Source organism: Meriones unguiculatus, chromosome 9 (assembly GCF_030254825.1).
Source record: "Meriones unguiculatus strain TT.TT164.6M chromosome 9, Bangor_MerUng_6.1, whole genome shotgun sequence".
NCBI lineage: Eukaryota > Metazoa > Chordata > Mammalia > Rodentia > Muridae > Meriones > Meriones unguiculatus.
Genome location: NC_083357.1, coordinates 76,164,409 through 76,308,587, shown reverse-complemented (window position 1 = coordinate 76,308,587; position 144,179 = coordinate 76,164,409).

Genomic DNA, 144,179 nt, shown 5'->3' with positions numbered 1-144,179 from the left:
AAGCTGTTATTTAAATGGGACAAAAGTTAATAAAACATTAAATAAAGTAGTGTCCAAACACACGCAGAAAATCTTAACAAAAAATTTTTTACAAACTTATGGACTAATCCAGCCTCATCTGTGATTATGTTAAAGGCCACAGTCTCATCCATCCTGGTCCTCACTGATCACTCTTCAGCCTACCCAGCCTGCATTTACTGAAATGACTTGGCTCTCATAGGGCACACAGCAAAATAAAAAATATAGAGTCCCTATTCAAAATGATTAAGACATTTAGGTCAGTAACAGCCAGGTCTTAATCCAAGTGTGAGGGCCCTCCAGACATGGAGCCTTGTGTAACTGGGGGCCTTCTTCCCATGAAGGTGATCTCAAGTGAATCTAATTCATTCTTTGAGGATTAAGAAAGTTCCTACAGGAGGAAAAAACATCCAGATTTGAGTTGAAACATGATCTAATCTGTACTACCAAAACTGAGACTGAGTAGCATCAGATAGAAGGGATACATAGAGCTGACACCTGTGCCCATCAAACAACAATTGATAACTCACTGTTAGGACCTCAAAGACCCAGAAACACTGTGATGTCAGGGCCGGAGGCTCCTCTAATTTAATCACACTGCAAAATTTTTTTTGCATTTCAGTTGTATATAATGATATTACATGCTTTCATATTTTCTTGGTGTATGCAAATCTTGCTACTGTACTTAGAATGGCTATGGCTTTGATGTCATCATGAAAATTTTATAAGATTATTTTTATTTAAGTACATTTGTACACCAACCTGAATTTTTTAAGCTTATTGCTTTGTTCCAACCCTCTGGTGATCAGAACAGCCATTACCAAATACAAATAGTCTACACCCCATCTTGACCTCACACCTTCCCCCTCTCCCTGGGACAAATGCTCCTATTTCACTATGCCTATGCTTGATTATCTTTCATTTTGTACGCATATGTGCTTTGGATTTTACTGAGTCCCTAGTCCCTCATAGAGTAGAGAAAAAATAATATGCAGATTTGATAAAAAAAAAACTGTTAATTTACTTACAAATATTTGATGAGTGTTCTTTATACCAGGGATTATTCTAGGTGCTAGGGGATATAGCAACAGAACTAAAGAGATCGGCTTTCATGGACCTGATAGGCATTTTAAGTAAGTAAAATGAATGCCATAGAAAATAAGAGAAGGACGTGGGGAATGTGTTGGGCAGGGGCTGCATGTCAAAGCAGGCTGGTCAGGGAGCATCTCTGCAAGAAGGGAGGAAGACAGGGGACTGCCTTCGGGGAAGAGAAAATGCATTCCCTGGAAAACAAATGTTTATCCTTGGATAAATGACACAGCAAGGAGGTCATGTCATGTGGCAGTCAAGCAGTGAGGTGGAGGAGAGTGGTCTGAAGTCAGCAACCACCTTTAATGCCATTTCAAGGATTTGGTTCTTGCTCTGGGTATGTGGAAGCCCTAGGAGTAGAGAAATCAGCCTGGTTAATGTTTTGGCTGGGTCTGCTCTGCTGAGATCAGAGAGCACTGAGCAGAAATCAAAGTGGGAAACTGGGGTGGGGGCCTGTGAGCTAATCACAGCAGGGAACCATTGGATTTCAGGCCAGGTGACAGGTGACCAGCTGTGGAGACAACCCTGAGACATGGCCACATACTGGACGACACTTGGAAATCATAGTCGTTATGGAAAGAAAGAAGGAGAGAGAGAGAGAGAGAAGGGATAAAAGGATTCAGGAAGACACTGAGGTAGTTTGCACTTAGCAAACAGAGGGAGGAAGTTGGCAACTGAAATTGAGACCACAAAAGGAGCAAGTTCAGAGGGGAAGTCCAGAGGCTGTGTTTGGGAACGTAAAGTTGGAGATGGCTTTTAGAATATCCAAGCACAGACAATATGTAAGTATTGAAGGTGATTCTGGAAATAAGAGGAGAAACCTCTGTGCACGATAACAATTGAAGAAGTTTTAGCGTATTGGCGGTACTTAAAACCTGAGATGAAATGAAAGCAGTGTTAGGCATCCATAGAAAATAAAAGCCACCTGAGATCTGCGGTTTGGAAAGGTCTAATCGTGAAAAGTCAGGCAGTGTAGGGCTCTCCGCCTAGGACATGGCAAGGAGCTGCTCGTGAGGTCAGAGGAAAATCAGGCAGGTATGACGCCCTTGGAGCCAAATGAGGAAAGAATTTCAAGTGAGAGAGAGCAATCAGCTGTGTCAAATGACTCAACTGGGTCAAGGCAGATGTGAAGACTTAGAACTGACACCTGAAGGAGCTGCATGTCGGTCATAGCGACCTGTACTCGCCCGGTGCCAGCAGAGCTGGATCAACCTAAAAACGTAATGAGGGGGTTAATAGAGAAGGAAAGAAGCTGTGGACCTCCGGTATAGGCAACTCAGAGGAGACTTTTGTTTAAAAAGAGCAGCAGATATGAGGATCAAGTGAGACACTGTATAAAAGAATCTGAATTTATGAGCACTACATAAATACTGGGTATGATTTTAAGAACCAAAACCTATCATGTACTAAAAACGTGGCTTTAAAATGTCAGCTAGGCTAAAGAATTATTGTATTCTATTAGAGCTTTATTATCCTACAAATACCATGTCCTTACTGTACCCATGCCTATTTGAAGCAACCACTAAATTCTCAAGAAATCAGAATTCAGAATTCTGGTGACAATTAGGTAGGGTCTGTTAAGTTTCCACGCCCCACTTAGTTCTACAACCGGCCCACAAAAGGCGGGATGAGGAAAAAGTGAGACATAGACACAAAGAAAAAGCTACAGCTAATCTCCCTAAAGGAAAAAATAAAATAAAGAAGGAAGGATGTGGGTTCTTTTTTTTCTCTTGCAGTTTGTAAAAGATTCTTGGGGAAAATCTGAAGCTAATGAGTACACCTTGTTTGATTTCATGTTCAAACACCAAGGCGGAATTTCCAGCACCAAAGTGCCCTTCTGTACTGCTCGGAGGAAGCAAACAGCCTGGTGGCATCAGAGGATGTTGTAATTGTTTGAAACAGTCTGCCCGGTCCTGTTCCAGACACCTTGCTAAACTTGGGTGGAAAAGTGACCACAGCTACGCAGTGTGCCTGCAAGGAGGCGTCCTCAGGCTTAAAACAGGGCGTTCTATCCCAGGTTACTCCACCCTTTGGGGTCCACACGCCCCTGACAGTCAAGCTGCCCAGCTGAGAGAGCTGAGCCCGAGAGAGCTGTGAGGCTGCACCTGGAGCAAAGGACTTGCGCTGAGGCTGAGGTGGGAAGGCAGACATCATGGCTCCATTCCCTAACGTGTTCGTTCAAGCAGATGTGGCTGACAGCGCGTTCCGGACCAGCAGAGCTCAAGGAAACTGCGATGTGAACGCCAAAGACGAGCTGTATATATGTCTTAAATTTACAAGTGGCCACATGAAACAGGTGATTAAAATTAATAACGTGTCTTCTTTTAAACCGCATGTCCTAGGATGTATTTCAACAAGCTGTCAAAATTAAAAGGCGAAAATAAGAATATGCAACTACCTTTTTGTGGTGCCAGGTCTTTGAAAGCCGGGGTAGGCTTTGTACTTCCTGTATGTCTCAATGCGAAGGTGCCACACCAGTGTTCAGTAGCCACCTGTGGCTAGCCGTTTTCAGAGCAGACAGTGCAGCTCTAGACATGGAGGTTCCACAAAAGCAAACGGCAGGCCCTACCTGTAGAGCTTGTAGACTGTGAGGGATAAAGAGGACTCTATCGGCCCTAGGCTCCACAACTCGGCACTTTGATTGGTTGTGGTCATCTGTAATGGTCTCTGCACGTGGCAAAGAGGAGTTCCCTTGATAAGGATTGAGGACTACACTTATCTGTGGGTATGTGTCCATAACATAGACAACAGACCTGCAGCTGAGGCTCAGGGTTCATGGCAGAAGAGAGAGACAGAAAGAGCCAGAAGAACGGAGACTTTACTATGAGATTGCATCTCCTAGAATGTCAGCAGCTACACCCATTACGTCTCAGCAACATAACTTCATTAAAAATGACCTAAAAACATGAGCTGAATGGGAATGACAGTAGACATTGCTAACATGGGTGGGGGAAAATTAACCAGGCCTCCACCCTACAGAAAGAACTATAGGCAACTAAGCAATGCTGGGAGCAGGAGAAATAGCTTTCTCCAGGGAAGAGCATACCAATTCATTATCCAATACCAAATGTTCAGTCCTGAAAACATAATATAAGTCACATTTGCAAAATGAACATTTGTAGTGATATGTTTAAATATATATATATCAACATTGAAGAAGAAAGATGTCATGAATTTGAAAGACAGCACAGTAAAGGGGGTGCCTGAAAGGGAGGAAAGGAAAGAGGAGAAATGATGTAATTACATTAAATCTCAGAAAATAAAAATGGTATTTTTTAAAAAGAGGACTCATAAGAAAACAGGCCATGAGGAGCCAATTAAAATTGAATTAAAGGTAAAGTGTTAGTGGAATGTAAGAAAGTAGCAGCCACCAAATCTGAGCAAGTAGGAACCAGAAAGTTTAGTTTAATGCATGAGGTCTTAGTGATAGCCATTAGAACTGAGACTCAGAAAGAGGAACAGGAAAAGAGATGAGGACAAAGGGACAGTGTCTGAAATGACTATGACTAAGAAAGAAAATGATCTGTTCTGGGAGCTTCACATTGGTCATTATCCGTGGACCACAGTGTCTAAAAAGAGAGAGAGAATAAGACCTCAAAGTGAAGAGGGACCAGTCCATGAAGGGCTTTGTGGACTACAGTGAATAGAAGAGGCTACCTCCTGGTGGGGATGAGAGTTCTTAAGGAATTTTGAGTAGGGCTTCTTGATTGTCCATTTTCTAAGCCCCTCTGCTAAAATAAAGAATAAAGGAACTGCAGGAGACTGGGGGGTTTTAGGATCCCCTACTGGCTAGCAGCAGAGCTAAGGACTCAGATCATATCCTGGACCTCATGAGGCCTTTCTATTACCCACCTAGCAGAACACAAGTGTGTCAGGGCATAAAGGGGATCCCATTGTTCTACACATCTGATGCAGATCACGGAGCAGACCACGGGAGAAGGTGAGAAAGAAAAGGAGAGTGTCCAGAACAGAAGTAAGAGGCCGAGGCCCAGCACCGTTCACCTGTCTGAACTCTGGTGAGCCTGAGGGGACAAGTCCCACCTCTTATAAGGAGAGAAAGTATAGAGGTGGCTGTGGTCAGCAGCCTTAGACTTGTTGGCTATAACACAGGCCATGTTGGGGAAATAAGAATGAGAACATCCAGCCCAGAAATCCAATGAGTGAAATGAGAAGTCTGAAGCGAAGGCTGGTTTTGATATGAAAGTAATATTCAAGCTGGACACAACTAGAAGGCAGACAACATTTGTCCTGTTCCGGAGTCCACCAGAGATAAGAAGCTCAGGGGCTCAAGTCAGCCAGCTGTAAGGTGGGTCAAGAAGGAACGTCATTTCTCTAATGACAACCGGGAGAAGCTGAGTTCAAAACCCATGTCTTCTGGCTCCTTGTTCACTCAGTGTAAAAAGTGCTTAGAACCAAAGTTCCTCGTTACTCGGGTGTTCCTCCATTTTGTCTGTTTCTCCGTGTCAAGGAGTTCTTAGTTCCACCATTACCCTTTTTAAATACAAACACCTCCAGGAAGGTTGTTCTTAAAATACCATCTATTAGCAGAGAGTAATTGGAATAAATCAGGAATTGCCCCCCTAGTCCCAGGAAAAGTTAATGATCAGGAGTCAAAATGCAAACTTCTTTCACCCCCTACACATCCCCCCAACCCGGAGCCTCAGTGATAAAGGGGTCCAAGGAAGCAAGATGCAAAAAAAAGGCAGCTTTGTCCCTCTTATTAAGGTTCTTGGCACCAGGCCTGAGGCCATAAGCAAACATTTACTTAGTGTCTAATGTACACCCAGCACCAGGCAGCCATCTGAAGACTGTCCTAGCTTCCCGTTGCTGCTGGAACAAAGTGTGAGTACTTTAGATCAGCATACATTTATCACCTCACTGCTCTGGGGCTCACTTGTTCCACCCCTTTCTAGCAGAGTTGAAAATCAAGATATGATCACAGCTATCTGCTCTGAAGTCTCCAAGGGCGAGTCTGTCACCTTGCCTTTTCCAACTTGTAGAGGTGTATCTTGTGACTCCTTCTCCTGCCTCTCTGGAGGGGGGCTTCCTTCTGTCACAGTTCTCTGACACCAACATTTCTGTTTTCCATTCTGCTTCCAGACACCTCTATGATCATAAGGCACATCGAGCACAAGAATATAACCCAGGATCAATGTCAGCTGTTGAGCTACCGTCCCCCCACCTTCAGCCTTCCTTTCCCTTGTCATGTAACATCACGTGTTCCAAGGATTAAGGATAGCAATTTTTTCTTTTTTTTTTGTAGGGGGGAGGGTGGTGGGAACCATTAGTCTGTTTACCATGGGGAGGTTAAGTCACATACAAAGTTAACCATAAGGTAAGGTAGGGACCATGTGGATCCTAAGTGCAGTAGAGTTGAGGAACAAATGTCACTTCCTGCTGGGGTCATTGGAAAGACGAAGCAGGACAATGGGTTGTGCAATGCGCATCAGGTACAAGATAAAGGACACACAGCCTCTGCAACCCATGCAAAAGCATTGTCCCACAGATTCAGTGGAAGAAACCATGGACTCTGCTGAGATGGGATGACTGGGATGGGGCACAGAGAGCTCAGGAGGGTAGGCCCACAGATGTAACTGTACCTCAGGCTCAAAGTAGCAAAGAAAGTAGACCCCACAATATGTCAGGTAATATTTCAGGGACAAGTGTGGGGTAGAGAATGATGAGATGATGCTTTCAATAATACAAAGGTAAACAGAGGGAGGGTGGGGTCTCGGGACAGAAGAGCACAGAGCTCAGACCTCTGCCAATGGAACAGAGAGGACTGGTGGTAAGAAGTGGGCCGGAAGAGTTGAGCAAAGAGAGATGCACAGTGGCAGGAGGAAGGCAGCACAGAGCAGGAAGCATGGTTCTGCTGGCTCCCAATGAGAAATGGTCCAGCTGGCGGAGGACACACAGGCTGGCCTGGAATAATGTCAGAGGGAGAAGTCCAGAAGAAACTAATATCTGTGATTATGAGTAATGCTGAACAGGACAGGAACATTGAAGACATCGCCCGGAGGAGGTGTATCCTGCTTAGGGGTCTGGGACTGAAGAAGGCACTGCAGGAGTTAGAGGCAGAGATGACCCCTGGCATGAAATCACCTCACCTTACCAGGATAGTAGAACATAATGACTTATCTACCACACCACTGATCAGCTACTAGATTATCAAAGCCATAGCTCACTGAAAACAAAGCGGTCCCTGAGATGCTATGACAGGCAGATTGGTTTGCTGATTATCAAAACATAAGAGCTTGCCAAGGAGGAAGAACTCAAGCAAAGTCTTCTCCCTACAGGCTGAACTGGTACTCACCCTTATTGGGGGGGGCTTCCAAAAGGACTGGAAATGACGAAAGCCAGCTGACCCAAGCTCTCCTTGCAAGGCCACAGGACCAAACAGGGCCCCTTCCCAGTTTCCTCATAAAACCTCAGTTGCAGATCTGCAATATTTCTTGGGCAACTGGGTATGGCCACAGACTCTGGAGCAATGTCCATGTACAAAAGAACAAGAGTGCCCATTGTGTGCAAGAAGAGACAGAAGTAAAGGACAGAGCTACACAGAGCACTGCCCAGCAGAATCTTTCTCCACACAAAATTACTCTATGGTGAAAAAAAATATATATATATCATGCTAGCCTAGCCTATTATACAAAAGAAAGAGTGGGGTGGGGGAGAAAGGAAAGAAAAGCGAAAAGAGAAAGAAAGAGAAAAAAATATTTGAAGTTTTGGGTGCTGTAAGTCAGAACAGAGGGGACAATATGGTTTCATGGTCCGGGCTTGTTACATGATAAGGCTGCCAATGAATTTGCTGAAGAGTGAGTGTGCATTCTTTTGCATATATATCCTACTAGTATTCAAATAGTTTTCTTTTTAAAATGTAGGGGCTAGGAGATAGCTGAGTTGGTAAGCACAAAGGTTTAAGTCTATTACACCAAACCCATGTTGAGACGGGTTGGGGCATAAGAGACAGACAGAGAAAGAGACAGAGAGAAAAAGAGACACATACAGAGAGAGAAGAACAAGAAGAAATATCCAACCATTGTAGTAAGTACTTGTAATCCCAACACAGGTAGCAGAAACAGGCTTATCCCTGGGGCCCACTTCCCAGCCAGCCTAGTTGAATCAGTAAATAACAGACCAGTGAAAGACATTGTCTGAAATGAAAACAAAAACAAAAGAAAACCTGTACTAAGACAGCTGTGGATGACTCCCAAGTTTGTCCTCTAGCCTACACACACACATGCACACACACACACACACACACGCATGCACACGCACACTATACTTGCTCTTTTACTGAAGAAACCTGACTAATGTGATGTCCAGTAGTGTGTTTCAGGAGCCCAGAGCATCTTCCTCAGACCTCCTCTGAGAGCAGATAAAGCATGGCAGTACTTCAGCTTGGGCGCTGAGGTCTAAAGTCAGAAGTTCTCTTCTGAGATTAAAAAAAAAAAAAAAAAAAAAAGAAGAATGAAAAAATCCCCAGTCGGTGCAGGGGTCTCGGTGCCAGCTTTGTCTTTGCTTTCAGCTCAGCTAAGTCACCACTTGCTAACCTCTAAAGAGGGCAAGTACTGGAAGAAAGAAATATTGATGGAAACCTGCATGTCTTCAGCCTATCGGCTAGGGGTCCTTACATGGCTTTTTCGGGGTCCCCAGAAACTCAGAGTCAACAGCCACATTCCTCAAAGTGTATTCCAGTCACCTAAGTCACTCTGACCTGCTTTGATGCATCACAAGAAGTGTACAAAACAAACAAGAATGTTTGCTGGCGCTTTAATCTTCTCCAAACACTGAAATATTGAGATGTTTTATCTTCTCTCGCACACAGAGGAGATTAAAAAGCCGTGATGAATGGCATGCTCCCCAGGAGGGGATGTCATGTATAGGGCAATACATAATTTCCTGCTTCTTCTACCATTTGGGATAATTGTCCTGGTAACGTGAGAACAGGGGGGATATTAATTTAAGATTAAAGCACAATTATAAGTTCTGCCATACTGCTAATTTCTTTTAAATGTTCCTCTGAATAATTCCACCTTTGCAAGATGGAATAAATACACAATTAAAAACTGCATTAAATAAATGAATAACTAATTAATGGATAAAAAGAACTCTGAAAATACAATGGGCCATGCAAATCCTACACAGTAATTTTTAACAGGTTAGCTCTTTATCCCTCAGCTCTCTGAAAGAATAATGCGTGGGTGCTGACAGATAGACTTTCCCTTTAAATGTGAACCTGGAAAGATTGTGGTTTCCACTCAGTTTGCCCAGAGAAGCTTCAGGAACCAGCACACAGGCAGTGAGACACAATGGACCAGCTGAATACCACCCTGCCTCTCCAACCTTACCACCATTGCCTTCCCCACAATGCCTAAAGACCGGGCATCCCTTTGTCCTCCAGTTAGAAGTCCCACCAGGGCAACTCTACCATCCATTAGGACTTCTGTTGAAAGGTGCAAAGTTCCTGTGAGAAAAAACAAAAATGAACAACAAAACCCCTGTGAAGGGCAAAGATTGATTGTCCATTGACACTTTGGCATGACTCCCTTCAATTCAATTGCTTTCCTTCCAAAACTCCACTGAGGGAAGCTTCTTTGAGGGACAGGGCTGGGGAGGAGGAATAATCATTTTGTGGCAAATGGTAACAGTAGGCAGAGAACAGTAGAGGGCCTGGATGTGGCCCAGTGCCTAAGACTCTACAAAGCACATACCAGCTTCTGGATAGGTAAAGAAAGTGTGGTACAGAAACACAATGAAGAGAGCTCAACCATAAAGAAATGAGATCATCCTTTGTGACAACGGAGATGGAACTCATTGTGTTAACCAAAATAAGCCCTGAACAGAAAGGCCAGCGCTGCATAATCTCACTCACACTTGGAATGCATCTAGAATGTTGATCTTATAGAACTGGACAGCAGATTGGGAACTTCCAGAGGCTGGGGATGGCAATGGGGATGGTACCATGATCCACTGGAGGCGGAGGTATGCTATGATTATACGAAGAGGTGACAATAGCTACTGATTATGTAGCATGTATCTCAAAATACAAGAAGATTTTGAACATTTTTACCGTAAAGAAATAAATGTCTGAGGAGACAGGTGTGTTTAACACGATTTAAATATTATACGAAGCACATATGTACTGAAACACCCCACAGTACTTCACAAATGTATGAAGTTTGATGCTTTTACGTATTAGTGAAAAATAAATGTTAAAACTTGAATTAAGTAACCTAACAAAAAGATTCTATATTAAGCCATTTCCACATATCCACATTACCTATTCACATAGGGGCTACACATTAAGGATAGGCCAAACACACGAAGAAGAGGAGGAGGAAGTGAAATCTGAAGACTACAATCTAACCTGCTGTTAAAATGGTTGTGTAGAGTCTCCACGGACCATTGTATTTTCGAGCAACTGGCCTGAAGACTGGTGTCCCCATACCACATGGAAGTCGTTATGATTGAATGTGATGTACAGTTGACGAAGCTGAGACTCATAAAAAGTTAGTAGGAACTCAAGGGCGCACAGCACTGTGGTAAATGGAGGAGAAGAAATTAAAGCAATTGCCGCCTGACCCCAGACCTACGTTCTTTCAAACACCCCCACATCTCCTCAAAGCAACCCCAGGGTCAGCTCTGATTGTCCCCCACTTTTAATGTCAGCAAACCTAGGCCTGCAGGAACTAAAAAAGCAGCACAGCGTGACCCATTTGCTCCAGGTGTAGAGCTACCAGGAACATCTAGCACCTGAGCCTGCCAGGCCTCACATACTGAGTGCTGGCATGGCAGGAGGTGAGGCTTAAAGGTGGGAGGGCAAGCCTGTGGAAAACAGAGGGAAAAAACCACTAAAGCTGCCCACAAACATTAAGAGTCAAGCAGAAATCCTTGCCTCCAGACTCTCAGGGGGGACGTTCTGACCTTGCTGTAAAGCCCAGCCTTGAAGCCTTGTTTTCATTGCAATTCAGCTTGTTCCAACAGCAATTGATAAGAGCTGCAATTAACAGTGCTGATGCCGGGGGCCAAATCTACCAACATGAAATCCTGAGGTTATTAAAAATCATCACTGATAATGAAATGCCTCACGGCAGCAGGTGCCAGGCAAAGAATTGAGATGTGAAGCTCAGGAAATGGTCTGAGACTCGCACCGGAGGAAGGTTGGTGAGGCCGTTGATAACAGACAACACAAAGCTCTTTTCTTTGGAGAACACCTGCCTTCCAACCAAACCAGGAAGACCCTGAGGGCACCCCCCTCCTTTCCCCTGAAGGCCACTAGCCTGCTGGCATATAACCCAAGCTAGGAGCCCCACGGGGTCCTCAGAGATAGCCTACCACCTGCCGTGTCTCAGACAGTTCTTGGACTGTAGGCCTTTGTCAGCCTCCCCGATGCTTGCACAATTGGGGAATCAACACCTCAAGTCTCCCAGAACTGTTGGAGGTAGAAAAGGTACCTAACATAACATCCTTGTTCCTCATCCATCCCAATCCTTACCTCACCCAATGTGTCCATCTTCCAGGGTTTTTTCCTCTTCTATACTCTTCTGATAAGCTCACGTACCTACCTCGCCTCACTTCCAGCCTTTCTTGCATTGCAGAGGGATGTTGCCATGCCTGTCCTTCCCACTGATTTATCATTTCCAGTGTGCTGTGGGCACTGTGGGATGTGGGGCTCTAGTTGTACTGTCTCTGAAATTTCGGACCCTAGTGAGGTATCCGAGACACCATTCAAGTCAGAGGGCAACATCAAAGCTAAGGGGGGCAGAATCAGTCATGGGGGTTTTATTGCTATCTTAAAGTCCTTAGGTGCCAAGGGCCAAAAGAGAATCAATAGGTTTTCCAGCATAGATAATATATTTACATCTTAATGAAAACCACTAATCCTATAAAACTCATTGTCTAACCCTTCTCCCCCATCCCCCGTGCCCATAGTCATCACAATTAGGATTTCAGTTTCTGGAGTCAAGGGGAGACATTTGAAGGAGAAGCCTCTTCAAACACCATATATTAGGGGCTTTCTGCTACAGGCAGCATTAGGAGAGACTTATCCACCTGTATTCACTGCCCAACAGCTGGCAGACCTTTCTGTTCTACAGCATCTGGGATTCTAAAACTTACAGACAGACAGACAGAGGCAATTTTTAAAACTTATTTATTTATTCTTCTCTCCTATATTACATCCTGACCACAGTCTCCCTTCCCTCCTCTCTTCCCGCATCCACTCTTTCTTTTTTTTTTCTCTTCGGGAAAGGGCAGGCCTCTCATAGATGTCAATCAAATATGACATATCAACTTGATGTAGGACTAGGCATCTTTCCTCATATTAAGGCTAGACAAGGTAACCCAGGAGGAGGAAAGGGTCCCAAAAGTAGAAAAAAGAGTTAGAGACAGCTCCTGCTTTCACTGTAAGAAGGACAAGCTACACAACTGTAATATATATGCAGAAGGCCTAGGCCAGACTATGCAGTCTCCATGTTATAGCTTCAGTCCCTTTGAGCCTCTCTGAGCCCGAGTTAGTTGATTCTGTGAGCTTTCTTGTGGTGTCTTTGCCCCTCTGGCTCCTACAATTCTTCCAAAGCACTGCTGTGGGTCTCTGTGTCTGTTTCCATCAGTTGTCAGATGAAGTCCCTTTGATGACAACTGAGCTAGGAAATCATTTCATTGATTTTTGTGGTTGTTTGTTTGTTTTTATTTTTTTTTATTGTGTTTATTTTTTTTTCCTAGGTCTCTGAGCTACCAGCCTCTGGGTTCTGGCACTCCAGGCAATGTCAGGGGTGGGTTCCCTCTTACGGCATGGGTCTCAAGCTGGACCAATCATTGGCTGGTCACTACTACCACTTCTGTGTCACCTTTACCCCAGCACATCTCATAGGCAGGACAAATTGTAGGCCACTGGAAGCCTTGCCTGGTTACAGGAGATGGCCAACTCAGGCTCCATATTCCCCCATTGCTAGGAGTCTTAGCTGGGTCACTCTGGAAGTTCTCATTGTATTAGGTTTCTAGCTCATGCCCAAGATGTCCCCCAATTCCAGTCGTCTCTCCCAGTACTCTCTCCTTCCATCCTCCCCCCACCTGATCCCTCCTGTTCTCATCCCCACCTCCCACTCCCTCACCACTCTCCCCCTGCAATGTCTATTCTATTTCCCTTTTCCAGGGAAATTCATATGTGTCCCCACCTCTTGTGAGTCGAGGCTGACCATGCTACAATCCACAGACCCAGAGAAGCAAAGGCAGATATTTCAGATAGCCCAGTGTTGTTTTTTAGCACCCAAATTTGGTGAAATGTGTGTTTTTAGTTTGCCACTGTTGTCACTATTCAATCCAGGTGACTTGTGACTTTCACCACAATGGTGATGGTTGGAGCTCTAGCTCCTCTGGAGGGTTCTTAGCTAGTCTCCAGGCATATCACAGTTGTAGAGGTGAGGCTTCCAGTCCTCCTTGGCCCCTTATAGACAATCTCATTTGGATGTGCTACCTGCTGAGTAAATGCCCACTCCTTAGAAAAGGTACAACACGCAACAGAAAATGGCCACCAAGCCCGCAATTATTTAATGGAGTCCTCCCATTTCCACCATAGCTAAAACCATATGCAATGCCTGGGAAGTTCATGTTGAGCAGCTAAGAGAATCATGGTCTGTTCTTGACAGTTATGTCCTGTATGCACTCTGTAAACGGTGGGGGTTGGGGGACTTGAAGACTGCTTGCCCGTTACAGTGTGCTTCTCACATGGAAGAGGACCCAAGTCCTTTTGAAAACATCTGTCACTAACAGCAACATGAAATGATTGACCAGGAACATAGGGTAAAGATACTAGGTATCAGCCTACCGTGAAGGCACTGAGAATTTCCTGAAGATGAGGTAAAGGGAGCAAATCTAGAAAGCAAAAATGCACACAGTACAAGCTCAAGCAACTACAGCAGGCCTGCAATATCTGCCCCTCTCACCAGAATGTCTCCCAGCCCTCTTATTCAAAAACATCATGATCCAGCAGCCTCCCTCAACCCCGCTGAAGTTGACTCCAAAGCAAAGTAAACACGGTTCCACTGGAGTCTTAAAGATGTGTGGGGCTGCATATGGCCCTCCTGTGCTTTCCTCTGTGAGTTTTGTGTTTTAAGAGAATGAGATATTTTAAGTGAACAGAATGAATCTGTACCCACAGGATTTCCGGCCTCAATCTAGCAGTAAGTGAAAGGAAGGTATCTTTGTTGCTATTGCAAGAACACCTGGAGAGACATGGGATAAAAAAGAAAGCCAAATACAGAAGACTTAGGCTTATCAGAATAATTCCATTTTCTCACATATTGGGCTTTTGATAAGCATTCATTTAGAGAGAATATTGCTTCCCTTTAAAAAGTACAGGACAATTAAAACCACGGTTTGAAGATATTTTTTTGTTCTCTCAACACTAAAACCTCTTTGATTCCAAAGCCAGCATGAGATGGCTCAGACAGTGAAAGTGTCTGCCTGACAACTTACATTCAGTCCCCAGGACCGACATGGAATCAATGCCTTCAAGTTGTCTTCTGACCTCCACATGATGCACACAAGATGAAAAAAAAAACCCTATAATTAAAAAAAAATTAATATTTGATCCTTGTCATATGTAAATCCCTCCTCAAGTCTGGCCAAATGCCCTGGTAAGTATTAAAGATGTACCCCTAAAAACTAACTTTAGGGTTTCACATTTCCTGGTTGGCCAGTCCCACCTATCCCCCTTCAAAGCCAGAAATCCAGGAGCCTAATCCTCACCTGTCCCAAAGGCACTGACTACCTATGGGCTCAGGCCAAACAGCCCAGAGACATATTGGAGCCCTCCTTCCTTGGTCTCCACATCACCTCCATTAATGAACTCTATGAGTTCTACCAAAGGAACACATCTAGAACCTGACCCTCCCTAGCCTGCCTGCAACAACTATCATGAACTCTGATCTGGACCACAGGAAAAGTTCCTTGCTGGTGTATCAACTTGCTTTTCCAGCTCTTCTCCCCAAGAATGCCACAGGAGGGATTTTTTAAATTTATTTATTTTTTTAATTTATTGCAATGTATTCACTTTGTATCCCAGTTGTAGCCCACATCCCTCATCCCCTCCTAACCCCACCCTCCCTTCGTCTTCTCCTTCCATACTCCTCCCCCAGTCCACTGATAGGGGAGGACCTCCTCCCCTTCTATCTGACCTTAGCCTATCAGGTCTCAGGACTGGCTGCATTGTCTTTCTCTGTGGCCTGAAAGGATTTTAAAGTATAAACTGAGAGGGACCATTCAGACAGCTCATCAGGCAATGACCTTTGCCTGACAGTGTGGGTCCCATTCCCAGAACCCACAGGACAGAAGGGGAGGATGTCTCCAGAAAGTTGTTTTCTGACTTCCAACATGCACACTGTGGCACACACGTGCCTGTACACAGAAAGAATAATAAACAAATAAATAAGTGAAAGTTAAAGTATTCTTAGAATCTGTTTCTCTCATCCAAACTCTTGCCAGAGTCTTGCAGGATTTGCTCTAAATTAGGTAAGAGGAAATGAGACCAAGAGGATCCATCATCTACCCATCATCTACCCCTTTACTGCATCTTCATTTAGCCACCTTTGGATTTATTTTTTCTATTGACCTCACCTGAAATTGCCCTCTCTATTTATGTATTTTAGCAGACACCTACTGAGCAACTAGTAGCAGGCGTTTAGTACTTGGTCTAGGTCTTAGGAATACAGTAGTGAACAAAACTGATTTTTGAAAATAGAGAAAATCTGCTCTTTAGAGTTCACATGCTTTGAGGGTGAGTAGGTAAAGTACCTTGCTTGATGCTTGCTTGTCTTTCCATCTAAACCAGAAGTTCCTTGGGAATGAGGACTTTTACTGTCTTGATGAGCTTCTCCCTCCTCAGAACCATGGCTAATTGTTGATGCCCAGTCAATACTTATTAAGTGAATAAATGAGTGTGAGACTCATGGGTCACTGTGGTTCTGTTTCCTTTCCAGAATGAATACCACAATTGCTCTCTGCTCGGGAAAAGAGGATAGCCACCTTTTGGAGAAAACTATTATGGTGCTCTCTTCTGCCTTCACCACGCATTTCTGAGCTAGAAAGACTGGATGAGAAAGTTAACCTTCCCAGCCTTGGGTACCCGACTGTCTTGGTTCTGGGTAAAAAATCCTGTTTCATGTATCCGGTTGCCTGTCCCAGCCAAAATGTCCCCATCTATTAACACCAGTCCCTAGGACAAGAAGCCCAGAGGAGGCCCTCTAGGCTTTTGGCCAGAACAGCATCTCCTCTCCCTTTTCAATGTCTTCACAAAGTGAGTCGATTAAACTGACAGCTGTTTTCAGCATCAAGCCCCGTAGCCTTTTTCAGAGCTTTGAAGAACAGAACCATCCCACCCAGTCCCTGGCAAACAAGGGGAATGCTCATTTTTCCAAGGTGGGTCAAGAGGCTAACTTTGGGAACAATGCTTAGCATCTCCCTCAGCCAGAGCCTCAAACACCTCATAGTCAACATCTAATTAATCTCTTCCCCCAAGTCCCCAAGAGGGAGGAAAAGCATGTTTCTTTTTTTATTATTATCCCCTTTCAGCAGCAGAGGAAACAGAGAATCAGCATTTTCCCCTGCAGAGTGGATCTGACCCAGCTACACAGCTGCTGTCCCCACAGAATGGACCTAGTTGCATTACCCTGGGAAGCTGCAAAAGAAGGAGAGACAGAAAACAGAACTCTAAAGACCCCCCAGCTGTGACAGGATGAGATGTCAGAGAAATCCTATGTTGTGCAGCTCTCAGGACGAAGCCTTCTTGCTCTGTCCTTGCAAAGCACCAGCATGCCTTCTTTGAGATGTAACAAGCTTTCACACTGAAAGATTCTTTTTTATCTCCCTGGGAAGGTGGATACCTAGAGACTGTGTTTTGAAATACATATATTGACAACCAATTACGTAGCTCTGCCTCTGTGGTTCCTTCGCCTGTGTCAGATGGCTTTCCAGTCCCGACTGTGATCTGCTCAGAGCTGCTTCATTTTCCCTGGGAAGTGTCTCTCCCTCTCGGGGCTTCTTGTCTCCAGGGAGAAATGATACTGACTGAGCCCGGAAGGAGTCACAAAGGGAGAATTGGGGAAATGAGGAGGGTGGGTGCCCCATAAAGTCGATTACATCCAAAATCCGGGTTCTGGAAATAGATTGTCTATTCTCTGCCTACATCAAGTTGTTTCTCAAACATCCCTCAAAGGAAACTCCAAGGCTACCTTGATCATGCACATCTAATGTCCTATATTCTGGACATTACAAATCAGATAACCCATCCCAGTATGGACAGAAGCATCTGAGACAGTGTCCAACAAACAATAATTCAAACTGAGCTTTCTGGTGTGTCCTAACCAGAGATTCTTAATGAGGAATTTAGGAACTGTCAACTCTGAAACCACAAGGGGGAAAAAAACTGTACAGACACAGAAATGTGTATATTATTAAAGGGCTCAAGGTTTTCTTCTGACTTGAATATGGTCCTGTCCCTTTATAATTGTAAGAATTATCTAGCCAACTGAATGACTGCTAGGAGGGGTTTTCCAACAATCTGACAAGAAAATTGAAGGAAAGGTCAAGGGCAGGCAAGCCTTCCTCTGCTCCTTAATTCTGAGGTCATTCTGAGCACTCTGTTTATAAACTTCCCTCCCCATCCTAACAACATGGGAAAACCTACTATGAATCAGCCCATTCTACAGTCGATAAAGTCAAGACACCATCAAGCAAAAGTCAGGCCTGGACTTGAAACCAGCGAGCCTGGCTGTGGACTCTATCTTGACCACACACACCATCATGCAGGTAAATGTCTGACCCTCAGCCCCACAACTGAAGGCTCCTCTTTGTGGCTCCTCCTCACCTAGACAATGCCGAACCCCACATCCACCCTCAGTGCACCTCAGAGACCATGCTCTTGGCAGACCTTCCCCAGAAACCAGACACGGCGTGGTCTGTTTCTAGCCAGTGCTTTGTCAGCTGCACAGTGTGGTACAAAGATGAATTAGGGAGACAACATGTTGCCCGAGAAGGTAAATTAAAAAAAAAAAAATCATCCCAGTGCTACAGGACATTTCTAGTTGAACCAACATGCTTTTACTTTATTCGCTGGTGACCATGCTTTATACTTAGGAGGCATACCTCACAAAGTACATTTAAATGCATGAAATATGACACCCTTGCTTCTAAGCACTGGGAAGATAAAAATCCCCCTACTGGCACATCTGGCCTCCTGGCAGCACAGATGTGTACACGGTGCATTCAAAGCTTTCAGGGTTTTGTTTTGTTGTTGTTGTTGTTGTTGTTTTTATTTTTTTCCCCAGTGCTCTGCAGCTAGTGGGTGCTTAAATATTTTGTCAGCATCAATGGTGACATCATGAGAGGTTGCATTTTTCCTAATACTGTTATACCTCATTTCAAATTCAAAGTGTCTAATATGATCAAGTAAGAAGATTCAGTCATAATTATTCCAATGAAAAATCCTCTTCAAATGATTGAAGGTCTTCTTTTTTTTTTCACAAGATCTTAAACTCTCTAGATGTAGAAAATATATCTTCAAGCCAATTTGATAAGTCTTCTTTTCCAGAGCTAAAGTGCAAATAAAATCTGTGATGAAAATTGAGCTTAAAAAAAAAAAAAGATTAGACTATGAGAACAAAATGGAATTAGACCTGCTTTTTCTCTCTTAGTAGTAAAGCTCCTCAGGATGGTTTGCAGCTGACTTCTTGGATAATTGTTCATTTATTCATTCAGCAAACATCTCCTGAGCACTTAATATGTGGCAGGCTCTGTCCTAGACTCCCCAGCTGCATCTATAGGCAAAAACAGGTAGGTTCCAGTCTCTGTAGAGTTTCCACCTATGAGACAGTGGATAAACAAAACCATAATCACATATGATTAGGTAGCAAGCTAGGAGGTAATAAGTGCTCTGAAGAAAGTAGGGCAAGAGTAGGAGGTCAAGACAACCGGTAGGCTGAGGAGTTCCCACTTGACGTAAGACAGGCAGAGAGGACTTCATGGAGAAGGTGGGGGTGAGGAAAAGCATGAAGTGTGTAATCTGGAGGAAGGAGGCAGGCAGAAGTGCCAGCAGGAGTGCTGATGAGGAAGAAGGACAGCCCACCTTGGAGGAATGGGGAGGCGGTGTGAATACACCAGGCATATGGGAACAGAGAATGAGGTCTGAGGGTGAGGAATCTGGCTATGTGGGTCCTGAAGGCTCTTCTGTTTTTGCTTTCTTCTGTGGGAGATGGGAAACCACTCTCATGTTGAAATGCACATGAAAGCGATGGTTATTGGATTATTAAGTTGACTGGGGTGAGCAGCAGCCTGGGCATTTCCAGAAAGAATTCTCTAAAGGAGGAAAAACCACCCAGAATGTGGGCAGCACCAGCCAGAAGCTGAAGCTCTGGATGGAACAGAAGGTGAAAGCCAGCTCGTGAAGGCCCTCATCATCCCTCTGCTTCCTGGCTGCCCTGAAGTGAGTTTCTATGCTCTGCCACATCCTCCCAGAGGTGATGAATTGACACCTCTGAGCCCATGAGCCAAATCGAATCTTTATTCCTTTAAGTTGCTCTGCTCCGCTCTTTTGTCACGGTGATGAAACTCTAACACAAGGAGATCGATTCTGTGAAGAGAACCCGCCCTTCTGGCTATGAGACCATCAAATGGTATGCACAAAAAGGGTAGAAGCCATTCAGGGCAGAATAGAAACAAGGGCGGGAAGATCAATTAAGATGTAATTGAGTCACTCAGGCAAAGAGATGGTCAGCTGAACCAGGGACAGAACTGTGGAGATAGTGGGATGTGGCCAGATTCTGGGTATCATTTTGAAAGTAGAGCCTGTGAGATTTCTGGGTGAGTTGGATCTGGGGCAGAAAATGAAAGAGTCTAGAATGACTGGGCTTTGGAGCCTGCACACTTTGTTATCAAAGACAACCAATTGCTCAGTTCTCTGTATAAAGAATAAAGGAAAGGAGTGGGAAGAAGAAATGTTCTTGGCTTATAATGGCAGCAGGGGCTGTCCAAAGACAGGCGCCACGGTATCCTTTTCAGCCTGCAGCCATTCCCCAAAGAAGGCACCGAAGGCATTTAGTCTCTGCCCTTTAACCTCACCTCTTCCTGTAGACCAGAAGATCCCAGGCTTAAAGGGTGTCAGGCCTACCTAGCATTTCTTTTCTTTTCCCTTATGGTGGCATTTGTCTTCATCTTTATTCTCCAGGCTTTCAGGCTCACTCAGAACCTTGCTCTTGTAAAACTGGTGAACCAAATTCACTGTTCCAGAGGTCAGAGATATAGGCTTCCGATTCTATAGACAGAATGGGTTAAACACAAATTGCACAGATTAAGGAAATATCACGGATTTTTTTTCCAACTATATCTGTAAAGTGGTTTAGCAAGTGACATATTAGTTACAGTCTAACCCAGGCCCTGAAGTTCATATTTGTTCTTTTTATAAAAGGCACCTCATTAAATCACTGTCTAGTCCGTAACTGGCTTTATTGGGACATAAATTCATTTCACTAAACCAATAAATGTTAATTCTTCACCCTGGAGACTCAAGTCAGTCTGGTTTTATCCTGCTCCAGCTCCTGAGGCTGCCATCAATTACTCATGTTTGGGTTTATATGTCATTATGGAATCACTTTAGCTAGAACTAACGGGAAGTGAAAGGACAATAAAGCTAAGCCTCGTTCCAAAGAGAATATACCGAAGAGGGCATTCACCTGAACCCCATTATTCTTTTCTATAAATTAAAATACCCTGGCATTCAACAGCAGCAATCCATTATATTTAGATTCTCTGCAAAAAGCCCAGGCAGGCCAGTGGCGGATACTAATGAAGGCAGCTGGAGGGTCTGGGGAGGAGACAAGTTCGGCCTCACAAGGCTTGGTTTGGAAACCTGCTTTGCAATAACTAAGTGTGACTTTCAGCCAAATGCTTAATGTCACGGAAACTCAGAGTCACCATCGAATGGCATACAGAAAGAACAGTTTCAAAGACTGAGGGAGAAGAGCTCGTGAGAGAGCTGGGCTGGGAGAAGAGGGGTACCTCTCTCTCCCTTCTTCCTCTGTTATTAACCCCATTGCTAAGGCAATTGCTTATACCAGCACCCTTCCATTGTGGTCTTAAACAAGTTATTTAACCTCTTTGGGCCTTAATTTTCCCATTAGAAAAATAGGTCTGATCATATCTATCTTCCATTTACCCTCTCAAGTTATACTGATAGGGATCATCGCTGTAAAGTCCTTAACAGCTGACCAGAAACCAGGTCAGTTTCGGAACCCCTGGAGCAGGATCCCATTTGAAAAACAAAGGCATTATCACTTCAACCAAATGTTCTTTCCTATGATGGAAGCTTTCTCTTTAAAGCCATCAGCTCTTTTCTTTTTCCCCCTTCAGATAGAAAATGGCTTCCTCCCTCAGACCCATATATAACTTCAGAAGCAAGGGGGAGGGGGTTGTTGAAAAAGCAGACTTGGCAAAAAGTAGAGGTGAATTGAATGCCTGTACATCCCATTCAGGATAAACTGCCCTTGGGTGTAAAACAGTCAGTAACATTTTACAAGGAAAAAGTGGGGATAAATGACTGCAGTCCCAAGATGGTGCTCCTGATGGCTTTTTATAAACCATGCACGCTGACTGGACGCCTCTGTGCCTGCTGCTCCTGCCCTGGAGAGAGTGTGAAAGCAGGGCTTCAGGCCAGCCATGTCTGCAGTGCCAGCCAGTTCTGGCCAGACCTCTCTCCCGCAAGTCAGACCCTTCTCCCATCAGCACCAGCTCCTGGCCTAGGCTGAGGACATCCGAGGGTCCAGAAAGGTGCAGAGGGCTTCTGCGCAAGGCCCCCAGCCAGACTGTAGACAACAGAGCTGCAGAGTGAAGAGAGAGAGGCATGAGCTTGGAGCAACAGGAGTGGGAAGCTGACTCTGCCACTGGCAAGCACCATGACCTTGAACTACTTCCTCCTTCTGTAGAATGTGTGTTGACAGGATCATGTGCTATCACATTGCCAATGATGTAATGTATTCTCGCATTCCATATAGTGTTACCTTTCCTCCTTGTTATTGAGTTGGGCTTAGCTAGTGCATGCCAGAGTGTTACTCCATATTTACTCACTGCAGAGTCTCAGTTCTTGATATGGAAGCTGAGACTGGGAGGGCTGGTTAAGCACTCTTCCCAGAGCTCCTGGTAAATATGGATCAGGGCTACTTGTTCCTAATGCACTAATGCAGTGTTCTTTTCATTAGCCTAGAGAGCTGAATCATTTTTTTTTTTTTAGATAAGGAAACTAAAGCCACCCTCCCCCCCCAACAAATTACTTGCTTAGAGCCACCCTCCAAATATTAACAGAGATTTCTCAAAGTCCCCTCGGGTATAATGGTGTTCTGTGAGCCCACAGCCTGTTGTTCTTCAGTTGGCTCACGGAGAATCTGATACACCCAGGGATAGCCTTGGCTCTCAAGAAGTTTACAAGCAAACCCAGAGAATATGGCCCACAGGTAAGGGCATTTGAGTAGCAGGTGCCACTACAGAGAAAACCCAGTGGGAGGGAGTGTGGGAGGGACTTCCTGAAGAAAACAGGACTTCAGCTAACAACACAGCAGACAGTAGTCAGACCAAACAGAGGGAGGAAACTACTCAGCCGATAGGTACAGGAGTCACAGGCTTGGTGACCGTGGGCTATTAAGAAAATCTCAGGTGAGGAATACGTGAACAAACACATGGGGTGGGGTAAAGAGGGAGAGAGAGATTAAAAACTGTTATCTAATTCAGTCTGTAAACTGAATAAAGAGTCTGAACCCAGTGGTACAGAGACACGTGGCACTTGTTACATAACGAACTCTTGATCATATCTGTGGCTGGAAGGACTCTCTCCATAGGATGGAGAAAGACAGCTAGATCTTTGTTACATGCAACATCCTTCTGGAGTCTGTATCAAAGTACTTCTGATTTTCTATCACCCAAATTCATGTGAGTATCCAGTAGAAAACAGAACAATAATTCAACCATTAAGTAATGACCTTTGAGTTTTAGTGAGCCACTTCTCCATAAACACGAAGGCAAAACAGCAGTTTGGAAAATAGTCCTAGTCTGTAACAGGAACCCAACTCTTAAAGAAATGATTAAGTAGCTGGTGTCTTCCTCAAGCCAGTTCTCTAAGACCACCCTTCCACAGAACCCTCTCTGTCAGCCATCCCTGGTGAATGTGTTCAAAAGACATGGAAGACATATTTATCAAAAAGAGAAGATCATTCCAACTCGGGAGCAACCCCAAACACTGCAGGAAGAGCAAGCTTACCGACATCAATAAAGCCACATAAATAAAATCAGATGTGAAATGAACAAACATAAGCCCTGTGCTAAAGCTCAGAGTTTACAGCAATATGTGGAACATTTTAATTGATAGTAGTATGTGAGAGAGAAAATTATTTTTGTTCACTGCATGACATGATTGCCAAACAAAAGCTGGATGATGAAATTCTCTATTAGAAATAAGAGTGAACTGAGCAGATGAGCACAATGTGGCTTCTGTTTCCAGCTGGTGAGATCTGCAGGGACCAAAGCAGCATGAAGCAGTGATTTTTTTCTTTTTTTTAGACACTGAGGTGTCCCTGCCTAACCCAACAGGAGTGGGGTGAAATCTTGTCTCCCACTTCTATGATGGTTATGTGGGTACCAGAAAGATTGAGTCATGGCTTGTTATGACATCACCTGAATCTCCACTTTTCACATCATTAATCATTTCGAACATGGCTTTGGTTGTAGCACCCAGTGACTTAGAATTTTTAACCATAACTCTCTTGTCTTAGAGTTCTGCTGCTGTGATGAAGAGCAACTTGAAGAGGAAAGGCTTTGTTTCGTCTTATAACTCTCAGATCTCACACTCCATCAGTGAGGAAGGTCAGAGCTGGAACTCAAGGCAGGAACCTGGAGGCAGAAACTGAATCAGAAGCCACAGAGGAATGATGCTCACTGGCTTTTTCATTATGGCTTCCTCAACCTTTTTTTTTTTTTTTTTTTTTCATACAACCCAGGAAAGACACAGCCTACAACAGACTGGACCCTCACACATCAATCATCAGTCAAGAAAAATGACCTATGTAATTGCCTACAGCCAATTTGATGGAGTCATTTTCTTCATTGAGGTTCCCTCTTCTCACATGACCCTAACCTATGTCAAACTAGCCAACAAACCTAACTCCTAATACATTCGCAAAACGCCATTTTCTGAGAGTTTCGTTATACTGCCAGCTGTGTTCATCAACATTTTTTTATACTATTGTAGGTTTCCTATGGACCAAGTTTAGCTGCCAGCTCAGACCTCCTGAACTTGTCTGAATTATTTGGCTTCGCATTTATGGCCTACATTCATGGCCTCTTTGCATATCAAAAGATAGCATGCATTAGTTTTATCACCACTGATATCAAATATATGACAAGAACATTGTTTCAGAGGTTACAGTCCACCATGGTGAGGAGGGCAAATCAGAGATGTTTGCATTATGTCAGCCCAGAAGTCGAGGGAACAGAATACAGGAAAGGACAAGAGTACATACAGCTACAAAGGCGCAGATTCCCAAGGACCTACTTTCTCCAACTAGGTCCTAGTTCCTACTTTTCATCATCTCCCAAATAAGAACAAGGGAATCATTGATATATTAGAGTTCTCATGACCTCTGCTCTAATCTTTTCTGAAAATAATCTTAGGCACTTCCAGAAGTCATGTTTTACTATGCACCCAAAGCATTTCTCAATCAAACCAAGTTGACAATTAAGATTGACCATGCCACAGGGTGATAGTGGCTCATGCCTTTAATCCCAGCACTCAGGAGGCAAAGGCAGAGGCAGGTGGATCTCTGTGAGTTCAAGGCAGGCCTAGTCTACAGAGTGAGTTCCAGGACAGCCAAGGCTACACAGAGAAACCCTGTCTCAAAAAGATAAATAAATAAATAAATAAATAAACTGTTAATTAATTAAACAAAGAAATAAATAATTAAAAAAAGATTGACCATCACAGATAAATTCCCCATGATCAACTCGTATTCTCTGGACATCATTCTGTAAGGCCATTCTCAAACTAGAATATTTATAGGAAGAACTTGGGCTCCTGTCTTCAAGAAGAATTAGTACAGATGTGGTACTTACCTACAAACATGTAAGTGATTATCCCATAGGTAAAGGAAGCCAATATATTTTGTATAGTTTCAAGACAAGTAACTCTGTTTAAGACAGAGAAGATGCAGTAAAATATGTTTTGGCTCTTGATAAGTCAGAGTCTCCTAACAATTAAAATGGTCCATCAATGAAATCACCTGCCTAGAAAAATAATGGCTTCCCAAGCACTGGAATTGTTCCCAGCACATTCCTGGAGGCCTTGGGGCAGGAGTATTGCAGGAAAGAGCTTTGCCTTGGTGGGAAATTGGATGAGATATTAGGATATTTCCAAAGTCCCTGAAGAATCCAAGTGAGGATTCTTCGGATTGCTAACTCTCCATTTGGATGACTGGGGTGTTCTGTGGCTCCCATGTGAAGTGCACAGGCCCCTGAGTGCCAAAAGACAGGCACAAAACAGAGAGAAGTTGACTTTTTATCTAGCCTATCCTGATTTTATTACACAAAATGGATGAGACTAGGGAAATTACATTATTTCCCTAGATAAGCTATTCTAGTTTATATCTCTGATCAGAAAGATTTCTGTTTTTTTTTTTCTTCTTCCCCCTAAATCTCTAGGCCTAATGCTTAAGCCCATTCCTTCTAGCTTTATGCTCAGCGAATATGAAGAGCAATCAATCAAATTCCTCATTATACCAATTCACATAACTAAAAATGGATTACATAAGGCTTCTTCTCTCTAAACTGAGACATTCCAGTTCATTTCCTTCTCTTCTTAAATATTCTTCCTAATGATCACTTCCCAAGTTCCCCTAAAAGTTCTCTAAAACTGAACACAGAACTCATAATGACTCCCTGTTTTCTATAATAGTGTTTCCCAAAAGTGTTCCACGGAACATTAATTGATAGTTATTGCTTTTAAGTGCTGCGTGACCAAATAAATGTGACACATTCCAGACTAAGTAAGGTTAATTGGATTCCTCAAAGCCCTGGATGTGTACCGTGAGTCTCCTAGACCATAATACTGCACGTCGCATCTCCCAAAGTTACTAACACAGAGGTCTCTTTCAGAGCATGTCTCACAACCAGCGTTCCAGAGAACTCCATTTGGGAAGTGCTGTAGCAAAGTGTCAAGCCGGAACCTACAGAGCTCTCCAGACTGAAACTCTCCTCTGACCTTGGGAGTATGTAACTGTCTGCCTCTCTCCAGGAAACCTCTACTTTGCCAGGTTCATGGTCTCACCTTCCCTCTCGCACTCATGCTAGCTCTTTCCTCACCAAAGACAAAGTCGGACCTTTTCCAAACATCAGTCCTGGCTGTTGTGGTTTGAAAGTGTTTGGATACGTGGTCTCTAGCTGGCACCGTTGTTGTTAAGAAGGCTGTGGAACCTTTACAATGATGGAGCCTCACAGGAGGAGGTGAGTCACTTGGGGAGGGATTTGAGGTCTCTCCTTCCTACTATAATTGCAGGATAACCAGCCAGCTTTCTCCTGCTGCCGCCATGCCTTCCCTTCTCACTTCCATGCTCTCTCTGCCGTATTGTAATGATCCCCTCCAACTGTAAGCCAGAACAAACCCTTCCTTCCTTACATCACTTTTGTCAGAAATTTGGTCACAGCAATGAGAAAAAGTCATGTGCTGGCTTGAGCTGAAATGGTGGTGGTGAGCGCTTACGAGAGAGACAATGGAGAAGTAGGAGAGTTGGCTTGCCAAGATCACACAAATGGGCAGGGACATTGCTGGAACTGAGACTCCACCTTCTAAGGGCTTTATGCTACACCAATGGAGTGACCGGAAAGTCAAGAACCTACTAAGAAAATGTATTTCTGGGCCTCACTTCAATCCCCCTGAATCAGACCACAGTTTAGTTCTTCTTTCTAAAAGTCTCACCACTGAGTTTGAGAACTGCCATATTCCACAGCACCATTACCCCCAAGTAGGGTCGCAGGTCCAGGCCAACCTGGCTCCTACCAGCAACTTATTGAGCAGTTTACCTGAGCCTCTCTCGGTTTCTGTGTTGGTAGAAGAAGTTGGTTAGACCCATTTTCCTCTAGGCTCCCTCCTAGGAATTCGAGTCTGTCATTTCTAAGGGCTACCTTAGCTTTGGTCAACACTTACCCATCTATCGCAGCCGGCACTTTTCTCTCCAGCCTCCTCACACTTCTATAACTAATAATAAGAGTTAAATTATGATATATTATGCCACATCGTGGCTTAATGTTTTGGCTTACCTCCAGCGTGGCAGGTGCTCTACGAATAGCGCTAATGCTCACCGCAATACTAGATTATCCAGCTTTCCTCATTGCTGTGATAAAAAGCCCAGTGTAACTTCTTAGAGAGAGAAGGACTTGTCTTAGCTCATGGTCTCAGACAGTTCAGTCTATGGTCCCTTGACTCCTTGTTTCAGGATCTGTGAGGAGGCAGAACATCTCAGAGGAAAGCGTATGTGGCACTGGCAGACTATCCATCTCACGCCAGGCAGGAAGCAGAGTAAGACAGGAAGAGATAGGGGAAAGATGCCTGCAAGGACTGACCCCAGTGACATAGCTTCCTCCGCACTGGCTTGCCTCCTAAAGCTTCCAGAGCCTCCCAAAAGAGCACCACCGGGTAGAGAGCAAACATTTAACACAAAGACATTTCACACTCAAGCCATAGCCAATCCGAATGTGGTAACACCTTCATTTTTACGTAAAGAAACTGTGTGTCTGTAGTGTGACAAACTTTATGATCTAGCTGCTTTTTAAGCTGTGGATTTCTTTTTCTTAATGTATTATTTTATGTGGGGTGTAGGTGTGTGCTCGTGTGTGTGGAATAAACACGTGGGCATGCATGCGAAGGTCAGGGAACAGCTTTGCAGAGCGTGACATATGCTTCGACCTGCTGCACCACATTGCCAGCCTGTGGAGTCCTAAACCGTGTGGGCCCACATTTCGGATGCTGTTCTCTCGCCACCAGGCCGTGAGCTTATGAATGTGAGTCGTGTTTTCTCACTGAAGTGGAATCTCTCTTTACCGCACATCTCCAACAACAGCACCTACATGACCGTCAAGCAGGCACGGGATAAATGCCTGTTGACTTGATTAGCAGATCAACTCTCCTTCGACCTGGAACTCAGACCGTGTCTTTCTTTGATGTTATGAAAACATGTTAAACCAAGAGACCATCTGTGAGTTTTCAGATAACTCAGAGTGGAAAATTACAGCTGCATAGACTGCACCTGTAGACATGAGCTTAATTAATAGGCTTATCTTGGATTGAATGAGTGGCAGATACAGTACCTTGTGCAAAAGGCCCCGGAGAGCATGGCAATGTGGAGGGGCCATGTTTCATTTTTCCTGTTCCATACTATTAAAACCATGTTAATGAAAATGCATTATTAGTGGTAATAATAATAAAGACGAAAATCCTCCCTCTCCTGATCCCTTACAAATGTTGTTTTTCATTTTGAGTCCCAATCCTCTAGGGAGAAGTGGGAGGGAGTGTCACAAATCCAGATAATGATCTTGGGTATTACACTGTTCATTTGGAGCTCTGATTTAGCTAAGCTGACAGATGTTGGGGAAAAACATGTCTAGCCTGAAAACTCTCTGGTGGCTGCCCAGCTGTGGCTGCAAAGAGGAGTGAGCTTTCTCAATAGAGCTTCACATTCATTTAAATTCAGGATTTGACATGCAGAATCGCTTTGCTCACAAGGTAGAAGCTGAAGCACCCTGACATTAGGAAATGACTCCAGCCTGATGCTTTGCAGAAGGATTTGGGACTAACTGCACTACTCCTTCCAACGCTCCTTCAAATGGCTGTCGCTGGTTATGCTCTGCTGTCTTGACAAAATCTGCCTTGTCATAGCATAATCACCATTTACACTCAGAAAGGGAGAAAAAAAAAGAAGAAGAAGAAGCTTTGTTTTCACCACCACCATGTAACACCTCTTGCTCCTTCCCCAGAGCAGTTTAGAAGGGGGAGGGGTGGTATTTAATTCACTTTAAATGATTCAAGTTTCCCTAATGACAGCCTGAACTCACAGTTTCTTTTTTTTTTTTTTTTTCAAAACAAACACGCAAGGGGCACCATGGGAAAAGTTGACTCTGGAGGGACAAAGCCATTTGAAGAGTGACCTTTCAGGTCCTTGGGCTTTGGTTTTCCCAAATGGAAAAAAAAAATTAAGACAATTTGGATCTCAAAGGAGAAAATCTGCTAATTAAACATAGGCAGAGGCCAGCTTCTTGTCAGCAGCAGTGGAGGGAGGTCAGCCTTCAGCCCAGGCTGCAGTGAGCACCAGGGAGATAGAGACAATGCCAAGGATGGCTCTGAGCAGGAGACCTCAGATAAACAAAGGAGCCTGCATTTCAGAAACCTGTAGAACAAAATTTATGGCACCACAATAGCCAGTGTGTGCTCTGAGTGGCAGGAGCCTTCCTTCCTGCCATCAAGAATATGTGGCTCATTTTCATCGTGCTGAAGACTGCTTATGACAACAGGGAAGGAGGTACTGATAAACACAGCTAAATGAATTCACAGGAAAAGAAAGGCATCGATAGTTAATTTGTCACTATGGATGATTCCTAACCACAGGCCTCCTGGAAATACTAATCTCCTCACCTCTTCCTCACCAAATAAATGGATGCACCTGCAAGCAAGGTTCAAAAAGAATGTTTTAATGAAAGGAGTAACTTAGGGATAAATGACACCAGTGGGACAGAAGAGCTACGGGAAGGCACCATCCCTGGTTCACTACTAGGCTCTTGGACTGCTATTTCCTGCTTAGACTCTGGGTCGTACACATTTTCTTGACATTTTTTAAGCCAGCCCTCTCCTTTAGATGACATTAGTGAACTCACTTTCCTAGAAACAGCTCTGTTATAAGCTCATCAAAATTCCTGTGCTGGACACAAGCTAGAACTAAAGTATCACTCTAGGGTCAACTGTCCTTGAGAATGCCTAGAATATGTAGCATACGTTCATCATTAAAAGAATCCAGAGTCGCCAGAGAAAGATATCTATGTTTAATTGGGTCACATGTAATATTTATAAGGTAAGGAAGAGACAGCATAACCCTGATCTTTCTCTCCATGCTTATAAATGTGAAGACAATGAATGGTTCCTAAGCAGATTTCATGCATCCTGCTTAAGATCACCCAGCTCATCGTTTCACTCTCTCACTCTGCAAACATTTATGGACCATATTCTGATCACTAAGTCTATTGAGATGACTAGATGCAGGAAACTGGCATAGAGAAACGATGGGGCTGTACATAAGATATGTACAAGGGCCAGAAAAAAAAGGAAGCTCTACTGACCCGGAAAAAGACAAAAGTCCAGAGCAGAACCTGAATCACAAAGCAAAGCAAACACCCTAAAACTTAACTGTGTCTCCCCTAGGATACTGTTCCTGAGCTGTGACTCTACACGCTTTGTCAGGTGGAAGTTTCTCTAAGACCTGCAGTGTACACCCTTCCTTAGATCAACTGAATCAGGGTCTCAAATGCTAGACCTACTCAACTGCCATTTCAAGTAATTCCAGGAAGTCCTGTTACCCGGGGCTACCACTGTTTGAGGCTAGACCATCACCGTTGATGCCCTGAGCTTATACAGCAATACCATGTATTGTGTACCTTTTACGTTCTGTTCCTACCTTCTAGATCGGTGGTTCTCGACCTTCATAATGATGTGACCCTTTAGTATGATTTCCCATGTTGTGGTGAGCCCCCCCCAACCTATTTCATAACTGTAATTTTGCTTCTGTTTTGAATCACAATGTAAGTATCTGATATGCAGGATATCTAATATCCCTGTGAAATGACCCCAAACACTTAGTGGCACTGTTCTACATCATCTGCCCCTTCAGAAGAAGAACCCAGAAATTCACCTTTTTTCACACTCCAATTAATCCCCCTCCCCCATGGTACTACACATACTAGATAAATATTCCATGAGCACTGCTACTTCAATACAGAGGTTCAATATGCTTGAACCTCTCAGTGAATATCTGATGTTCATGGCTCCAAGGCTTATTTTTGTACCAACCCAATAAACAAAAGCATAACAGGTAGTTGCAATGCAGCTAGATCAAAGAGATACATATGACCAAATCCAAAGACAGTGATGGGCGTCATAGCCAGCCATCATCTGCTAATGAGTCTTTCCCCGTAAAAGGAAAGTAGAAATAAAAAATGTTGCCCAAGATGATACAGTGCCTTTGACTAGAGGGCAAAGGACCTCAATTCCAATAGAATGGAATTTAAAAATAAATAAATAAATAAATAAAAGTTGAGTTGAGCTGACAGCACCCAGCTCTCAGCTGGCAATCAATGGGCATAGAGGGAAATGAATTCAGGCTTTTGTTAGATTAACTGCTGGCCTTGTAAAACAAAAGCCACTGAGAAACTGCGCCAAGTTCGGGGTCCACTAAATCAGCCAGAAGTTTGTACCACTAAAGTCTCCCTGAAAATGGTTGTCTGGGACAGCAAGGCAGCAAGGCAGTTGCTGTCTGAGGCCTACCTAGCAAGATGCTGCTTAATCAGGTACCCATGCCAGCTCAGCTTCCCCCAGGCCCAAGACAGAGCGGAACATCTCTGACTGAACTAAATCCTCCAAGCCTCATTAAATCACACTTTAGTACCACATTGTTCGGCCATTGCTGTTCGCAGTGTTGTATGTCAAACCTGTCCCCTCACCGTCTCGGATAATAAAATGTTTTATGGTTTTGCTGGATGATTGCTCTGCATCCCTTTTATTTTGAAAATGGAACATAATAAATACCCACCGCAGAGGGGGACTGATTTGATGGAAAACACTGCACTAACAGGGCCAAAAGCAATCAGCCTCACCCAGAAAAGACAGCACAGCTGGCGGGGAGGCTGGAACTGTGTCCTTGCGAATGTTTCCTCGGCCATTCATGAAAAACACAACCAACAGGATGTGGCTCTGTGCCCCCCCCCCAAGAAGTGACACAGCCAGTTCAGCCAATTGGTTCCCTCATAGGTCAGTCGCAGGCTGGCGACAATGGTGACCCCTGAATTCAGTCAAAGATGCCTCACAGAATGGAGAGATAGACTCATGCACGGCATGTTAAAGAGGGGCTGATGGCTCATGGTCACCACAGGAGCACCAGGCAGGCATTGTGATTCTCAGCACATCTGTACCTTCCCTCTGAAGGCTAATCGGACCAGAGCCATCATTTCATTGTCTGCTGGTGAAACTGCCGTTCCTCTCATCCAGCCCAATTTAGCTCATAAAGGAGAAACTTATCTATAATCAAGAACATATGGAATTATGATTCAACCCCAGACTGATATTTTGATAGCCCAATTCAATTATTTTAATAATACATGGGCTTGAGTTTTAATCCGTCCTAGTTCAGTCGACTTTTCAGAAATGAAACTTTGCTGCCTTTTTTTGTAGAAATTAGCATTTGACTTTTGGTTTTAAGTTACTAAATTGGTGTGATAGACTCCACTCTGGCTTTGGAGCTTTAGCTAAGTGCTTTGCTGCAGTCACTCTCATTACGGTGCATCTCACCATGCCTATGAATTGCATGCTTCACAGTGTGATCACTGCCAGAACATTTTGCATATCATTTAGCCCACAGTTAGCAAGCCCCACCCCAACTAGGGGTTACAAGTGTGTGTCTCCATGACTCTGTATTAAATCATTTCTTTTCTGCTGACAGTTATTTGGAAATGTAAGGCCTCTCGTTTAGTAACTTGGAAGCATTCTGGTTATCTAGAGAACTGGTTGATGCAAACATCAACCATCTTCAAAAGGTGAGCTGATGCATTTATTCGTGGTCACTAATGGCCACCTTTAATCACTGACACCATCTTTTAAGGAAAGAAATGAGTCAAATTTGTCTTGTAAGTAAGAGATAATTTATTAATGAGGTTATTACTCTTCCCAACCAGGACATTAGCCAGCAACTGGCAAAAATGGGTTCTTCTACCACAGTCCTATCCATCTAACAAAGCCAAGTGCTTCTCTATTATGAGTCTCATCCCCAACTTTAAAAACTTTCTTGAAAGTGAGAGAACAGTGTGAAAACTGCAGGCCCCAAGGGCAACACACTGGAAGAAGGATGCTATCCAACTACTGCTTTTCACAAGATGTCGCTACCAAGCAGCCAGGTCATTTGTAGCCAGCTGTTGGTAACACAAACTAAAACAACTACCAGAAACCACCACAGAAAAGAAACCAACACACCTCTGAAAGCTTTCAAGATGTAGGAGGTTAGAAAAATAACCAGCTGTGTTTGCATAATTCTTGTCATCTACCCTAGAATAAGAAATCTCAAGAATGAAGCTTGGAAGTTCCAGAAGGATCTAGAGGTCCTACAAACTTCTATTTTCATAGTCATGTCTACAGCATTCAAGGGATGGATAAAGGTCAAGGGGTGACTTGTAGATGTGATACCTGGTAATTTTATATTTGCTCATTTATAAATCATATGCATGTATGGCCTCATTAATATACCAGATATGGTCTGGTGGAAAATAAATGTTAACTTAGACATAAAATGGGCATTGTATAAGAATGACATAAAACATGAATACATAAGTCTCTTGTTTCTCATGACAGATTAGCTATCTCAAGCAATCCATTTGGGTGAAAACAAATATGCTAGCTACATAGATTTTGTTTTGATCCATGTAAATGTGAGAATGAACCAGCAAGAAAGTAATGAATTTTCAGAGGCCAAAAATTAAATGAAGATCGATCCTGGGAAGTTCAACGGAGCATGGAGGCAACTTAAGGGCATTTGCTTAATCTGACAAATTTAAGCTTCAATTTTCACAGCCTGGTGGGCAGAAAAGAACAGGAAATAAGGACCATGGCCTCTCTACAGAGTCAGAGCTGAGATTCCTGGGAAGCTATACTTCCAGGAATATAACAGAAGTAACTCACCCCTCTCTTGGCGAGATAGCTGAAAAACTGGACTATTTTACAGCTTGACTAAAGAAGAAATATCCCCTCAGAGTTTGTAGCCCATAGATTACTATCACCTTGCTTTTGAAGCCCACAGTTACTGTGCCTTAGATGAAAACCGGACTCTACAAGTGGTCCCCAGCAGATAGAATTCCCAAAGGAACACAGGATATTCTCTTCAACCTAAGCTGTAAGAACTCCACCAGATAACAACATTCCAGAAAATGGGCTCTTGTGGCAATAAACAAAAAGATCATAATACGTGGAGAGGAAGCATGGCAATGGGTAGGGTTGAAGAAACAGTTATCGACAGGATCCATCCCAGAACATTTGAAACACAAAGACTCAGACCACCAAAGAAAAACACTCAACTAAGACACACAAATTTAACTACACTGAGAACTCATCTTAACTCAATCAGAAAAGCAGTCACCACAGAAACAATTGCAACAAATGCTGATAATGAGGATGTGGGCAAGAGAATCTTTTTACACGGCCAAGCAGAATGCAGAGTTCATCCACTGTGGAAGTCAGGATGGAATTTCTTCGAAGACGAAAATAGAATTCTCATAGGTCCCAGCTGTGACATGCTTGGATATTTAACCCAAACGTCTTGAGGTCAACATAATACAAAGATACCTGCACATCAGTGCTTATTGCAGGACTATTCACAATACTTAAGTTATAGAACCAACCTAGGTATCCAAAAACAGAGGAATGGATAAAACAAATGTAGAATTGATAGGTTATGGAATTTTATCAGCCATAAAAAAAAAGAATGAAGCCATTTGCAAGAAAAAACAGACACATGAACATAGTAATAGTAAGATGATTAAGGTAGTCTTGGAAAAACAAATTTTTTCTCATTTCTAACTAGATTTTATACATATTCATAAAATCATGTATGTTTATGTGCTTTGAAAGTAGCAGTGAAACTGGGGAACACAAAGGATTAATGAAAGGGAATATGAGGACAAATGTGTTCATCAAACAATGTTACTTTATTTAAAAATAATTTTTGAAACCCCATACATACATAATTTTTCTAATTTTTAATTTTAATTTTTTCAGTTTTTTCATTACATATCCTGATTGACATCCCTTCCCTCAATTCTCCCTGGTCTCACTCTCCTTACCTCTTTCCCCCATGCCCTAATCCATTGAAAGGGGGAGTTCTCCTCTTTTGTCATCTGTGCAGAGTTTATCAAGTCTCATCAGGACTGGATCCTGGATCCTCTTCCTTTGTGGCCTGGTAAGGCTGCATCGTCAGGCGCAAGTGATCAAAGAGCAGGCAACAGAGTTCATGACAGAGGCAGCCCCTGTTCCCCTTACTTGGGAACCCACATGGTGACTGAGCTGTCAATTGACTACATCTGAGCAGGGGGTCTAGGCTCTCTCCTTGCATGGTCCTTGGTTGGTGAATCAGTCTCAGTAGGACCCCCTGGCCTCGGAGTTTTTAGCTCTGTTTGTCTCCATGTGGGGCTCCTGTCCCCTCCTTGTCCTTCTATTCCACACACCCCTCCCTTCTTCCATAAAACTCCCTGCACTCTGCCCAAATTCCTTGTTTTTTTAAATAGCTGAGTAGTATTCCATTCTGTAAATGTACACACACACACAAAAAAAAAAATTCTTTATCCATTCCTCCATTGAGGGACATCTAGGTTGTTTCCAGATTCTGGCTATTACAAATAGAGCTACTGTGAACATAGTTGAGCAAATGTCCTTATTGAATGGTGGGGCATCTTATGGGACTATGCCTAGGAGTGGTACGGCTGGATCTTGAGGTTTTGCTATTACCAATTTTCTGAGAAAGTGCCAGATTGACTTCCAAAGTCATTGTACAAGAATGCACACTCACCAGCAATGGAGGAGGGTTTCTCTTTCTCCACATCCTCTCGAGCATGTGTTGTCACTTGAGTTTTTGATCTTAGCCATTCTGATGGGTCATAAGGTGAAATCTCAAGGTTGTTTTGATTTGTAGTTCCCTGATGAGTAAGGATGTTGAGCATTTCTTTAAGTGTTTCCCTGCCATTCAATATTTCTCTGTTAGAATTCTCTACTTAAGTGTGTCAAAGCAGATGCTGAGACTCATAACCAAACTTTGGGCAGTGCAGGGAATCATATGAAAAAAGAGAGAGTTAGTAAAACCTGGAGAGAACAAGAGCTCCACAAGGACTAAATATATCTGGGCACAGAGGCTTGTCTAAGACTGATTCTCCAACCAGGGACCATGCATATAACCTATATATAACCTAGAACCCCTGCTTGGATGTAGCCCATGGCAGCTCAGTATCCAAGTGACTTCCCTAGTAAGGGGAACAGGGATTGTCTCTGGCATGAACTCTGGCTAGCTCTTTGACTTCCCAGCCCCGCATGGGAGGAGCAGCCTAGCTAGGCCACAGAGGAGGACACAGAGGAGAGCGGGCCTTGGTAAGACCTAATAAACTAGGGTCATATGGAAGGGGAGGAGAACCTCCCCTATAAGTGGACTTAGAGAGGGGCAAGGAGGAGATGAGGGAGGGAGGGTGAGATTAGGAGGGAATGAGGGAGGGGGCTACAGCTGGGACACAAAGTAAATAAAATGTAATTAATATAAAAATAAAATAAAATTATATCAAAAAAAGAATTCTCTGCTTAGTTCTGTATTCCATTTTTTAATTGGATTATTTAGTTTGTTGCTGTCTAATTTCTTGAGTTCTTTATATATTCTGAATATTAGCCCACTACAGGATGTAGGGTTGGTGAAGATCTTTTTTCAGTCTATAGGCTGTTTTGTTCTGTTGAAAGTGTCCTTTGCTTTACAGAAGCTTTTCAGTTTCACGAGGTCCCATTTATTATTTGTTGATCTTAGAGCCTGAGCTGTTGGTGTTCTATTCAGGAAATTTTCTCCTGTGCCAATGAGTTTGAGGCTCTTCCCCACTTTTTCTTCCAACATATTTAATGTATCTGGTTTTATGTTGAGATAGTTGATCCGTTTGGACTTTAATTTTGTGCAGGGTGATAGATATGGTTCTATTTGAATTTTTCTACATGTGAACTTCCAGTTAGACTAGCACCATTTGTTGAAGATTCTATCTTTTTTCCATTGTATGGCTTTGGCATCTTCATTAAAAATCAGGTGTCCAAAGAAACCAATCAAGAAGGAGGACTCTGGTTAAGATGCTCAATCCCCATTCAGAAAGGCAAAGAGGATGGACATCAGAAAAGGGAGAAAAACAGGGAACAGGACAGGAGCCTACCACAGAAGGCCTCTGAAAGGCTCTATCCTGCAAGGTATCAGAGCAGATGCTGAGACTTATAGCCAAACTTTGGGCAGAGTTCAGGGAATCTTATGAAAGAAGGGGGAGATAGTAAGACATGGAGAGGACAGGAGCGCCACAAGGAGAGCAACAGAACCAAAAAATCTGGGCACAGGGGTCTTTTTTGAGACTGATACTCCAACCAAGGACCATTCATGGAGATAACCTAGAACCCCTAAACAGATGTAGCCCATGGCAGCTCAGACCAAATGGGTTCCATAGTAATGGGAACAGGGACTGTCTCTGACATGAACTGATTGTCCTGCTCTTTGGTCACCTCCCCCTGAGGAGGGAGCAGCCTTACCGGGCCACAAAGGAAGACAATGCAGCCAAAGAGACTGATAGACTAGGATCAGAAGGAAGGGGAGGAAGACCTCCCCTATCAGTGGACTGGGGGAGGGGCAAGGGTGGAGAAGGGGGAAGGAGGGTGAGATTGGGAGGGGGGAGGGAGCTACAGGAGGGATACAAAGTGAATAAATTGTAATTAATAAAAATTAAAATAAAAAAAAAGACACAAAAAAATCAAGTGTCCATAGGTCTGTGGGTTTATTTCTGGGTCTTCAGTTCGATTCTGTTAATCCACCAGTCTGTTTCTATGCCAGTACCTTGATTTTTTTAACTTTTACTAGTTACACTTTATGCACTTTGTATCCCCCCATAAACCTCTCCCTCTTTCCCTCCCAATCCCACCTTCCTTCCCACTTCTTCACGCATGCCCCTCCCCAAGTCCACTGATAGGGGAGGTCCCCTTCTTCTTCCTTCTGATCTTAGTCTATCAAATCTCATCAGGAGTGGCTGCATTGTCATCTTCTGTGGCCTGGTAAGGATGCTCCCCCCTCAGGGGGAGGTGATCAAAGAGCAGGCCAATCAGTTTATGTCAGAGACCATCCCTCTTCCCATTACTATGTAACCCACTTGGACACTGAACTGCCATGGGCTACATCGTGCATTTTTATCACTGTTGCTCTATAATACAGCTTGAGATCAGGAATGGAGATACCTCCAGAAGATCTTTTATTGTAGAGGATTGTTTTAGCTATTCTGGGTTTTTTGTTATTCCATATGAAGTTGAGAATTTTTCTTTCAAGACCTGTAAAGAATTGTGTTGATATTTTGATGGGAATTATATTGAATCTATAGATTGCTTTTGGTAAGATGGCCATTTTTACTATATTAATCCTACCAAGCCATAAGCATAAGAGATCTTTCCATCTTCTGATATCTTCTTCTATTTCTTTCTTCAGATAATTTTTGAAACCCCATATATATAAGTTTTTAATTAAAGAAAGAAAATATATATTGGAGATGAAAAAATAAATGATCAAACCTGTTTGCCAGGAAAAACTTTATTTGAAATTAAAACCCAACAGATAGCTTCAATAACAGATTAGATCTGGCTAATAATATCACTAGTGATAAGTAACCTGCAGAACTTCAGACCTAGAAGGACAAAAATTGAGAAGTGCTAAAGAGACATGGAATGGAGACTGAAGTGTGCTTTTACACATTAAATTAAGGCTGCAGAAGAGGAAGAAAAAAAGGTGGGGAAGAAGAGATGTAATCATCAATATGAAACAATAAAAGATTTCCTAAGCTGAGGGAAGATAGCTCAGACTCAGAACCTTGGTGTGGTTGTGGGTATGTGTGCCTGTGTGTGTGTGTGTGTGTGTGCAGGTACCCTCAGAGTCCAGAAGGATCATCAGACCCCCTGGAATTGAAGCTACAAGAAGTTATAAGCCACCAGACATGGATGCTGAGAACAGAACTCTGCTTCTCTGCAAGAGTAGTAAATATCCTTAACTGCTGAGCCATCTCTCAAGCAGCAGATTTTTTTAAAGAAAAAATGTAGCCCTAGATACATAACAGTGAAACTGCAGAACAACACAAAAATAAGCCATGCAAGAATACACACACTGCCCACAAAGGAGGGACAATTAGACAGCTGAGCGCTCCCAGCAACCAGAAGACAAGCGCATCACAGTGCACTGAAAGGGAATGACCTAGAATTGGCTGATGCTCCTCAACAAATTCTAAAATAAAACCCGAAGGATGTAATTCAATCTAGAAAAAAAAAAAAATGTTACCTAAAATTATCCAATGAATAAAATATAATGAGGGCAGGAAAGAGCAAATACAGGGTCAACTCTCGGCACATATATATTTACCATGTAACATATAGAACACAGTTATGAGCGCTTTCTGCTTGCAGAGGAGCTTAGTACACTTCCCAGCATCCTTTTCAGGTGGCTTGCAACTGCCTGTAACTCCAGCTCATGGAGCTCTGGTGCCTCTGGCTCCCCTCAAGCAACTACACTTACACATACACACCCCCGTACAGGTACAGACTGGCACATAATAACACATAATGAAAATAAATCTTTTTATAAAGCACATAAAAATTACTTTCTGCATGGCACAACAAAAGAAGAAGCCTGCCTCCCTGGCATCATACACTTTAGTCTGTGATTGCCTTCTTTGTGTTACTAAGATCTGCTGAGTTACATTACAAGCCTAATCACCTTCTTGGACTTATTTTCTCAAAATGTTATGGGTGCAGAAATTGTGGTACATTTACACAATTGGAATACTACTCAGCAATTAAAAACAAAAAATCATGATGTTTGCAGGCAAATGGTGGGATCTAGAAAAGATCATCCTGAATGAGGTATCCTAGAAGCAGAAAGACACACATGGTATATACTCACTTATAAGTGGATATTAGACATACAATATATGATAATCATGCTAAAATCTATATACCTAAGGAAGCTAATTAAGAAGGAGGACCCGGAGTAAGATGCTAATCCTCATTCAGAAAGGCAAAGAGGATGGACATGAGAAGAGGGAGAAAACAAGAACAGGACAGGAGCCTACCACAGAGGGATTCTGAAAGACTTCACCCAGCAAGGCATCAAAATATATGCTGAGATGCATAGCCAAGCATTGGGCAGAGTGCAGGAAATCTTATAAAAGAAGGGGGAGATAGAAAGACCTGGAGAGAAGAGTTGCTCCACAAAGGGAGCAACAGAACCAAAAATCTGGGCACAGCGGTCTTTTCTGAGACTGATACTCCAAACAAGGACCATGCATGCAGATAACTTAGAACCCCTGCTCAGAAGTAGCCCATGGCAGCTCAGTATCCAAGAAGGTTCCCCAATAATAAGACCAGAAACTATCTCTGACATGAACTCATGGGCTTGCTCTAGGATAGCCTTACCAGTCCACAGAGAAAGACAAAGAAACCAGTCCTGATGAGCCCCGATAGACTATGGTCAGATGGAAGGGGAGGAAGACCTCCCCTATCATTGGACTGGGGAAGGAGCATAGGAGAAAAAGAGGGAGGGAGGGTGAGATTGGGAGGGGGTGGGGGAGGGGGTACAGCTGGAATTCAAAGTGAATAAACTGTAATTAATAAAATAAAATAAAAAGTAAAAAGATGTTGTGGGTGAGTTGTGAGAGGTTGAGGGATAGTTTATATAGAATAACATCGTGTACACATTTTAAATATCCCATAGAATAAATTTTGACAATTGTATATAGCCATAGCCACCACCTAAAGTCATATTTCTTTTCCTCACTTGAGAAAATTCCCTTATGTCTCTTCCTGGCAACGTGCCTTCCTTGGAGACAAGTACTGCTCTGATTTCCATAATCTTAGATTTCACATGCCAGTTCCTGAACTTCATGTAAATGGAATCATACGAACCATTCTTCCTCATCCCACTTACTTTATGCATTGTTCCCAAAATTCATCCTTGTTTCATATTGATTGGCCTTTATGTTGTTAAGTAACATTTTATTATATACCTATAAAAATAACTTCTTTTTTTTCTCCTGTTGATAGACGTTGGGGTTATTTCTAGTTTGGAATTGTTACTAATAAGACCACCGTGAGCATAGTTATACAAAATTTGCAGAGATACACATTTTTATTTCTGTTAAGTAAACACACAGGATTTCTTGGGTTGCAGGGTCAGTTTAATTTTATACATAGGTAACTACCAAGCATTTTTCCGAAGCAATTACACGTTTATATTTCTACCAGGTTGCATTCCTGATGCTCCAACAGCTAATACAGTCAGCTTCTCACACGTCCTTCACCCCTAGATGTTCATGTTCATACTTCCACTATGATCAGCAACACAGAGAATATTATCACATATCATCACATGTATTAGTATGTCTTCTTTTATTGAAATCTCTGTTTTTGTCCATTTTAAATTACACAATGTGTGTGTGTGAGCGTGTGTGTGTATGTGTGTGTGTGTGTGTGTCCAGGTATAGATTCATGTAGAAGTCAGAGGACAACTTTCAGGAGTCAGATCCCAGGATGGAACAAAGAGACCAAACTCTAATCCTCAAGCGTGGAAGTAAACACCTTTACTCACTGAGCCATCTCCCTGACCCTGCTTTATCCATTTTTGCGATGTTTTGCTTTGTACTCCTGACTTCTAAGAATTCTTTGTGTTTTCTGAAAGCAGCAATTTGGTCAGACATATACAGTGTGTTAAATAAAAAATGGTTCATTTCAATAGTCTATTTTTCTAAAATTAACCTATAAGGCAAATGCAATTGCAATCAAAATCCTATTTGGATTTTTGGGGACAATTGACAAACTGAATCTAAAATTTATGTGAAGAAATAAATGTTTATGTACAGTAACTTGACCTTGAGAAAGAAGTGACACATTTAACCTATAGGACAAAGGAAATTCTTCGAAATAATGATAATAATAATATGGGTTTGTTTGAAAACTCAGGGACAAGTTCATAGACATATATGAATCTATTATGCAATAAAAAATGGCATCAAAAATCAATGGGTGGGAACAGAAAGCTTAGTAAACACTGTTATGAAAGCTGCCTTGCATCAAACAGGAACATAAACCAGATTCCTTGCTCACTCTGAACACAAAGACCGGCTCTAAGGGTATGAGGATCATAAATACAAAAAGTAAGAGGGCAAAGTTTCTAGAAACAAGCACAGCTTTTCTTTATGATGTGGTCTTGGAAAGGACTCTTTAAAACTTCAGAACTACAAGCCACCAGCCAAAACAATGGAAGCTAAGTGCACTAAATATAAGGATTTCCACTCATCAAAACTCACCATAAAAAAGAGAACATGTTTACAGTGTAAATCTTACAAAAGACCAAGGTAAACAAATAATGCCTTCAAGTCAGTGGTCAAAAGACAGAAACCATAATAGAGGGTTTTGTTGTTTTGTTTGGTTTTAAAATCAGAAAAATGTGTGCCTGGGCAACATAAAAAGAATACTCCCAGCAGGCCATAAGCACATAAGGAGACACGTCCATAATCAGAGAACACACTTGTCATGTTGCAGCCTTGGGACTACTACAAAGGGAATGTAAAAAAAAAAAAAAAAAAAAACAAACCCAAGTGGAGAATATGGACATAGGAACCACTGTCCACTGCCAGGATGGGCATCAGAGATCATCCCCGCTTACTCACACTGGAGACATGAAACTAAGGTCCCAGAGAGCCTGCTCCTGATTAGGTAAGCCCACACATGTGCACAGGAGAGGTGGCACAGGATGCCGACTGCAGCACTGTTCTAGAGATGTGGGGAAATGTGGAGTTCCTCACTAAAAGGGTTGACAGAGAGGACTGGCAAACCCAAAACTGTACTTTTGATAAAAGATGATGTTGGCAAACTACTAATATAGCAAGATAAAAGGAATATATATATATGTTCTTAGGAATTAAAAGGGTATAATTGCATGTAAAAAAGTTTAGGATAAGACTATCATAAATAAACCTAAGACAAAACTGAAATTTTAAAGTGAAGAAGTTAAAAAATATTCTACAAAAAAAACCCCACAAAAATCCTTAAAACATGAAAAAAAAATTCCTGTGCCAATGAGTTCAAGCATATTAATTTTTTTCTACCAGCTCAGTGTATCAGGTCTTACCAGTTTGGAGTTGAATTGTATTCAGGGCGAGAGATAAGGGTAGAGTTTCATACTTCTGTATAACTAGCCAGTTTGACCAGCACCACTTGTTGAATATGCTCTTTCCCTTTGTGCATATTGTTAGACTCTTTACCAAAAATCAGGTGGCTGTAGGCAGTCATTAAATCAGCAGGCAAGGCTGGCAAGTTAAGAGCACCAACTATTCTCCCGGAAGACCTGAATTTGATTCCCAGCCAAGGTGCCATGGCTGTTTGCAGCTGTCTATGACTCCAGTTCCCAGGAATGCAATGCCCTCTTCTGGCCTCCTCAGATACCAGGCACACATGTGGTACAGACATACATACGAGAAAAACATCCACACATAAAATAGTAAAAAATAAAAATAAATAAAAGTTCAACAGTTAACAAATCTCATGAAACTAGAAGTTTGCCACACAGGAAAGAACGGCATGACTCTAGTGAAAGGAAGACCAGAGAATGGGAAAAAATATTTCCCAGCTACTCATCTGACAGAGAGTTATCATCTAGACTATACAAAGAACTCAAAAAAGTAAACATCAAAAAAACGAGCCACCCAATTTTTTAAAAATGGGGCATGAAACTAAACAGTTTCCAGACGATGAAATATGAATGGCTGAGAAACATTTTAAACAAATGTTTGACATCCTTAACTAGCAAAGAGACAGGTAAAGTTTCTTGGTCAAGAAGGGGAAAACCCGGTGTTTTTGGTCTCTGGTAAAAGAGTGCATTTGCTGCTTTGGACACGATTTGGTCTTCAGATGTGTTGAAGGCATCACTGCCATCAAAACGGTACCTTTTCCCATCTTTAGCTTTTCCAAAGGCAGGATGATATCCTCCTCCCATCCCTCCATGGTGGCTGGAAACAGCAAACAAATTAAGAAGCAAGAGCCTGCATTGGAATTAATTAGAAATTCTGACACATCAAGCCATTGATAGAAAGAATTAATTAAAGTATCTAACTTGTCTCTCAGGTATCGACTTTAAGAAAAGCTTAAGATATAACCACAAGTACTGGAGACAGGAACCATAAATCTAATTTCCCTGTGGTTTCCTGACGTTCTCGACATTTTAGTCAGTCCCAGAGATCTTCAGCACCTGCTCTTCCTTTCATTGTAAAACACTCAGTGCAATCTATTAATACCACAAAAAAAAAATGTATTGGGGGGGATATTTTCCAAACTTTTATGTTTTTCAAAATCCTCAACAGCACCTTCATCAGAATATTTCTTTTTCAAATTAGGATCCCAGTCCAAAGAAAGAAAAGAAAACTATGTGCTCTAATTGATAAAACCACTAGAAGCCAAAAAGAGAGACTTACTACAGCTAGGGTCCAGAAAGGAAGTTATTCACCACATGAAAATAGAGGCCTGTGATGAAGAGTTTCACATAGTTTACTGCAATTCTCTCATCGGGTTTTAACTCCTGTGGCTGTAAGGGGAAACACAACGGACACTTTAACAGAATGGCCTCTTAATACATTCATAGTCTTATGTTTACAAGCTAAATAGAGCTAGGAAATCACAAGTAGATCTCTTTCATGTCTAGAAAACAGAAAAGAAACTGCTTTGAGATTTCATCTTATCCACATTAGATCAGTTAAGATCTGAAAACTGAATGATGGCAAATGTTGTCATAGATCTGGGGAAGAAGAATATTCATGGCTGTGTGGAATATAAACTAAGTAACTCAGTGTAAAATTTCCCCAAAAGGGTGAAAGTATATCACATGAGCCAGATATATCACTCTTGGACATATGCCTGAAGAACTCTGTATCCTACTAAAGAGATACCTGGCTCATTGTTGCAGTATTCACAATAGCTTAGAAATAGACATAGCTTATATTTCCACCAATTAATGAAAATGTGGTATATTTACACAATGGAATATCATTCAGCCATTAAAAAATTAAAATTATGAATTTTACAGGGAGATGGATGAAGCTTAAAGCAATTATCCTGAGTGAGTGAACTCAGACTCAGAAAGACAAAGGTTTTCCATTCTCTCCCATTTGTGAATGTTAGCTTTGGATAGTCAGCTGTGTATATTTTATTTGGAATACCCAAAGAGGCCAGTAAATTAACAAGGAATCATGGGGAGTGGTTTTCAAGTGAGAGAATATAGCATGCACTGGTATAAAGGGTTAAAGCAAATAGTGGAATAGAAAGGATTAAATTAGAGTACAGGAGGGGATAAAAGGTAGAGGAGAACATATAGGTTGGAATAAATAACAGTAAACATCTTCAAAAAATTCAAATGGAAACCTACTTCTGTAAAACCTTTCATACAAGTGGAGTTTCTCTACAATGGGGTAACAGTGCCCTAATAGACACAAGAGGTTATAAATAAAAAGTCTAGTGGCAGGAATGGGCGGCTTCTTTTGGAGTTGTTGGCCAGTAAGTTCTCAAAGACCACCAAACATTACATGTCTGTTGTTGACTATGATATTGGTTACTGTGCTGGATAGTTTTATGTCAACTTGATACAAGCCAGTGTTATCTGAGAGGAAGCTCAGTTAAGAAAATGCCTCCGTAAGATCTGGCTGTTAAGCATTTTCTAATTAGTGATTGATGTGGGAGTGCCCAGACCATTGTGGGTGGTGCCTCCCCTGGCCTAGTGGTCCTAGGATCTATAAGAAAGCAGGCTGAGCAAGCCATGGGAAGCAAGCCAGTAAGCTGCACTCCTCCATGGCCTCTGCCGCAGCTCCTGCCTCCAGGATCCTGCCCTATGTGAGTTCCTGCCCTTTCTGCTTTTGATGATGAACTGTTACATGGAACTGTGAGTGAAATAAACCATTTCCTTCCCATATTGCTTTGATCATGGTCTTTCATTGCAGCAATGAGAACCCCTACTAAGACAATTACTCTCCCAAACATGATACTAAGACTGTATCTGTAGACGCTAGATACTTGACTCATGAAGAAATGGAGAAATCAAGCTGACCTGAAAGCATCATGCCCACTGGAAGGATGGAAGGTGTTATAAATGATACCAGAGAAGAAAAGTAACCATCACTATTACCCAGCTGTAAACCCTGTGAGCTACAATAATGACTGGCTGGGTAAGACATGGCCACTGGTACAACAGAGGCAGGAACATCATGGGAGCAACCAACCTCTTTCTGATTGAATTTAAGTCCTGCTCTACAAGATGAAACTGTTATAGAGCCAAGAATCTACAGTGGGAAAAGCCACTACTGTTATTTTGCTAAGTGGACATAGAAATCTCCTATTAACTTAGCGTTATATCTGTTGAGTATCTCTCAACCTTTATCAGAGAAATGCTGACTAATGAACAAATCACCATGGACAAAAGCAACTTGGGAAGAAGAGGGTTTATTTCAGCTTAAAACTCTTGTGTCTTCATCACTGAGGAAAACTGGTGGAGGAATTCAAGGTAGAAATCTAGAAGCAGGAACTAAAGCGGAAGTGATGGAGGAATGCTGCTTACTGGCTCAGTTTGTTCCTCTTGCCTTGTTCATCCTGCTTTCTTTCTTTTCTTTTTTTTTTTCATTTTTTGGATGAATTTTATTTACATAGTTGATAAACGTTTGTGGTCATTTTTCTTTTTGTTTTGAATTCGTTCCTTTTTTATTATTATCATTTACTACAATTTATTTGTATCCCGGCTGTGGGCCCCTCATCTCCTCCTATCTACCCTTCCTCCTTTTTCTCCTCCTATGCCCCTCCCCTAGTCCACTGATAGGGGAGGTCTTCCTCCCCTTCTATTTGACCCTAACCTATCAGGTCTCATCAGCACTGGTTGCATAAAAACTGAGCCCTGGGGCCCCTGAAGAGAATGATACCCCAACCAAGGACAATGCGTGGAGAGGAACAAAAACCCCAGTTCAGATGTAGCCCATAGACTTGGTCTCCAAGAGGGGTCGGTAGTAGAGGGGAGCAGGGACTGTCTCTGGCATGAACTCAGTGGCAGGATCTTTAATCACCTCCCCCTGGGGAGTACAGCCCTGCCAGTCCACAGAGGGAGACAACACAACCACCCTGCTTTCTTATACAATCCAGGGCTACCTTCTCAGGCTTGGCATCCCCCTCAATGGGCTGGGTCCTTTCACATCAATCATTAACCAAGAAATTATTCAACACACTTGCAAACAGACCCGACTTATAGGGGCATTTTCTCAATTGAAAGCTCCTCTTCCTAAATGACTGTATCGTGGGTTGACATAAAACTAACGTCGCAGAAAATAAGAGATTGTAGACTATTCATCGGTAAGTGGAACACATGTATACCGCACCCCCACACCCCGTCCTCCTAAGACTCAGGGATCACAGGAAGTGAAAAGAGTGTAAGAGCCAGAGGCAATGGCTGACTCCAGTGTCTTTTGAATGCAGCAAAGTAGCTGCGCATATGAACTCTCAGAAATTGTGAGCCCAAGACTTGTGAAAGTCCAAGCAAGACTAAATCCAGCATGGAGAGTGGGTTTGGATACAAAATTCCACCCCTACATGTGTAGCTACTGGCAGTCATTTTTGCTGAGAGACAGAGTCCATTTTCTCTAAGGGTGTTGCCCCAGGTAACACAACCACACTCCAGAGGAAGACCACACATCCAAGACTATTTGGGCAATAAAAGTCACTCTTCACATTTTTTGGGGGAGGGTGTTGGTTTTGTTATTGTTGTTGTTGTTTAGAGGAGAAGACATAAAATTGGGAGGATGGGCAAGACTTAAGATGAATATGATCACAATTATATACAATTCTAGAAGAATAATACTTTTTATAATCTTGGAAGCAATAGTTTCAAATGTTCCCATGCAAAAAAACACAAAGAGTTTATTCAATAAATTATACCAAACATTCAAAGAATAATAATTTCAATCTTTGAAACGTCTACTCCAGAATAGAGCAAAAAAGAGAACATCCCTTAATTCAATTCAATTTATTGGTTTGGCAGCACAACCTTAATTCTAAAGCTGGCAAAGACAATTATAGAAAAGAAAATTATGTATGCAACCTCATCCATGAACACAGATGCAAAATCACTAAGTAAAATATTACCAAACCAAATCTAACAATCTTTTAAAAATGTCATGAACAACTTGAATTTGTAACAGGATTAACAGGATTAAATGACAGCTTAACATTAGGGAATCAAACTAATGTACTTCACTATATTAGAAGATAAAATAAAGTACGGTCATTTAGATGAATGCAGAAGAGGCATTGGATCTTCAAAGGAAAATGAAAATTTCTTAGCTGATGAATAACATTCAGAGAAAATGCATAAATTTTCATTGTCTTGGCTTATGCAAAGCTTTCTTAAATGTTGCACTAAAAGCACACATGGCTAAAAATAAGGTAGATAAAGCCAGTGTTATCTAAACAAAATACTTTTGTGCTTTGGAGAATACTATCAAACTATGACAGTAGGACACCTGGTTAACAAGAATAAGAAACTGATTAATAGCATTTCCCTGCAAAACTGGAGGAAAAACCCAAAATCGCTAGAACATTCCTGAAAAATAAAAAAAATCTTCTGAAGGTACTGCCATCCCAGATTTCAGGTTGTATTACAGGGCTATCTTAATGAAAACAGCATGATATTGGCATTACAAACAAACAAACAAACAAACAAAAAAGCACATTGGTCAATCGGACTTATAGACCCAGACACACCTACAGACACCTGATTTATTTTTTTTCTTACAAAATGGACAGAAATACACACTGAGGAAAAAGAGACAGAATTTTCAGTAAATGGTGCTGGTCAAACTCAATGACTGCACCAAAAAATAAAATAAATAAACTGAAATAGATCCATATTATTCTCTTGCACCAAATTCAACTCCAAATGGATCAAGGACCCAACATAAGGCCATATGCACTGACCCTGATAGATGAAAGAAGCAGTGGGGAATAGCCTTGAACTCATTGGCACAGGAAAAGACTTTCTGAACAGGACAGGACACCAATAGTAGGGGCAATAGGAACAGCAATTAGTAAAAGAGACCTCATGAAGCTGAAGAGTTCCTATACAGTAAAGGACACCATCATTCCAGCAAAGCAACAGGGTACAGAAAAGATATTTATAAAGTATACCTCTGGTAGAAGATAAGTATCTAAAATATACATAAAGAAAACAAAAAAATAAACATAAAGAAAACAAATAACCCAATTAAAAAATGGGGTATAGAGCTAAGCAGAGAGTTCTCGAAAGATGAAACACAAACAGTTGAGAAAAACTTAAAGAAAAATGTTCACCATCCTTATCTATTGAGGAAATGAAAATTAAAACAATTTGCTCCAAAGGACACCGTCATCAAAACAAAACGACTGCCTACAGATTGGGAAAAAATCTTCACCAACCCTTTATCTGACAGAAGGCTAATATCCAGTATATATAAAGAACTAAAGAAGATGAAAAGCAACAAACCAAGTAATCCAATTAAAAAATGGGGAACAGAGCTAAACAGAGAATTCTCGATAGAGGAATATTGAATGGCAGAGAAACACTTATAGAAATGCTCAACCTCATTAGCCATTAGGGAAATGCAAATCAAAACGACCCTGAGATTTCATCTTACACCCATCAGAATGGCCAAGATGAAAAACTCAAGTGACAACACATGCTGGAGAGATTGTGGAGAAAGGGGAACTCTCCTCCATTGCTGGTGGGAATATAAACTGGTACAACCACTTTGGAAGTCAATCTGGTGCTTACTCAGACAATTAGGAGCCTCAAGACCCAGCTATACCACTGCTAGGTATATACCCAAAACTTGCTCAAGTACACAACAAGGACATTTGCTCAACCATGTTTGTAGCAGCTTTATTCATAATAGCCAGAACCTGGAAACAACCCAGATGTCCATCAGTGGAGGAATGGATACAGAAATTGTGGTATTTTCACACAATGGAATACTACTCAAAAATGAGGAAATCATGAAATTTGCAGGCAAATGGTGGGATCTAGAAAAGATCATTCTGAGTGAAGTATCCCAGAAGGAGAAAGACAAACATGGTATATACTCGCTTATATAGACCTATAAGATATGATAAACATAATGAAGTCTAAACACCTAAAGGAGATAAACAAGAAAGCAGACAGGAGGTAAGATGATCACTTAGAAAGACAAATGAGATGTGCATAGGATGTATGACAGGAGTCTACCGCAGAAGGCATCTGAAAGACCCTACCAAGCAGCGTTTCAAAACAGATACTAAGACTCATAACCAAACCTTCGGCAGAAGGGGAGTTAGTATGATGGAAAAAGGATAGGAGCCCCACAAGGACCAAATATATCTGGACACGGGTTTTTACTGAAACTGTTTCTCCAACCAAGGACCATGTACGGATATAACCTAGAACCTTTACTCAGACGAAGCTCGTGGTGGCTCAATAACCAATTGGTTTCCCATAGTAAGGGGAACAGGGACTATCTCTGACAGGAACTCAATGGCAGGCTCTTTGACTCCCCACCCCCCAAGGGAGGAGCAGTTCTGCTAGACCACAGAGGAGGACTTCACAGCCAGCCCTGAAGATACCTGATAAAACAGGGCCAGACGAAAGGGGAGGAGGTCCTCCCCAATCTGTGGACTTGGAAAGGGGCAGGAAGGAGATGAGGGAGGGAGGGTGGGATTGAGAGGGAATAAGGGAGAGGGAATAAGGGAGCGGGATACAGCTGGGATACAGAGTTAATAAAATGTAACTAATAATAATAAACAATAAAAAGAAGAAAAAAACCAATTTGCTCCAATCAGACTACCCAAGATTGATAAAACAAATGACAGCACATGCTAGTGAGGATTCTGGGGATAGGGAATGCTATTGCTGGTAGCAGTGCAAATTGTTATAGCCACTGCGGAAGTCCTCAGGAAGCAGGAACTAGACCTACCTCAAGGTCCAACTATACAACTCTACATCCAACTACAGAGATATGTGTTCATCCATGTTTATTACTATTCTCTTCATAACAGCCAGAAAATAGAAACAGTCTATATGTCCATCAACCAACAAATGGATAATAAAAAATATATTACATTTACACAGTAGAATATTATACAGCTGTTAAGAAAAATGAAAATTTTTAGGTGAATGAATGATTCTGAAAAAAAAAAAAAACATTCTGAGTGAGATAACCTAAACTCCAAAAGATAAATATGTGATTTCTCTTATATGTGGATGTTAGACTTTAAGCTTTTGATACAGGGTACGTTTACAAATAACCACAGAAGTCAGTGCCTAATAAGAAGATAGGGTTGAGGAAGGGAGGAACTCCCAAGGAGAGAAAAATAGAATATAGTGTTATGTAGAGATAAAGGAGAAAGTAAAATAGGATTAAATCAGGAGGGGATGGGAAAGTAGATAAAGAATGGATTATGGGGAGGGACAACTAACATAAAGGCCATTTGAAAAATTCTGTGAAACCTACTACTGTAGCAGTTTCCTAAAATGCAAATACAGATGAAGGAAATCTAAACAGAGTCACAAAGCAATGGCCACAACCAAACATCTTATGAAACCAAGTAAAACCTCCAGTGTAGGGAATGGATTATATCTTGTTGAATCATTGGTCAAAGGGGTCCCACCAAACCCCCACCCCAAACATCACATGCTAATACTAAAGCTGTTAGTTGCTCTCCACAACCTGATAATAGGACTTTATTTGCTGAAGACAACACTTATGTCATCAGTCATGGGGAACTCAAACTGAAGGCTCGCAAGCAGAGTTACCTCTACTGGCCAGCATTCATGGCGTGGGAAGGTACTATGCACCCTAGCAGCGGAGAAGGGAAAACATCAGTATCACCCAGCCACAAACTGTGTGATCTGCCTGCAAGATAGACTTGTGCAAATTGTGGAACAAATGTTATGAGAGTAACTAACCACTTTTTGATTCGATTTAAGGCCCGCTCCACGAGATAAAATGCATGGCTGACACTCTTAGGGTGGGCAAGAATGTCAGAATAGATAAGCCGTAGGCTTAGAGGAAAACCTAATTCTTATTCTACTAAAAGACCAGAAAAATAAAATTATGTAAATGCCAGTTTGCTATACCCATAGGTCAGTGCCTTGCTCAACCCACATTCGAGAAGCTTCTTCTTGCAGTAGCTGGGAATAAATACAGAGACCCACAACTGAACAATGTACAGAGAGTGAGAGATTGTGGAGCACTCAGTCTTTAATGGATGTCTTCATCCCTCCCATCAGGGCTCTGAGATCTATGTGAAAGAGGAGGCGGGAAGATATTTAAGAGCCAGAGGTAATAAGTCCAAGGAAACAATGTCTTCCACCCACAAGAGAATGGATTCATACATGAACTCATATAAAATGTGGCAGCATGTACAAGACCTGAAAGGTTTCAAGCCAGATGGGGTCCCAGCACTGAGAGGAGAAAGTGGACATGGAGTCCCACCTCTACCCAAGAAGCTACTTGCAATTGATACCCTCTGGCAAAGGGAAAATCAGTTTTCTTCAATGGAGTGTCACTGGGCAGGCATATCAGCAACATACCAGGGCAGGCCTCATGCCCAGAAGTAGTTGGCCAACACAAAACAAACTTCATGGTTGTGTGTGTGTGTGTGTGTGTGTGTGTGTGTACATGCGCGTGCGAGTGAGTGTATTTATTGTTTTGTTTGGGAATGTTTTCTCTTATAGGTCTTTTGCTTATTTATTTTAATTGTTTTTGTGTTTTATAAGGTTTGGGGTTTGTTTCTGCTTTAAAGAAAGAACATGAAGTTCAGTGGGTAGGAAGGTAAGGAGAATATGGGAGAAGCTGGGGGAGGAAAAATAGTAAATACGTTGTTTGAATTTTTTAATTTAAAAAAAGTGGAGGAAGGGGGGAGAGGGGGAGAGAGAAATCAAGAAATTAGAAAGACCACACTTGGGGAATGAATTTTGAAAGCACATGTATAGTAAAAGATTGTATCTCAAGTGCATGAAGAACTCCAACAAGTCAATAACAAAGACCAAGAACACAACTTGAAATAACAAAAATCTGATTAACATTTCTCCAAAAATAAGAAAAAATAAAAATAATGCTCAGTTAAGCATTTCCATCCCCTGATGTAGTAACACTTTGCATCCTTTAAGATGGCGCTGATCAAAAATAATAAATAATGAAAATTACAATAACGAGTGTTGACAGTGATGTGGAGAAATGGAAGTCTTATGGAGAGATAAAATAGTGAAGTTATTTGGGAAAACAGTGACCTCAAAAGATTATGCTAAGACCCAGAATGCCACTATTAGGTATATAAGAAAATTTAATATAACACAAAATATTTGTCCACCATAAAAACTGTATATTGGTATACATAACACTATTCATCACAGCCAAAACATAGATAAAGGTAATCAAAATGTTCAATTAGCTGATAGATGAATGGTTAAATGAAATAATGGTATACCCATTGAATCTAATATTTGTCAATAAATATAAAATATTAATATGTGCTATAATAGGTGAATCTTGAAGTTATTAGGTCAAGCATAAGAAGACAATCACAAAATGTCACATATTCTATTTTTATGTAGTGTGCAAATTGATATGATGTACAGAGAGAGAAACTGCATTCATGGCTCTATAGATCCTAGTATGGGGAGCAGTGTTAGGTTAGACAGTGAATGACATAAATATATAATTTCTTTTGGTGGCAAATAAAATATTCTAATATAGCAGTGGTTGATTGTGATATACGATAAATGCTAGATCATATTTAAGTGGGTGAATTGTATGGTATGTGGATTATATCTTAATAAATCAGATTTCTAAGAAGCAGAGGCCTACCATCTGTTCAGTATTTTATTGCAGAGCCTAAACAGGATGGTAAAACAATGAAAGAAGAAAGAAAGACAGGCAAGGTAAAAGCAAAAGATACAGGAATGGGGCCTGTATGGTGGTGCACGCCTTGAATCCCAGCACTCAGAGGGCGGAGGCAGGCAGATCTTTGTGAGTTCTAGACCAACCCGGTCTGCACAGTGAGTTCCAGACAGCCAGAGCTATATAGTGAGACCTTCTATAAACAACCAAACAAACAAAAATATTTTGGAATGGAAAATATAACCTAAAAAAGACAAACAAAATTAATAATATTAATATTACATGATTGCCTAAAGCAGTAGTTTTCAACCTATGGATTGCAACCCCTCTGGGGAATGAACAACTCTCGCAAAGGTCACCTAAGACCTTCAGAAACACAGATATTTGCAATACTATTCATAACAATACCAAAATTACAGTTATGAAGTAGCAATGAAACTAATTTTATGGTTGGGGGGTCACCACAACATGAGGAACTATATTAAAGAGTCTCAACATTAGGAAAGTTGAGCACCACTGGCCTAAAGGAAACTAACTTACTTGAATTATCAATAACATTAAATAATGTTGTTAAGTGCAAAAATCAACATTTTAAAAATTATTTAATTTCTGAATGCCATTGACTGCACTTGAAAAACAGAATTTTTTAAAGATATTTATTAATAATATCCTACCAAAGATGAAGACTACTATAAATAAGTCTGATAAGAGACTCATGAAATAGTCACGAAAACCCTATAAAACCATTTCGATACATTGAAAAGGAGCTAAACATGGAGAGAGAAACTAAGTTCATGGGTTAGAGAACTTCATTTTGCAAATGGTATCAGAGCTCTCAAAGTCAATGCACAGGTACAACATAATTCCATGAAAATGTTAATGTCTACTTATGGAATTTGACAAATTAGTCTAAAATTCATGTAGAAAAATCGAAGGTCAAATGAATAGACGAGAGCTAGGGAGACTGCTCAGTCCGTGAAATGCTTGAAGACCTGGTTCTGTACCCAGAACCTACATACAAAAATGGGGTATGGCGGTGCACTCCTGAAATGCTAGCACTGGGGCAATGGGGACAGGAGCACCCCTGGGGCCTCCTGGCCAGCCTACCCTAGCCTGCTTGAAGATTTCTGGCCAGTAAGAGGCCATGATTTAAAAGAAAAAAAAAATGGATGATGCCTGAAGAATGACATCTATGGTTGTCCTTTGATTTTCACGTGCTCATACATACACAACACACACACAAAGAAAAGGCAAAATGTTCCACAAGAACCAAGTAGGACACTTGATGTAGCATGTATATTCAAGATCCTGGGCTATATCCCTAGTACCATAAGAAAGAAAAATTATTTTACTTTGCAGGCTAATTTGCCTGCAAAAGTAGATCTAAGACATACAAGCCATGAGGCTTTTATAATTTATCCGCTACAGCAATACAAATACAGAACTGAGGGTCTGTGTACATTAGTGACACTGAGTAAAGAGACAAAGAGATCTAAGTCTCTTTGACTCTCTAGCTGTTGATTTGTATTGCCGCAATGGGATTCTGACAATACAATTTTTAAAAGGAGGAATTCATTTTGGTTTCCTAGTCTAAGAAGTTTTAATCCATGACCCTGTGGCCCTGTAGGCTTGGACAGTATATCATGGAGGTAGGAGAGTGCTGTGCAAAGAGCTACGCCCTTCATGGTGGGTGTGGAGCAGAGCATAGACAGTAGAGGACCGGAAGCAGGGTGCCCAGCTATCAAAGGAGATGTGCCTGGGGTCTACTTCCTCCTCTACTTCCTCCAACTAGGCCCCAAGCTCCTAAAGTTCCCAGAGCTTCCCAAGATAACACCAGGAACTGAGTACCCAGGTTCTATCAATGTGAGAACCATTTTACATTGAAACCAAAATAACCTTCACCCTAAATCCACAGCGAGGTGCACAGTGGCATGGAAGTAAAGAAAAATAATAATGGAGTCAACATAAGAGTCCCCAAGCAGACCTGCACATCAGGGAAGACTCTTGGCGTGAGAGTGAGATAGGATTGCAGATCAGATGAAAAAGAACAGACTTCACAATACTAGAATAATTAATAGTGCCTTACAGATTCCTCCATAACATAATCCAAAATCAATTCCAAGTTAATTAAAACTGTTAACATGGGAGGTCAACCTATAAAACATATAAAAGAAAAATCTTTTTTAATATGGAGATTTATTTATTGCCTTAAGGCAGGGAAGACTTCCTAAAGCACAAAATGGAAAATATGTGGAAGAAAACATGTTAAAATTGGGCTACATTAAATTAAAAACTAGTTTGCATCAGAAGAATATAAAAAGATAATGAAACAAAATACAAATTGAGAGACTATATTTTAAAATACACTTAATTGGAAAAGGATTAAAATCTAGAATGTATAATATTTCATCATTATAAGGTACAAATTTCTCTTCTGTCTTAGCATCCCTTTATTCAGGGTCCATCTCACAACCCACTGTGTGTATTTCTGTATTTGTTACTATACTTCTTTCATAGCGATAAATAAAAGAGCAGTACCTTTTATAATAAGAGAGCTCAAAAATTCAATGAAATATACCATAAAGAGCTAGAGATCAACAAGCAAAAGAGGCAAACAAAACTCAATCAAAAATGGGCAGGATATTTGAACAGGCACTTCACAGAAGAGAGCACTTGAATAGCCTATAAATACGTGCAGAAAAGGCTCAGCCTCATTAGTAATCAGAGAAATGCAAATTAAAACTATAATGAAATACCGCTTCACACTTGCCAGCTTGGTAAAAATTAGAGGTTTGACAACACGAAGTGATAGAATGTTGAACTAAAATGCTTAAATTTGCTTCTGGGAGAGTAAATTCGTACAATTACTACAGAGAGCATTCAGGCTTTATCTAGTGTAGGAGGTGCATAACCTATGACTCAGCAACTCCAACCCTAGATCCAGAGATAACCACTCAGCTATAAGCACAAGGGACACAGGATGTTCATGGCATCAGCAGCATAACGGCATAGCTGAGAAACAAGTGAGCCTCAGGATGGGATCTTACACATCAGAGAAAAATGAAACTACAGCCATACCACTGACAAGGACAGCCCTTATGACCACAATACAAAATGAACATGTGTTTCGGAATACTGAGCCCCATTTAGAAATAATCAAAATTTGCAGACTTAAGTACAACTTTGTTCAGACTTCAAATATACATTTTGAAGCCAATCAAAATGAAATGTAATCATGAAAAAAAAAATCCAAATAAAGAGTTGAGGAAAGGGATCTAGAAAGAAGCACCTCCGTATCTTAGAATCCACTTAAATGTCTTATTTTTAGAATGGGATTGGAGACGGACACAAAACTGTTATTCAGTTTTATTCCAACCACATTTTGAAAATATTATTTTAGTATTGACTCAGTATTTCATTTTTTACATTAAAAAAATCAAGGTCTTCATAGCTAACCTGTTTCTTTACTTCATCTATCGTACACGCTTGTGACAATCAATCATAAGTACATTTTACTTTCTAATGTCCCTAAAAGTGACAGCATCACCAGAAAAAGAACTGAGGTCAGTATGTTCTTTCAAAGAAACAGAAAGGTCTCCATACATAGTGGAAATACTTTGTTCAATAAAAAATGTATTTTAAATGTTTTTGTACTGAATAAACTAAGATGTTTATTTAGAAAATTCACCAAAGTGGGAAGACTTGAATATTCATGATGACAGATGAAGTGTTATAGTGTATCATATTTAAATAAACTCATTATGAATAAAAGTTTCCATATTCTTTGCATACCCAATAGAATGAAACCCCACCAATCTTAATTTCCCAATTCATTCCTCTCAGTCCTTCATCCAAAAAGTCAACTTTTTTTGTCTTTTTTTTTCTTCATTAATTACACTTTATTCACTTTGTATCCCCCCTGTGGTTCTCTCCCTCCTCCCATCCCAATTCTCTCTTTCTCCACCCTCTGCATTCATGCCCCTTCCCAAGTCCACTGATAGGGGAGGACTTCTTTTCCTTCCTTCTGACCCTAGTCAATTAGGTCTCATCAGGAGTGCCTGCAATGTCTTCTTCTGTGGCCTGGTAATGCTGCTTCCCCCTCAGGGGGAGGTAATTAAAGAGCAGGCCAATCAGTTCATGTCAGAGACAGTCCCTGTTCCTATTAAAATGGAACCCACTTGGATACTGAACTGCCATGAGCTACATCTGTGCAGGGGTCTTAGGTTATCTCCATGCATAGTCCTTGGTTGGAATATCAGTCTCAGGAAAGACCCCTGTGCTCAGATTTTTTGGTTCTGTTGCTCTCCTTGTTGAGTTCCTGTCCTCTCCAGATCTTACTGTGCATCTTACTGTTTCCCACTTCTTTCCCAGATACTGGAGTGATGGCTCAGAGGTTAAGAGCACTGGGTGTTCTTCCAAAGGTCCTGAGTTCAATTCCCAGCAACCACATGGTGGCTCACAACCATCTATAATGAGATATGGTGCCCTCTTCTGACCTCCTGGCTCACATACAGGCAGAATACTGTATAAATAATAAAGAAATAAAAACAAAATGATTCTTTAAAAATACATAAACAAAAAGTCAACGTTTAACCAATGCAGTCAGAAAGAAAATTTACGCAAGCCTAAACTTTGACCATTTATTTTAAATAAACATACAGTGAGTAAATATCCTAGTTAGTTTTTATTATCAACTTGACAAAATTCAGAGTCACCTAGGAAGAGGAAGCTTGGTGTAACAATTGCTGAGACCAGACTGGCCTGCCACTGTGCCTGTGAGAGACTGTCTTAACTGATGACTGATGTGAGAGGGGAATCCAGCCTATGAAGGGAAACACCATCCCTGTCAGCCCTAAGTTGTATAAGAAAACTAGTCGAGCCAGCCAAAGAGCAAAATCAGTAAGCAGTATACCTTCAGTTTCTATTATGGTTTCCTGCTTTGACTTCCTGCTCTGATTTCCCTCAGGGATGAACTGTGGCCTGGAAGTGTGAGCTGAAAGAACCCCTTTCTTTTCCTGAATTATTTTTATTCATGTTATTTAACACAGTAACAGAAACCAAACCAGGACAATAAATAAATAAATAATAAATAAATTATGTCTGTTTATGGGTATATTAGGTGATTTTGTTTTGTCTTGTTTTTTATGGTTTGGTTTGATTTGGTTTGGTTTGGTTTGGGTTGGGTTGGTTTGGTTTGGTTGTTTGTTTGTTTGTTTTTTAATTATTCACTTTACATCCCAATCATAGCCCCCTCCCTCCTCTCCATCCAGTACCACCCTTCCTCTCTCATCCCTTATCACTCTCCTCTGCCCCCCCCCGCCTCAGATAAAGGGAGCCTCCCTCCCAACCCACACAGGCACATCAAGTTGCATCAGGACTGAGCACATCCTCTTCCATTGAGGCAGGGAATACAATCCCACCAGGGGGTCATAATCAGAAAGCAGGCAACAGAGTCCATGTCACAGACAGCCTCTGTTCTCCTTCATAGGGGACTCACATGAAAACTAAGCTGCCCATTGGCTACATATGTGTAGAGGCTCTAGGTCCAGTACATGCATTGTTCTTGATTGGAGCTTCAGTCTCCATATGACCTCCTGGACCCTGGCTAGTTGACTCTGTTGCTCTTCTTGTGGAGTTCTTATCCTCTCTGGATCCTTCTATCCTTCCCCCTACTTTTCCACAAAACTCCCCAAGTTCCACCTAATGTTTGGCTGTGCATCTTAGCATCTGTTTTGATCCACTGTTGCATGGAGCCTCTCAGAGGACAGCTATGCTAGGCAAGTATAGCAGAGTATCATTAGTAATGTCAGGGGTGGCTCTCTCCCATGGAGTGGATCTCAGGTTGGGCCAAGCATTGGTTGAACATTCCCTCAATCTCTGCTCTAACATTGTCTCTGTACATCTTGTAGGCAGGGTAAATTTTGAGTCAAAGTTTTAATGAGTGAGTTGGTGTTTCCCTCTCTCCCCGAGGAGCCCTGTCTAGTTAGAGGATATCCTCTGCAGTCTCCATGATGACATCCGCTACCAGGAATCTCAGCTAGAGTCACCCCCATATCCTTCCAGGAACCTACCCTGTCTTTAGTCTCCAGGTTGACACAGAGATACCACTGCCCACGGTTTCTCTTCTCTCTGCTGACCCTGTGCCCTCCCATCCCTGCTCACCCTACATCCGATGCCCACCCTCATTTCTCTCTGCACTCCCTCTCCTACCTACCCTGTGCCTTCTCTTCATCCACCTCTACGGTCTATTCTATTTCCCTTTCTGAGTGAGATTCAAGCATCCTCCTTTGGGCCTTTCTTCTTACTTAGCTTCTTGGAGTCTGTGAATTGTAGTACGGTTATCCTATACTATATGGATAATATCCACTTATAAGTGAGTATATACCATGTGTGTATTTCTGGGTCTAGGTTGTCTAACTCAGGATGATCTTTTCTAGCTCTAACCATTTACCTGAAAATTCATGATTTTCTTCTTTTTAATAGGTGAGTTGTATTCCATTGTATAAATGTGCCACATTTTCTTTATCCATTCTTTGGTTGAAGGACATTTGGGTTGTTTCCAGTTTCTAGATATTATAAATAAAGCTCCTATGAACATAGTTGAGCAAATGTCCTTCTTGTATGGTAGAGCATCATTTGAGTATATGTCTAGGAGTGGTATAGGTGAGTCTTGAGGTAAAGCTACTTCCAATTTTCTGAAAAAGTGCCAGATTGATTTCCAAAGTGGTTGTAAAATTATACACTCCCATCAGCAATGGGAGGAAGGTTCCCATTTCTCCACATTCTCGCCAGATTGTGCTGTCACTTGAGTTTTTTAACTTAGCCATTCTGATGGGTGTAAAACGGACTTTCAGAGTCATTTTGATTTTCATTTTTGTAATGACTAAGGACTTTGAATATTTCTTTAAGTGCTTCTGGGCCATTAGATATTTTTCTATTGAGAATTCTCTGTTTGGCTCTAAACCGAATTTTTAATTGAATTATTTGTATTGTTGGAGGTTAATTTCTTGAGTTATTATCTATTTTGGATATTAGCCCTTTGTCAGATGTAGGGTTGGTGAAAATCTTTCCCAATCTGTGGGCTGCTGTTCTGTTTCTTTTTCAGCCCATTTATCATTTGTATAAAGGAGGGCTATTAATTTATTTTAAGTTAACTTTGTATCTAGTCACTTTGCTGAAGGTGTTTAGCAGCTGTAGGAGTTCTCTGGTAGAATTTTGGGGGTCACTTATGTATGCTATCATATTATACAATACTTTCTAATAACAATAAAAATACTTGCACTTCTTCCTTTCTGATTTGTATCCCCTTGATCTTCTTTGGTTGTCATATTGCACTAGCTAGGACTTCAAGTACTATGTTGAGTAGGTACGGAGATAGTGGAGAGCTCCACTAATTTTAGTGGCGTTGCTTTAAGTTTCTCTCCATTTAATTTGATGTTAGCTATCAGCTTGCTGTATATTTCCTTTATTATGTTTACCTATGGTCCTTGTATCCCTGCTCTCTCCAAGACATTTTATCATGAAGGGGTGTTAGATTTTGTCAAAGGCTTTTTTCTGCATCTAATGAGATGCCCTTGTGGGGTTTTTTTTTCATTCAGTTTATTTATATGATGGATTACACTGATGGATTTTTCATATGTTGAACCATCCCTGCATCCCTGGGATGAAGCCTATTTGATTATGGTGGGTGGTGGTTTTGCTGTGTTCGTGGATTCAGTTTGCAAGTATTTGTTGAGTATTTGTACATCAATGTTCATAAGGGAAATTGGTCTGAAGTTCTCTTTCTTTGCTGGATCTTTAAGAGGTTTAGGTATCAAGGTGACTTATGGCTTCATAAAAGAGTTTGGCAAAGTTAGTTCAGTTTCTATTTTGTGGGATAGTTTAATTGCTATTAGCTCTTCTTTGGAAGTCTGGTAGAATTCTGTGCTAAAAACCATCTGATCCTGAGTTTGTTTTGGTTGGGAGACTTTTAATGACTGCTTCTATATCTTAGGAGTTATAGGGCTATTTAGATTGTTAATCTGTTCTTGGTTTAACTTTGGAAAATGGAATCGATCAAGAAAATCATCCATTTCATTTAGATTTTCTAGTTTTGTGTAATACAGGCTTTTTGTATTTTTATCAATTATTATTTATAACAATATATTCAACTTGTATCTCACTGTGGCCCCCTCCCTCATCTCCTCCCATGCCCCTTCCCCAGTACACTGATAGGGGAGGACCTCCTCTCCTTCCATCTGACCCTAGCCTATCAGGTCTCATCAGGACTGTCTACATTGTCTTCCCCTGTGGCCTGGTAAGGCTGCTCCCCTCCCTCAGGGGGAGGTGATCAAAGAGCTAGCCACTGAGTTCATGTCAGAGACAGTTATTCCCTGTCTTAACACAGACTTTTGAAGTAAAACCTAACAATACTTGGGATTTCTTCAGTGTCTGTTATGTCCCCCCTTTTCGTTTTGTTTTGTTTTGTTTTGTTTTGTTTTGTTGTTGTTGTTGTTGTTAATTCGGATATTATCTCTCTGCCTTTAATTAGTTTGGCTAAGGGTTTGTCTATCTTGTTGATTTTCTCAAAGAATCAGCTTTTAGTTTTGTTGATTCTTTGTAATGTTTTCTTTGTTTCTAAGGTATTGATTTCAGCCCTGAGTTTGATTATTACCTGCTGTCTACTCCTCTGGGGTGTATTTGCTTCCTTCTGTCCTAGAGCTTTAAGTTGTGCTGCTAAGTTTTTGTGGGTGTGTTGGTGTTCCCCTCCCTCTGCTAGGAGACTAGTCTAGTTAGTCGGTGTGCTTGTCAGTCTCTGTGGCCTCTGATACTAGGAGTCTCTGCTTGAGTCTCTGCTCCTCCTCCCAGGAGCCTAACCTGACTTAGGTCTCCAACTTTTCACAGAGATGTTCCCGCCCTGTTTCCCATTTCTCGCCTTCTGTCCTCTTGCCCCCACCCCCACCCCATTCTCCCCAGGTCTGAACTCCACCCTCTTAACTCCCTGTGCCCCTCTCCAACTTTATTTCCTTTTCTCAGCCACTACCTTTGTCTATTTTTTTTTCTCCCTTTCCAAGTGAGGTTTATGCATTCTCCCTTGGATCCTCTGTGTTACTTATGTTCTTTGGGTCTGTGCCTCATAGTATGCTTATCCTGTACTGTGTAGCTAAAATCCACTTATAAGTGAGTATACCATGTGTGTATATCTGGGTCTAGGTTTCCTCACTCAGAATGATCTTTTCTAGTTCCACTCATTTGCTTGAAAATTTCATGATTTCCTTGTTTTTAATAGCTTTTTAAATAGTTTTTAAAGAGTAGTATTCCATTGTGTAAATGTGCCACAGTTTCTTCGGTTGAGGGACATCTAGGTTATTTCCAGATTCTGGCTATTGTGAATAAAGTTGCTACGAACATAGTTGAGCAAGAGTATTTGTGTGGTGGAGCATCTTTTGTGTATATAGCCAGGAGTGGTATAGCTGGGTCTTGAGGTAAAAACTATTCCCAATTTTCTAAGAAAGCACCAGATTGATTTCCAAAGTGGTTGTACAAGTTTATGCTCCCACCAGCAAAGGAAGAGTGTTCCCCTTTCTCTACACCCTCTCCAACATGTGCTGTCATTTGAGATTTTGCTGAAGGAGGTTTTTAATGGTATAACTGAGCATCTACAAAATGCTGTGCATAAGAGAAAAGCAAGGCCAGAGAGGATCCCACACTGAGGATGCTTACTGACTGGGTTGGGGGCGAGATACAGTCACTAACCAAAACAATGACTCAGATCAAAATTCAGTTCTTGTTGGCATAATCGATACATGATAAGCATTTAAAAGAAAAAGAAATCTCCTGGTCAAAGATGGTTGATCTGGGTCATGAAGAAAGAGTAGGCATGAGCTAGGCTTGCATGCTGTGGTAAGCGGAGCAGTGAGGGGCAAATGGAAGGAAATCCCATGCAGAGGGGCAGATAGATAGTGCAGAACAAACTGCATGTGATTTACAGTCAGTACTCACAATAAGGAGGAATGCGAAGTAATAATTACATGCAACGAGTGGCTGGCTCAGGTGTAAAGATTGTGTGGAAGGTTTGAATAAATATCCACTGTTTTTTTTTTATACAGACTTAAGTATTCATAGTTAATCTTTGTGTGTGATTGATAGCACTTGTCCTACCCACTTTTTGGTTTCAATTCAGGTTATACTTGGGAACATATGAATATTTGCATAATGAACTCAAGAGTATAATGTAAAGACAAGGAGAAAGAAAATTGATGGATTCAAACAATTATATTACCATATTTTACATCTGAAAGTAAGCTCATTCAAGCATATAAAGCCTAAACTCATTTGTTCAACACCCCATGGAAATATAGTCATTCCATTCATTCATTCATCAAATACTTAATGAACATCCATCTAGTGCATGCCAGATGGAAGGATACAGTGATCCCCTCAGAGAACATGACACTGTGGAGAACTTACACCAGAGACAGAGTTACATGGAGGACTGAGGAAGGGAGACATACCTAGCTGGAGTTTGACACATCCTTTCAGATGAGATGGAACTCATTCAAGCTGGTATGGCCGAAGACTGACAGAGGCTTTGGATGAGGCAACCACAGAGGATAATTGGGGAAAAACATGATCCAAATACATTACATTCATATATGAACATATCATACAGGAGTTAATTGCTATGTTATTAATGTATGCTAATACAAGACTTTTTGATACGAAATTGCACAGGATGTGTTAAGAACAAACAACACAGAGAACAGGAAAGTCAGTTGGAAACCTGAGGGATAACAAAGAGAGTGTAATCTTGGAACTGCACGGCCTCTGAAAGCAAGTCACTCCACATGGACATTCATTCCAGAAATTTCTCTTGGGAGAAATTTATTCTACAGGGGTGGGGGTATTTAGAAAGTCCTAATAACATAGTCACATCATTTCCATATCTGAAAAATATTTTTGAAGGATGGGGGGGGAGGAGTAGGAAGTAAAGTGTAAAATAAGTGACCAAAATACACAAAGAGAATAATGAATGCCTCACACTGAAAATCCTAAAAACATCAATAACTGTAAGGTAGCATCCATAAAAGTTCAAAGTGGTTGTTCCTGAGAGACAGACAGCCAACAGTAGGGCAGCTTCTGCTCCCTCCCACTCCAAGCCTCAGGCAGTCTGTACTTTTCATTATATTCACATCCTATTTTGATCATTTTGAAGAGATACTGATCTTAATATTTTTACTTTGTTGTTTGAAAATTTAATGCATGCATATAATATGTTTTGATCAAAGAATGAATTTGAATCTATTACAATACAAGACCTATATAATCATTTAGGTTTATGTATATGTATATATATATGTATGTGTATATATGACTGGCCTTATCTTTAGAGAGCACAATGAAAACCCTGCTCAAAGGCTTAGCTGAAGTTGGCCTGCTGCTATAATGTGGTCATTTCCATTTTTACTAAACAATGTTAGTCAGCTTTCTAATACTGTAACAAAACATCTTTGATAATTGTTATAAGGCAGAATATTTAATATTGACTTACAGTTTTGAGGAGTTCAGCTAATGACCAACTAATCTCTTGTTGGTTCAGGGCTTCTTATACAAGGCACATGGTGATCACATCATAGGAGCCTTGAAGAGAAAGAAAGAAAGAAAGAAAGACAGAGAGAAAGAAAGAAAGAAAGAAAGAAAGAAAGAAAGAAAGAAAGAAAGAAAGAAAGAAAGAAAGAAAGAGATTGAGACTAGAATCCCACAATCCTCTGCAAGTACTAGCCTCTAATATCCTGTCGGCATCCACTAGATGCCGCCTCTTACAGGTTCTGCTGCCTCCTGGTAGCACTATGTGCTGGTGACAAAGCCTCTCACAAATGGGCTTTTAGGGAATTTCCAAGTGTAAATTATAGACAGTCTTCCTGTTATACTCAGTAGGATCGCCACAGGTCAGCTCTTGATGTAGCTACCCTACAGAATTGCTGTATCCTGCTAGGCATGCTTCCATTTTTCTCACTGCTTGTCTTCTCATGAGAAATCTTCATACAACCCAGCTCTATAGTCCACATCTCCAGAATAATAAAGCTTCCATTAAAATAAAACATGGGCTTTAAAGGGGATGGGGAAGTCATTGAACATGTTCAGTTATTCTAAAAAGTTCTCTGGGGAGAGATTTATTTTACAGACATTTTCATTTGCTTTGGGAGAAAAAAAAGCACAAAAATTAGCTTATTCTCTAAATGTTAGGTTTCATGCCTATAATAACCAACATTCAGGGAGTGAAGTTCTGAGGGTTGAAAGTCAAGAGCAGTTTGGACTATGTATTAAGTTTCAAGCCAGCCTGAGCTTCACAGGGAGATTCCATGTCACAAAGAAAAAGAAAGGAGAAAGAAAAAAGGAAGAAGAAAAAAAGAAATGCGGACAACCAATTTATCCTTGCTCCAGGGAGCCAAGCAGTCATTCACCTGTCTTGGGGAAATGTGTACATTTAGAATGAATCTTTCTCCTGGGAGTCGATATATGAAATAACCATTTAGCTTTGGGTGATTCTGAAGTATCTATCACCCCACTTGCCTTCTCTCATCTATTCTGTTTCCTCCAAGCCCAGAAGGATTAATGGAAAGCTATTCATCATGTTGAATGAAAAGCTGAAAAGGTTACTGAGAGTCAAGGGGACCCAGCTATCGAGGGGCAGGAAGCAGCCAGACTTCCAACTCAATCAGGGGGTTATCTTCAGAGAAACATGGTGTATACATACAAGGACCCCTGCCATTCTGCTCTAAGAGAAAGATGGTGGCTCACCTCAGTTTGATACCAAAGCTTCTCAGGTAAGAGTATAGTTTCACTTCTTGTTCTCCATAGCTTTTAAATGAGTGAGAAAGCTGTTGCTGCTGCTGCTGCTGCTACTGTTATTTAAACCCCCTGCCTTCTAGATCAAAGGACAGCTTATGAATTACATGTTAAGAAACATATTTAAAAAATGAAAGCAAGGCTTTCTGAGTGTGGAAAGGGCAACCAGAAATATCCAGATGGAACCAAACTCTATGTAACAATGACAGAGATTCAGAAAGGCAAGTTCTGGATAAGAAGGGAAGAAAGCTTGACCTGCCAATTGTTAATTGTAGTCAAGTCTTCTATCAGCACTGTTAGGATAAGTGGCTAGAGACGTTGCAAGATTCACAGATGTCATTGAAGTATAGCTGTCCTCTGAATTGCTCCACATAGCAGCAGATGGAAACAGATGCAAAGACCCACAACCAGTCATTGGGAAAAGCAGGGAGCCTTGTGGAAGAGTGGGGAGATGGATAGAAGGACCCAAAGGGGCAGAAGCTCCATAAGAAGACCAACAAAGTCAACTCACCAAGACCCAGGGGAACCTGTAGAGACTGAAGCACCAATCACGGACCTTTTATGGACTGGACCTAGACCCCCTACACAAATGTAGCCAGTGGGTACTGTGATCCTCAAATGGGCTCTCTAGTAAGGGAGATGGAGGCTGTCTCTGACATGGACTCGGTTGCCTGCTTTTCAATCACTTCCCCCTGGTGGGGCTGCCTCGCCAGGCCACAGAGAAAGAGGATGCACTCAGTCCTGATGCAATTTGATGTAGTAGGGTGGGTAAGGAGGGTCCCTTCTCTCTATAGAGTAGGGGAGTGGGGATAGGAGAAACAGGAAAGGAGGGTGGGACTGGGAAGAGAAGAGGGAGGGAGCTACGACTAGGATGTGAAATGAATAAATTAAAATTAAAATTTTAAAAAATACATGTGGAAGAAAGTAATTAAGGAAACAAAATGCTTAATGAAGCTTCCTAATTCATCATGGAGCCTTTTGCAAAGGGATACCCTTCAGGCGGATCTCCTCATCATCCATCCTTTTTACTAAGGACAGGCTCTTGGGTAGCCTGGGCTAGCTTCCAATTTGCTGGAGAGCTAAAAATAACCCTGAATTTCTTACTCTTCTGGCCTCCATGTGTTGGAATTACAGGCATGTGCATTCACATCATGGTTGATGAGGTACTGAGGATCAAATCCAGGGCTTTATGTGTGCTAAACAAGCACTCTATCAACTGAACTACATTCCAGAAGCCATCATTTATCCTTATTCAGGGAAATAAAATATGACGACCTAGAGGGTCTGGACACTCCTTATGCAACAAAAGCTACATGAGAAGGTGCTGAGTTTGCCTCATCTTCTTAAAAGCCAATGAAAATGTCTTTACGTTCTCTCTCACAATCAGCTGGTGTGTGTTCTTCTTGGGAACACTCTTTGTTCTTGCCCTTATATGGCAGCACTTCCCTCCAGAAAAGCCTACGCTGTACCACATAGGTTAGAGATAGGCACCTGGGGTACATGATTCATAGCATCCCCACACTTCCTGATTAGATGCACTATAGCGTCTTCCCATCTCTCCACCGTGCCGGGAGGGCAGCCATTGTGTCTCCCATAAAGAGCCATGCAGGCGTAGAATACACTTCTGTGAAATGAATGTGTACCACATAATGACACACTACCTGACAATACAAAAATATAAACACGAGCAGGGGTCCCCATGTTGTCAAGTTTGTGAGAATAAAAAGTAGCAAGCGATTGCAATTAGTTATGATATCCACACTTTTAATTACATTAGTTCTCACTCTTACCATATAAGGTAAACACAACTAATACCTGTATCTTGGAAAGAAGGAAACTGAAGTACAGCATGCCTTACCTTTCACAACCAGAAAGTGGCAGAAGCAAATTAAATGCATAGGCTTTGGGGGCTCCTGAACCCAAGTCTGTAACCATCAGGCCACTTTGCCATTCTATTGTTAGTTCACCAGATGAGGACTATACACCATACAAGACATCAACGCACACCTCTATAGGATGCACAGTGAACCCAGAGTAAGGAGGGAGAAAGTAATCACAGCTGAGGAAATGCGTGAGGTTGAATGTGTCCTCTCCTGTGTCCCCTCCCTCTCCTTCCCCAACCTCATAGATTCTTTTAAGCAACCAATTTTGGAACCAAGTTCAAAATGTCAGAACCAACTGGCACCCTATCAAATTCAGTCCCCAAAATTTAAATGGAAAGTTGAGGACTTGATTCTAATAAATTTCAGCACTGGACCACAAATTATGCTGTGAATGGAGCTGGTAAAATTCTTTAACTCCCAGATGAGAAAACATAAACTTGCGAAATATTATATATGGTACACTCTGACATAAAATATTTTTAAAGGAAAAGGCTCTTGTCCTGCCTTCTATATTTATGGGCTTAGAAATTGAAAAGGTTTAAGATGAGGATTTTTTCTTTTTCCCTTTTATGTTTGGCTTTTCTTATCTTTTACTGCTTTGAAAATAAAGTGGCAATTCACACCCATAATGGATAATTCCACAGTTCGCTGTCTGGAGAATAAGGAACAAGGCACACTTCATATTTGATATTCATGAGTTCCTGGAGGCCAGCACCCTGACCTTGTGACCTGTAGTGGTTAATGGGATAAGCCAAACCCATCCCTTTCTCATTCTCGATCTTGTTCAGAAGTGTATCCTGGCATTTTCAAAGGACAATGAAAACATTCCTGGACATCCAGTCTCCTTAACCCCATCCTACTAACAGCTCATTCTGTCTTTGAGGAGGTCAAGATTTATTATTGTAATAAACATCATTTTCATTCTTCTCAGGAGCAGGAATTGCTGAGAGCAACTGAGGAAAGTGAATTCTCTGGGCTAGAAAATGAGGCAGGCTGAGTGCTATTATCATCAGTCACTGTGTTTGGGGTGGTTTTCAGAAGTCTCCACGAGTAATCATTGTAAGCCATTTTTATAAAATAGAAATTTCTATCTAAGGTTTTTAGACTTTACTACTTAAAACATTTACTGTTCTTTCCTCCTGAATTTAAACTTCAGAAAAGACCAGAATGGTTCCCATTTTCTCTTCCAGAGAAGAGGCTGACACATATCTTCACAAAGGGACATTCAGCTGGTAGAATTTCTAAAGCATCTTGATATAGAGGAAAACCATGAAGAAGTCAAAGCAGAGACAGTATGTCAACTTCCCTGTAAACACTACCCTGCTAGACTCTGAAGATAGTTCAGTTGGTAAAGTCTTGATGCACAGGTGTTGAGTCCCAGAACTCATGCCTAAAAACCAGTGTGGGGGCAGTGCTTATGTAATACCAGGGTTGGGGAGGCGGGGAGGCAGCCAGGCAGATCATGCATTTGTTGGCTATCTTACTTGGGAAGCCCCTATAGACTCTCTTCAAGGAATCTGTCAGGTAGAGGCCATCCTAACACAAAGTCCACAATTACCTTCCAAGCAACTGCTAAGAATCTTCCTATTGACCACTAAGTGGATTGTCTTTATCCTATCATCAGTTAATTCCCAGGAAAGGTACTTTTTCCTCAGTGCCTTCATCATCATTACTACCGCCATTATTATCATGACTACTATTTAGAGGACTGTGCTAACAGGCATTATTTAGAGCAAGCATTGGTTAATTTACTTCACAACAGTGCTCTGAGGTAGGCAGTGCTTTCCCACTGAAACTGAATAAGCCACTAAGATGTTAGTAAAGCACTTGATTTTACAGAAGCACAGCCAAGATCCAAATCCAAGACACTGCCTCTAATACCTCAGAAGCCCTCAGACAGACCTAAGTGGTATCTGATTCCTCAGGTTTTTATGGATTTGGGATGACAACTCAGAATACATGGAGGGCTGGAGTTGACCTTAGCTCCTTCCCATCACAGAGAGAAACTCTAAATAAATCGGGAAATCACCAACTCCCCAAGCTGAAAGTTGCTTTAGTATGACTTCTTAAGTCATTGTAATAATTGGCTGGAAGCCTTGTTCAAATGCAGAGTCAGATTGAGTGGGTCTGAGTGGAACAGAAGCTGCATTTCATCTACCTCTTGAGTACTATAAGTGATGCTGGTCCAGAGACCACAGTGAGGAGCAAAACTCTAGAGGAGACCTTTTGCCAAGCATAAGGTTATTCTACAGACTTCCCAAAGACTGTGAAACCCTAAGGAAAGGGTCTATGGTGGTTTGAATTGGGATGGCCCCATAGATTCATGTGTTTGAATGCTTGGCCATAAAGAGGGGCACGATTAGGGAGTATGGCTTTGTTAGAGTCGGTTTGTTCCTTTGTTAGAGGAAGCGTGTAACTGTGGAGGTGAAACTTTGAGGTCTTAAATGCTCAAGCTATACCCAGTGTGAAACACACACAGTCTCCTTGCTGCCTGCCGATCAAGATGTAGAACTTCCAGCAACTTCTCCAACATCATGTCTGCCTGAACATTGCCATGCTTCCCAACATGATGATAATGGACTAAACCACTGAAACTCTAAGCCAACCCCAGTTAAATGTTAACCTTTATAAGAGTTGCCTTGGTCATGGTGTCTAGAGCAATGGAAATCCTAACGAAGACAGGGCCTGAGGCTGATGAATCAGAATCTAGAAATGTGGGGCCTCGGCTTCTTAAACAGAATGCATTCCTACCCATGCTGTACAGTAAATGCAGTTTTGTACTGTAAGTTTCCTGTGAAGGAGAGTTACCCATATGCCACACATCCCAGCTGATGTTCAGGCAATATCAAAATAAGACTTGAAAGAGATCCCCCCATTCCCAAAATGCATTTAGCCAAGGAAAAACACACTGAGCTTAACTTGTGTTGTGACACATGAAGCTTTAATTATTTACCAGTTCTTAATGCCTGATTCATAATTAATACCAGAATACACTTCTCTCTCTAGCTGCTCCTTGATTGCTGCCACAGCTATGGAATTAGCATATCAAGATCAAATTCATCTTTTCTTAGGAAACCCATGAATATGTATCCAGCTCATTGAAGGAGGAGTTTAGAATGCAATTTGCCGAAGCATTAAGGAACTAATAGGAAAGGAAATTGATAATGGTCACCTTCTTAATTTGAATTAATTTAATTAAATTTAAATTAAAAATTAATATAGCCAGAAAGTATAAGTGGGCCTTTTTCACACTGACAAAAATAGCAAAACTGTGTGCATGTTTTAAAATGTCCCTTGTGAAATGATTAGAAGTAATGCTAGCTTTGTCCGTAATAGCCTGTGTTAAAATATACAATTTGTCTCTGAAAACTTACTTTCTAGAAATCCAGAATAGCAATAGTTCTCATGAAAGCTCCTCCCTTAGGGCTGAGGAGAAGGCTTGGTTAACGAAGTGCTTGCTGTGTAAGCATGAGGACCAAGTTTCGATCCCAGCACTCTCATACTAAACCTGTAATCCCAGAGCAGGGGAGCTTAAACAAGCCAATTCCTGAAACCTCCTGGCCAGTCAGGCTAACCAAACTGTTGAGCTCTAGGCTCATTGAGAGACCCTGCCTTGAGGTAAGACAATCATCAAACAATCAATCAATCAGTCAGGCAGGTGAATATACATAGATAAAGACCCCTGGTGTCAACCTCTGTCAACCTCGGACTTGAACATGTACACATGCATATAACACACACACACACACACACACACACACGCGCACGCACACACCCCATCTCCAGAATAAAAATTTGTGGCCCTAATGACCTACAGCTTTGGTTCCTGGACCCTAGCCCATAAGCAAACTGCTTTCATCCTCAGAACTAAATGAAGGATGAAGCAGATGTTTTAAAGCATATCTGTGGCATTCTTGCTATGATCATCTCTCTTGGAAATTTGGAGGCTGTTCTCAATAACAAGCAGAGGATTTAGAAAAACAAACAACATTAATTTGGGCTTCTAGTTTGAAGTATAAAAATGAATTTGCATTTGGAAGGTTTGAATGTGTCTTGCTTGCCTACATTTTTTTTTAACTGCTCCAGTTCAAAGTCAGAATGTATAATTTTGAAGGCTTTTAAGATTTCATCTCAGTAGCATACTAATCAACACTGATACACAGATTTCCAAGGGACAGGCACTGTCCTCCTTACACCTTCCTTGTGGGCTCTGTGAGCATCGCTCCGAGCCCCCTCACCTCCCTAGGCTGTCCCTGAGCTGCTGCTGCCGCCACTGCCCGGACCACCTTACCTTCCGTTTCCACTGATCATCATCTTCTTGTCCTGACAATTCTCCTCTCTCAGGACCCATTTCAGATATCTCCTTCCCTGAGAAAACCTCCACAACCCAACTGTCTACCACCAGCTCTAACAGATGAGTGGCTCTGTGCCCTCCCAACATTCAAAAAATATCTCTTCAATGTCACACTTTTTCCTTGAGGGTCTATTGACAACACACAGAAAGGGCTGAGCTCCTGGGGAAAATTACTCACCTTCCTGGCACCTGAAAAAAAAAATCACTTAGTGAATGCACATTAAGCCTAATCAATGAAAGGAGGACTGAATGCATGGATGATTAAACTGTAGACTAATTTTGTTCATTCTTCTTGAACCAAGCCAGACCCACACCAGCTCTTCAATCCATTGCTCAGTGACCAGCAGTTCTGATTTAGCTATGAACTATGAACCCCAGAAGGACACAAAGTACATCTGTAGACCTGAGGCCTAGCACAAGGCTTGCACATGCAGTATGCTCAATACATATTTTCAAATAAATGGTAGATACATCAGTACGAACCAACCAACACACCACAGAGAGAAACCCTGCGGCAGTTCTCTGCAGACGTGTCACAAAGAACATGCTCCAGATCGGGCAGAGATTCCGTCAGTGCCCAGGACACATGCGTGGGACGGCCTAGCTCTAGCCCCTGAAATTTCCTCTTCGGGCCTTTCACTAACCGTGCCCAAAGACAGAAGGCGGCCTGTGTCCACACTCTCCGCCGGTTTCAATTCAGATTTGTTCATTTTTAAGCAAAGCTTCCCAGAGCCAAACTACTGCCCAGGACTGCCAAGCCAAATTGCTTCTCTGCACATCCTAGAGGTAACATTAAAAAGAAACCTGGGGTTGGCAAACATCTGACCTGTAGCCACATTCTTGTTGGGTTTTTTTTTTTTTTTTTTTAATTAATGGTGTTCACAGAGCTTAGCAACCTGCCGCTGCTACTCCTCAGCAGGCTGTCCCTCTGGTGGGCTTGGTGTGGAGTGGGGTGATGACTCTGGAGAGGGCTGGCCTACTTGGATCCTGTTCCAGCAGACATCCCTGACACAGGTGCTCTGGGACTGAGCCTTCTTCTGTCCTTACACTCACAATTTTGGTTTAATCTTCCCAGTAGATATCCCCTTGCCTTCAGTCAGAGAATGCTGCAAAACTTACTCTGCAACCACTATGCACCTTGTCCGTGGGAACCCAGCCACCCAGCAGCTAGAACATGGACTCCTTAGGATATACTAGCACTTACTCTGACCCTCTTGTCTCTTGGCAGCCCAGGAGAAAAATATCTTTACTGCAAGTATCCAACATCTAGAGCCTGAGAATTTAAGCAAACCTCTGTGGCACCTGCCTACTAAGGCTGGATTAAACTCTCAGGACCTTGACTGACTCCAGAGGCTCAAGTTCAAAAGTCTCCTTCCCTGTGAGGCATTCCATGACCAGCCCACCTTCTCCAACCTTCATGGCTGGGTGGATTCCTTCTGTTCTATGCCCTCCTAGAGTTAGGCTTAACCTCTAGTTAGGTTTTTATCATAATCTCGCTATTTTTAGGGGTCCCCTAACAAGAGAAACCTCGAAGCAACCTGCTCCTCGTAAGTATATACACACACCCCATTAATGAGCTTCACACCCGGTGATACTCCCTCTTGCCTGGAAGTCTACCCTCCCATGTCACCATCACTCTGCCTTGACCTATTCTGATAAAATAATAACAAAGAGAATAAAAGAGGTTTGGGGACAGTAAACGTATTTCTTGTCTTCACACCACCCTATAAGAAGATTCCAGACCTAGGAAGCCATTGGAAAAATCTTGCACATAGCCATGAGCCACGAGCCATGACTTTCTGAGTTGGTGGTCCTTGCTATGGAGAGGAAAATGAGGGTCAACTCTCCTCCTAAATGTGACAGACGTTGCTTGAAGATTATTATGCATTGCCACTGCATAGAGCTTAGGTCGGGAGCAGAAAAGAAAGCAGACACACAGAGATGGTCTACATTCACATTAAATCCTAGCACAGATTGTAGGTACAGTAGGAGACCAGGGGAGGGAGAGAACTCATAGACAGAAAAATCTTCATGAAGCAGATGGGATTTAATGAGACTTGAAGAATGAATAAAATTTAGGTAAATGGGTGCTAATGCAAGAAAGGATGGAGTTCCAAGTGGGTTGAGCAGCATGCACAGAGGTGGGAATGAGTCCAATGTGTGCAAAGAACAGATTCACAGGCGTTGCAGATTCTCACACTCCCTTAGCCTGTTTTCCAGGGTGTGGAGGGGCACACAGGTCTCCCTTTACACCTTCTTCAAGTTCCAAAGAAAACAGTCAAAACAAGAATCCAAAGAACCTGCAGAGTCATCCTGCTGGGTTCAGTGCTGAAAAGGTCCTGTGGCTGCAAATGGACACGCGTGACCCCCATGGGTACCTGGTACAATTCTGAGGAAGGGTTTTTATTCTGCTTGGGGCAGAAGCAGGAGCCTGAGCTTGGAGTTGGGGGGGGTACTCATCAGTCCCACAGTTTCTTTATCCAGTACAGCCAGCTGGCAGGATGCCAGTCCATTTGCTGCCTGTCCAGGAGGATATTTATGGACACATATTTTTCTTTTCTTTCCTGGTAGGTTCGAGGAGATGGATGAAGGATGAGAATTCCTCCTAATAGCCAGAACCTATCGTGTTCCTGGGAGTGTTGTGTGCCCACTAACTCAGCAGCATTTGCCAGAGCTGTTAAGAATTCTGAACCTCGGACCGCATGTGGGGGAAGAATAAAAAGAAATCCCAGGCAGTAAAAATGAGCACCCTGAAATGAATTCCCTCACACAAACCATTTCTCCTGGTTGAACATTATCAGCCTTTGGACCTTGGCTGAAACCGAGTAGCTTCACCGTCAATTCACAAAATACAATTATCCGCTGTCTGCTTTTCTGATAGGAATTCTTTCGTAGGTGAAAAATGCAACTGTTGAGTCCAGTACAGAGAAACCTTGATGCAACATAGAGCAACCAACAGCAGGCAGCTCATCCAACTCCAAACCTATTTTCCCAATGCCTGGGGGGTGAGCAGAGGTATTTGCATGTTGAAGTAAACACTAGAAAATTAAGTGTCTAAATAACTACTATCACCAAATCTGAAGAAAGAAATGTATGACCCATCTCTAGCTTTGAGGTACTTTTTTTTTTTTTTTTCCTACAATGCACTTAAATTGCTATGCAGAAATGGCCTGGCTTGGAAAGATTGGCTGCCTTTTTCTCACCCGAGTAATATCAAAACCCATTCATTACCCCTCAGCCTTAGTGTACGGGTTTGTAATTCCCACCAACAAGGCTGGGAATATCAGACCCCATTCTGTCGTGAGGCAGAAAGGAAGAAATCCTCTCCTAGGGAGCCAAGTGCTCACTGTGTGAAGTAAATTACACCTTCGGCAGCGCAAAATGGCTGGGATCCTACCATTTGGGCCCAGGGAAACACTCCCTGGAGAGCAGTCTGCTCAACCACACGTGATAACGCCAGGCTATTTTTAAACTATTCTTCCTAGCATGCCTGAGTGTGAGCCCAGGTGAGGAGAGCCAGCCGACGCAAGTCAGTCAACTTCATTTCCCCACTGTTGTGTCAGCTCCTCCTAACTACTCATTTGTCCTCTATACAAGCATGCCTGGAAGCAATCTCGAGTGAGTACACCCATGCACACACACACACACACACACACACACACACACACGTGCACACATAGGTTCCTGTGCATACTCCACACCTAGCCCCGGCCATGGATCTCTACCATTTCTCCATTAACCCCTTTTCCCCCTCTCACAGTCCTCGTCAGACTCTTCCGTGCCCCATCCTCGTTCCTCTTGACTTTAACTGTTATTCTTCCTCTTCTCTGACTGTCCTCCTCCTACTTACCCACTCTGAAATGCGTCTTGATAAACAGAGAGGTCTGGCTTCTCTATGCTCTTTATTTTAAAAAGACCAAACGTGTTCATCAGAAACAAGGCACGAACCTTCTTAACGCACGGTTTAAGCCTTCCGAAGGCTTGATGAAAATTTGGCACACGTGGCATGTGAGGTTTGCAGCTCTGCATTAGCAATCTGACATCAGCCCACAAACACAATGATGCCTGGCTCTCTCTGTCTTTTGAAAAGGAGAAAGCATGTTTGCAGTCATTATTGACATTACTGTCTAACGAGAAAAAGGAAGACTCTAATTATGACTAGACAAATCATGAGCGAGGCTCGTTTCATTGCAGTCCTGGGAAAACAATGCGTTGGGGAAAATAAATGAAGCAAGGGGTGAATGAAAGAGAAATGTCTTTAATTTGCTAAGTGTCCTCAACGGCTCTTCTGATCCAGCTATCTTAGATTGAACTTCTTATTCATTCATTCATTTCCCTGTAGCTCTCCACGCCCAGACACCCCTTATATTACCTTGAACCCTGAGTTCTGAGCTGCGCTTTGTAGAGGGCCATCACAAAAGTGTGGTGACCAAGTTGAGGAACACTGAAAAACTACTAGGAAATCCCTTGTGTGGAGGGATTGGATGTGCCCTCATATCCTTGTTTTATAAATTATTCTTCTCATATACTGGATTTTCTTAAAATAGGTTTATACTGCTCATACCTAAGGCCACATCCAAATTGGTGAGTCAACAGCCTTCCTGAAACAGACAACATGAGTCTCGTTGCTCAAGGTCCTAACTGGACTGTAGGGACACAGCTGTGAGAGGTTGCATATCAGATATTTGGCTGCAGTACACACCATATGAAGTTACCAAATATTTGCCTTTCAGTGGGAAAGTGGCTACCTTTGTTCTTATCTTCTAGATTCTGTGGTAACAGAACTGTCCCTGAGACAAAGGAAACAACTAAAGAATATGATCCCCAAACCATGAGCAAATCTCTCTTTTTCCTGTCCAGTTTGCTGGATGATGATAAGGAGTCCCATTCTAGAACACTAAAGCATCTAGAAGGCTCATTCTCAGCCTTCCCTAAAACCAGTTTAGGTCTGCACTCTCCGGAGCTTTGCCCTAATATCTGGATGCATTCCCATTCCTCAGGGAGGAAATCTGAAAAATTGGAAGGATTTATGGAGAAAGGCATAAGCAATGGGTACTTTCCTGACCTCCTCTGGAAGAGCAAAGGAAAGAATGAAGAGGTGATATGGGAGAGAGATTCAATCCAAGGCTCACCTCAATTCATCCCAACAATGCTTTAGTTGGTGAGCCATAAGCAGAGAAATAAGAACTGGCCCTGAAGACCCCAATGTGCCCAGCTTCCTGGCAATCTGCGCTCTCTGCACCACCAGAATGATCTAAGGAGCACCTGCTGTTTATTTGCTTGCGGATGAACCCCGCATCTAATTACCTGCAGAATTCCTTTTGAGGCAACTTGACACCCTCCACTGAAAATGCAAATGACAGGCACTAATTTCTCCTACCATTGGTTCGGTGACAAGGGGAAGGATGAACCGGTCAGTGTCACCTGAGATTCCCCATCTTTTCCCAGTTCCTACATCCCGACCCCCACTCTGGCTAAAAGAAGGTTTGAAGATTGATGACAGAGCACATCCTCCTGCCATCCCAGTTGCCTGTTGCCATGGATAATTAGCCATTGGCTGTCTATTTACATAACTTCCATTTGCCTGGGGACCAATAAGCTTATTTATTCCAATAAGCAGTCTACACCTGTATAAATAGGAAGAGAAATGCATGACAGTTTTACTAGAACAGACAGGACTTTTTTTATTAATAAACATACATGTGGCAGAAGTAGATTGTAATCAATACTGGACTTGGTGTTTTAGAACTGTCTTCAATTTGCAAAATAATAAAACCTTATTAATTCAAAGCTCTAAGGACCAGAAAATCTCAGCACTTTAACTCGCTTTTGAGCATCTCATATTTTTCCCCAATAAAGAGTGGGACATCAGGCAGCTGAGGAAGAGCAGTTGTGTCCAATCAAGCATGATTTTGGATAACCAATATTGATTTAATGAGGCTTTAGTCTATATCAGCATTTCAGCCACACTGTTATAGCTGAACAACCTTCCAAGGTCAAGCCCAGAGGTTTACCCCTTACCTGAGGTGGAAAATAATAAAATCTATTTTCCCCTGGGGGAAAAAATACCTATAAATCACATTTTCCACACCTCATGTGGCTGCCTTAAACAGCCCCACTCTCTACCTGTCACTCCTTAAGCTGCCTCAAGGAGACTCCACCAGGCTCTAGGGAAAGAAGCAGCAGGAAGAAAATGACAACTCGGGCAGCAGACTGACAGTCTGTGCATGGGCCGTGCTGCAGAGAGGCTTAGAGTTTAGGGAAAGACTCTCAGTATTTCAGGGTTGCTGCTTTTTCTCCCCCTAAAGGAAAATGAGCACGAACCGTGAGAGTCAGTCAGCCTAAAAATGGGAGCAGACTCGGAATACAAAGATCGTGGGTTACAAGATGCCTCCACACTGCTCTTTCTTCTCCTAAATTCATGACTGTGGGCTGCAATCCCACCATTTTTAATTTCTGTGTGCACCCCTCTCTTGTAACTAGTGCAGACATATAATGTAATGCCGATTGGTAGTCTTGTCACATGGATTCTAAACCATCCAAAGAACTCAGGGTCCTTATTAGAAATGAATTCACGAGTCTCCTTACAAAATGTGGGATATTGCTGAAAGCTAATATGCAATTAAGTCTCTGTGCCCTAAGAAAGGAGAGGAAGACTTTGTGCTACTGTCAAGCCTCCTCCACAATGGATTGAAACCTTGAAAAAAAACATACAGGGAATTAGAGTCTTGCTCAGGGAAAAGTAAATGAGCAGAGTCAGTGCCTTGTGCTATTGTAGGAGTTGAGTGCTTGGGGATTTCAATCTCAAACTTTCTTTGACACTTGCGCAATTTCCTAATGGCCACCAGAGGGTGCAGCAGAGACGATGCCAAGAGCTGCCCTCTGTAGGTAATACCGGGAGCTGTGTCAAATTGGGTCTGAGCAAATGGACACATACAACCATGTGTGCATTTTCGATTGTCCTAAATTATTTACTTTTATATCATATATATCACACACACATATGGGCAGCATCATGGGAAACAGTCACTTTTGGAACCTTGAGCTCTACAACGTCTCTGGCACACCATCAGTCATCCTAAGGCAATTTCTTTCCTTTATTATCCTTTGCTCTTCTCTCCAGATAAGCTTTAATTCCCACTTAGCTCAGTTCCATCACCATCCTTCTATGCGGTGAGCATCTATGGGCTAGAGATAGATCACACAGTAGGGGGAGGCACAGGTCCTGATAGCAAGGAAATTACCATGTAATGCCCCTTCTGTACTCTTTTCCTCAGTGGGGACACGGCAACATTTGGAAAGCTATTTGAGGAGCAGATTGTGCATGCTAAGGGGTCTAGAATGAAAGATTTGAAGCCGAAAGTTTCAATCCAGCTTTGAGTTTCCAGAAGATCTGGAAGCTTTAAAAAGTCTTTATTAGCAATGCAATTAAAACGTCAAGATGATATTTTTTACCTAGCAGATTTCCAAAGTTGTTCTTAAAGACAGTACTTGGTCTTGGCAAAGGCTGACTTGAAATTAGCAATATTAGCCCTTGCTGACAATGTAGTTTGGCAAAACTCACTGAGGCTTATTTGGAATACACATCAAACACACGAAAAATGATGTATCCCCTTTGACCCAATAATGGTTATAATCCAAGTAAGAAGTGATAGTAGCCCAATCTAATATGTTGGTGGTGAGATAAGGAAGGCAACCCTAAGAAATGTCCATTCCAGACATTTTTGCTACTGTCAAGCTACATAAAAGCTGTTACCAGCAATAGCGGGAAACAGGGAAGAGGGAAAAGAGTTGAATGTGGTTCTATGGGCTCTTGCCTAAGCAACTATATCTACGCAGATGCTTTTAAATTAAAGCAGTTAGAGCAGAAAGAGGGATAAATTGCAAGAGGGCAATTAAAGTTAAATGTTGGACATTTGGGAATTCAGAACACTGGAGGACACTAATGAAAAACCCTAACTAGATATGAAGACTGCTGGAGATGGAATTTGGGGAACACTTGTGATGTTTCTAAAGAAAACTGAGTTTTCAAACTGGAAGTCATGTTATAAAGCCTAAAGGATGAAGACAAGGAAGGAAGTTGGAATAGTAGGTAGAGTGGGTACTGGCTTGAAGGAAAACGGAATCAAGGGAATCATTCGTGTCTGTTCACGTTTTGCAGCAGAAGTGGTGGAGAAGACTTTCGAGTTGAATGAGAGCACCCACCAGAAAAGGAGAAAGAGAAGGGGAAACTTAAGCAGGGATAAGGTTGACAGTTAAAAAAAAAAAAAACTGCAGAATGTCTAGGTACATTTGAGATTCAGATAAACTGAGTAAATGTTCTAACAAAAATACACCCCCATGCAGTATTTGGAACACACCTATACACAGTTTATTTACTGTATCTGAAATTCTAAGTTCACTAAATGCCCAGTGCTTTTCAGGCAGCTTTGGATAGGAAGAAGACAAAGGGACAAGAAAAAAAAAGGAGAGAATGCAAAAAGGATATAGAGTTACTTCTTCTCTGAGAAGAGGGAGAGGGAACAAAGAACAGGGAAGATAAAGCTAATATGAAAAGCTCTGAGGTCATGCATGACTTCTACCGCCTTAGACATGGAGACCAAGTCATACTGAGAGTAGGTATGTCGGAGGTAAAATTTTGCAGTATCAATGGATACAAGAGAAGTGGACAAGGAAACTGACTGGAAGGGTGCTGGGAAGCATTGAGGGTGACCAGCTCTGGAAACCACCTACCTATATCAGGTTGGAATAAAAAGACTCGGAGAGATTCAGGGCCTCATAGGCGATGCCATCAAGCTGGTATTTCATTCTTATCAGGTGATGGGAAGACGTGTGTGTGTGTGTGTGTGTGTGTGTGTGTGTGTGTGATGCATGAAAGGAAGAGAGAGGAAGAAGGCATGCTGATTGGAATGATTTCTTTACAACGAACATAGAAAAATGCTTTTTAAGGAGGTAAAGGAGAGCGCTCAGGGTGATTCCCTGGCATCTGACATAAACAAATGAGTAAGCAAAGAACAGTGACACAGTGACAAAGAGAACAAAAGGAGAAAGAGGCTGAGCAGAAGGGGCTCCAAGAACCACAGGAGACACAGAGACAGCATGGGTCCCGTTAGCTAACTGTTCTTTGAGCATCTTAGTACAAGCATTTCACATTCAATCTGAACTCAACAACAATGCTTCAGGGAGGATGTTATTATCCCTGTGTGACAGGATAATATTGGGAATTATTCATTGATTTTCTGTTTTGCACCAGGTAGTTCACTTAGTCACCACTCCCAATTCAAGCAGCTAGACGAGTCAATACTCATCACATTAGGGGGGCAGATGAAACGGGCAGAAAGTAGAGAAAAAAAATAGAGAAGAGGTTCCGGTAGTCTGTTTCAAAAATTTGATGTTCTTATAGAACTCAAAAGGGCTCTTGGGCAGAGGTTAAATATTTGTGTGAAATTTAAGAGCACAGGTTTCCCTGGAGACTGTAAAAAAAAAAAAAAAGACTTCCCAGTTAGGGAGAAGGAAGACAAGAGGAGGAATGACATAATAGATGCTGCTGCTGGGGCCCAGGGTGTATGCCTACTGACAAGCAGAGCCCAGGGAGGCACAAGGCTTCCAGAGAGAAATGAACAATGACTCAAGACGATGGTACCCTGGCAGCAGGAAAGAATTTCATGCCCCAGCGTCACTGGGAAACAACAGAAGTATTGCAGGAGCTTCATGAAAGAAGGCAAGAGAACCAGGGAACTGATGAAGCCATGTGGGCAAAAGTAAGAGATACCTTAGAGGTATAAGAGGTTAGCAGGTAGCCAACATGCAGAGGGAGCCAAGGGTGCTAGGCTAGCTTTGGGTGGGCAGGTGGGTGGTAGCAGGAAGAAGGTCTGTTCTCCAGTACTGACACCGGAAGAGATGAGCAGAGGTGAAAAGGCTCACGGGTTAGCTAGAAAGCACTGATATCACAATAGAACAGTTTTGTGACGCATACAAAGTCCAGGTACCAGAAAACTTCAAAAGTTATGTATTTGTTCAAATTAATTACAGACTGGAGAGGCTCAGGAGGTTGCTCAGTTGGTAACATGCTCCCCAGAACACATGTTAAAAACAAAACAAAACAAAAACACTAATGGATTCTGGGAGAGAGACAATCATTGTCCAGAGAGGAGCCCGTGAGGCTCCAATGGACAGTTCCAAACAACTGGTCACACAGATGATCCTGCTTCAATTCAGTGGTTCACACACATAATAACATAGGAACATTATAAGGAGCTTGTAGGGAAGCTGGTGGTGGGTGCAGGGGTGTATACCTGTGTGAAACTGTCTAAGGAAACACTTAACACAAAGTATAATTAGAACAGACTGAAGGACAGCTCACAGTTTGCAAGCACTTGCTGCTCTTGCAGAGGATCTGGGTTCTGTTCCTGGTACCCTCACAGTGGCTCACAACCATCTGTAACTCTAGTTCCAGGAAATCCAGTGCTCTATTCTGGTCTCCTCAGGTACCTGGCATGCACAAGTATACATACATATGTGCAAGCGAACACTTAAATACAATTATATAAAAAAATAACTAAATTTCCTTAATTAGAAGAAAAAGAAAAAAGAAATAGCTGGTGGCCACACAAATATCTCAGTGATAAAGAACGCAGAGGATTCCTGGGGCTCTAACCTAGCCTGCTTCATGAATTTTAGATCAATGAGAAGCCCTGTCTCAAAAGGAAGATGGATGATATCTGAAGAACAACACCAGAGTGCTTCCTCTGACACACACACACTCACATGTCCAAGAAAAAAGTTATGAACTGAGATCCAAGCCTAATACTTACATTTTATAACTGTAAAAATTGAGGCTTGAAGTATTACTGAGTATTAACCACGAAGATGGGGACAGTGGGGAGATTCAGGGTGGGCTCCCAAGCGCGTTGACCCAAGATGGGGACAGTGGGGAGATTCAGGGCAGGCTCCCAAGCGCGTTGACTCAAGATGGGGACAGTGGGGAGATTCAGGGCAGGCTCCCAAGCGCGTTGACTCAAGATGGGGACAGTGGGGAGATTCAGGGCAGGCTCCCAAGCGCGTGGACTCCCACCCCACCATGAACTGTTACCCAGCAAGAGAAGTCTCCAGCTGTCTGCCACCTGTGGCTAAGTTTTCTTACAGATCAGCCTCATGAAGTGCTGGAGCTGAGGATACCAGCAGACAAAAGGGTACTTTGAGAACCCCAGAGCTGAGAAACCTTCCAAATTAGAAAATTTTTCTTTAACAGTCAGTTACTTGGTTGTGATGCTGTCAAAATTACTAGACCAATGAACTCCATGAAAACCACAATTTTCATTCTGAGAGCCCAAAGCTTTGCCACCCGGAGTCACACTGAGATTTTTATGCTGCCATTAAAGTAAGTATCAGCAATTCCTCAGGGAAGTGGAAAGCAAGAGTTCAAAGGACACATTAGCAAGTTTCTCAATTAAATGCCAAGCAGTAATACAAGTGTGTTTTAGCACCCTCTTACTTAGTCATTTAATTTTTCTTGAAAAAGAAAAGCAACCCTCAGGGTGTCCAATCTAATGCCTGCCTAAAGCGGACATAGTTAATACCTTCTCAGAAAGGCTAACAAACAATATATATCCGATTATGTCTATTTCTGAACAGGGAAATTGATCAATTAAGAAAAAGGGAGGTTTGCAGAGCAAAAGACAGAGAGAGAGAAGGAAAAACAACCGTGGGCCTTCTTCCTGCTGGGAAATAATGACAGTTCCACACAAGTTGTATTCTATATTGGAGGCCATGAGAGTTGTGTTCACTGCAGCCCAGCCAGAGCAAATGAGCATGATGGGGAAAGATGGGATGAGAATGGACTTTGAATTAATTAAGTACTTATGGGATGGATGTGTGAGCACATACTGGTCCCTGAGCTCCACCGTCATCTAGCGAGCTTCTTTTGAAAAACCATCAGTCATCAGAGGACAGGAAATAACGTGTTCTCTGATCCTCATGGACCCAGCACACATAACACAAAGCCAGATGCTTCCAGAATCATGAGGCCTTGAATGCTGTGGGTATACAATTTAGACTTGATGTTAGGTGGTTAATGAGCAGCTCCTGAAGAAAACAGGGGAGGATATACACATTGAAAAATGTATCCGAAATGCTCTGATCTCCTTCAATCAAACCTCAGAAAGCTAGGCCATAATATGTTATAATATATGTGAGGAATTACACGCCACACAACAGGTCTGGTACCAGGAGGTTTATTTGGGGGAAAGGGAAGGAAGGGGAGAAAAGCCTAAGTGAGCCATGAGGGCAGAGAAAGAGAACGACCAAGAGACAGACCAAGAAAAACAGGCATACAAAGAGACAGAGTGAGATTGAGAGTGAGAGAGTGTGGGGTGGCAGGTGGGTTTGTTGTTGTTGTTGTTGTTTTTTACTGGGGGAGCACCTGGTGGTGGCAGGTGATGATGTCAGAGGTGCTAGGCCCTTGAAAGGTGGTCTAGTGGGACTGCCTGTACCCTAACACATGGTACCCAAGTATAAAGGTGTGGGTTCCTGATTCATCTCCATCTCTGCTGGTCACCAGCACCTAGTAGATACTGAGCATGTACTATGCACTTGAGTGAAGAAAAGCCATTGAGATCTGAAGTCACTGGGACTGGGAGCAGCTGCTCTCAGGTTACAGACTAGCCCAAGCTCTCAGCACTAATAAATACGTGGAGCCTGCCCTACACACAAGAAGGCCCAAGACGATAAACATCAGTTCAGAAAGACAAGATAATGAAATGCTAGGCTGTGTCTTTGTCTGTCTCTAGTGGGAGATCTTGGGAAGAAGATACAATCTGGTGTGACAGTTTGAGTGTGCTCCTGTATAGAAAGAGATGGGTCTTGGGAGGAGGGAAAGATATATATATTAGAAAATTTTTCTTTAACAGTCAGTTACTTGGTTGTGATGCTGTCAAAATTACTAGACCAATGAACTCCATGAAAACCACAATTTTCATTCTGAGAGCCCAAAGCTTTGCCACCCGGAGTCACACTGAGATTTTTATGCTGCCATTAAAGTAAGTATCAGCAATTCCTCAGGGAAGTGGAAAGCAAGAGTTCAAAGGACACATTAGCAAGTGCATGGCTCAAGACTGCATGGCTCTCTCAGCTGTGTCATTGATAGGATACCAACAAGGGCACTAGCCTGTATCTCTCTCCGTTGTCCCTGTAATGAAGCAATGTGGCTAAAAACTCCTCTAAAAGCACTCCATCCCAGCCCTCAAACAGTCAAATAATTATGTATTTCCTCATGAGTAGTTCATATGTTTATGTCCTGAATTTGTCCTATATTAGGATGGGTAAGTCTGATTAACTTTTAAGGAACCAGATCCTACTAACTCTTCTGCCATTTTACCTCAAAACAGGTAGAGTCAGCACCTGTCTTGAAACATGCCTTTGTTCTAGAAGATCTCTTATGTACTAAGCCCTGGAGCACAGAGGGTGCTGTCCCGAGCCCAGCTACTCCAGGTTCCTATCCTTTGAGAACTCATATTGCTTGGTTTCTGGTCCTGAAAAAAAAAAAGTCAAATTACATATCTAACATCTACAGGGAGTGGCCCACAAATTGCTCTAACATTTCTATTGAAAATTAACACCAATCATGACCTAGAACTTAGCAGCCTAAAACACGGGGTTTTTTTTCCCCCATTTCAAAGGATTTTTATGGGAGCAACAGCCCAAGAATCAAGACAGAATTCCTGTGTGTCCATCCCCCCCACCACCTCTGCCTCCCGCCTCCCACTGCCTGCCATTCCACAGTTTGTAACACCATATGGCAAAGGCTGAGGTCAGACATATAAAAAAAAAAAAAAAAAAAAAAAAAAAAAAAAAAACCTTTCAGTGCACCGAAGAATGGTTAACAAACATGTGAATGTAAATTCTAACACATTGTAAAACTGTGGCAAACCAGGCTGAAGGGCAACTTTAGTGAAGGCAGGAAATCTGCTTTTCAGCTCCTCCCAGCCCTTCCAGTTCATTACAGGTATTGTGGAGACAGAATGGAGCTTTGTGGCCTCTCTTGGCAATCTGCGCCCTGCTCTCCTGCAGATTTCTCATGGTTTTTTTTTTCCATGATGATTTAGGAAGTCTAGTATCTGCAGGTTGGGAAAGACTTCAGCCTAATGTGCTCTTTCTGCATCTTGCAACCATCCACTGACGTGTGCATGCGCACACAGAGACTCCCGTCTGAAGGACCAGCTTCAGAGAAATTTGTCCAGGTCTCACTCCATAACTCCATGGCCATGTCACAATGTCCTCTGAGGCCACCGGGTCACTCTAGTGGTAAGAGAAACCCATGCAGAGTTTAATGGCTTTCACCAAGAATTGGAGCTATGGCAATTTGTAAACCCTGTTGTTGGTACTGCTACCCTACCACTGGAAAAGAAACTCCAGGTCTCTGATGAGGAATCTGAAAGGAAAGGAAACTTCTCTCCAAGCTATCGGCCATCATTCAAAGCAACTACACACACGCATGCACATACTACAAAAGTCCTATTGAAATACCTTAAATTCTTCAGCCTTCCCCTTAAACAGCCAGGGTGGTAAAACCCAAAGGTCTTGGGAGAACTCTAGAGAAGATATACGTATTGACAGCGGGTTCAAGGATGAAAAGCTTGGAGTAGATAAACTGCTCTTTCCGAAGATCTTTCTCTCATGGTCATGGTAGAAAACAGTATGGAAATTCCTCACAAAATTAAAAGTAGGGGCATGGGGACATGGCTCGGTTGGTAAAATATTTGCCTCTCAACCATAAGTGCAGGTCACTGAAGCCACAGAAAGAGAAAGCAATCATGGTGGCATGTGTTTGTAGGCCCAGAGCTGGGGATGCAAAGACAAGTTCTGTCTGGAGCTCCCTAGTCAGACAGTCCAGGCCACTGAGAGACTGTCTCAAAAAAAAAAAAAAAAAAAAAAAAAAAAAGACCAAGCAGATTGGGTTAATTGAGGTGGTACAACCTACCCTAAACTTGGATGATACCTGAACTGCAGATGCAAACTGACCAGCTGATGATTCATTTCCACAGGGATGCTCAAACGATGAGCAAAATCAAACTGTTCCTTAAGTCGCTTCTTGCCGGGTCTTCAGTTACAACAGTGCAGAAAGTGACTACTTCAGCCAGTTAAGTATTTGCAAAGAGAAAAAGAAAACAAAAAAAAAAAGTCTCTACTTTCACCAAGCACCTACCGCGTCATTCCTCCCATTCCCATCTTCACAGGAGATGGCATATCAGAGCCACCTCTAACCTCTGTGCACTTCAGATACATTAGAATGAGGGTCATTTCCAGCTCCTATTTGCACAGTCTCTCCCCATACTAGGGTACTTGGTGTAACAATCAGAGTCTCCATTCATTCCAAGAACAGGCAAGGTACCTTCTCTAATGCATCAACCACAGGAATCCCGATAAAAGCTTCTCTTCGATGCTAAGTCCGCTTCTCACTACCACCTAAACAGTAGATTCTAACCGATCCATGACATACAGAGATGCTGAAAGGGAAACTTATCACACCCTAATGCTCTTCTCACCAGCACCTTAGGCTGACATGAAGTCACTAGATCCAAATAAGAAGCCCTGTAGTCCATCAAATTTTTCTATCAAATTTCACAGAAAGACGTTTCAGCCTTGGTTTTTTCCACCCTAAAATGGGAACCATTAAAATCTTTGCCTTTCTCTTTCTTTTTCTGTTTTAGAAATGACACTTTGTGCCTGCCATTTTTTCCTCTGCACATGCACATCCCAATAGCCACCAGGATGACTCTCCATGTCCTCAGTGGTTGCTATGCAATGCTATCTTGACAAGCAAAATAAAACCATGGAGTATGGTAAGGCCAGGGATAAGTACTTGCTAATGGTGCCATTTACAGCAGTCTCCTGGGCACTTGTCTGTTCTTGGTTGAACGTAATCCATTTTCCACAACTCGGAAAAGTTCTTATTTAAGGGCTCTCTCAAGAAAATGATGAGGTGAACGAGATAACGTTTATAAAGCCAAGCTCCATTCTAAGGCTTTTCCATTCAATGACTCAAATATTCTAAATATCATGTAAATAGCACGTTGCTGGATAAACAAAATATAAAGAAATGCATATTTGCCATTCCCAGTGGCAGAAACTAAAACAGGGAAACTGGGAATCTGGTATAGCTGGTATAGCTCATCTACTCTGAGCCGGTGTAGGTTATCCGAATAAGCTGATCTGGTGGCTAAGAGGTGACAGGGGATGTCTGTTTCCCAACTCTCTGATTTCCAACCACCACTAGACCTTGAGTTCTAGCTAAACGTCAGCAACTGCTGAAAGATATTTTGCTTTCTTACTCTTTCTTACACACAAAAATAAAGGAGTTTGAGTAATAGAAACGGATTGAAGCAGACTTCTTTCCTGAGTAGCCCTTGAGTTCTCTTACATTATCTGGAAGTGAAAAACATGGAGATGGAGTCCAGGGAAAATGATAAGAGTCTGGAGTCGGAATCTTCGACCCTGGAACCTTTGAAATGAGTGCTATGAAGACCTACATCAAAGATGCTGTATTCAGCATAGAAATTCCTGACACTTGGGCATTTGTAAACCTCCCATATGAACAGAATAAGAATCGTAGGTTTCCATCGACAATATATGATGAGAAATGTGTGTGATTTCTTGAGGGGTTAGAGAAGGCCAAGGGGACCACAGCACTGGAAGCAAGGAAGCTTGGGAAATAGCTCTTTCCCATCACATTAATAATATTTGAATAGACATGGAAACTTTTCAGCATTTCAACAAACAGCTTGGGACCTTGCTGCACCCCTCCTGACTCCTGGAATCACCTTCTCAACCCCCACCAATGATTGATGCTTGAGAAATGGGCCTGGTGACAGCCTCTTTCTTTGCTTTCTTAGACTCTGGTTTCCTCCTTTCTTCCTCACAAGGGGAAAAAAAATAGGCAAAGGGCAGTGGGAGGGGGTGACTGTCCTTTCAAATGCAAGCCTCAGAAAGAGCTCCTTCTCAGCAGGGAATAGGGACTTAAAGTGCCAGTCAAGAGCACTCTGGAAATGTTTGCCTTGGACAGGCAGGGAGGTGGGGGTAGGCTTGGATGATTCCAGCACCTCATTGCCTTCGTGTGCCTTGCCTAAGCCTTAGCTTGTTTCCCCCTCCTCCTCCACACCCCCTCCAATATCCCCCACTGCCACATTCTAATCTTCATCTACAACTGGAGGAGAAAGAGGCTGGGCTACAGAAGGAAGGAAGGGAGGGGTAAGCCATGCCAAGACCTTGACCACAACGGGCTAGCTCTGAGGTCTCTAGCTAGCCTTCCCAGCTCCCCCACAATGCACTAGTATTATATCTGCCTGTAATTAAAATACAAGCCCGATATAACGAGGACACTTCACTTGCAGATTTGATAGAGATGCATTAAGGATTCCTATACATGAATGAATTCATAGCAGCCAAATGACATATTTATGCCATGTACTTAGTTACGCTTTCACTAACTCCAGGATTCTAATTTATTTGCTGGTAAAACACCATCCCTGCTGATGTGCTCTACTGAGTATACTTCTGTCAAATACCTATTCAATAAATAAACAGCGCGGCACATGAATAACAACGCCCATTGCAGATAATCGCTATGGGTTTTACCTTCCTGGTGATAAACCCTGAGCTTCTGGTGCTCCCCACTCCTGCTCCAAAGGAAGCATCCACCAAAGAGACACCAGGCCTCTTACTTAGCAACCTCACCCAAATTCAATGTCTCCTTTCAGGGTTGGGAAGTCAAAACCCCTGCTTACAATAACACTACTGAGCTTATCTTCCTACCTTGCAAGACTTCATCTATCCTCTGACCTCACATACTGTGGAAAGGCTGCACACACCTGCCAGGAGAGCAACAGCTACCGTTCCCGGAGCATCTACCATGGATCAAGAGCTTAAGATGACATCGTTTTACTTATTTAGAGAAAAATGCTACAAATATCAATAGCTCTGCTTCATGGATGAGAAATGTGGGCACTGAAACTCAAGCAGCTTGCTGGAAGCTGGGCAGCCAGGCAGAGGCAGATCTTGGTACTCAGAACTTCCCATCTCCAAAGCCCATTTACAGAACAGAATACTGCCCCGATCAGTAAAGCTCAATAAAGAATAAGAATCATAATAACTGATGGAAATCTTCCCATGCTCTGGGCAACTCTTAAGTGTTTTGTGCGTAATTACTCTTTTAACAAATGAGGCAAGGCTTGCCATTATCACCATTTCCAGATCAGAAAACAAACAGAGAGCCTAAGTAATTTTGCTCACTCAAAGTCCCAAAGATGGCTAATGGTGATTCCAAGATTTGGGCCCATGCCATCTGCCCCAGACTCTATACTCTAGATCAATATTTTGTTCACCCTGAAAGCCACTAATAAAACTATAAGTGGTTCCTCTAAAGACTCTGTAGATTTTTCCAGAATTAATTGTTTGGGCCCAGAAGGGAATGATGAGAGCAGAGAGAAGTACCCGTGGAATTACTGGAAAGTGTACACAAGGAAGGGACATCTCTATAGCCTTCTCAGGCTTTCAGCACAGGTGGCCTCTTGTTAGTTACTTTTAAAAAATTCTTACCACCCAGAACTGAGTCAGACTCTCTAGGTCAACGTCCTCTACAAAATTGTCCATGTTTAGACACCAGATGTAATTTTAGGGGTCCCCAGACTACTCTCACTTCTAGCCAGCTGGCTTATAAATTCCTCACCCTCCTTTCAGTTTCAATAATTTGCCAGCAGAATTCATAGAACTCAGGAAACCGTTTTCCTTGTGATAACAAAAAGATGATATTCAAAACCACTAAATGAAGAGACATATGCAAGGTCTGGAGGGTCCCACTGTGAAGCATCTATTGTCTTTAGGGATGCAGTACTTTCCCCAGATGTCAGTGTATAGCAATGTGTGCATGAAAGAATACTGCTCCCCAGGGGTACTCATTCAAGCTTTGATGTGGGGAGTTTTTGCTTAGGTTTTGTTACATACATGTGTTGACTTGAGTCATGTGACCTCCGTTGGGGTCCCTATGAGAGAACACATCCTCCAGTTTCCTCTCCTTCCTGATCAAAGTCCCAGTCTCCTAACTACAGGTGTAGTCTTTCTGGCATGGGCAGCCTGTATCCTCGGTGATCTCATTAATATAAATGATGTAGGACTCCACTGTTTCCTCATTACTGCATTACCTCATTACCATCAGGTGAGATACAGAGAGCCCACTACAAATAACAAAACCATCACTTGCAAAATCCCCGCAGAATAGAAATTACCTCCAGTAATCAGGGACAGAGGCCAGCAGTGATCTGTACTATTCAGAAACCACACAGACCTTAGAGCAAAACACCCTTCCACAAAACATGAGGTTACACACTGAGAGCAGCCAAAACTGAGAAGCCCCCTAAAGGAGAGATCCAATTTTTAGGCCCTTTTATTAAAATTAGAAAGATCATATGGTAGTCCCATTCGTTAGTAGACAATGAAGAAAATGATTCCTGTGTGTTTTGATCGAGTTATTGATGGTGTTTAAACTCGGCTAAGATGTGGAGTCCTAAGGGAGTTCAACCATCAGCCTTTGCCAGTAGAGCTACCAGCTTCTAGGAGAAAAAGAAAAATCAAAGGATGAAGTAGACTCTCTGAGGCAGGGTAGCCCGACAGCCTGAATTTGCAACTGAGGAAACCAGGAAGAGATAGCTCAGTTACTCCAGCCAACAAACAACCAGTGAGACCCTGGGCAATGTCTCCTCATTTGAGATATTCTCCTTAGAAGTTCCCCTTCAGCTCACTTCTTCTATAATTAATAAATAAATAAACAAATAAACAAATAAAAATAGCCCTTGAAAAGAAAAGAAGACATTGAAAAACACATGGCAGTTAGGACCAATGGAGCCTCAGTTTCCCAGTTTTTAAAGTGAGGGCACTAATTGAGGCTCCATCAATCCAAGAGGCACCACCTTGAGGCAGACAAGTAAGCGAACTGACTTGAGCAGGTAACTGCGCAATAGCATGGAAAGCTGGAGTTGGGGAGCAATAGAAAATAGACACCCCAGTGAAGAGCCTTCACGTCTGAATTTAAGAAACAAATCAAGGTCCTGGGTTGAGTTTGTAATCTCTGGCCTAGGTGGTTTCCCAGGTTCCATCGGGCTCTCTGTGTCAGTCTGTTTTACTTAAGTTTGAGGAACCAGTTCTCTCTGTGATGTTCAGTGACACTAAGGAAATCAGAGCAGGTATGGTGGGCTGAGAGGGGGAAGGAAGAGAAAGTTTTAAACTAGTTTTAAACTAGTTTTAGCACCTGTGAGGATATGATTTGCCAGACAAGAAAATGGGGATGTGGACAGAAGAATGGAAGATGTCTCTACAGTGCAAAGCTTTGCCTTAGGTTACCCTTAGTTGAATAACCTACGTGAACGAGAATGACAGCCTCTGGGATCATTCAATGCAGAGACTGTACCATAGGACACAGAGGCCCAAAGTGCCCTGACTCTTCCAAATAAAAAGTCCTAGAGACTTCTAGACCCTAGACCCCAGAAGAAGAGCTTGACTTGTGCCTAAACCTACCTAATGCAGCCATTAATCCAGTTCTGTTTCCTGAACTATCTCTCCTTTCTGCTAATCCCCTCTGCCCCAAAGGTATTTTGACTTGTGAACCATTTTAGCAAGAAACGGTTCCAGAGGGAAAGCTTCCTTTGCCTTCCCCGTGCACATGCATGCACATCCTCCTGGGCAGCTTAGCATGAAGGAAGCCTTCCTGGGAGTCTTTCTCCTTCCTTCCAAGGTGTTTGTATCAGGCTCTATTGAGGAGAAGGGGGATATAGGCAGCACCTGAGCCCTCCCTGAGCCACCCTTGAGCTCCATTTGTGTAAGTATCGGTCTTCTGGCCTAGCTTCTGTCCCTTCTGCCACCCTCCCTGGAACACCGCAAACCTAGGCTTCCTGAGCCCAGGCTGGAAAGAAAGCACAGATCCTTTCTTCTGAGAGAAAGAGTAAGGGTGAGAGTGAGGAGCAGCCTCGTAAGGAGTCCCATCTTCCTCCCTGGAGACGGAGTGGGGCCTCTCCAGCCAGCAGCTGCCAACACTCCTCACGTTTCGTGCGCAGGGGAGGCCTCCAGGACACATCCAGCAGGAGTGAATTAATAATTGCTGGCGACAGCGCTCCTGCAGCAAGCAGCTCCTCCCCCTTGGGGACTGTTTGCCCTTCTTCAGAGAGTCCTCCACCACTGCTCTGCAAACTTCCTTCTGTGAGAACAAAAGGCTTGGAAGTGTGTACTCCTGCGGGCCCTCTCCTTTTCAGAAAAGCTCATTTTCACCTCATCCTGGGTGTCAGGACACCAGCGTGCTTGGCTGACTCGGCCTGCTGACTCTGGGAGTTTAACCTTGAGTAGTTCAGAATATTTGCATATTGTTTCCTTACCTGTAATGGCAAATAAAGATGTGTGGGCCATAACTTTTTCTTGTTTCTGGAGCCCATTACTATTGACTGGATTTAAGTCACCCTCCCATGCCTTAGAACAATGGCTGGATCATTGTCTCTTGGCTCCCTCTCTGCTGCCCGCTTTATAGTGGAGTTCACCTAGACAGAGATGGACCAAGAAACAAACTGTACAGCTCAGGCACTTTCTTTCTCCTGCAGTAGAGTTGTTTCAACCCACAGAGCCTCACCTTCTACGCCCTACCCAGTCACTTCTCTCCAGGCTATGTTTGGGACTCATGCCAAGTCCTTGCTCCCCCACGAGAGGCCCTGGGCACGAATAGGATTGTGATGTGCAACCATCTAGTTCCATAAATAATCCAAATGAATCTACATTTTGGAAAGATACCAAGGTAACATGCTAACTATCCAAATTTTGTTTTAAAAGTTTCTAATCCATTGGGGAAAGTTTGCCAAAGCTGTGTCTCTCCAGCTGTCTCCTCAGATCTTCCCAGAAGGTGTATCCCCGGCATGCTGTTTGACAGTGGACCCTGAAGTCCTGGTTGTTGGCCTCTCAGTGCAGCTGCTTGGATGAGTGTGGATACCTGACAGAGCTGAGCCAATGTGAATCCTGAAAGAAAATGTCTGAATTATGAATCAGTAAAGCAAGACATGGACAGGTCAGCAATGGGGCCACTAGGTTGGACTCTGCATCCTGGCCGTGCTAAAGATACCAAGTGAGCTATGTCAAAATGGTCTGCTCTTAAAAAAGGACAGATGTGACATCTGTAGACCACGGGATTCCACAGAGAGCCACATGGTCACTGCACACAGCCCAGGAACCTGGGAGCCTCAGCCTCAGCCCTTGCAATTCGAGCCATAAGAGTGAGTGCTGGCATCAATCCTACTTTCTTTCACCTTGTTACCCAAATTGTAGCCCATGAAATAGCAAGAAAGGCATCACCTGGGAGCATCTGCCTACATCAGAGCTTCCAAGATTGGGTGCAGAAGACGCTAAGGAACACCATGGCACAATGTTAAAAATGCACATCCTTGGGCTGCTCCCAGATTGACTGCCTAGAAAGAGATCTCAGGAGCCTGTGTGTAGATATAGTTGCCTTGAGGAGGGGTTCCCTTCCTGTTTAAAGCCCCTGGCCACTCCTGTCAAACCTAGGACCCCACCCAACATCCCTAAGATCCAGCCTAAGCTGCAGCTTCTCAGCCCCAGCCAAGCATCTGGATCCCAACACCCAACAAATCCAACAAGGAGTAAATCAATCATAGTTGGCAACTGGGTTCCTGCTTCCGACTGGCTCTTCTTCATAGGAGGTTGCTCTGCCCTTTCTCACAGACTCCACCACAGCTGTCTGCTTGCCTGACTCCAATCCACACTGACTGGCACCTCGAATGTCTTTGCCTAGATCCTACCCACCCTGGGCTTGCTCAGTTGTGCCTCTCCAACAAGTTTCTGCTTACAAGCCAGTTTCTCTGACCCTATGGCAAAGTCACCCACCCTTTGCCAACATTCAGATGATCCTGGGGTTTGACTACCAGAGGTTTGCCATGGTAACAGGTGCTGAACCTGAGATCCAGGCAATTACAGTTCTCAGAGACCTTGACGGGAACCCAAGAGACAAGGAGTCTAGGTTTCAATGTCTTTAACTGCATAAGAGGTTTCAAGATTGAGTAAAAGCACCTATGAATAAGTGCAGAGGAATGCCATAATACAAACAATGCAAACACAGTCCCCCAAGGCCAAGCGCTCAGAGTACTTGAGGAAGCTTACTCCGCAGCTGAGTCTTGAGGCTGTGTGGGCGGATGGAAAGGAAAGAGGCTGTAAGTCCTCATGTTCTACGTGGCTTCTGTTTTTCTATAGTACTGTGCCCAGATTTGAGAGATCCAAATTCCCTAGAATCACATAAAAACAACCTATTGTGTCACACTCTACAGAGCTTCTCCAGGCCACATCTCCTGGAATCTTTACAAGAGCTCCAGGTCACCCTAAAGGTAGGCTAAAAGGTCTTGATTATCGACCCAGTGAGGAACCAGGGCTCGAAGAGGCCAATTGGTGTCTCCAGGGTCACACAGAAGTGCTGGAGCTGGTGCCTACGGAAACATTTTCAAACTTTGGTTTGTGTTTTGATGATCTGGGAGGCCAGTTTCCTTGAGGGGAGAGAAGACTGTTGTTGTTGTTCTGGTTATAAATTTTCATCTCCCAGTCCTCTTTTAAAGTATTTTGGCCATCTCTCTTGTTTTCCCACCAAAAACAACTCTCAAAGTTAGCATTGGCTTCACTCAGCTTGGTGGTGTGTGCCTTTACCTTTAACCCCAGAGGTAGTCAGATGTATGAGGCCACCTTGATGTCAAGGCCACACTGACCTATAAAGCAAGTTTCAGGACAGCCAGGGCTACACAGAGAAACCCTGTCTTGGAAATAAAAAGCTATCATTGCCTTCTGTGTTGGGTTGACTGTGTCCTCCAAAAAGATATGTTCAAGTCCTAACCCCAGAATTTGTGAATGAGACCTTATTTGAAAGCAATGTTGTTTTAGACCCAATCAACCGATATGACTATTAATGTAATTAAGGTCTTTATCAAATGAAACGTGGATGCATCAACAAGTCAAGAAACCACGAGAAGAGACATGGAAGACTCCTTCCTGGAGCCTTCTGGGAGAGCACAGTGCTCGCCGACACCTTGATTTCAAGCCTCTTGGTCCCAGAAAAGTGAGAGAATACATTTATGTTGTCTCAGGCCACTGAGTGAACGTGTGTTGTGGCAACTATGAAAACAAATACAATCCCCATGTTGCTGCATCCCATGGATGATTTCCATCCTCCAGGAGCACATTGCACTTAACACCCAGCCTCTTCCGTGAATGCATTCTCCCCAGGAATTGTGCCATCACATTCTCCTGGCTCCCCCCCCCCAGCCACTTGTTTGCTATCCTCTCCATAGGCTGACCTTCCTCCGGATGATCATTACTCATTGGAATTCATTAAGGCAGTGTCTATTCCAGATGCTCGTGGTCCTCCAAATGTTCTCTTCTTGAGCAATCACATCCAGTCTACCACCTCATTGTTCACTACATGCCCACAAGCACCTTCTGGAATCAAGGTCCAGCACAAATTGTTCCTATAAAACTCACCAAACTTCATGACCCCAAAGCAGAGCTCATAACTCGCCCCGTCTAACAAAAATGAAAAAGATGTTTTTGATACCATCTCTCTACCCGGTCTTTTAGCAGGCTCGCTTTGGTACCAGTCTGCTGCCTTCCGTGGCTACAGCCTTCACACACACATTGTTAGCATCTCTCACCTGGAGTCTGTGACTGCTGCCAAGCTTCCCCAAAACATATGTGCCGCCATGTTTTTGACCTGCTTAAAATATTCCTTAGCATTCCATGATCCCTAAGGCAAACTCCAAAAGCCTTAAAAGGAACTCCAAGCCCCTGAAGAATGTTGCCCCTTACCAACTGGGAGAAGTCACTAAGCATCCAAGTGTCTCAATTTCCTCTCCTATAAAATGGAAATGAGAATTGACATATTTTTAAATAGACTTTGTATAGTGTTTGCCTAGTGTACATAATTCCCTGAGTTCATTTTAATGGCACTACAAAAAAAAAGTGAACATCTTATAAGTTCATCAGAAAGAATAAATCCGTTAATACATATGAAACAGTTAGTGCAGTCTCTGGAACACAGCAACCTTGAAACCATTAATTAATATTATTCCCACAATCATTACTGATATTTCTGACATTATACATGTCAACATGTTCTACTTTTGCTCCCCTCATCCAGCTACCCCTTTCTTATGCCTTCACTTGCACAGAGTCTTCCACATGCTGGCCAGAACCTCTTCCTCCTCATCACCTTCCCTCCCACTCAACCTGTAGTTTTCAGTGGTCTTGCCTCTTCAGAGAAGCCTTCTCTGACCTTCTAGACTGAAATTAGACTTGTAGTCATAACAACCTGTTCTCGATTGAGCTTACCACTGTTGTAATTACACTTGAATTCAAGAAATTGTTTGATTAACATATGTCTCTTTGACTAAGCTCAAAGTTCTATGAGCCCAGGACATATGCTTGGTATTCTTGTCATTTATCCCCAGTGCTTAGCAGAGTGACTCTTATCAAGCCTCAAAGAATACTAGCTGAAAAATATAAATGAACACTTGATCTAGCTCACTTTCTCCAGTAAATCATCACCTCTCTAAGTCCCCCTCGGACCCTTGGTGCAGAAATTATCACTAAGACAAGAAAGAAGGGCAAGTCTAGTGGCAGCTTCATGAGCATCCATGCTCTGTTCCAAGCAATGGGGAGGTAAATGTTTTCTGTTCTATACCTTCTCTCTGAGCAACCCATTCTAGAAACATTAAAATCATCTATCATGCTGTTTATCACAACATACCCAGATGCTCCGAGCAATAAAGCCACTCACAATGCACAGGCATCCCATTTTGGAAAGATGCGCCAATCAAGTCTTCCCAGGAGGTGTTTCAGAGGAGCAGAGACCCCCATCTGTCTGGTGGGTGAGGCTGCTGTCTTCACTGTTCCTTTTCGAAGCCCAGCGGCATATGTCGTGGGACCTGCTTTAGCATTCTGCAGGTAGCAGACCCTGAAGTGGAGCCTTGTCCAATCAGGCTGACAGCAAGCTCTGCATTTGTTCAGGGCATTAGGAAATGCCATGCTCAGGCTGATTTTCTAAGAGAATCTCCAGTTCAAAATAAAGACGGATTTTTCCCCCTGCAGTCAAATAAAATCAAACTTTGCAGAAAAGGCTTTCTGCTGAGAGCAAAATCAAGATCCAAAAAGAAAAGAGGCATCAGCCTCCTGGATCAATGAACCAAGCCTAACAAGAAGCAGTTTAAGAAGAATTAGTTTAAGGTTCTTCAGTGGGGCCCAAAAAGCCAGTGAAAGCAGTATGGGGTGGTAGGAGCCAGTATGAAGGAGATGTAGGGGTTTCAGCTGACTCTGCTCAATAGAAGTTGTTGGTAGGACATGGTTGCCAAAACATATTAAGCACCATTAATGAGAGTTTGGGCTCTGGGAGGTGGGAATGACAACTCCTCCCTCCAAACCACATGGGACATTGCTGTTGATACAAAGCGCAGAGCGTAACGTTTCCCACAAGACAGTTAACCTGAAAAGTATCGCAATTTAAACGAGGAGTGACAGTTTTCCAGAGCTCTTTACCAAGTCACCACACAAGGGCCTAGGGAATAAAGTCACTTGAGCTAGGGAGCCAAGCCAACAACCGTCAACTATTTTGACAGATGGAAAAGAATCTGGGTGTTCCAGGAGACTCCATGAATGTCCCCTAGAACAAAAGAACGTGTAAGCAAAGTAGATTCAGGCACAAATAAAATAACACCAACATTGGTATTGGTTTTGCTTTTATTTTTTTAATTGCCCAAATTACTGTAAAAGGAAAAATTTGAGCAATGCAGATATAGAAAAAAAAATTAAAATTTTCATTGAGTTTCTCTAGTATTTCCATTTACTCTCCCTACCAAAGGAAACCACATTTAAGTTTAGAGTATGTCAATGTGTCTGTTTGGGCACGTTTCCCCCCTGTTGGGGAAAGCTTGTTTGGTACAAAAGACTATCCAGAGAGTCACAGGGCTTCCTGCAAAGAAAATGAGGCCTGCTGTGCTGCAGACAATCACCGATATGCAATTACTAACCATGATTCTTCAACAAAGCTCAATTATAAGGGGGATGCATAGCTCTCTCAAGTTTCAGCTTAAAGAATCACCCAAGGTTCTTATGGAAGATTCAGATTCCTAATTCAAAATCCAGAGACTCTGGTATAGCAGGTTTTAGGGATCATGAGTCTTCATTTTTCCGCAAGCACCCCAGCTCAATTCAATGCAAACAGCCAATTACCACATACTAGAAATCGTGGCACAGCTGGTTAAACCAGCTGACCTTGAGGCTGTGCTCAATCCGTAATTCTTAGTGTGGACAAGAACAAATTGGAAAACCCTTCTTCCTAGGAACTGTTGGTAGTGAGATCACAGCTATGGTCCCCTGTTTGACCAGTTGCCTTTGTCAGCTTTTCCCAGCTCTTCAGAACCCATGCCACATCCTGGTCTCACACTGAGCTGAAGAACACACTGTGCAGAACTTTGTACAGAAGGAACACTTAGCTCAGAAAGTAGAGTGAGGGGCAGCGAACTCTGTACCTTCAGTTAGGCCCTTCTGCCCATCCGACACTGCCAGTGACCAATTTTGAAAAAGGCAGAGACCCTGCTCTGCCCAGAGGACCTAGAAACTAGCAAAGCTGGAAGACAAGGGCACCTATGGACATTCAGTACTCCATTTGCTTTGGAAGCGAAGGTTGGAGATTGTTTTAATAGTCATAATGGTTAGCAGTGTTGACACTATCATTCAGTGGGTTGGGTTTAGTATATTAAGTATCCTGAATTTCGAGAAATGCACCAAAATGGCAAAATTAGTTATTCTCTTCCTGTTATGCGCCTCCCATCAACCATGCCGCCAATGTCAATATCTTGGATTTTGTCCTAGACACATTAGCTTCTGTTTCAGAGCAATAGGGGATAGTATAAATGGGAACAGATATCCGATAGAAATATAGCCAAAGCGTATGGCAGCAAGGTCCCTGGCCAACCCCTGGCTAATCGGGTCCCACAGACCTGACAAATCATCTCTTGCCCTGACAGGTATTTTCCTAGCAAGGAGCTGCCCTCAGAGCAGCAAAAAGGCAGCTTGTTTCCAGGCTATCTCTAGAAGACTGGTGAATAAAAAGGCTTTTTCTCACCTCAAGGTGCTCTTGGCTCGTTCATCAGGAGTACTATGCACAGCAGGACCGTGTCCTCAAACGGTTGAGGCCATTCGCTTTGTCAACTGACAAATGTCATTTATCATTTGAGACAGAGAATGGATATTGGAGCCTCTGGCTGGTAAAAGCTGTTGAATATTTTTTTCAGGATGGCTTAGCAGAAACTTGGCAAACTGACATGTTTTCTTGAGCTGTGCATTTAAAGGTACAGTCTTCCTCTGCTGAAAAACATCAGCCAGACTTTGTCAAATGACTTAACCCAACAGTTCAGTTTAAGAGCAGGTGGCACTTAACTCACAAAGAAACAAAGGCACTTGTCTCACACCTTCCTCTGCTCCTTGATCCAGAGCTAACATCCCTAGGACAGGAAAACCGCACCTTCACCTGTGGGCCCCATGGCCCCTTGGACAGTGTGTCACTCATACTATAGACAATACTAATGTGTCCTTAAGGAATTATTGACTGGACATTGTCAAACACACCTTTATTGTTTTCTCGTTTGTCTTACTCTTTTCATGCTCCAGACATATACACTGGTCCCCTTCTCCTCTTCATCCTTTTCCTATTGTAATACACGGTGTTATATGTGATCTCTCACACAAGATGGCTTGCCTTGAGTCTTAACCATTCTCTTCCATTAATCATTCTCTTCCACTGTGTCTCCCTTGATTTAAATGAAGTGACCAGGTAAAGAGTCATTTGCTTATGCACTGTTTGGACACTGCCTCTTCAACCAGACTTCTGGCTTTTTGAACATGGGTGGCACACTTACTGAAGCCTATTTTATCCCCCTATTTTTGAAATATGCATCATGCTAGACTTATACTGAGCGTTCATTGATGAATAAAAGGAACAAAGGGAGGAAAATGAACAAATGCTTTGTCTTCGTAAGTGCAGTCCTGAATCAAGCCATACTTTATAGTCTAAAAAGGCATTTTTGTACTCTTTCAGCTCCTTCCTTGTAGACTATCTTGCCCTAGAATTAACAGCCTGATGAGAAAGCGTCTGCTCACTATAGGGGTGAAGGATACTCTTAAAGCCTGTGCTGGCCTCAAGACCATATAACCACCAACCAACAGAAGCAGGGCTCAAACGTAGATGGTCTCAGTCTATGATCTACCCACTAAACCAGACTACCTCACTGATCCAAGTTAATCTCAAAAGGGTCTTATCTTGGTATTTTCTCGTTACTAAATTCATGAGCATCAAAAGTATAACTTCCATTTGTTTTCAGCCTGTGTTTAGTTATTAATAATGCTCTGAGTGACTAATTTAGAATTTATTATTTTGAACCATGAGCAACCACCGAATATATTTCATTATTTAGGATACTGTGTTATACTCTTGCCTAATTAGTATTTTCAGATCTGTTTACAACTTTTATAATGGCAGACTTTCAATGCTGGTTCTTCCCAGGGGCTTTCTAAGACTTTGCATGTTACAGTTATTCTAGTTGCCCCGGGGAATTTTGAAACTCTCTACACTTTAATTCATTTACATAATCTTCCCAGGACAGAAATACAGCACAGCGATAATAGCCAACATTTGTTGAGCGCTCATTGTGAGACACACACACATTGTACAAGACTCTTCGCATGTACTATTCTATTTCATTTTCATGTGAAGCCGGTTACGTTAAAATCACATTTAAAGGAGAGAAACTCGAGTCTCCAAGACTGTAAGTCGTACTCCAAGGTTAGTGTAGAGCATAGATGGAGAACTGACACTCAAACCTGGGGTTATTTGACTCCATAGCTCTAATTAGTAGCCACTTTATTGTAATGACACTACCAGCAGCCCAGGGACCTGGACATGTATATGAGCTTTCTGCCATTAATTGCCTGACTTCAGGGAAGGTGGGATTTACAGAAGGGGTGACATTTGAGCTTGAAGGTGAGTAAGCATTTGTAGACTAGTAAAAAAAAAATCACCTCAAGCAGACAGTAGAGCATCTTCAAAGGTTTAGGGAGGCATGAATAGTGAAAGCACTATGGTTGGCGAAGCCATTCAGATTCTGTCAAGGTAACAACAAGAGATCCGCTTGAGTTTTGATACATTTGAAAGGTATAGAGGAATAAAAGATATGAAAACTCCTCAAAAATAATAAAATCTGACCAAGACCCAGAGAACTATGCTCCAGAATCAAAGTAGTGAACAGTGGCTTAGTTCTGTAGGACAGAGACATTCCTTTAGAAAGGCAGATATGAGTCAGTGTCCCACCTGCTTCAGCTTAGGGCAAGTCCTTTGTTAGGAGGGCTCTTTCTCCCCTGAGCTCTGCCTAGAGTTGGCAATCACACTCCTTCTCCAAGGACCTTCAGATCTGAAGAGCAAGAGCAAGTCAAGTCGGCAGAGCTGACACCTGATGACTGTACTCTAGAACATCTCACCAAGCTGAGATGCTGAGACTTGCCTGGTCCTTCCCTATGTGGAATCTAGTTGCTCACTAAGCCTTGTGAGTCATTTTGAAACCTTCCAGTATGGGTTCTTGCTTATAGCCAAATTTATTCTAGTACTCCTTTTCGAAGAAAATGAGAAACTAATAAGAATGTTCTATATGAGAGGTGAGAGGTGAGTTGTCAGGTTAAAATGCTTGCCAGGCAACTCTGAAACCCCAAGTTGAATGCCCAGAACCCATATAAAAGTCAGATGCAGTAGCACACATCTATAATCCTAGAACATCAGCAGGAGAATTGATTGAGGCTCATAGATTGGAAGGCGCAGTGCAGCAGAAACAAGAAATATCCTGCCCCAACAAACTGGAAGGCAAGAACAGACTCCTGTCCATATATGTGCTATGACACACATGTAAACACATACACAAACACAAACACACATGCAATTTTTAAAAAAAAAATAATTTTCTGTGTGATCTTGGGCTTGTCAAGCCTTCGACAGACAATATTATATATTTGGTTCCTCCAGATTGAAGCCTTCTCTTCTTTTCCTCCTAGCAGGAAGAAAGGAGAGTGTGAGGCTCATGAAAACAAGTTTCAGAACTCGCAAGATTCCTGACATAAGACCCACAAGGTCCTCCTTCCCTGAGGTTATATAAGCAGCAAATGGGAGAATGAATCTTCTCAGATTCAGCTGCCTCCAAGTCACTAAAGAGACTCTAGAGACACAGCTTTCAAGGGTCACCACCTACACTGGTATTGGCTTCTCAGTGAAGCAGTTATCCCTAAACCATCCATGATCCCATCAGTCACCCTCTAAATAAACTCATTGGTTCACCACGATGGACTTGAACAAAATTTTCTGTCTTGGTTTGAGTGTGTTATTAACCTTTCTGCTTGGTGTGAACAGAAAGACTCCCCAAGAAAATCTACACAACAGCTATTATCTCGGAGTAGTATCTGAGCAGTCATAACCTGAGGGATTCCAAGACAACTATTCCTTTAGGAATATTCCTAAAGGAATAGTTCTATATTCAGCAAGACCTATTTCCATAACACATCCTAAAAGCAGATAACATCTTCTAGACCATTCCTTTCCAATAATGGGGACATTGGGGGCTTGAGAAATGGCTCAGCAGTTAAGAGCACTGGCTGCCCTTCCAGAGGACTGGGGTTTAGTTCCCAGCACCCACATGGCAGCTCCTAGCTGTCAGTAATTTCAAGATCTGAATCCTCACCCAGACATGCACACAGGCAAGACACCAATGCACATAAAGTAAAAATAAATAAATAAAATTTTACAATGATGGAGACATTGAAACAATGACTCCCTTCCAACATACCATGGCCATCATTGCTCAAAGCAGCAGCCCCGTTCTCTCCAGCCCTCCTGTTACTATACCAAACCACTACAGCTTGAACGTAGTAGATCAAGGAAATGTTTACCAGGGTTCCACTCTCAAAACAATCTGTGCTAAGGCTGTTGTCCTTGGTTGACCCTGAGAAGTTGAAGGTAAGCCCCTGCAGCTGAAGACACCGTTCACTGTGGACACAGAACTCAGAGGATTCAAACTGGATTTGACCTGAAAGCCTCCTCCCTGACAACCAGCTTTCTTAGTACTGGAAAATGCTATGCAAGCTGCCGAGAGACGGAAGCAATCAATGGTCCTACCCAACTGCAATGTCCATGAACAACAATGGCCAGCATTGCAAGACCCCCCTGTAGGTACTGTAGTAGAATTCATGTCTTGGCAGTAATAAACAACTGTCTGATTTGACTTAAGGCCCACTCAGCAGGAGAGAAATCATGCCTATTCTGTAAGCCTAGTCAACTACCCAGGACTAGGGAGGTCATAGGTCTTAGAGGAGAACCTACTACTGACACTTTTCTAAACCAATATCATTCCTAACTGCATTCTACACAATTAGCTGTATACCCACTGATATGTGTCCCTCTCACCTTTCATCAAAGAAGCTTCCTTTTGAACAGGTGAAGGACAACACAGAAAACCATAACTGGTCAAAACGCAGAAAACAACTGTAGGGCAGCCAGCCCCAACTGAGACATCTACAATAAAGCTCCTACATCCAAGACTCAGACAACATGGCAGAAGAGGGGCTGGGAAGGGTATAAGAGCCAAAGGGCTAGGAAGTCTGCTGCAAGATTGTGTCTCCTAGAGATGACAGGGAAGCTACAGCCATGAAACCTCAATAATGAGGCTGCCTAAGAAGACATGAGCAATGACAACACTGACAGACATGCAAACATGGAAGGGGGAAACTGCATGGGGCCCCACCCACAGGCGAAGAGCTACAAGTACCTAATGACTGCTGAGAGGGATAATTGATCTTCCCAGGGATGAGCCCCCTAATTGGCTATCTAAGACCAAGTGGACATTCCTGAAATCATGTCCAGTCTCTGCAGGTTGAATGTAAATATTCATACTGTACATGTGTAACAATTGCAATTAAATAAAAAGGGGCCATGAATTTGTATGGGAGCAGGAAGGAGGCATGGGAGAGGCTTAGAGGGAGAAATGATGAAATTCTATTTCAATATTTTTAATTGCAAAAAAGAAAAAGAAGCCTTATCCCTCTTCTGCTCCCAAAGAAACAGATGGAAGAAAGTTATACATTATAGCAATCCTTCCAACACTGCAACATAGATGGCCTATTCACCACTTTATCCAGGGCAAAACTGAGCCATAGAGACATTAATTCACTCAGCAGTTTACACAGCTGGTAGCAGCCCAAGTCCATCTGGAATCTTTTTGCTACGTGTATCTGACACATCTCCTCGGCCTCATCTCTTGTTCCACCTCAGTCACTACCTTGCTGGACCAATTCCCAAGGTCAGCTTGGTGCTCCCACCTGAAGTCAGACATACACCCTGGGCCAGGGCTCCCGCGGGTCCTATGATTTACCGCAGTACTTCTGACATTCGGCAGCACTCACAACTTTAAGTTATTGTAGCAACAGAGCACAAAGAAAAACCATCAAGAGAAAAGAGAGCATGGAGCAAAATCCATTGACAGTCAGGCACAGACTTCCATAAGGACTCTCTTAGCTCCTCTGGTAAGAGGTTGTTGCTATACATGTAAAATGTTGCCTTCTCGCAGGGAAGTACATTAGAGACTCGGTGTCACAGAGGGTGTTGCTGGGCACTGGCCACATAAGTACCTCCCTGCCAGCACATATCAAAATTCGAGACTCCTAGACTCGAATCAAGGGTCCAGTATAAACCACACTGCTTACCCATAAACAAAAACCATTAGAAATAGTGAGCCATTCTTACCAGGGAATGGTGAAAACGCCTCTGAAATTTAAGTCCCCAGGTTCTAGTTAAGGACCAACTTGGAAGAGGTCTTGTTTTGTAAAGACAATAGTCTCCTCTGCATTCACTCATAGCAACTGTGAGACTTGGATGCGGTCTTTGCACAGGCCGGGGCTTCCCAAGTGGCTTTTTAAGCAGATCAAACTGGGGAGTGAAGAGGCTGAGAAGATGGCTCAGCTGGAAAGTGCCTGTTGTTTGCAGACTTGAGAACCCGAATATGGGTCCCAGAACTCACATAACAAATCCCAGCTGAGCAGCGCACATCTGCAGTCCTAGAGTTGGGAAAGCAGAGGTGCTAGGGACTCACTGTCTAGCCAGTCACATACACACACACACACACACACACACACACACACACAAGTCAGGGTGCTTTTTAAGCTATTTTATTGGGTTCTTTTATCTACCACCCTTCTCCACCCCAGTCCCTTCCAACTCAACACTAGGAAGGCAAAAAAGAAGGTCAGAGGGGAAAGGGGATGTCAACCTCTTTGGACCATTTCCTGCTGATCAGGGGCACTGGGTTCCTAGGGAGAGGCAGGTACTTCATCAGAATATCCAGGAATACAGCATACTGGTGATAGCAAATCCAGCAGCAGGAACCAGCAGCAGCAAGGGGAACAGCAGTGCCCAAGGGCCCTCCCCCATTTATACCCTCTCCAGAGTCCCCCAGAATTAAACTATCTACACCTGGCAAAAACGTGCCCGCCCTAGTGCATAAGACAATAATAGTTAACAGCTGTGGGCAAATTGAAGCAGTCCCATAGCCCGCACCTGGGATTAAAACAAAAACATTCACATAACATAACTGGGTTTTTAAAGAAACCAGAATTCTCACTACATACACACACACACACACACACAGAGAGAGAGAGAGAGAGAGAGAGAGAGAGAGAGAGAGATAATAATATAAAAATGTCCCCTTCCCATGATATTTAATTTTTATCTATGGGAGTAGAAGTGAGAATGCAAACCACTGTCCCTTCCCCTTCTAAGAACTCTTCTGTGGCATGAGTTTTCTGACTTCTATCCAGAAACATTCTGTATGGCTAAGAAGGGTACCAGCTGAGCAACGGGCTATGCATCGGTTGGCTGGCTGGTTGGTTCCTTCGTGGTGGTGGTAATGGCATGTGTACCCTGTACCACACAGTACAGCAGTGGAAAGCACAGTACAGCAGTGGAAAGTGAAAAGCAGTGGAATAACCTGGACTTGGCTCCCCATCCTTTCCCGGTTCCTTTCTTCTTTCACTTGTGTTACATCTTCAAATAACATGTTGACAGCTAAGCCTAGACTTAACCTCTGAATCTCAAGAAAATCTGAGGCCCCACAGTCTGTTAATGTGCTGGCATACTGTCGTAGTTCCCATTGTACTCTGGGACCAACCAAACAGGGTGCAATGGTCTGGACGTAAGTGTTAAAGCAAGGCACCTTCCTTCTCCAGCAGAATTAGATAGTTGTTCATTTACATGAGAAATTACGTGCCGGTGTGGATAAAATTTCCAGCCTTGTGATGGACCTGGAGAAACAACAGTGAGTTCAGTAGACACGGTCTCTCCCTTGAGAACATTGCTGCCTTAAGAGAGAAACTGATGAAACACGTATGTGCAAGAATGGCTGCGATGAGTGTAAAGAGCAAGATACACAGGAAGATGTGAGAGAAGACTAACTTGGCACAAAGACCAGAACCTTTTGAGGCAAATGCTACTTGTATTTGCTTAGATGGAAGAGGAGTAGGCATTGGCCAAGAGAGAGGCTCCTGGGAAATATCCAGTCTGAAGACACGGACTTAGACAACTTGTCCGTATGTGAGTAATGGGAGTCATTAATGGTTCAGACAGTGTAGAGGAAAGTGTATCTGGCAGAGACTAGGCTCTTAACCATCTCTCCCTCCTCTAAACTCCCAAGGAATGCTGAACTGCCAAAACACCTTCAATCCCATAACATTTATCTGGCACCTCAGCTGTGACTTCACATTTCATCAGCATGAGCCTTCTGTCTGTAACTAAGGTGATTTTTTTTTTTAAGGACAAGGGGACCAAACACTGGGAACAAACTGAGGCAGAAATGTTTGCTTGTCTGGCTGCCCAATCGATTGCTTACTGTCCCAGAATAGGAGAATCTCTTCAGGCCTTAAGTTATTTAAACTTCCTCATTTCTCCCATAAGAAAATGGAAAGTAAAACTATGAATATTCTCAAAGATTTGTGCATTTTATACTGTATTATAATTGTCCAGTAATATCCCTATCTCCCTTGTTAACATCTAAAAGCTACCGTGAAGGAAGGGCTTGCATCTACAGTGGATGCCTCCCTATCACCAGGTATTCAACATAAAATCTTTTGCATGCATGGCTTAGTAAAAATCTAGCACAAGCAGCACTCAAGCAAGGAAGCATGTTCTGTGATCAAGGCCAGCGTTGAAGCCGCCATCAGCACAGCTCATCTCTTGCTCATCACGTACCGAACTCAGCCAGCTTCTGGAGGCCGATAATCCCTTGGTTTGAACCCCAGGCACAGAGTCCACCCCTGCCTGCTGCTCTGAGTACCAGAAGTGTGTGGAGAAAGTACTTTAGTTTAAGCACAACACCCAGCTCTGCCCCAAACCTTTGCTAGCACTATTGATTTGTGTAGAGTTTTGAAATGGAATGAGTAGCTGATTTTCTCCAAATGGCACATTTCATTCATGATGCATGATTGTAATCGTGGCTGCCTGAAGCCTGCAGTTCCCAGCTCGGAGAAAAAGAAAAAGAAAGAAAGAAATGGCTATTTTCTGGAGTGAATACACTGAAAGGGCAAGAAATCCATATTCATTTTCTTGCCTCTCGGCTGGACTCTATATTTCGCAGGCAGGTGGAACAAAAATCTTTAAATATCATGCTGATCCAGGAAATGCTGGGCAATATTTAAAGAGCTCTGTATCCTGCCTTGCGAAGTTCTCCGATCTCCACACCCTGGCCCCACATCACTGGGCTGCACGGCTACTGCCACCGCTACTGCGCCCTGAGCTCCAGACCCCGGGTTCAGATTAACTGGCGTGTGACCTTTACAAAGTACTGTAGTTTATGGGAATGTTGAATTTTTCAACAGCTCAGGAGGACTGGTACAAGTGGGAAAGAAAGAGTGGGAAATGACTCCGGGCCATTTCAGCCTCCGAGGGGAAAAATGAACTCCGCTCCCACTTTAATTATGTCCATCGTCCTCAGATATGCATGAGGAAGACAATGCTCCGATAGCGCAAATAACTACTCTTTTACCCTCGGCGACGATAAATAACTTGAAGAGGGAAGGCCTACGGAATATTTAGAGTCTTCCCTTTCCCTTGGCAGATGGCTGGAAATCCCTCCCCGCTACCCACGGGCCTCGCTGCCTTGACCTCCTGCATATGTTAGGTTTTGGATGAAGTGCGGCCCAGGACGGCCGGGAAAGAAAAGACTTCTAATGTGCCATATCACAGCAAGCAATGGAGTGGCCCACTAACTGCTTTTTTATGATTGTCACTTACCGGTCCTGATTTAGCCACACTTAAAGAGTGGTGTCAACAATTGTAGAAGACCTCAAAGGGAGGTCTGGGCCATTGGGGGTGAAGTATTATTGGAAGCCAGGCAATTGGGTGATGAATGGGTGATTATGAGGAGGGGCAAACGGCCATGGTTAGGGATGCCATAACAAACTAGACGTTGATATATTGTCCTCTCTGAGATCCTCCGGCGGGCCATTATGACTCCCCTAATGAGATTGTCATGCACTTCTCTTTATGTAGCTATTAAAATCTTGTCTACATCTGCTGAGGTTTTCCTGGGGAGGAGAGCGAAGGGTCAGCCAGGAGGAAGGCACTCAATATTTTCTTGTCTGCTGCAATCCCTCCTGATATGTCAGATAGGGCTCTGGATGGGCCTGACAGGAGCAGACAAACCTTCCAGCAGAGCAGAGGGTGGGACGTGGCCTTGGCTTGAAGGAACGTGGGAGAAAAGGGGTCAGCAGAAGCCCTGACAAAGGACATTCCTGATCAAAGGGTCCGCTCGCCACGGCCAACAACGTGTGGCTTGTTCCAGCACTTCTTTCTCATCCCAGATGGTGAGCTAGCAAGCTGCGGCTCACATTCACTCAGAATCCCTAGAAGGTGGTATGTGAGTGGCAACCCAGCCGATTCCAGTGAATGCTGCTCCACTCGACACAGATACTTCAGGGTGGTTTTGGGCACGTGTGTATGTGTGTGTGTGGTGGTTTTTGTTTGTTTCCTTTATGAAACTGTTGGAGGTGAGATTGAAAGGAAAAGCATGACACCCCTCTGTGGTTCACTGCCCCTAGCATGGGACAATTCACAAGACCTGGCATGTGCTAGGCAGGGTGAGAACAACCTGCCCAGATCCTGACCACACTGCCACTCGCCAGATTAGAAAAACTCTGCCTTTTCAGCTCCAGAGCCACTTGCTTATGAGACACCATCACCGAACTCCCTGCCTGCAACTCTGCTGGGATGCCTTTTGCCCTCCTGCTTTCAGCTTGAGATGTGTGGTGTTTGCTGCTCAGTTCTCAGGAACAGATCTCAGTGTTCTAGACTGGTTCATTTTGAAATAAGGGACCCTAATTTTTATGATTCTCCCAATAATAACAGACGTGCATGCACACACACAGCCTTTAAAAGTATACAGCAGAATAACTGATGATCAGTGTAAAAAAAAAATATCTCTGAAGGAGAGTTTGCAATGGGTGTATCAGAAATGTTTAGAAAACACCAGAGGAAAGTGTCTCCCTGCTCTAATGAGATGGTCCACAATGAGAGAATGCACTTGGATACACAATGCCTCAGTGTCTTGTTTGCCTTCAAAAAAAAAAAAAAAAGAATCCCCACCCCTTTTCCCTTTTCCCGTCCACATGCAACACAATTGAGCAAAGCCACATGAATCTATTATGTCTTATAGGGCTTTTAGCAGGAGTATGACTGTTTAACCAGGCAGTGACACGAGAAGAATTACTATTAGACACTCCAGCTGAAAGTAGAGATTTTATTGATTCCCACACTGGCCTGCCTTTTTATCTTTGATTGAGTGGCTTTCATGAATCCAAAAAGGTAACACTCCTGCATTGAAAGCAGCAGCAAGCAGTCCAACCCAGACTGAAACCATCTGTCAGTCTGAAAGAAAGATGAAGGCACTTCCCAAAGTGTCATCTATCTGGCCCCTCTTCCCCCAGGACCATCCATTGCCTACCCTGCGTACAGGGGCCCATCCCCTTGGTCTTATGGCTCCCAGAGTCACGTAAATCTCAACAAAGGGTTTAGTGAGGAGATAAGCAAAATACACCTTCGTATAATTAGGACACTAATTGCACCCTGAGACAGAGTAATTACGTCCCTCTTTTTAGGAAGCATTTAGTTCTGCACATTCCCAACTCTCCAGGTTTTTTGTGATCATTATTTTTTATTGTTTCGGAGGTCTCATTTAGAAAATGATCAGATTTGTCTCTCTGTTTACTAAATATCAAACACGATGTACAAACATCTTTCAATTAGGTGTTCTGCAAAGAGCCCCGCTCTCCCCCTCTCTGTTTTAAACAGGACTCATTTGCATTCATGGGCAAATTAGAATGCAGAAAAGCGTATGAGCAATGTGCAGGTTTACACTTCAGTGAATATTCATAAAGTACCGATTCTCCTTGCAACCATTTCCCTGCAAATGGCCCTCCCACTATATGTGCTGTGTTTGTCATTCAGGGGCCTTTTCATTTGTTTTAAAGTGCCAGGTTTGGAGACAATACAAATGTATTCGGGCAGGCCCTATGAAAGCAGGAACTGAGAGGAAATGGCATTTGTGTTCCGTGCCACAACAGTGCTCACTGGGAATCCTTGCGATTGATGGTGCCGCCGCTCGGTGTCAGGTATAAGGGAAATAATCCAAGGTGACAAATAGATCAGGCTGAGGCTGAAAGAAAGACAGGCTCCTGTTCCACAATACGAGGCCCACTCTCCAAGCTCCAGCAAAGCAAGGTCCTGGGTGCACAGTTCTGTGGGAATGGGAACTCTCTGTGTGTGCATCCTTGGGACCCCCATATTCTCCAAGGCAACATGGATGGCACTCTACAGACAACAAAGACTTTGTAAACAAATGCCAGCTTCTGCTTTGATTGTATTTCTCAGATAAATCAAATATGACCCATCTGTGAAATGCAAGGAATGAATAGAAAAGAAAAAGGTAGTTAAAACCATAGGTAGGTGTGTCTTCAGTCCCTTGGGTATCTGGGCATCAAGTGAGGGATCCTGGGAGTACATAGTAAGATGGTGTGGGGGCAAGACTTTGGGAGAAGAAAGAAGAGCCCTGTAAAGATAGTGGGGTCCTGAAGCTGTCAACCTACCGAGCAGATATGCATTTTTTTTCATGTGCCTTCTAAAGGAGTCTTGCCAAAGAAAACCTTCCCAACTATCACTCTGGCTCTAAGACACATGACGTAGCCTCCCCTCTCCCCCTCCCCACCCCGAAGCAACTAAAGAGCACAAAAAGGAAAAGGTATAAAAATAAAAGGCAGAATGAGGGAGAACTAGAGAATCGGAGTGCACTGGGGCGGTGAGAATGTCACGGAGCTTCTGCCTGACCACCTCTTGGCACACGTGCACATTTGTCATCCCTGATGATATGGCTGTGGGCAGCGTTCATGGCCAGAAGTCAATGCCCTAACTCCTCCACTGGGAAAAACGCCAATGTATGTTTTGCCAACTCATACCGGTCCATCTGCTGATACCTGTAGACTTCTCAAAGACCTGCACATGCCCACTAATAAATCCCCAGAAAGGAAAGAGCTGTGCCCAGGCGCTATCTGCAATGGACAAAGGACCATTGCTAGGACCGTCGCTCTCCTCGTCCCCTCAAACTGACAACCGGAGATGTGTGCTTTGCCAGGACCCTGCTTCCAGCCGGTTCACTGTGAAGCGTAAGCCACTGAGGAAGACTCACAAGCTCAGAGTCCTCCAGACTCACGCACAGCTGAGGGCACAGAGGTGTAGCATTCCCGGAAACTGCTTTTAGAAGACTTCCGACACATCCAAAGATTTGCACGGAGCTCTTTGAGATACTTTCACTTTGGCGCTCATTCTCCCCCAGACCAATCAGGAAGAATGAGACAGCCTTTGGTACAGCTAGATGCTGCTCTTGCAAATCTGTGGCAGGGTCTGGTTAGTGGGAACTCTGACAACGCCTAAGCTCTTAGCAAGATGGTATGATTTCACACACGGGACTCTGCGACCCCTGGACAAGAGTATTTCATGCCGGGCTCTGGGCAGATGAGGTTCTCCCAAATACAATGAGCTCAGATGAGACAGGATGGAGTAAATAGAGTCAGGGCAGGGAAGGGCCCAGGAGATTGGCAGAGCACACCTGGTGAGGAAGTACTCTTTCTCACAAAGGATGCCCTCTTTCCCTCCCCCTGGTCTTCCACCCCCTCTCTTAATTATGGCTTCCACTTCCCAGCCTCTGCCAGCCCCTCCTGCTCAGCAGCAGTCAGGTGCTATTTTTTTTCATCCTCCTTTTCTTTCTTTCCTTTCCTGGCACCTCAGGTCACAGATGCTTTCAAAGCCCCACATCCCAGTCCCTTTTTATCCTCCATCCCCAGGCTACCTCCGCTCACAAAGTTCAGGAATGATCTCCCAAACGCCTCTGCATAAAGAATCGTCTTCACTCCTCCACGGGGATGGTTAATTTTGACTGCCAACTTGATTGGACTGAGAAGTGCCTAGGAGGTCATTAAAGCACACATCTAGTGTATCCATGAGGGTACTTTTGGGGAGAATTAACCAAGTTGGGGAGACCTGCCCTAAATGTGGGTATCATCATGCTTAGGAGCCTGGATGATACAAAAAAAGAGAAAAATCCATTAAGGCAGACATTTTCTCTTTCTGCTTCCAGTCCATAGGGTGTGGACTGCTGCGCTCTGCTGCTTTCCTGCCATAACATACTGATAGATATTTCTGAAATCACCAGCCCTCCCCCCCCAAAAAAAAAACTGCTTCCAGTATTTTTTTATAACATGAGAAATAACATACTCCTCTCCAGTCAGGACCTCTGGTGGATCCTCTTCCAGCATCTTTTCAGGATGCCCATACTCTGTTGCTACACCTCTGACCTCTGGCCAGAGCTCCAACCCACATTTCTAACCCTGGTCATTCTCATCTACCTGTTCTATCCAAGCTCATTCAAAACGGAGTTCCTGCGTGTGTCCGAGGGTCAAGCAATGGGGTAGGCATTGAAGACTAGTAAGATCCAGGCCTTACCCTCTGAGTAATAGAAGGGATGCATACATAATGAGGCAAATGTAGAGGGATGTGGAAATACACAACAGCCACGGTATGAAGTCTTTAGAAGGAGTGTTGAGTAGGAAAACACAACCCAGGCTGGGGATGAGCGAACCTGGGAGTCCTTTACAAAAATCAAGATGCTTCATTACTACCTAGTGAATGACAGTGATGAAGAGAGCATAAGGAACTCTGAATGCTGCTAGCAAAAATTCACCGATAGCATTGTGCTAGCTGCACTAGGCAGTGACAAAAAAATGAAAGTCAAGAATGATACCTAAGAATCAGCACAGTGTCTTAGCCAAGACTTTTACTGCTGTGATAAAACACCTTGACTGAAAGGAGAAAGGGGTTTATTTGGCTTACGTATAGGACTAGCTCACAGTCTATTGAGGGAATTCAGGGAAGAAGCTCAGATAGGGTGGGAGCCTAGAGGCAGAAGCTAATTCAGGCATGGAAGAGTGCCGCTTACTGGCTTGCTCCTCAAGGTTTGCTCAGCCTGCTTTCTTATAACACATGACCACTAGCCCAGAAGTGGCACCACCCGCTGTGAGCTGGGTACTTCTACATTAATCAGCCATCAAGAAAAAGCACTACAGGCTTGCCCACAGGCCAGGATGGTAGGGGCATTTTCTCAATTGAGGTTCCTGCTTCCCTAATGACTCTAGCTTGTGTCAAATTGGCATAAAATAAAAATTAAAAAAAAAAAAACTAGCCAGCACAGGCATCAGGTACCAGAGTGTGGTAGCTCAGCTGTGGCTTTGGCTTGCTTGGGAGAGAGTGCTTACCGAGCTTGCACAAATCCCAGATCTCACCCCCAGCACCATGTCACCTAGCATGATACTATATACCCATAATCTTAGCACTTGAGAAGCGGAGGCAGTGGGGCCACAAAGTCAGGTCAAATCAGACTATATAACAATTTTGAGGCCAGCCTGAGCTACACGGGACCCTGAGACCCTGGTTTGTTCATAGTCATTCATTCATTCGTTCGTTCTCTCTTTCTCTCCCTTGCAGAATGTTATGTATGATATCACATCACCTTAGTAAAAGCAAGCCCATATGTATTGTTTGTCTAAGTCGATCTGTCAGTGTTTTCTCAAAACAGAAGACATAGAATGCTCCTAATAGCTGCCATTCAGTGAGCGCTTTCTACCACTAACTCTTCCAGGCACTAGTAAAATAGCAGTCCTATGAAGCAGATATCCTTTCCCTTGTTTGAAAGATGAATGAACCATGGCAAAGAAAGGTCAAAATTTTGCCTAACATCACTTAGGGGCCTCCAGTCTGCCCCTTACAAGGTCTCTTCAGATTCCTTTCAGTAAGTGACAGAGCCAAGCCATGAGTGCAAGTGACTAACGCTGAGCTGCTGTGCTCTCAAGCTGGGAAAGAGGACCATGAGAGAAATTCTTTTTCAGCTTGTACCTTTTCACATTGTTTGAAATTCACAAGATGAATATGCATTAATTTTGTAACCGAAAGAAAAAAAAGGGAACAAAAAGAGAGGAGGAAAGAAGGAGGGAAATGCAGAGAAAGATACAAGAGAGGTGAGGAGGGAAAGGGGAGGGAAGGGAAGGAAGAAGAGGGGAGGAGAGGAGAAGGAAAGAAAGGACGGTATGGGTATGTTTGTCTCCCGTTGCTGCCATAGCAGACCGTCACAGAATTAGTTGGTCTGGTGACACCCTACATCCTTACAGCTCTGGAGGTCAGGATTCCACAGATTTCACTAGGTTGTGGCCCTCCTGAAGGGTTATGGGAAGAATCTGCTCCTTTGCCTTCCCCAGATTCTAAAGGCTGCCTAGGACCCATCCATCTGGACCCCACCCTCTGTCCTTAGGCTGGCAGCATAGCACTGCCCCTCTGTCTTTAACGTGGGCTCCAGTCTCCCCCCGTACAAGGTCTCATCAGATTCCATGCATTCCCACGGCATGATCCGGGGCAATCTCTACATCCTTAATTGAATCTCACCTCCCAAGTGTCTTTTGCCAAGGTAATATTTTTACTGGTTCAATGTCAGAGAAGGACATCCTTAAAGATAAGGAGGGATTTTTTTTCCCACCTATTACACAGAAGGAAGAGAAAAGAAAAGGGAAGGAAAAAGAAATTCTCCCCAAGCTTTGGGACTTAACCTATTTGTCCTAACTGTCGCACACCTGACCTTGAATTTTACCTGTCCTTCATTTTCTCCATTGTGGCTCCTAGAGCAGCTAGCACTTGAACTCTTTGAGGCAGAAACTGTCCCATCCTTCACTTCCTAGGCAGCCTTCTCCCTCCACCCCCGCCCCATGCTTTGCGCACTGCACAGGCACAGTAGTATTTGTGACACAGGATTGAATTGTTGGGAACACGGCTTCCCCGCCTGAGCCTGCCCTTGTGGCCTAGTCTGACAGCCTCGAGATTAACTGCCTAATGAATAAAGTTGCTGAGCTTGGCCCAGCTGTGCCTTTCTGAGTGTGTTTGGGTTTGCTATGCCAAGTACAGATGATTGCCCCTGTCACCAGCCTTTCAAGAACCCAAGCTGCCAAGGCAAGGCAGGCAGGGCCACCTGATCTCAGCTGCAGCTGCAGAGGCAGCCAGTGAGACGTGGCTTTGGCTCACCTGCCTTGAGTGACGTGAGACATAATGCTGTTCTCCAAATCTGCCAACTGCTGGGCTGCACAGGCCTGCGGCAGGGCTGTCACTGTACACTCAAAGATTTCCAGATCACCTGTCCTCACCCTGTCCCCACCACCCCTGTTTACTTGGTGGTGGTGGTGTTTGAATCAGGATGTGGTCGCGTGTGCTCAGAAGTTGGTTAGAAGTCTTGTTTTCGATGAGTCCAGAATACACACATTGAGAAACAGCATTATCAAGCATGACTGTGGACTCTCAAACGTGTCGTCCATACACTGAGGCTACTGATTCTGGTTTGAGGGTGTGTAAGTGGCCCAAGGGACAAGCCCCAAGGCTGGGGATAAGACTTCTGGCCAACAAGTTTAGCATCTTTTGGATGAGGCTACAAGAGAAGCCCCACAGCCTCCAAGAGGCCATACAAGGACATTTCATCACAACCCCCTGGACAAAGCCCCCCAGAGTGAAGAGACCATGCAAGACTGATGATCTGCAGCTGTTCTCATCCCTGTCGCCCTCCGATGGTCTCTGCCATCTGCCGTGGAGGACAGACTGCTGTTGCCTGGGGCTCCCTCTCCTCTCTGGGTTCTTCCCTGGGCGTGAATAGGTGTGGTGAGGCTCTAGAATAACAATTCCATGTGTGCTTGTAAACTGTCCATTCAGTTTTTTTGTTTTTTGTTTTTTGTTTTTCAAACCGGAAAACAGAATTCGTTTTGATAGGCCAGACACTGCTCTGGTACTGAAAAACAGCAGTAAACAAAACATACTGAAAACCTGCCCTCTCGGCAGACAGACATAAACTCAGAAAATAAGAACAGGCAGCATGCAAGACATCAATGAGCACCTAAGAGAAAATTTACACAGAAAATGTGAATAAGAAGGGTGGGCCAAGCTGCAGAGCTAGCTGGGTACAGCCCAGACTGACTCACCAAATGGCAAACTTTGCCCTTCTTTTGAGTGTCATGTCTGTTCCACTGTGTTCTCATTGCCTGAGGGAGCTCATTCAGCTAGACTTCGGAACCTGGATCCGTAAACAGCCTGCACTGTTTGCAGGAAAGCTGGTACCTGCTCTGAGGATGATTTCTACCCACATAAGAGCCAGATGGTTCCTAGCAATTGTCCTTGCTAACCTACAGTAAGCCTTTAAATTGTTGTAATTAATTCTTTGAGAATTTTATTGATCATAGTCATCCTCAATTCCTCCTCTTGATTCTTCTTAGACTCTTACCCTCCATAAACTTGGTGTCCTCCTCTTTTTCTCTCCTCCAACCCCCATAATAACCCATCCACCTTAATTTGTGCTCCCTGCATACACCTGCATTTGGGGCCACCTGCCAGAGGTTGGCCAACCTATCAGTAGACACACCCATAAAGAAAATTTATTCTCCCTCCCCCAGGAGCCATCAACTGTCTATAGCTCCTCAGCTAGGGGTGGGCACTCATGGACCTTTCTCATGCCAGGAGAGAACGTTGAATGGCTTATTTTGTGTAGGCATTTCTCAGGCAACCACCGCCGCTGGGAGTTCCTGCGAGTGTAGAGGTCCTGTCGCATCCAGACACTTTTTCACTGCAGTCTTACCCAACCCCTGATCTTACGGCTCTTCAACCCCCTCCGCAGCAATGGTAACCTGAGCCTTGAGGAGGGAGTCCCGTCATGTCTGAGCAAGAGCAGATATTCCCCGCACTTTCACTAATTGTGCATTTCTGAGTTAATCACTGTCCCCTGCACAAAGGAACTTCTTTGGTGAGGTCTGAGGGCAGTACTAACCTGTTGGTAGAGGCACATGAATGGAGAGAGCAGTTTGGTACTATGCACATTTAAGCAGAAGAGTGTTATCCCCTGGGGCCTGGGAGCTCTGCAGCCAAGAGGTTTTTTTGTTTGTTTGTTTTTGTTTTTGTTTTTTTGTATGTTATGGATTTTTATGTACTAGGTGCATGCTATATCCTATTCTAATGCTTTTTATGATTTAAACCACTAAACAATCCTGACAATGGAATTATAAATTTTTGTTTCTTTTATTTTTTTTTTCTTTATTAATTACACTTTATTCACTTTGTATCCCCCCTGTGGTTCCCTCCCTCCTCCCATCCCAATCCCTCCCTTCCTCCACCCTCTGCATGCATGTCCACTGATAGGGGAGGACTTCTTTTCCTTCCTTCTGGTCCTAGTCAATTAGGTCTCATCAGGAGTGGCTGCATTGTCTTCTTCTGTGGCCTGATAATGCTGCTTCCTCCTCAGGGGGGAGGTAATTAAAGAGCAGGCCAATCAGTTCATGTCAGAGACAGTCCCTGTTCCTATTACAATGGAACCCACTTGGATACTGAAATGCCATAGGCTACATCTGTGCAGGGTCTTAGGTTATCTCCATGCATAGTCCTTGGTTGGAATATCAGTCTCAGGAAAGACTCCTGTGCTCAGATTTTTTGGTTCTGTTGCTCTCCTTGTGGAGTTCCTGTCCTCTCCAGATCTTACTGTTTTCCACTTCTTTCATAAGATTCCCTGCACTCTGCCCAAAGGTTTCCCATAAGTCTCGGCATCTACATTGATAGTCTGCAGGGCAGAGCTTCTCAGAGGTCCTCTGTGTCAGGTTCCTGAGTTGTTCCCTCTTTTCTCTTTCTTCTGATGTCCAGCCTCTTTGCCTTTCTGGATAGGAATTGAGCATTTTAGCAAGAGTCCTCCCTCTTGATTAGTTTCCTTAGGTGTACAGATTTTAGTAGGTTTATCCTATATTATATGTCTATATGAGTGAGTATATACCGTGTGCATCTTTCTGCTTCTGGGATAGCTCACTCAGGATGATCTTTTCCAGATCCCATCATTTACCTGCAAATTTCATGATTTCCTTGTTTTTTATTGCTGAGTAATATTCCATTGTGTAGATATACCACAATTTGTGCATCCATTCCTCCACTGAGGGGCATCTGGGCTGTTTCCAGCATCTGGCTATTACAAATAAGGCTGCTACAAACATGGTTGAGCAAATGTCCTTATTGTGTACTTGAGCCTCTTTTAGATATATGCCTAGGAGTGTATGGCTGGATCTTGAGGAAGCAATATTCCTAGTTGTCTGAGAAAGCGCCAGATTGCTTTCCAGAATGGCAGTACTAAGCAAGTGTTACCTTCTGTAAACGGGCCATTATAAATCCAATGAGAAAGCAGTTGGTTACACCCATGATATTAATGCCACTGTTACATCCATGGGGCTGTCTTGCCATGTCAGTCATTACTGAAGTCCACAGGATTCACAGCTGGGTAAAATTGTTGATGACTCTCCATCCCCAGTAGACTGCATAGCACCTTCCAGTATTAAGAAAGTTAGCTAGAAGAAAGGAAACTTCCCATTCAATGCCAATTTCATTCCTGTTTATTCTGTCACCTAGGTATGTGGTCTCTTTAGCAATAGGGTCTTACCATTCTAGTGAGCAACCAAGGGCAGAGGCAATAGCATGTATTGTTTTGGAGCAGGGAACAGTTTGGGAGATACTTTAGATCAACAGTTCAAGGAGGGATATCCTATACTTGGCACTGGGCTTTTGATTTGGGAGTCCATGGCTTCTGGGATGATTATAAATCCCCTGTGTAATATAATTCAAATAAACATATATATATATGAAGCTTATAAAATAGTAGTTTTTCATATGGCTTTTTCCAACATCTTTGTGTTAGTTACCCCTTACTCAATCCCCTCATATCAGGATAAGCCTTTCAAGCAAGACAAAACTTGATGTGTAATATACTCACCACAATATCAAGAAGCCAGAAAATAACCCTGCCCACCAAAGGGAGCAGAGGCTCCATCAGTAAAATAGACATCTGCTTGCGGAACTGTGAAGTCACCGGTTTATAACCTAGATTGTACCCAGTAGATGTTGGTGGCTGTGTCCACTAGTCATAATGACAACTAATGTTATCTCCAAACTAGACAGATATCCCTCACAGGACCAAAATATCACTCACAGATGTTTTTAAAAATATAAAGCTTTGGCAGAGATGTGGAAAATTTAATTAAATATTACAAGAGAATAGTCAAGAATTTCCTGGTGATACACAGATTTATTTCTCCCGTAATACCAGGGTATACAAGTAAATCACATTTTACTATGCATTTAATCAATTTGGAGAGCAGAAATGATAGAAAACAGAATTGTTCCAGAAATTCTGAAGGACTTTTAAGGGTGGAAAAAAGTTAATGGAAACAAAATAGAGACATGTTCCATCATGGAAAGTAAAACAAATATAGAAAATTTGTAATGGAAGGGAAAACACCACACAAATATGAAGTATATTTTATCTATGAGTAAAATGACATGAAAACATAAAAATTTGATTTTCTGAGATAGCAGGATTGTGAGGGTATTTCTTTCTACTGTGTGTGTGTGTGTGTGTGTGTGTGTGCGCGCGCGCGCGCGCTTGAAGTCATACAGAAATTACATTTTTTTAACTCTTTCCGGGCAGCAATGCTGGAGAGCTGTGATGGGGCCATCAGTGAGACCTTGTTATTCATCATGGTAGAACTCTGCCCTTGCAGTTCAGGGAAGATCAGACTTCTGAAACAGCTTCTCAGCCAGCAGGAGGTGCCTGGCTTAACTTGGAGGAAAGCCAGCGTACCCATCAGAAATACAGTCTCGGGGCTGTGGAATTCAGTGGTAGAGTGCTTGCCAGGTATGAGCAAGGCCCTGAGTTTGACTCTCAAGCAGGAAGAGTAAGACAGTAGGGAGAGAAAAGGAGAAGGAAGAGAAGAAGGAAACGAGGAGGAGAGTCTGAAAGCCTCACTGGAACTCCACATAGGAAATTACAGCAGCTGCCCCCACAACTCAGATTTCCTTGACAACTTTTTAGTGTTGCGTGCACGACAGCTCACCCATGATAATAGCCCAAGTATTCATAAATGGCCCAAAGTTACCCACTCCTCATGTCATGGCACAGCTGGCTCTGGGCTGGGACAGTGAAAATCTTAACTAATAACAGGTTCATGCTGATAATCTAGGTGTTCCCTCTTTAAATATACTGCTTGTTCCTCTTCAGTCAGCAGATAGCCTTGGCACTTGCCTTCTTTCTGTCTGTATTCTGTCACCTAAGTATAATAGTCATCAGCCTCCATCCCACCACATAGGGATATAATTTTAGACACTATTGTTTTCCAGAGTCTAGAAAAAAAAAAAAAAAAAAAAGAGGTAGGGAAAAAAAAGAGGTTGAGTTTTCTCCACCCAGATAATTTGGTTCCAAAGAATCTCTCTTTCCAAAATGACAGATATCAGGGATTATTTCACAGGAATGGACCATCTAAACAAATCCCCCAGGTCCCAACAGGATAGCTACGTGAGACTATCACCCAGATCAACAGTAGAAGGTTCTCACATGCAGCAGAGGGTGTGGCTGACCTACAACAATCTGAAAAGCCTTCCAGTGTTCATGACCCATCAGTTTTATCAGTTTCTCTGGCACCTTATAGACTGTTATAACTCTCATCCTAATACAGTGTCTGGCAGAGGTGACTTGCCATGGGTTGGCAGCAGAAGAAAGCAGCATAGAGCAGAGCAGAGCATGATGGGAGTTTACCATGAGAGTTCAGGAGCCAGGAAGCTCTAGTTACAATCCTATCACCTGCCAATTACCTACCTCTGCGGAAGTATGACCTTCCTGTTAGCATCTTGTCCTGTATGTGCAGATTGAAATGGCGGTGATGAAAATGGCAAGGATAAGATAGTTATAAGTTAAAATAAGCCATGAAATGCCCCGAACTGTAGTAAAGCCTTAAACATCATAATTATTAGGTAACACCTGCAACTTCATAGCTGATCTCTGCCACCCACTCGCTGTGTGATCTCATTTCATTCTGGCCTTCCTCACACCTCGTTCCTTAGCTAAGAAGTAAAGTTACCACCCTTAATGTTTTAAATTGCCATGAAGCAAATGTTTTTAAGCTTATGTTTAGACTGTCCACGGTACACTCACGAAGCACATCACCTAATCATCCCTAAGAGGAGTCTTGGGAGTGGCTGGTAGTCTGAGTGGACACTACCGCTTTAGTTAAAACGATGAAGTTCACATAGGATCAGGCAGGGGAGAAAGGGAGAAAGAGGCCAAAGACAGGTCACTTCGTCTTCCAAGCAAAGCTTCTTTAGCACAATAGGGTGGGTAACCCCTTTACCTCAAAAGCCTTTAATATGCTTCAAAATGCCTTCCTTCAATCTCTGTTGACCATGTCCATGCCTGTCCTTGGCATCTCCATGACATCACACAGCACCTGTCATCACATGATGGATAGAGAATAACTTATAAGGACATCATTAAATCTGCAGAGTTGAAAAGACAGAAGTCACATATAGCAGTGTCACTCCAGTTGTGGCTATGCATTGAGTTTTTGTTGTTCGGACCCCGATCTGACTTTGACATTGTACATAAATGCCCAGTGATGTTAAGCTACCCAGAGATGCAAGAAACACCTGATGATGATTTTTTTGTTTTCACTTCACTGCTTTGGATAAGTCCACCACATACAGCACATGTGTATGTATGCATATATAAAATATACATATGTGTGTAAGTATGTATGTATACATGATATATACACATATAACGGATACTGGAATAAGGGTCATAGAATGGTGAGGCCCACACTCCTGCACCACTGGAAATGAAATGGGCAAGAATCTGCTTTGGCTTTCACCTCACAAATGGAAGCCCTAGATCGTCATGTGAACGCCTTCCTGCTGGATGCTCCAAGTCACAAAAATTCCACTGAGAGCTTTGAGAGAACATCTCTGTCCATCCTTTCATCTTCTCATAACCTTGGGTTTATCTTCTGCTCCAAAAATATCTGTCTGTGTAGATCACTCAGGTCCTTTACCAAGTCCCTTTGGCCCACCACTCATATCTAGCTCTGTACACAGAAATTAGTGTCAGTGGAAATTGCATCATCTTCAAAATCTGTCACTCCAATACCATGCTCCAAGTTGGCAAGCTCTCCTTCTGACATCCTTGTTTATGGATTCCTATGGGGTCATTTTCATTCTCATTGGGACCTCTATTTGGTACACACCTTTTCACCGCTTTCCTTTCTTCAACTCTCTCCAGCTCCATGGCCCTTCCCATCAGCATCCCTCTGCCAGTTCTCCCACCTTCCTTGCCACTCTCGCTTCTTACCATTCCCCATTCTCAGACACCCCAGCATGCTTGTGTAAAGTGTTATGGACACCAAGGTAAAATAGTTCTCTGCTGTGAAGAGCTGCTGTGAAAGCAAGATCTGAGCTCCAAAACAGCATCCCCACAGGGAAGACCCTCCAAAAGACTATCTGAGGGCATTTAGGCATGAGCCAGTCCTTCTGTCCACAGGCAGAATCTTCCTCTGTGAAACCTGAGTTCTGTTTCTGAAGTCTTTCATCAAACTAAATCAATCCAGCCACATTAGCTAGTGTAAGCCTTATAGTACACTGTTTATAGACTTGAGTCAACCTCTACAAAATACCTTCTCAACACCACCTAGATCAATGTCTGACTGAGTAAGTTGGCACTCTACCCTAGCCACGTTGACACATAACTGACCATCACAAGATGCCATGCAAGTAACCATATGGACTGAGAAACTCTTGAGTGAACAGAAGAGCTGCTCATAATTATGCCAGAACACACACAAACTAGAAAAAAATAAAGAAAAAAATTGAAATATAGAGCCTTTCTACAGCTAAGAGATTACTGAAATCTACCTGACAAGCTTCTGCTATGATTTAGTGCGAACAGTAAAGTAGAGCCATGACATGACAGAAAGTAGAGCCATCACATATGATTTAGCAAACCTGTAAGGGCCTTGTGATGGTTTGAATGAGATGTTCTCCACAGATTTTGAGTAATCAGTCCCAAGTCATTGCCCTGTAGGAACTCTGAAGACTTGGCGTTGACCACCTTGCTTCCACAGTAACTCTTCAGGGGCTTAGGAGGTGTCATCTTGCTCAAGAACATATATCTAGCTGCAGGACTTCAGAGTTTAAAGGGCTTACCCCATTTCTGATTCTCTCCACCTTGTTCTTGGGGTTCAAAATATGACCTCTTAGCTTGCTGTTCTAGCTGCCATGCCTATCTCTTGCTGACATGCTTTTTTACCCCGATAGAATCTTATCCCTCTGGAACCATAAGCCTAAATAAACCCTTCCTTCTGTAAGCTGCTTTTGTCGTGGTGCTTTATCACAGCAATAAAAAGTAACTAAGACAACCTCGAGCTCATGGCAAGGAAGTCTGCAGCAGAAGGCAGAAAATGAAAGGCCTGGAGGAATTTCAGGCTAGCTTCTTCCCAATGCATGCTACCTAAGCAACTTTTAGGAAAATTAGCAATGAGTTGTAGGTAGCTTAAAGGGATCAGTCTACAGCAGTGGTTGATGATGCAAGATCTAGAGACATAATCTCTCTTCTCAAATTACTTCGGAAAAGTTAAAAAGTTTACAAAGGCTGTATGTGCCTCTGAGTTCTTACATAGAAAATGTAAGTGATGAGGCATGCTCACATGGATGTGTTCCCAGTAATAACTACATCCATCATTACCCGCAACAGACACACCCTGCTTCCCCTCTCTAAAATGTTTGAACAAAACCCCTTGTGAAATACTCTCATTTCCTGTCATTCATAAGTGATACTGTCTCACCTCTCTTCCCTTGTGCTTATTTCTCACTACATACTTTCTTTCCATGCTGTGACTTGAGTCACCACTGCCTGGCTCTCCTGGTCAGGTATCACTTTGAAGTTTCAGCCCTATTTTTATCTGTTGACTCAACACTAAAACAAAACGTTTCCTTTCCTTTTCCTTTCTTTCTTTCTTTCTTTCTTTCTTTCTTTCTTTCTTTCTTTCTTTCTTCCTGTGGTACTGGGGAAGAAGAGGTGTCAAAGCAGAAGAAGAGGGATGGCATTATTCTGCCCACCTCAATTCCCCATTTAAATTTACACAATAAGAACAAATGAGAACCGAGAGGCTTAAAATCAACACATTTGAGACTGAACTTATGACCTTCTCTGAAAACTGTACTTTCCTTCCTGGCTCTGTCCCAGAGAATGCCACCACCATCCAGCCTGCAAGATGAACCAGAAGCCAAGAAACCTATCCCTGTCATCACTTCCTACTTCCTAGTACCTTCCATGCCGTCAGCCTAGGCCAACAAAGTGCAAAGCTGTTGCTCTGACTGTGGTTCAGCTCTTAAAATCTACTTTGGCCAGTCTGATTCACTTGCACCTGAACAAAGTGTGTACACATGGGAGAGCTCACAACATGTGGACGCAAACTTTAAAAGCCTCCATTGCCTCCCTTTGCTATCAGTATACAAATCTAGATCCTTGCTGTTGCCTTAGAATCCCTGCCTGGTCTCGCTCTTGCCTGCTTTTCCAGATTCCCCTGTACCACCCTTCTCATCACTCCCTTAACTTCAGGCACATCAGCATTTTTCACTGACTGAATTGTTCTGCACGCACTCCCATCTGGGGACATTGCTCACACTGTTCTTTCTAAAGAAATATGCTAATCCCACTCTGAACTGTGAGGTCTTCCTGACCCATGCTCATTTATTTTTCTTTGGGGAGCCTTTCCCTAAAACATTTTCCTCTCCATCTTCACTCTATATTTTTGGGAGGTGGGGGTCAGAGTCTTTTGTGATACAATGGGCCTACTTCTCTGCAGTCTCTCTGTGGTTTCAGTTACCCAGAGTCCAAAATATCAAATGGAAATTTTCAGAAATAGTTTATGGGTTTTAAATTGCATGCTGTTCTAGGTGAGTCATCCCTTTGACCAGTGTGTCCACAGTTAATATGCTACCTACGCTTTAGTCTTTTAGTATCCATCCCAATTATCAGATCAGCTGCTGCCTCACTGCATTGCTGTTGTTCAAGAAACCATCATTTGGGTTAAGAAAAGCCCCCCTCAAAATCAAGATAGTGTCAACAAAAAGTGTGTGCCCCAAAAAGTCATATAAGCATTCTTCCTTTAAGTAGGAAAAGGCACATTCTTGATTAATAATGAAAAATTTATATGCTGAGCTCACTAACATCTATAATAAGGAAAAATTATGAGTTTTGCTGATGTGTATCAAATTGCAAATGTGGGCACATGTGTGCTAAACAGTTAAGGTTGAAAAGTACTAAATGCGTGCATCATCCTATAGGATGAAAACAGCACGTATAGAGTTCAGCCTATCATTTCAGGCATCCCTGACAACAAGGGAGGATTCTGTGCTCTCTCGTGGAACTGTACACTCTACACACCTAAGGCAGCCACTCATCTGGAATTACACACCGATAGGACCAGTTGACTCTCTCTCACAGTGCACTGTGAGCCCCTAGGGAGCGGAGACAGAATCTTACTTCCCATTCCCAGTTCCTGGCACTGTGCCTGCCCTATAGCAGAGGAAAAGAGGAAGAATAGTCAGTGTCCTTGAGGTCCTATCATTGTCGATTCAGACCTAGGAAACCAAGCTGGCACATGAGGAAATACAACGGTCACAGTGCTAGAATGCAGCACAGACAGAATTCCAAGCACAGACAGGATTCCAACCCCATTCATCAGATGCCAAATCACAGAGAAGATCTTTGCCGCTTTCTACAGAATTACTTTGTCTGAGAGGCCAGTGGCACATATGACTAAACGTGTAGAGACAACAAACACTGAAAGGGCTTTTGCTCTCTGAAAAATCAGATCTAGACTTGGGCACTGAATTTGTATCAATACACTCAACTCAAAAGAATTTCATTCTAAGAGGCTATCAAAAAGTCTCAGAAAGATTTCCACTCAAGTGCAATATCTTTTTTCTTGACTTTTTAAAAATAGTGTCTCACCTTTGCAGGTCAGAGCCAGATTCCTCTGCAGTCCCTAGCATCATTTTCCTCAAAGCTTTTGTGACTAGAGAGCTACTGGTATTCACAAAGGGGAAAAAAAACATATAAGAGAGAGATGTTGAGTAGTGCTGTATCCCTTTCCTAGTAGAGAATGGCCTCAGGGTTCTTCTATGTCCATTATAGTGGGCTGATTTCCTAGCAACTATTTCTTAGAGATGGGAGGGGTAAGTTTTATTTGTGGAAGCAGAAGTTTGTGTGGTGGTTTATAAGTGTAGTTTAGATAGAAGGAACAATGGCTTGCAAGTCAGGAGATCACCAACCCAACACCAGCTCTGTCACCAACTCTCTGAATGGCCTTGGTTTCAAGTGTTTTGCTCTTGTAAGCATGGTTTTTCTCCATAATAAAAAGAAAACATAAGGAAGGAATGGACTCTAAAATCTCTCAGATTACAACACCTAGATGAACTAGGTTGAACTAGGGGGTGAACTAGGTTGAGGGGATCCCAAAAAATATGCTGAACCAGAACTGGGCAATGGAAGAGTTACCAGAGCCACTGTTGTCAAAAAATACCCTTTCCATGAATCACCCTGGGCCTTCTGAGTCAGAGTCTTCAGGGGTAAGGCCTGAGAAATCTGTTTTTTCTTGTTCTGTTGTGGGTTTCTCCCCCTTTTTTTCTTTTTTTCTTTTTAATCCATTGTGGTTTTCCTTGATAAATACCCTGGCTCTCCTCCATTACTCCTTCAGCATCAAGGAAAGTATATATTGCTATGCTAGAGAAATAAGAGTAGGGATACTGATGGAAACATCCTTTTTGATGGCATAAAACTGGAAATAACCAACATCCCCATCAATAAAGGAATAGATAAATAAAATGTCATATCATAAAATGGGATTTTATGCAACAGTCAAAATGAATGAGCTGATATATCAGTGAGAATGGAGCTTGAAACAAAGTTGAAGAAAAAAGCAAGAATCAAAATTAATGCTTTTTTGTATGAAACATGCTTTAAATGGTCTGAAAGATTAAATATTTAATGAACGAGAGATAATTGCCTCAGGGAAGGGGTGTAAAGAAAGAAGTTAAGTTAGACACACTGGCTAAGGGGCCTTAAATGTATGTGTATTGTTTGATCTCTTTGTAAATGATAAGGAAAAAAAATGATAACTGCTAACAGTTTTTGATTCTTGGTCATAAGATGACAGGAAAGGTTGTCTATAAAAGTTTTCTTCATACTTTCGTCTTTCTTTGGTTAAAAATTTAAAAGTATAAACTCCTGAACTTGACATATAAAATGTCCGTGATCTGACCTTTGTCCCGAATGGTCCTCCTCCTTTCCCCAATGTGCATCCTGTGGCACTCTTGTCAGGAATTTCCTCTCCCTCTTTCCACAGCGTGTGATTATCTCCCAGACTCTGCACACAGGGAAAGATGTATTTTCCCTGCCCTTCCTTCCAATAGTCCCATACCTGCTGGTCATGCTTTTACTTACCATGTAATGGCCAGTCCCATGATGTGGCTCCCATCCTGTACAGACACAGCTAGCTGCCTCTTTTATGCTCTTTAGCACGTCGTTCTTTGGCTGCCTAGCATCCAGCCCAGTGCCTGACGTATAATCTATACTCCACCACATCCCCTGCATGGATGAAGGAAAGAAGGGAAAACACAGCTGCTTTGCTATACGCAGGAGTCGTAGATACACGTGGCATGCCAATGAAGCCTGGCAAAGCTGCTTCAAGGACAGGAGCACTGCTATCCTTTAGCTCTTGTTCAGCTGATGAAAAAAATAGAGAAGGCTGAGGTAGCCATCTCCAAACACAAGTCTGAATCTTCATCTCCAAACAGAAGTCTGAATGGAATATTAAGAAGAAATATTCCATTTCTTCCAGGCACTGAGATAATGAGCTTAAATTATAGCTAGAACGATACTGATTAGATACTTTGGAAGAGCAACGTACTGTACTGGGGAAAGAGCCTGGTTTTGAAGTCAGGAAGACCTAGTAACAAATCCTAACTCCTCTTCTCAATGGCCTTTAACCCAGTCATGTTATTTAATCTTCATGTCCCCATTTCCAGAATGGAATACCTACCCTATGTATTAATGTGAAAATTAGGAGGTGGAGCATGTAAGGCCCTTGGCACGTAGTAGTTACTTCTCCTAGATCAGCAAAGAACTAAAATAGGAAACCCTTCCTCCCCATAGCTTGTTATATCGTACAACCATTATAGCTTAAAGTGGAGGATGAGTTTAGGGACTTCCATAGGGCCATTGCCGCTTTATGGTTATTGTATGACAGAGCCCTGAGGGCTCCTCTGAGGAACATGTAAGAGGCTCTGAAACTCCCTCTTTGAGAGTCAGGCTGTCCAGAACAGCAAGGTCATGATGTGGGATACATTATTTTGTATCCTGTGGCCAGGTACTCACAATGCAGTTCTTCCTTCTTCTTTAAAAAGACATGTCACTTGTGAACCTGATAACAGCCTAGGCTAAACTGTTTAGCATTTTCATTTCAAAGGGTGCTACTTAAATTGTCTTTTCAAACTCTCACTATAAAAGGTGATAGTTAAACTGTCTCCCTTCAGCCCTAACACCTTCCAACCCAGTTTTTGACAATAAACTCTGGGATTTGGGCTTAGTGGGATTGAATCATAGTTCTTATTCTCTTCTCCCAGCTGCAAGAAAAAAAAATGACTTGATCCCAACTCTTTGAGATTCTTTTCTCTCCTGATCTATTCATTTTTGGCTTCTGGGAGAGGGGACATGGCCTCTTCTAAATAACTTTTGGAGTCATGAAGTAGTGATGAATCCGTCCTGTGCTGGCCATAGCCTCCGTTCATATTGAGACCATCTTTGCTTTAGCCGTCTCTAAATGGAGAACACCCTGCTCTGAGGTTGGAATACGAAATGTTTCCCGACTGGCTCGTTTGTTGAGAGCGTTGTCCCTGGCTTATAGTGATGTTTTGAGGTGTTCTGGAAACTCCGGGTGGTAGAGCCTACCTAAAGAAGTAGGTCGGCGAGAGCGGGGCTTTGCAAGCTGTATGCTGTTCCAGGTTGCCTCCCTCTTGCTCTGCTTCCTGTTCTACCATGTGCTTCCACCAGCACGATGATCTGCCCCAAAAGCTTGAAGCCAAGCAGCTGTGGACTGAGCTCTCTCTGAAACCATAAGTTAAAATAAATAGTAGGCTTCTCTCTCTCTCTCTCTCTCTCTCTCTCAGGCTTTTGGTCGCTGTGATAAAAAAAGCTAATACTTTTTCTCATAGGTATTGTATAGTATCCCACTAACCTCTGACTTAAAGGACATGCCATGTACGGCTAGCAGAAGTCTAGGTTAGGCATCTGAACGTCCGCTTGGCCCTAAATCCTCAATTGCAAGCTCTAGCCCCTGTTCTCCTCTCCTCGTCTCCATTTCAGACCTGTTCCTAGTGAACTGACAAAGCAGGATTTTCCCAGCCCTCCCAACAAGATGCTTCAAAATGAACATAGCTCTTCCCCGCAGACACACGGCACTGTTTACATTCGGCCTCTCGAGGAGCCACAGGCATGGTGCTTATTTCCTTTATAGGATGTGACAGGGTTCAATACATAATGAACAAAATGTCATAATAGCTCGATAAAGGCACTTTGTAAAACACATGGAACAAGCAATTAAAAAAAAAAAAAAAACCTTCTAAATGAAGATTCAATTCCAAAGGGAAGAATGCCTTTGGGTTTTTTGACAAAGCAAAATATTCTAAAATTCAATTGTTTAATGGGGTTTTCCCCAGCAGCACTGGCACATACTAATTCTTATTTCAAGGCAGCATGTTTATTTTAGCTCCAACCTACTTTCAATGGTAGGTAATTAGGGAAACTAAAAGTGCATATCTTATTGCTTAATTTAGAGTCTACCACTGTGTTTCCAGGCCTTTCTCGGGCTGTGTTTTAATGACACTGAACGATAAAAGATTTTTATTCAACTTTAAGTGCTTAAGAAAGGCAGTGAGAAGAAGTCAGGTTATATATTCTGATTTTTTAAAAGAAGGCCCAGCCTATCAAAATACCCACTTTTGAATGTGCATGTTAAGCCCTTATGCAACTGAATTTTCCAGAAGTTCTCAGACCACCAGACACAAATGTTTTCTTTCTTCCCTGAAGTCTGGACTCTTGCCCTGATTCCCACCATTGCCATCAAGAAAATGTCTTGGGTGGCCATCATGGAAGCCACAAGTGTTTGTGGTTTTAGAACTTTTGATCTAAAAGGAAGCAGGAATCCACAGGAGGGGCTGGCAGGCTACTCTAGAATCGCAAGCTGCCAGCACTGGCAGGGATTCGAAGGAGAGCTGTCCAAGAGCACATGTGCCATTACAAGCGCCATGTGGAATTACCTTGTGCCAGTAGCCACGATGTTTAATACGAAATTGATCTAAAAATGAACTTTAATTCCACGTTTGTGAGATGTCAATGTATAATCGATACAAAAATTATTGCCGAATTGTTTTACCCTGTTCCTCGTGCTAACTCTGAAATCTCATCTCTCTTTTTACGTATCTCTCTGTTTGGCAACTACATTTTCAACGAATAAAATGAAAGGAAGTCCTGTGAAAACAATCAAGTAAAATGTGGAGCAGGGAAAGCACGGTATGCTGCCTTGTTTTTAAGTTCTTAATTGTAATTAAGGTTTTTAAAACACCGGTTCTTCAGATGCACAGGCCACGTTTTAAGAGCCCCACTGGACACTGCAGACAGAAGTATGTCCTCGGCCCCCTCTTCCAGGCCCTGAACTGGGCACCAGGGAGGTGGCCCAGCCCGCTGAGCTCAAACAATTAGAAAGTTCTTTTTTATTTTGAGGTAAAACCGCCACTCTGACATTTCCATCTTTACCTCCCAGGTCAGCCCCTCCCTAGAGAAGGACCCACACAGCCTCGCTGCCACAGACGCCTGGCCATCCAGACACTGTCAGCACAGGTCTCCTGAGAGCTCTTTCCTGTAAGTCTTTCTGCCCGTAGGACATCACATTCACTGAAGAGAGAGACCAGGCCTCCTGAGACTTTTCCCTACTTCTGGACAGGGGAATGGGGTCAAGAAAAGCAGTTAATAAAGGCATTCCCCTGTGGCAAAAGCTCTGTTACTTTATCTGCCTCTTACACACACACACACACACACACACACACACACACACAAAGAGGAAGCTAAATGCCGCAAAAAAGCCGTCGGAGGGGGGCACCTAAAACTGGGCGCCTGGTACCTGCCACCAGGAGGTTTTTGCAGAGGAGGCACTTCTGGCAGAGAGATGAACAGCACGAAAGTGTTCGACTTTAATACACCTAGAAATAGTAGTTCTGCATAAATGAGGCCCTAGGATAAATGTTGTTAGCGCAGACGCCATCCGCGTCCCCCGGGCACCTCGCATCAGCTTCCTCATCCCGCTTTCGCCAGCCCCTGCGATTCATTTGAAGAACTCAGCATGTACCCTAGAATTTATACACGCCATTGCAGCCCAGCCCGTTAGACACACACTCACACACAGAGTCTGAATAGCCTGCCATGGCTCCTTCTCCAGAACTGCTTTCTTCTCCAGAGCAGTCCGCCCCATCTAACTTTCCCTCACAGCACCCCCTTCTGCACCCAGGACGGTGGCCAGCAGCAGCCCAGGGATTTCTAGATTTCCAGCAGCTGGAGGCCCGCGGAGACGCGTGCTCTGAGACTTTTCCATTCCCGACCACCAAAACAGGAGCTCCCGGGGCGGAGTGGAAGGGATAGCATCCCCAGGACTCCTGGGAACCAACCGGACTGAGTGTGTGATCCTAGGCTGCCTGAAAGGAGAGACAGAAGAGGGCCCCTGCCGGTGCCCACCTCCTGCACCCTTCTTCAAGGATCCGTGCTGCCAAGGCGTACACAGCTGTCCCACACCCCCAAGGCCGTGGGAGCATCTGGAAGACTGAAAGTCAGGCCAATAATTGGAAAGCCGACAGGTTCGCAGGTGCGAATGGAGTTCTTTTCACCAGGTGTACCAGGTTGACAGAAACAATTACGCAGTGATTCAGGGACCAGCCTCTTCTGCTCAGGACTTCGCTCTCGAGTCCTCTAGCTCCCGCCTTCCGCCACTACCTGGGCCGCAGTGGTCTCCCCAGAGAACCCAGCCTTGTCCTTCAGCACCTCATGTCCTCAGGGCAGGAGTGGCAACCGTTCGCCCGCCCGAGCCTGAGGTACCGCGGGAAATCACAAGGCACTGTTTCCTTCATCCATTTTTAATTGCTGCAGGTTGTAATGACACTCTTTGGAAAATAAATACTTAACTACCTTCCCGTAGATTTTTCAGGCCCAAGGAGGACGACGGTGAAGCAAAGCTTTCAGTTAATAGCTTAGTTTATTCTGGTGTCATTTCTTTTATTTCCCTTCGGCTTGTTATTTATGGTTTAAATTTCTTGCACCCTGGTGCTTGGACTGCTTTCCTCGGGAGGATAATTAAGAAAAAAAAAATTTGTGGATGTTCAGGCACCTTTTTTTTTTTTCTGTGTGTAGTCAAAATGTTTCAGGGGAGACCGGGAGAGGGAAAGGCATAAACGCAACTGCAGTCCCCACCAAACCCCAAAAAAACCTCCCTGCGGTTTCCCTAAAGTGCCTCAAGGTGTTATCCTTGTCACTGTGCACCCTGTCATTACAACCCTCGCTGGATTCTGGTTGGCGGAGAGGTAAATGGCAGGACAGATTACGACAGAACTCTTCTATGGCCAACGGTCCTATAATTGAAATGGGACTGGGAACCTCCAAAGGGTGTCTGCCCTACATTTGACCATATCTCGTGACATATCTGTGAGCCACTGAGAAAAAAAAAAAAAAAAATGGGTCAGAATGGAAACCACAATAAAAGAACACTGTTCCCACCACATGACGGAGTGTTTAATTAGGCAGAGGCCTGTGAATTGCAGCCTTTCACAGAAAACAGAGAGGGGAAAATAAAACTTTCCCCAGGGCGGCCTCCGGCTACCCTTGAAGACAATGATAAGGGAACTGACAAACACACCTTGGAGGCCAGCTTCTAGAATCAAATCGATTTAGTTAATAATTTAGGAATCACTTCCAGCCATCTCTCCCATTAAAAACTGAGGGGCCATTGTGCTGTTTCCTTGGTTCCTTTCCTTTCTCTTAGTTATGCCTCACCAGCTTTAATAAATAAGTAATACAGAGGGGGAAACGCTTATCTGGAGCACCTCGCCTCTGCCTGCCTTCTTCCTGCAGGGCTCCCTGGTTCTTTTCTTCTTGGAAATAAATGGAGTGTACAGTAATTTTTTTTTCTGACTGTAAAGGCCAGGACAACAGGGTTAGGGCCCTGAGTGTGGCCACAACAGCAAGGCAGCCCAGAACTCGGCTCAGGCCCGCAGAGGAACAGCAGAATAAATAACACACCGTGACAGGCTGGCAGGGTTGAGGGCTCATTGCCAAGGTGGAGCCTGCGTCTGGTGACTCGCCAGCTAGTAAACGGTGAGAAACCACTGAGACCAGCAGAGGGGATTCCAGCAGCATCAAAGCAAACCGGCCGTTTGTAGTTTCAAATCATTTGTAGTTTATTGCTCAAAAGTGAAGGAGGCTGAACCCAGCTGCAGCTATATTCCCTCCGATGCTTTGAGGAAATGGGAAAGAGATTATCATTGTATTGCAGGTCTCAGAAAGCAAGCTTGCTGATGGAGCAGGTCATGGCTCCACTCCTTTGCAGCCCTTCCCTGCTTTCTCTGTTTTCCCCCCTTTAGGCAATGCAGGCCTCATGCCTGTCTGGAGGCCAGCAAGGAGCTGTGAGCCCACGGAACCATTGCAGACCTGGAGCAGAAGAGAACTCGTTTCTTACAGAGCTACCCTCACAATGAACCCCGAGTCACAATGGCCACAGACAGCACAGACTCCATCTTCCACTGTCAGCCTCTAAGACAAGGGCCAAGCGCTTTGTAATACAAAATTCTCTCCACACTTTTCTTCCTGAGTCCCCTCTGGGTTTCCTCTGAGGATTGTTCCTAACACCATCCTGTTCTACTTTTTCCAGGTCCTGCTTCTGGCCCTTTTGGGGTAACTCCTGCCTCTCTACCCTGCTCCTGTCTTTGTCTCTAGCTACTCATTCCTTTCTGGCCTTACATGTGAACATTTGCCATCAGGAATAAGCCACACTACCACTCTTAGGGACATGTATTTCTCACACTGGTCACCTGGTGCAGTAAAGTTCTATATTCCATTTCTATGTCCCTCTTCTAGGGACTTCTGCCTCCTCTTAGGGATGGAAACATGCATTCTTAAATTTAAGACCATGCCTCCAGTGGTCTTAAGCGCACAGTACACAGTGGGTGCCTAAAAGACACACATTTGCTAAATGTTGAAGGGATCCAACTCAGGTCACTGCTGAGTATCAGGACCTTTGCCATTGGTCTAGGTACAATTCCTGTTCCCTTGGTTTTTCAACTGGAAGAAAGAGAAGCAAGAAGGAAGTCCAAGTATGTGTTGCCCTTGGAAACCAACATCCCCAGGCTTCACCTTGAAGCCCTTGGGAAAGTAATTTATCCCTGCCAGGAAAATATGGGCACCAAGCCACGCAGCAACTTCTTTACCTCCACAAATTAATCATGATTCCAGTGTTAATTCCATAAATAATTCATGAAGTCAGACATAAAGTATCACACTGCTTTCAACATCCATATTGCGCAGATTCGTTCACAGAGAAATTTAAGCATAAACCTAAAAGCCTCATTAGTTTGCAGGAAGTTCTGATATGGCAAACACACATTAAATTGCACCAAATACCTTTCTTGAATAAATATTCATTTAGGACCTTGCCTGTGCTGGGCACGGCGCCTGGTGAAACTGGATAAAGGGCATATCTGGGAAACGAAGGACATAACTTCTCCCCTACAGTTAAGAAGGAGAAACAAGGAAATGTCACAGTATTCAGACAACACGCGAAGATACAGCACAGGGGTGTCTGCTCTGTGCAGGCTGACCCGGGTTCCAAACCTAACAGCCAGCTGTGTGAGCATAAGCCAATCAGTCTCTCTAAGCCTCTGCCCACTTGCGTGCTAGGCAGTATAAAAGTTGTAATATTTACCTAGAGCCTGTCCTGGTGGCACAAACCCGTAACCCCAGATACTCAAGAAAAGCTGACACAGAGAGAGTTCAAGGCCTGCTTGGGCAAATCAGTTCAAGGCCCACCTGAACAACTGAGTAAGGAATGCCACCTAAAAACAGAGGGGTTTTTGTTATTGTTGTTATTCTTTTTAAGCGGGTTTAGAATATGGCTCATAGGTAGACATCTTACCCTGCACAGACTGTGTGGGGCTCTGTCAGTTAACCATACCAAGGAGTAGATAGTTCACCTCATAGCATTGGTAGGGAGCAATGAATATCGGGAATTAACGTCATCACTATTATACAACTGACATCTGTATACAGACTAAGCATTCCTGTTCCAAATGCAAAACTTAAAATATTCAAAACTCAAGAACTATTCAAGCGTCAACATGATCTCACAAGCAGAAAACTCACGCTTGGCCCTGTGAAAGAGCTGCAGCCGTATCGTATCTTATACTGCTAAGTATTTACATGTGAATAAGTGTAAACAGATGACTGGTTATTGGTAATTTATAAACTCAGAATCAATAACGATGGCAATGCCCAGGCAATCACAGACAGCCAATCCCTGTGAGCCCTTTACCGTCTAAGGTTCATTTCACACAAACTTTGTTTCATGCACAAAATTATTGAACTATTATATTAAACTACCTCCAGGCTGTCTGTAGGATGAATATATAAAACATACATAAGTTTCATGTTTGGACCTATGTCCCATTGCTGAGATATATCACTATGTTTATACCAGCATTCCAAAATATAAAACACTTTGGGTCCCAAGCACTTCAGGTAAGTGCTCAACCTCATGTGATACCCACTAGGGAAATCATTAAAGGTTGTTTGGAGAAGCTGAGTCCTGAGGGCTGTGGAGTGAAGAATATGAAATATTTGAGAAGAGACCAGGCATAATTTGCAGAATCCAGTACCAAATGAAATCGCAGACTCCCTTTTTCCAAACTTATTAAGGCTTTCAGGAGGGTGACAAGAACATCAAGGCTGGTTTCCCAGCCTTCTGAGAGCATGCTCAGCAACTGCACAGGCCACTCTCTTCTTACCCCATCATGTGGCTGAGAACTTCGTCTGCAAGGGGGGTGATACTGGCTTCCTAGAGATGGCATCCTCCCCCTTAGCTCCTTTGCAAATAGAAGGTATCTCTGACCACACTACACTTACAAGAGCAAAAGCATGAGGCCACGTTCCCAGGTCCCTCACCTGGCCTAGGATTCAGGGGTGGGGGGTCAGGGGAGAATCAACAGGCATCACATAAGGCTGAGAATTAGGAGTGCTGCTAGGAGTCCACAGCTCTCCGCTCAGAGAAAGACACCTCACGCCTACAGACAGCCGTGCCTTCACCCATGACTTCCAGCAATGGGCTCACCCATCTCCAGAGTTTCCTCTGGACAGAATATCCTGCATTTCTGCCCAGCAGCAGCAGGAAGAAGAAGAAAATAAAAGTCTGCTGCACCAGAGTGAAGTAGTAATAATTTTAAAGCAGGCTCTCTGTGCCCACAGACTTTTTAATATACCAATTCTAGTTTTTTTTAAAAAAACTATATTATGCAAAATGAAATGCTGTTGAAAACCCCCATAATGTCTCCATGCGCGTTTCCTTTAGCAGGTGCGGCGTATTTCATCCCGTTAAGGCTTTGTGTAACAGGGGCTTGGAAGCCCAGAGCTGCTCACATTCTGTTTAGACCACTCAGCATGGGGAGCATATATTTCCTGTACATCACTGGTTGGTTTTATGGCTCCGAACATTTGCATAAAGCCAAACAATTATCCCCAGGGGGTAGCTCATTTGCCTCTGCTTTCCCTTACCTGAAGTTGCCATCCCTCAAACCTCCTTCTTGGAGTCACTGCCGCCAAAGCTCCCAGGTGTAAAATCATCAACTGTGTAACAAGCTCCAGAAACTTGAGCAGACCCCCTCAAAGGCTTCTGGGTCCCAAGACCTTCTGCTTTGGAAATTTGCCTCGGGTTACTATTAGGCATCTGGGATGGTAGGTGTGGGTCTGCAGGATGAATGGGCATTACCTGAAGGGCCTGCTACCTTCGAGGGCCAGCCTCACTGCCAGCTTCTGATTCAGGATGCCAAGGGTAAGGCTGAGGTGCTTGCCATTCTGACAAGTTCCCAGGGATGCTGTTAGTCTCAGAACACTTTGAGGGCCACTGTATATAAGAAGAAATGGCAGCAAGGCCCTAGCCAGTTCTTAAGGGGTTCGGGGAGGATGTCTGGGGTGATGGCTCAATTAAAAAGGCAAACATGAGGACTTGAGTTCAATCCTCAAACACACACACACACACCGGGGGGTAGGAGCAGGCATGGTAGCATACACTTGCAATCCTAACACTAAGAAGATGAAAACTGCTTCATCTCTGAAGCTCACTAGTCAGCCCAGCACAGACTACTTGGTGAGTTCTAGGCCAGAATCCCTTTCAAGAGTCTGTCTCAACAAACAAAGCACAGAAGGTTGTCATCTGACCTAACCTATAAGGTGAAAACTAACCTATACATGGTGAATGAATGACAGGACGTACACTAAAGGAGAAAATCTATAGCTCTCAATCGCGTTTCAACTTCTGTAGAAACAGAGGAATGTTCAGCAAGTGTCCACTCCTTTCTGGATACTGACGAGCAGTGGGTGGAGAGAACCGATGACACATAGGAAGTCAGTCTTCAGTTTGCTCTGAGGGAAGGCCTGACTCCGCCTCCAGAAGAGACACTTCCCCCTACCCCCAACCCCCCAACCTCCACAAGGCTCCAAAGCTGAAATCCTGAGCCAGCAGCAGCAGGGTCGCCTGGGACCTTGTTAGAAGTGCAGCATCTTAAGCCCCATCCCAGATCTACCAAAGCAGAACCTGGGCTTTAACCAGAATCCCAGCAGCTTGTAGATTTGAGCAGAGCCTGGCAGGAATCTAACCTGAAGAAAGAGAGCGTGCTTGCTTACTCCTCTGTGTCTACCACACAGCCTGGTGCGTCTGTGCAGGCCCAGCCTGAGGACAGACCGCTAGCATCAGGCAAGGAGCAAGGGACCAGTGTATGAATCAGAGTTGACGTAAGACAACAGCCCACAGCGGGTGGTGGCACCTTCGACCACAGACAGAACACATTTCTTCTGAAGGATTTCTAGATTCAAACATCTGAAAACATAATTGGGAGCTTCCTGGGTGCTGGCCCTGAGACTCGGGCTTTTCAATCCCTGCCCTGAAGGAAAAATAGTATCCGGCTGAAAAGCACCGATCAGGAGCCAGATACTGTTACCCTTCCCCCCCCCTTAACACTTGCAGGAACTGAGGCTCAAAGCAATACAGAAACTCTCCCCCAAATCGCATAGCTGAGGGAGAGGGGAGCTATGGTTTGCAGGCTTTCAGAGTGGAGCCTCTTTGGGGGGAAGGCAAGTCCTGTGGGGGAGGGGCGACGACCCGCCTCCACCTGAAGCTAGCAGAAAGAGGTCCTTCTGGAAGCTCACACTGCTCAGGTGGCTTAGATCATAGACACTGAACTTGTCTCCCAGACTGGAGCATGTCTGAAAACAAAAAGTCACACTTTGACCCCAGGAAAACCTGTTCGCCAGGACAGTCCTTGGCAAACCAGGAGCACTGGAGGCTTGTGGGACAGTGCGCTGATGGTCTCTGCCATACTGAGGACAGACAGAGCAGAACATCAAAAGTTGCATAGTGAGTGAAGAGGAAACAGTACTTTAACACAAGCCACCAAGTTGCCATTGACGGCTTTATTCCTTCCATTTCTGTGTATCTTTTCTTTTATTATCCCCAAATTTCAGTAAAGACATTAAAATACTCCCATTTCACCTCAGTCCCTTTCTAGGGCTTAGCTAGAAGCTCTCTGTCTTAGTTGAGGTTTCTCTTGCTGGGATGAAACACTGTGATGGAAAAGCAAGTTGGAGAAGAAAGGATCTGTCTATTTGGCTTACGCTTCCACAGTACTCAACACAGAAAGATGTCAGGACAGGAACTCAAACAGGACAGGAACCGGGAAGTAGGAGCTGATGCAGAGGCCATGGAGGGGTGCTGCTTACTGGCTCGCTCTCATGGCTTTGCTCATCCTGCTTTCTTACAGAACCCAGGACCACCAGCCCAGGGATGACGCCCACCATGGGCTGGGCCCTGCCCTATCGATCACTAAGAAAATGCTTTATAGCCAGATCTTATGAAGACATTTTCTTAGCAGAGGTTCCCTCCTCTCAAATGGCTTTAGTTTCTGTCAGGCTGACATAAAACTATATAGCACATCCCAAAAAAACTCAGATTGAGAATACAAGTCCAACCTTCCCTTCCTCCCACATCAAGAATCCTCCCTCTGGAAAGGGTCCTCTGGGCAAAGAGCAAACTACCCAAAATCCCAGTTTCCTCACAGCCCAAAACCAGTTCCCATCCTAGAGCCGGTAATTGTAGGATCTAGTGAATGAGTCTATCAGGCATTTGCAGAGCGCACACTGAACATTCCCATTGTGCCTTCAGGACATCGCAGGAGAAATGTCACACTGTCCCACCTCACTCTGTACAGGAAACTCAGACAAGAGCAACAAAACCAACCACTTCTGAGATTGAGAGTCAGGCCTGTGGTGAGCAGGGCTTCCATAGTTAGGCCCATTAAGAGGGAAGGGTTTTAAGGACTCTCATCATGATACTTGGGTAGTTCCCCAGGTAAATGCACTAAGCGGAAACAGTTCCTGGTTGTTTTGGTTTGGGGTCTATTTCCACAGAAGGGAGCTGCCTCTCTGTTGTACCTGGTCCAGGCTTATCCTCTGCTTCTGGCCGCAGCTGTGCGTCTCTGCTTGCCCCAGCCATCCAGACGCGCGCGGAGTCTGATTGCCATTGTTAACATCGATTCCGCAGGAGGTGAGAGCATCGTAGAAAATCTCCACCCTCCGGGAGAAGCCATCTCTAGTTGTGTTTACTTCAGGCAGTGTCTCACTGTGCCATTTGCTTCTGCCGTCTGTGTCTGAGGGGAAGTACAACAGGTCCTTGCTGTGCTAACCAAACGGAAGGCACTAAGTGTCTCCCTACCACTGACTGGCCTGTCAGTGAGGAAATGACATTAGCATCCAATCAAAAGGCCTGACAAAAAGTTTGGCTGTGAATCTCAGCATATGTGTTGATACCCTGCTGGGTAGAGTCTTTCAGAGGCCCTCTGTTGATAGGCTCCTGTCCTGTTCCCTGTTTTCTCCCTCTTCTGATGTCTGTCTCGTTTGCCTTTCTGAATGAAGATTGAGCATCTTACCAGGGTCCTCCTTCTTGATTAGCTTCCTTAGGTGTACAGATTTTAGTATGATTATCCTATATTATATGTCTAATATCCACTTATAAGTGAGTATATAGCAAGTGTGTCTTTTTGCAGAGCGCAGGGAATCTTATGAAGGAAGGAGGAGATAGAAGGACCTGGAAGGAACAGGAGAGGAACAGAACCAAAAAATCTGGGCCCAGGGGTCTTTTCTGAGACTGATACTCCAAACAAGGACCATGCATGGAGATAACTTAGAACCCCTGCACAGAGTAGCCCATGGCAGCTCAATGTCCAAGAAGGTTCCCCAAAAATAGGAACAGGGACCATCTCTGACATGAACTCATGGGCTGGCTCTTGGATTATCTCAACCTGAGGGGGGAGCAGCCTTACCAGTCCACAGAGGAAGACAAAGAAGCCATTCCTGATGAGACCTGATAGACTAGGGTCAGATGGAAGGGGAGGAGGACCTCCCCTATCATTGGACTGGGAGAGGGGCATAGGAGAAGAAGAGGGAGGGTGGTAGGATTGGGAGGGCATGGGGAAGAAGGTTACAGCTGGGATACAAAGTGAATAAACTGTAGTTAATAAAAATAAAATTTAAATTAAAAGGGGGCTGGAGAGACGGCTCAGAGGTTAAGATCACTGGCTGCTCTTCTAGAGGTCCTGAGTTCAATTCCCAGGAACCACATGATGGCTCACAACCATCTATAATGAGATCTGGTGCCCTCTTCTGGCATGCAGGTGTACATACAGACAGAACATTGCATACATAATAAATAAATAAAATATTTTTAAAAAGAATTTTAAATTAAGAAAAGGCCTGACAAGAGTAACTATTAGCAAATATGTGACTCATCTGAACCTCTCAGAGCCTGCACTCCGGGAAACTGTAGGACATTATCTAGTCAAACTGAAGACGTCTATTTCCATGCTGAGGACTTCACCCTATAGGAGCATGAGCCCACGTGTG